Source organism: Pristiophorus japonicus, chromosome 3 (assembly GCF_044704955.1).
Source record: "Pristiophorus japonicus isolate sPriJap1 chromosome 3, sPriJap1.hap1, whole genome shotgun sequence".
NCBI lineage: Eukaryota > Metazoa > Chordata > Chondrichthyes > Pristiophoridae > Pristiophorus > Pristiophorus japonicus.
In genome coordinates this window covers 318,627,285-318,771,463 of record NC_091979.1, presented here as the reverse complement: position 1 = coordinate 318,771,463, position 144,179 = coordinate 318,627,285, and the positions used below count along the sequence as shown (strand labels likewise).

Genomic DNA, 144,179 nt, shown 5'->3' with positions numbered 1-144,179 from the left:
CAGTAACCCAAGAATACCAAGGGCTTTACTGTCTCTTGAATTCCTGCAAAGTCGTCTCTCTGCTATCGTCTCCAGGTTTTCGTGACACCTAGTCCAATCTATTGAGTCATATTTGACTTTCACTCCTTCCAGAAAATAGCTGATGGCATTTGATTCAGAACTTTTCTGGTGCAGTTCAAATAATCCAGCCGCTAAACATATTGCCTGCTTATTTTCTGGACGAATATCTTCTAATTTCAGTAGATTTCTGTTGACCTCCTCTGCTTTGAGATATTCACTGTTAAATGAACAAATTGCTGCAAAATCCAGTTGTGCCTTAAAAGATGTTAATGGGCGGTGCTCAAATGCCTTATGAAAATAGTACTTGCATAGTTTGATCAACTTAGCTTTCTGCTGTACAGCAGCATTGCGAGGGTATTTGCTGCCTGGATATTTGATCAGTTGAAATAGTTTTTTTCTGTGACACAGACCTATTTGGTGGTGTATGAAGGTAGAGTTTGGGCTAATTTCTAATGCTTTCTTCAACAGCTCCACAGCTTTTTCCACATCTCCTTCTCTTCTGTAAAATTTTGCTGCATAACGAGTTACATATGGAAGATCAGGGGACTTCTGCAATGCTTGTTCAACTAATTTCAGTGCTTCCACCTTTTGATTGAACTCTTGTAGTTTTAGAGCCAACATCACCATGGCTACAGAGTCATCTGGATCAAGTTCCAGCACACGTCGCAACTGCTTCACTGATTGGCTGCGGTCACCACTCTCTGGGGTACCAGAAAACCCTTCCAGACGGAACAGAGCAGTCGCATAGCCAACGTTCCATTCAGTGTCATCAGGATCTTCCTTCAGAGTCTTCTCAAAACATTCCTTTGCCTCTTTCATAATATTTCCTGCCACATTTCAACAGTGACCAACCCTTCTCCCCGCATACTTCAGGTATCAGTGCTGTATACTGAGAGCCATCAGTAAATTGTTTACAGATCATCTCCAGCTTGTCGAGGTAGGACTGGGCCTCTGTCAGTTGGCCCATGTGATAATATACCCAGGCATAGTTTCCATAGGTGATGATGCTTCTTTTTTCAAATTCATGTTCATGGTTCTCCCTCAGAATCTTTTCAGCTTCCTTTAAGTTTTGAATTGCCTCTTCACAGTTGCCTTGCAGACAGTTTACAAAAGCGAGGTGGTTGTAAGACCTGGCCTGATATTTCACACCAGCCTGTATTGAATCTTGCAATCTTTACTTCATGTCGTCCAAGTCAATGTTTTCTTTCTGTGGGCCCCATGTGAAGTGACATTGAAGCCAATCGAGACTCACTTTCAACAAATCCTTCTGTGTGTTGCTGCAAGAGAACAAAATTCATCAAAACCCGTCTCAGACTGGCTGTGTCACCCCCTCCCCTCTCTCCGGTTTCTTTAACTAAAGCCTTCTCCCGACTCCTGGACCCACTGACCATGAAATCTCTGCAAAAACCACTGCTAACGGTAAAGGGATGACTGCAAATCTCAGCTGTACTTACACTGGTCTCCTTCATGCTGGCTGATGTACCAGCTCGTGGCCATTTAGTCTTCTCACCCAATGTGCAGCATCACCTCAAACACCTCCACTCCCAATGATACAAGAACATAACAAATAGGAGCAGTAGTAGGCCACCTGTCCCCTTGAGCCTGCTCCAACATTTAATAAGATCATGGCTGATCTGATCATGGACTCAGCTCCACTTCCCTGCCAACTGCCCATAAACCTTTATTCTCTTATCGCTCAAAAATCTGTCTATCTCCATCTTAAATATATTCAATGACCCAGCCTCTACAGCTCTCTGGTGTAGAGAATTCCATAGATTTCCAACCCTCTGAGAAGAAATTCCTCCTCATCTCTGTTTTAAATGGGCGGCCCCTTATTCTGAGACTATGTCCCCTAGTTTTAGTTTCCCCGAAGAGTGAAAATATCCTCTCTGCATCCATCTTGTCGAGCCCCCTCATGATCTTACATGTTTCGATATGATCACCTCTCATTCTTCTGAACTCCAATGTGTATAGGCCCGACCTATTCAACCTTTCTTCATAAGTCAGCCCCCTCATCTCCGGAATCAACCGAGTGAACCTTCTCTGAACAACCTCCAATGCAAGTATATCCTTCCTTAAATACGGAGACCAAAATTGCACTCCAGTACTCCAAATATGGCCTTACCAATACCTGTACATCCATAGCAGGACTTCTCTGCTTTTATACTCTATCCCCCCTGCAATAAAGGCCAACATTCCATTTGCTTTCCTGATTACTTGTTGTATCTGCATACTAACTTTTTGTGTTTCATGCACAAGGACCCCCAGATCCCCCTGTTCTGCAGCACTTTACAATTGTTCTCCATTTAAATTATAATTTGCTTTTCCATTTTTTCTGCCAAAGTGGATAACCTCACATTTTTCCACATTATACTCGATCTGCAAAATTTTTGCCCACTTCTTTTAAGACCCTAGGCTGTAAGCTATCAGGTCCAGGGGACTTGTCTGCCTTTAGTCCCATTATTTTACCAAGTACTACTTCATTAGTGATAGTGATTGTATTAAGTTCCTCCCTCCCTATAGCCCCTTGATTATCCAATATTGGGATGTTTTTAGTGTCTTCTACCTTGAATACCAATACAAAATATTTGTTCAACGTCTCTGCCATTTCCCTGTTCTCCATTATTAATTCCCCCGTCTCATTTTCTAGTGGACCAACATTTACTTTAGCCATTCTTTTCCTTTTTATGGTCCTGTAGAAACTCTTACTATCTGTTTTTATGTTTCGTGCTATTTTACTTTCATAATCTATCTTCCCTCTCTTTATCATTTTTTTAGACCTTCTTTGCTGGATTTTAAAAGTTTCCCAGTCCTCTGGCCTCCCACTAATCTTGGCCACATTGTATGCCCTTCTTTTCAATTTGATACCATTCCTTATTTCCTTAGTTAGCCACGGATGGTTACCCCTTCTCTTACAGTCTTTCCTTCTCATTGGGTTATATTTTTGTTGCATGTTATGAAATATCTCCTTAAATGTCTGCCACTGCTCATCAACTGTCCCATACTTTAATCTATTTTCCCAGTCCACTTTAGCCAACTCTGCCTTCATACCTTTGTAGTCTCCTTTATTTATGCTAAGGACTCTGGTTTGAGAACCAACTTTCTCACCCTCCAACTGAATTTGAAATTCAATTGATTGATGGTCACTCATTCCTAGAGGATCCTTTACTATGAGATCATTTATTAATCATGTCTCATTACACAGTACCAGAACTAAGATAGCCTGCTCCCTGGTTGGTTCCGCAATGTACTGTTCAAGGAAACCATCCTGGATACACTCTATGAACTCTATCTCTAGGCTACCCTGGCCAATTTGCTTTGTCCAATCAATATGAACTTTAAAATCACCCATGATTATTGCCGTTCCTTTATTACAAGCCTCCATTATTTCTTGATTTATGCTGCATCCAACAGTGTAGCTACTGTTAGGGGGCCTATAGACTACACCCACCAGCGACTTTTTCTCCTTATTATTCCTTCTCTCCACCCAAACTGATTCAATACCTTGATCTTCTGTGCCAATATCGTTTCTCACTAATGGACTGATCTCAGCCTTTATTAATAGAGCCACTCTACGGCTTTTTCCTTTCTGTCTATCCTTCCGAATTGTCAAATACCCCTGAATATCTAGTTCCCAGTCTTGGTCACCTTGCAACCACGGTTTTGAAATGGCTATCATATCATATGCATTTGTATCTATTTATGCCATCGCCCCATCTCTTTTGTTAAATTACCATTTTTTCCAACTTTGACCCCACTTTCTGATACACCTTTATGTTTATGCATTCTGTCCCTTCCTGGCACTCTCTGGTTTTCATTTCCCCCAGTGCAACTTTGATCTATTGCCTTTTCCTTATTCTTTGACTTTTTAAATTTTTGCTCACCCGAATCAGCTTCAAGCCCTCTCTACAGCCCTAGTTATTTGATTTGCCAGGACCCTAGTCCCAGCACAGTCTAAGTGTGGAGCCCGTCCCAATGGAACAGCTCCCTCTGACCACTGTACTGGTGCCAGTGTCCCATGAACCAAAACCCATTTCTCCCATACCAGTCTTTGAGCCACGTGTTTAACTCGCTGATCTTATTTACCCTATATAAATTTGCTCATGGCTCGGGTAGGAATAGAAACATAGAAACATAGAAAATAAGTGCAGGAGTAGGCCATTCAGCCCTTCGAACCTGCACCACCATTCAATAAGATCATGGCTGATCATTCACCTCAGTACCCCTTTCCTGCTTTCTCTCCATACCCCTTGATCCCTTTAATTGTAAGGGCTATATCTAACTCCCTCTTGAATATATCCAATGAACTGGCCTCAACAACTCTCTGCGGTAGGGAATTCTACAGGTTAACAACTCTCTGAGTAAAGAAGTTTCTCCTCATCTCAGTCCTAAATGGCTTACCCCTTATCCTTAGACTGTGACCCCTGGTTCTGGACTTCCCCAACATCGGGGACATTCTTCCTGCATCTAACCTGTCCAATCCCGTCAGAATTTTATATGTTTCTATGAGATCCCCTCTCAATCTTCTAAATGCCAGTGAATACAGGCCCAGTTGATCCAGTCTCTCCTCATATGTCAGTCCTGCCATCCCTGGAATCAGTCTGGTGAACCTTTGTTGCACTCCCTCAATAGCAAGAACGTCCTTCCTCAGATTAGGAGACCAAAACTGAACACAATATTCCAGGTGAGGCCTCACCAAGGCCCTGTACAACTGCAGTAAGACCTCCCTGCCCCTGTACTCAAATCCCCTCGCTATGAAGGCCAACATACCATTTGCCTTCTTCACCGCCTGCTGTACCTGCATGCCAACTTTCAATGACTGACGTACCATGACACCCAGGTCTCGTTGCACCTCCCCTTTTCCTAATCCAGAGATTATTACCTTTGTGGTTCTGCTTTTTAATTTGGCCCCTAGCTGCTCATACTCTCTCAGCAGAACCTCTGTCTTGGTCCTATCTATGTCGTTGGTACCCAAGTGGACCATGACAACTGGATCTTCCCCCTCCCACTCCAAATTCCTCTCCAGCCCTGAGGAGATGTCATTAACCCTGACACCGGGCCGGCAACACAGCCTTCGGGACTCACGCTCTCGGCTGCAGTGAACCTTATCTGTCCCCCTAATGATACTGTCCCCACCACTACAACATTTCTTTTACTCCCCCTGTACCACGGTGCTGTAGTCAGTTTGCTCATTCTTCCTGCAGTCCCTGCTCATGTCCATACAGGGAGTAAGAGCCTCGAACCTGTTGGAAAAGAGCATGGGCTGATGCTCCTCCATCACTCCATCCTGAGTCCTCATACCTTCCTCACTCGTAGTCACATCCTCCTGTACCTGACCACGGATCGAATTTGAATTAATTACTGCAACAAACAGTAGGATTGGTTGAACTACTCGGTCTGCCTCTTGGTTCACCAATTACATCTCCTTCTCATTCTAGTATTCCATTCCACAATTGGACTCACCTCACTAAAAAGGTCAGTGCTAATTCTAAAACGCTCTCCCTCTCACATTGGCAGTCCGATAATTCACTACTAAATAGGATCTCTAACCTGGTCCTCCACAGGGACCCTGCTGTCTCTGACCTAGATCATTCCTCACTCCAACATGCAGAAACTGAAAAGCAGGCCCATTACAATGGTATTTTCAGCATTGACTCTTACCCTGCTGCAAATCTTCCACTACACCATCGTCCAGGCAAGATGTTAAACCAAGGCAGCATCTGCCTGTCCCAGTGGTTCAGGGGGACATTAAGGATTCTATGGCACTATTTGAAGAAAGGCAGGGAGTTGTATTTTCCAATATTCTTCCCTGGAGCAACACCACCAGAAACAGATTGGGTGGTCTTTCATCTTGTTGCTATTTTTGGGAACATGCTGTGTGCTGAGCTTCCGAGCCCAAAACCTCTCCATCGCAAAGACCGTCTACATCCACCCAATCACCTGATCCACCCCTGGCTCATCCATTTAATTTCACCACCTGACTCGGATACTCCAATGTTTTCCTGGCCGGATTCCCAACTTCCACCCTTCATAAATGTCAGCCCATCTAAAACTCTGCTAGCTGCACCAGTCCCGCTCACCCATCCATGTGTTCGCTGACCTACATTGGGTCCTGATCCACCAATGTCTCACATTTAAAATTCTCATCCTGGTGTTCAAATCCCTTCACAGCCTCACCCCTCCGTATCCCCGTAACCTCCTTCAGTTCTATAATCCTCTGTGAATTCTGTGTTCCTCTAACTCGGGCTCGTGTCCATCCCCCACTGCACCCACCGATGGTGGCTGAGCCATCAGCCCAGACAGGCCCGATACTCTGGAATTCCCTCGCTGAACCTCTCCACCTCATTCTCCTCCTTTAAGATCTCCTTAAAATCTACCCCACCCTCTAAGTATCTCCTTCTTTGCCTCGGTGTCCATTGTTGTCTGATTACGTTGCTGTGAAGCGCCTTGGAATGTTTTCCGAGGTTAAAGGCGCTATATAAATGCCAGTTGTTGTTATTGTGCAAACTGAGCTGTCACATTTCCCGACAAAACAACAGTGACTACACTGCAAAATAATTCACTGAATGTGAAGCAATTTGGGACATTTCTGAGAGGTGTGATAAGGTGTTACATCAACACAAATTGTTTCTTCCTTGCTGTTAAACTCACGTCGATACATTTCATTCCCCAGCCATCCCAGCTTCTCCTTGCACTCTACTCCGCCTGCCTCTTGTTCCTGTTGGCTCTCGTCTCCCTCCCCCCACAATCCAAGCTGTCATTCTTACCCCTGCCCCAGTTCATGGTGGCTTTCCTCCCTTTGCTGCTCCGTTCAAACTGCTGCACCTGTCCTTTCCCCCAGTTCATGTCAGCACTCTTCTCCCCCGCCCCATTCTCAATGTAAGTCAGCACTTTTCCTTCTCCTACACACTTTAAGCTGGCACTCTCCTCCTGCATTTCATGCTGTGTCCATCCCCCCATCCCAGTCCATGCTGTACTCTCCCTTTGCTTTATAGTTCAGGTTGCTTTAGTTTGGATATATGAAAGTGCTGGAAATCACTATTTTACATTAGTAGATCCCTTCTAGATTCCCATGGAACACAAAGTGAAACTTTCTTTCTTCAAACTCTGCATATGACCTGAGGGCACTTACAGAATGCGCCTTTCCATGACAGTATAATATTCAAGTTTAACTTTGTACTTTCAACAGAGCCCAGTCCAAAATAATGTAAATTTTTGTTTGAGTTATAATCCTATGAACAGGTCTGCCTTTTGCCTCATGTTTACTGACTATCACCAGTCTTGGTGCAGCAGTGTTCCCTTATCTGTGTGTCTCACTGTGAGCCACTAATCCCAGCTCTCTGCATTTCAACTGCTTTGTAATGTAAGCTACTTTATTTCTGAAAACTAGTTCCTTGATCGATAGTCTACATGTAAAATTAAATACAGAAGTTATTATAATGATCTTTACCTCATAATGCTGATCGATGGACAATGTGTTGAATTTTTTCGTCAGCTCCAACTGTCCTTCCAATGGTGAGTTGACCGAATGTTTGGAGTGTTGTTTTTCAGCTCATTTATACCGTTCAGTCATTAATCGCTATGAATCATTTCCTGAAAGTGAATAGAAACTAAACCGAGAAATGGAAACTCAGAAGCAACATTCCTGTTCAGGAAATTGTGGTGTCACACAGTAACATTGTGTGCTGACACAGAACGCCATGGAGCCGATTATAAACATAGGCCGGTTCAGCAACTGAAAAAGACCACTTGGCCCAAAAGGTCGAACCTGTTTGATTCCAGGATACATTTCAATACCGATCACCAATCACGTTACATGTAGCACTATGCAGAAAAAACAGTACATGGAACAGATGGGGATACATTTACATTTTTTTTACAAGTTACTAAAGAGTGCAGAGACTTTCATTATACATGGCACAACACAGGTGTTTTTCAGTACATGGTGCTCTATGTATACAAGCAGATTAACAAGTACAGCCCGAGGGGGGTCTGATTTCATACCCTGGGTTTACCGTGGCGGAAGGGCCTTAAACTGTGCCTCTTCTCCATCATGTCTTTGCGGCAACTGCACCAATCTTTAGTGTGACCCTCAGTACGTACTCCTGGATCTTGGATTGGGCCAGTCTGTAACACTTGGCCGTGGACATCTCCTTGCTCTGGAAGACCAGCAAGTTTTGGGAAGACCAAAGTGCGTCTTTCACCGAGTTAATGGCTCTCCAGCAGCAGATGATGTCTGTCTCGGTGTGTGTCCCGGGGAACAGTCCGTAGAGCACAGAGTCCTGTGTTACGGAGCTGCTTGCGATGAACCTCGACAGCTACCACTGCATCTCCTTCCAGACCTGCCTTGCAAAGGGGCAATCCCGAAAGAGATGGATGTCAGTCTCGTCCGCACCACAGCCGACTCAGGGCTAGAGTGCCGTGTCTCTGAAACCCCGGCTGTGTATGAAGGACCTGACGGGTAGGGCCCATCTCACCGTCAACCAAGCTACGTCTTGGTGCTTGTATGAAAGCTCTGGCGATGAGACATTCTGCCAAACGAGTTCGACAGTCTGCTCGGGGAACCGTCCGACAGGATCCATCATCTCCTTCTTTTGTAGGGCGTCCAGGACCTTGCGTGCTGACCACTGCTTTATGGCCTTGTGGTCAAAGGTGTTTTTCTTGAAAACCTTTCCACGAAGGACAGGTGCTGAGGCATGGTCCAACTGGTCGGAGCGTTCCGTGGCAGCCTGGCCAGACCCATCCTTCGCAACACCGGGGACAGATAGAATCTCAGCACGTACTGACACTTGGTGTTTGCGTACGAAGGGTCAATGCACAGCTTAATGCAGCCGCACACAAAGGTGGCCATCAGGATGAGGGCCACGTTTGGAACGTCCTTTCCCTCCTTGTCCAGAGATTTGTACATCATGTCTCTGCGGACACGGTCCATTTTCGATCTCCAGATGAAATGGAAGATGACTCGGGTGACTGCCACGGCACAGGAGTGGGGTATGGGCCAGACCTGCACCACGTACAACACCGAGAGCACCTCACTCCTCGTGACCAGGTTCTTTCCTGCAATGGAAAGTGAGCACAACTTTCACCATCCCAGTTTATGTTTGGCTTTAGCGATACGCTCCTTCCAGTTTTTCACGCACGACCCGTCCGCTCCGAACCATATTCCCAACACCTTCAGGTAATCTGACTTCACGGTGAAGGGAATAAAGGATCGGTCAGACCAGCTTCCAAAGAACATGGCCTCGCTTTTGCTGCGACTGACCTTCGCCCCCGAGGCCAGTTCAAACTGGTCACAGATTGTGAGCAATCCGCGGACTGACTGCGGATCCGAGCAAAAGATGGTGACGTCGTCCATGTACAGGGAGGTCTTGACCTGAACGCCTCCGCTGCCTGGGATTGTCACCCGCCTAATGCCCACATCCTTCCTGATGGACTCGGCAATGGGCTCGATACAACACACAAACAAGACAGAGGAGAGGGGACAGCCTTGCCTGACGCCAGACCTGATTGGAAAGCTTCCAGTTTCCCGCCCATTGATTAGAACTGTGCTACTGATGTCTGTGTAGACCATTTGGATCCAATTGCGGATACCCTCCCCAAACCCCATTTGGAGAGCACGTCCATCAGGTACGTGTGCGATATCCTGTCAAAGGCAAGCTGATTAAACAGGTGTCCACCCTCCTGTCCCGCACGTAGGCGATCGTATCCCTGAGTAGCGCGAGGCTATCAGAGATCTTCCTGCCGGATCACCAGCTCCCGAGCAGACTTGACCCTGTTTGCGATGACCTTTGACAGGATCTTGTCGACCACATTGAGCAGCGAAATGGCCGCCAGTTTTTGATTTCCTCCCTCTCCCACTTCTGCTTGTAGATGAGGGTGATGATGCCTTTCCTCATTGATTCTGACATGCTGCCAGCCAGAAGCATACCCCCGTACACTTCCAGCAGGCCTGGGCCTATCCAGTCCCACAGAGCCGAATACAACTAGACCGGTAAACCGTCGCTTCCGGGAGTTTTACTCATCATGAGGGACGGGACGGCCTTTGTCAGCTCGTCCAGAGTTAGTGGGTGATCGAGACTCTCCCGCTCGCTGTGGTCTAAGACCTCTGAGATAGACGACAGGAAAGACTGCGAGGCCGCGCGGTCTGTGGGCTTGACGTTGTACAGCCCGGCAGAGAAGGATTTGCTGATCCTCAGCATGTCAGGCTGCGAAGACGTCGCTGGTCATCACAGAGCTCCCCCTGTGTACCTTTTGGAAGAAGAAACGCGAACACGTCTCATCCTGCTCGACGGAGCGGACTCTGTGCAAAAACACTTAAGAAGCTTGACACCATCCAGGACAAAGCAGCCTGCTTCATTGGCAGCCCTTCCATCACCTTAAACATTCACTCCCTCCACCACTAGCTCACCGTGGCTGCAGTGTGTACCATCTACAAGATGCACTGCAGCAACTCGCCAAGGCTTCTTTGGCAGCACCTCCCAAACACGCGCCCCCAACCATCTAGAAAGACAAGGGCAGCAGGTACATGGGAACACCATCATCTCCAAGTTACACGCCATCCTGACTTGGAAATATATCGCCGTTCCTTCATCATTGCTGGGTCAAAATCCTGGAACTCACGCCCTAACCACTGTGGGAGCACCTTCATCATAGGGTCTGCGGCGGTTCACGATGGCGGCTCACAATAACCTGCTCAAGAGCAAGTAGTGATGGGCAATAAATGCTGGCCTTGCCAGCAATGCCCACATCCCATGAACGAATAAAAAAATATATATATACCCTGACAGGGATACGAACCAAAGGCACCAGACAAATCCTCGACTCTTCACATTAACTCCTGTCATTTACCACCCAGTCTATGCCTGAATTAATTGAACCATAGAATGGTTACAGCATGGAAGAAGGCCATTCAGCCCGTCGAGCCTGTGGCGACTCTCAGGTAGTCCCACTCCCCTGCCCTTTCCCGGTATAACCGTCAATTTGTTTTTCCTTCAGATACTTATCCAATTCCCTTTTGAAAGATAAGATTGAGTCTGCCTCCACCACCCTTTCAGGCAGTGCATTCAGAACCCAACCACTCGCTGCGTACAAACATTTTTTCTTACATCACCTTTGGTTCTTTTGCCAATCACGTTGAATCTGATTCCTCTGGTTCTTGACTCTTCTGCCTATGGGAACAGTTTCTCTCTCTAGCTACTTTGTCCAGACCCCTCATTATTTTGAACACCTCTATCAAAGCTCCATCTCCATCTTCTCTGCTCCAAGGAGAAAGCCCCAGCTTCTCCAGTTGACCAACATAACTGAAGTTCCTCATTCCTGGAATCATTCTTGTTCATTTTTTCTGCAGCTTCTCTAAGGCCTTCACATCCTTCGTAATGTGTGGTGCCCAAAATTGGACACAATGCCCCAGTTGGGGCCACACCAGTGTTTTATACACGTTCATCATAATTTACACACTTTTGTACTCTCTACCTTTATTTATGAAGCCCAGGATCCCATAAGCCTTTGTAACTGCTCTCTCATCCTGCCCTGCCACCTTCAACAATTTGTGCACACATACCCGCTATTCATTCACCCTGTTTCGGATTGTACCATTTAGTTTATATGTCCTTTCCTCATTCTTGCGACCAAAATGTATCACTTCACACTTTTCTCCATTAAATTTCATCTGCATCGTGTCCGCCCATTTCACCAGCCCGTCTATGACTTGCTGAAATCGATCACTCTCCTGCTCACTGTTCACTATACTTCCAAATTTTGTCTCATCTGCAAATTTTGAAATTGTGCCCTGTGCATCCATGTCCACGTCATTATTATATATCAAGAAAAGCAGTGGTCGCAGAAGTGATCCCCGGGGAACAGCACTGTGTACCTACCTCCAGTCCTAAAAACAACCGTTAACCACTAATCTCTGAGGGCCAAATTGCCCATTTTTATAGCTCCATTCGCGCTAATGGACGCTAATGGGACGCAACGAGGTTATCGCCCGGGGGAAGAGGACGATAGTGCCCCCGTGGAAATTGCCCCGGAGGTTTTGGGGGTGTTGTACCGTTAACGCCGCACCCCACGATTTGTGCCCCGGGTTGGCGCATTCACGACGATGATACCATCGGCGTGCACACGGACCCGTCACCACCCCGCGCTGACCCCTGTGCGCCCGGCGGAGGAAAATACTCAGCGGGCGGCGAGGATGGCGTCGGCCGATATCACCGCCAGCTTCACGAGTCGCGAACCCGCGGACATCCACCGCCGACACTACACCCGAATGGGGAGGCCGTTTGCGCCGTGGGCCGCTTTATTTTTCTGTTACCCGACTCCCTGTCAGCCCGACAATGGTGGTCCTCGCCTCGACAGAACCGCAATCCTGCAGCCCGCCGCTCTGTTATGAGAGCCGCACTGTTGGCCCAGTCGAGGGTGTCCCTGTTGGCCCAGTGGCAGCCACCAACGGGACTGCAGAGCACACAGCAGCCCTCCCCTTTAATTGAACCTGAGGGACATTCTGCCACATCAGTGCTAACGGAGCAGACACGAGACGCTGATGCTGCCAGCAGGGCGCTGGGCTCCGAAGTCAGGGCCATCCTACTGCCCCGGGAGCGCCCCTCCACGGACACGAACAATCTCCAATGGCGCTCCACCTCTGTTGAGGGGCGGAAGGGCCAAATTCCACATCCCGGGTGGGACTCCCGAGCCGGGCACAAGGAGTCCCAGCCCCAGAAGTTTACCGCCCCCAATCAGGACGAGTGGCAATTTTATGGAATCTGTTCCCTGTCCCTTCGCGAATTTTGTAACCATGCTGCCACTGCCCCTTTTATTCCATGGGCTTCAACGCTCCTGGCAAGTCTATTTTGTGCCAGTTTGTCGAACGCCTTTTGGAAATCGCATTACCCTCATCAACGCTCTCTGTCACCTCATCAAAAAACTTAATCAAGTTAATGAAACACTATTTGCCTTTAACAAATCCATGCTGGCTATCTTTAATTAATCCACACTTATCCAAGTGACTGTTCATTTTGTCCCTGATCACTGTTTCTCAAAGCTTCACACTACCGGGGTTAAACTCACTGGCCTGTAATTGCTGGGTTTATCATTTACCAATATGGACCATGACCTCTGGCTGTTCACCCTTGTAGGCTCCGTTCCTCCCCCCTCACCCCCCAACGCTAAAAATTGGACTATTAAATATAAAAACTCAGAACTGCATTACAGCCCACAAAAAGAGTTGGGCAGCAAAGGGTTAATTCTAACATTGCAGCAAAACCATGAGACACCATCAGAGACAATGATGCAGGCTAACTGCCATTTCATCTAATCAACACAGACAATAGCACCAGAAGAGAGACATTCACACCTTCAATGGTTTCTGTCTGAAAAGATACAGGAACATTCACATATTCATTTACCTTAAGGGGTTACATTGTGAAAGAGGCGTACCTTAGACCATGGTCCCAGAAAGGCTGGTATCAGTGCAGGCCGAGACTGGACCCTGAACCATTTGAATAAGAATGCGACTGGAAACCAACAATGAAGTCACCTTGGGAAGGTTATATTGTCAGAAAGGACTTCACACGACAGACAGGCGGTGGCCAGAGTAATCATGGACAATGACCCTAAATGAGGGACAATTAGCCACCAAGAATTCCCTGCTAGAGACATTCACACATTTGATGCTGCCATTGTCTTCACAGGAGGGAAAGGAAATCTGTTTTGAGGTTGCAAATTGGTCTTTGGTCTGAAGAAGAGCCATTTCCGAGGGGAAAGCCAGTACAGGAACAGTATCGAAACAGCAACAGACAGCAGTATGTCTTCGGGACGCAAGGTGCAACTAAGATCTGGGCCTACAGTCAACCTCAGCAGACAGCCGGGGAATTGGTGATTGTACGTTTCCAGTCAAATCATAGAAGGGTTTTGTGATTTAATCTGGGTAAGTTTACAGGTAACAGTCAAACCGCGGACGGGTTTAACCATGTCATATTGTGCTGATGCAAATGACCCTTTCATAGGGGTTTGTATTTTGGGGTTAATAGAAACATAGAAACATAGAAAATAGGTGCAGGAGCAGGCCATTCAGCCCTTCTAGCCTGCACCGCCATTCAACGAGTTCATGGCTGAACATGAAACTTCAGTACCCACTTCCTGCTTTCACGCCATACCCCTTGATCCCCCGAGTACTAAGGACTTCATCTAACTCCCTTTTGAATATATTTAGTGAATTGGCCTCAACTACTTCCTGTGGTAGAGAATTCCACAGGTTCACCACTCTCTGGGTGAAGAAGTTTCTCCTTATCTCGGTCCTAAATGGCTTACCCCTTATCCTTAGACTGTGACCCCTGGTTCTGGAATTCCCCAACATTGGGAACATTCTTCCTGCATCCAACCTGTCCAAACCCGTTAGAATTTTAAACGTTTCTATGAGGTCCCCTCTCACTCTTCTGAACTCCAGTGAATACAAGCCCAGTTGATTCAGTCTTTCTTGATAGGTCAGTCCCACCATCCCGGGAATCAGTCTGGTGAATCTTCGCTGCACTCCCTCAACAGCAAGTATGTCCTTCCTCAAGTTAGGAGACCAAAACTGTACACAATACTCCAGGTGTGGCCTCACCAAGGCCCTGTACAACTGTAGCAACACCTCCCTGCCCCTGTACTCAAATCCCCTCGCTATGAAGGCCAACATGCCATTTGCTTTCTTAACCGCCTGCTGTACCTGCATGCCAACCTTCAATGACTGATGTACCATGACACCCAGGTCTCGTTGCACCTTCCCTTTTCCTAATCTGTCACCATTCAGATAATAATCTGTCTCTCTGTTTTTACCACCAAAGTGGATAACCTCACATTTATCCACATTATACTTCATCTGCCACGCATTTGCCCACTCACCTAACCTATCCAAGTCACTCTGTAGCCTCATAGCATCCTCCTCGCAGCTCACACTGCCACCCAACTTAGTGTCATCCGCAAATTTGGAGATACTACATTTAATCCCTTCGTCTAAATCATTAATGTATAATGTAAACAGCTGGGGCCCCAGCACAGAACCCTGCGGTACCCCACTAGTCACTGCCTGCCATTCCGAAAAGTACCCATTTACTCCTACTCTTTGCTTCCTGTCTGACAACCAGTTCTCAATCCACGTCAGCACACTACCCCCAATCCCATGTGCTTTAACTTTGCACATTAATCTCCTGTGTGGGACCTTGTCGAAAGCCTTCTGAAAGTCCAAATATACCACATCAACTGGTACTCCTTTGTCCACTTTATTGGAAACATCCTCAAAAAATTCCAGAAGATTTGTCAAGCATGATCTCCCTTTTACAAATCCATGCTGACTTGGACCTATCATGTCACCATTTTCCAAATGCGCTGCTATGACATCCTTAATAATTGATTCCATCATTTTACCCACTACTGAGGTCAGGCTGACCGGTCTATAATTCCCTGCTTTCTCTCTCCCTCCTTTTTTAAAAAGTGGGGTTACATTGGCTACCCTCCACTCGATAGGAACTGATCCAGAGTCAATGGAATGTTGGAAAATGACTGTCAATGCATCCGCTATTTCCAAGGCCACCTCCTTAAGTACTCTGGGATGCAGTCCATCAGGCCCTGGGGATTTATCGGCCTTCAATCCCATCAATTTCCCCAACACAATTTCCCGACTAATAAAGATTTCCCTCAGTTCCTCCTCTTTAATAGACCCTCTGACCACTTTTATATCCGGAAGGTTGTTTGTGTCCTCCTTAGTGAATACTGAACCAAAGTACTTGTTCAATTGGTCTGCCATTTCTTTGTTCCCCGTTATGACTTCCCCTGATTCTGACTGCAGGGGACCTACGTTTGTTTTTACTAACCTCTTTCTCTTTACATACCTATAGAAACTTTTGCAATCCGCCTTAATGTTCCCTGCAAGCTTCTTCTCGTACTCCATTTTCCCTGCCCTAATCAAACCCTTTGTCCTCCTCTGCTGAGTTCTAAATTTCTCCCAGTCCTCAGGTTCGCTGCTATTTCTGGCCAATTTGTATGCCACTTCCTTGGCTTTAATACTATCCCTGATTTCCCTAGATAGCCACGGTTGAGCCACCTTCCCTTTTTTATTTTTACGCCAGACAGGAATGTACAATTGTTGTAATTCATCCATGCGTTCTCTAAATGTCTGCAATTGCCCATCCACAGTCAACCCCTTAAGTATCATTAGCCAATCTATCTTAGCCAATTCATGCCTCATACCTTCAAAGTTACCCTTCTTTAAGTTCTGGACCATGGTCTCTGAATTAACTGTTTCATTCTCCATCCTAATGCAGTATTCCACCATATTATGGTCACTCTTCCCCAAGGGGCCTCGCACAATGAGATTGCTAATTAATCCTCTCTCATTACACAACACCCAGTCTAAGATGGCCTCCCCCCTAGTTGGTTCCTCGACATATTGGTCTAGAAAACCATCCCTTATGCATTCCAGGAAATCCTCCTCCACCGTATTGCTTCCAGTTTGGCTAGCCCAATCTATGTGCATATTAAAGTCACCCATTATAACTGCTGCACCTTTATTGCATGCACTCCTAATTTCCTGTTTGATGCCCTCCCCAACATCACTACTACTGTTTGGAGGTCTGTACACAACTCCCACTAACGATTTTTGCCCTTTAGTGTTCTGCAGCTCCACCCATATAGATTCCACATCATCCAAGCTAATGTCTTTCCTAACTATTGCATTAATCTCCTCTTTAACCAGTAATGCTACCCCACCTCCTTTTCCTTTTATTCTATCCTTCCTGAATGTTGAATACCCCTGGATGTTGAGTTCCCAGCCCTGATCATCCTGGAGCCACGTCTCCGTAATCCCAATCACATCATATTTGTTAACATCTATTTGCACAATTAATTCATCCACCTTATTGCGGATACTCCTTGCATTAAGACACAAAGCCTTCAGGCTTGTTTTTTTAACACCCTTTGTCCTTTTAGAATTTTGCTGTACAGTGGCCCTTTTTGTTCTTTGCCTTGGGTTTCTCTGCCCTCCACTTTTCCTCATCTCCTTTTTGTCTTTTGCTTTTGCTTCCTTTTTGTCTCCCTCTGTCTCCCTGTATAGGTTCCCATCCCCCTGCAATATTAGTTTAACTCCTCCCCAACAGCACTAGCAAACACTCCCCCTAGGACATTGGTTCCGGACCTGCCCAGGTGCAGACCGTCCGGTTTGTACTGGTCCCACCTCCCCCAGAACCGGTTCCAATGCCCCAAGAATTTGAATCCCTCCCTGCTGCACCACTGCTCAAGCCATGTATTCATCTGCGCTATCCTGCGATTCCTACTCTGACTAGCACGTGGCACTGGTAGCAATCCCGAGATTACTACTTTTGAGGTCTTACTTTTTAATTTAGCTCCTAGCTCCTTAAATTCTTTTCGTAGGACCTCATCCCTTTTTTTACCTATGTCGTTGGTACCAATGTGCACCACGACAACTGGCTGTTCTCCCTCCCATTTCAGAATGTCCTGCACCCGCTCCGAGACATCCTTGACCCTTGCACCAGGGAGGCAACATACCATCCTGGAGTCTCGGTTGCGTCCGCAGAAACGCCTATCTATTCCCCTCACCATCGAATCCCCTATCACTATCGCGCTCCCACTCTTTTTCCTGCCCTCCTTTGCAGCAGAGCCACCTACGGTGCCATGAACTTGGCTGCTGCTGCCCTCCCCTGATGAGTCATCCTCCCCAACAGTACTCAAAGCAGTGTATCTGTTTTGCAGGGGGATGACCACAGGGGACTCCTGCACTATCTTTCTTGCACTGCTCTTCCTGTTGGTCTTCCATTCCATATCTGGCTGTGGACCCTTCTCCTGCGGTAAGACCAACTCACTACACGTGATACTCACGTCATTCTCAGCATCGTGGATGCTCCAGAGTGAATCCACCTTCAGCTCCAATTCTGCAACGCGGACCGTCAAGAGCTCGAGGCGGATACACTTCCCACACACGTAGTCGTCAGGGACACCGGAAGTGTCCCCGAGTTCCCACATGGTACAGGAGGAGCATATCACATGACTGAGCTCTCCTGCCATGTCTTAACCTTAGATACCCTTAAATTGGTAATAACAATGTTATAGTTCACTTACTGATATAAAAAATAAAAGAAAAGCTACTCACCCAACACCAGCCAATCACTTACCCCATTGGCTGTGACGTCACTTTTTGATTACTTTCTACTTCTATTTTGCTTTCTCTCCCGCTGTAGCTGAACCGGTACGCTGGCTCTCGATCTCCCGCTGGGCTTTTGACAGGTCGCTCCCCTCTCACCAACTGCCGCTGGCTCTCGATCTCCCGCTGGGCTTTTGACAGGTCGCTCCCCTCTCACCAACTGCCGCTGGCTCGATCTCCCGCTGGGCTTTTGACTGGGCAGTAATTGTGTGTATGTTCAATAAACGAACAAATCTTCGTTGATCCAAAACCCTGAGCCGTGTGTATTTTGTTCTTTATAAATCCTGAAGTCAAAGAACTGTGTATAATGGGGAACTAGATTTAGAAATACTTACACCCTCCCCTCTCAGAATGTTCTGCAGTCGCTCAGAGACATCCTTAACCCTGGCTACAGGGAGGCAACACTTTATCCTGGAGTCCCGCCTGCAGCCGCAGAAATGCCTCTCTGCTCCTGTAATGATCGAATCCTCTACTAGTATTACTCTCCCTCTCTCCTTTCTCCCCCCTGTACAGCTGAGCCACCCGTGGTGCTGTGTACTTTGCTCTGGAACCCAGAGGAGCCATCGCCCTCACCAGTACTCAGAACAGAACCCAGATTGGAAAGCGAGATGCACACAGGAGAGTCCTGCACTACATGCCTGGTCCTCCTCTTCTGTCTGGCAGTCACCCATTTCCTCCCTGGCTGCTCACTCCTAGGGTGCTGAGTGACCATCTCCTGAAACATGCTATTCCCGAAGTTCTCAGCCTAACGGATGCACCGCAGTGATGCCCGTTGCTACTCAAGCTCCAAAACCCGGAGCTCGAGCTCCTCCAGCTGACGACACTTCCTACACATGTGTTTGTCCAGGACACGGGAAGTGTCCTGGAGTTCCCACATGGCAGAGTGTGCATACCACGGGACTGAGCTGCCCTGTCATGCCTCTATTTAGAAAATAGGAGCAATAGTAGGCCATTCGGCCCTTCGAGCCTGCACCACCATTCAATATGATCATGGCTGATCCTCTATCTCAACACCATATTCTCGCTTTCTCCCCATGCCCCTTGATGCCTTTTGTGTCAAGTGAAGAAATTTCTCCACATCTCAGTCCGAAATTTCCTACCCTGTATCCTGAGACTGTGACCTCTTGTTCCAGACTTCCCAGCCACCGGAAAGATCCTCCCCGCATCCAGTCTGCCCAACCCCATCAGAATTTTATACGTTTCAATGAAGACAGGCCGAGTTGACCCAATCTCTCCTCATACGACAGTCCTGCCATCCCAGGAATCAGTCTGGTGAACCTTCGTTGCACTCACTCTATGGCAAGTATATCCTTTCTTAGGTAAGGAGCCCAAAACTGCACACAATATTCCAGGTATGGTCTCACCAAGGCTCTGTATAACTGTAGTAAGACATCCTTGCTCCTGTACTCCAATCCTCTTGCAATGAAGGCCAACATACCATTTCCCTTACTAACTGCTTACTGCACCATGTTTGCTTTCAATGACTGATGTACAAGGACACCCAGGTCCCTCTGTACATCGACATTTCCCAAGCCATCACCATTTAAATAATACTTTGTCTTTATGTTTTTTCTACCAAAGTGGATAACTTCACATTTATCCACGTTATTCTGCATCTGCCATGTGTTTGCCCACTCACTCAACCTATCTAAATCACCTTGCAGAGTCTTTGCATCCTCCTCACAACTCACAATCCCACCAAGTTTTGTGTCGTCAGCAAACTTGGAAATATTACATTAGGTTCCCTCATCCAAATCATTTATATATATATTTTGAATAGCTGAGGCCTAAGCACGGATCCTTATGGTACCCCACTAGTCACTGCCCGCCACCCCGAAAAAGACCCGTTTATTCCTACTCTCTGTTTCCTGTCAGTTAACCAATTTTCAATCCCATGCCAGTATATTGCCCCCAATCCTATGTGCTTTAATTTTGCACACTAATGTCTTATGTGGGATTTTACCAAAGGCCTTCTGAAAATCCAAATACACTACATCCACTGGTTCTCCCTTATCTATTCTATCAGTTACATCCTCAAAAATCTCCAGTAGGTTTGTCAAACACAATTTTCCTTTCACAAATCCATGTTGATTTTGTCTAATCCTTTTGATAGTTTCTAAGTGTGCCGTTATCACATCCTACATAATAGACTCTAGCATTTTTCCTGCTACTGATGTTAGGCTAACCGGTGTGTAGTTCCCTGTTTTCTCGCTCCCTCCTTTTTTAAATAATGGGGTTACATTTGCCACCCTCCAATCTGCAGGAACTGTTCCATAATCTATAGAATTTTGGAAAATGACAACCAATGCAGCCACTATTTCCATGGCTACCTCTTTTTGTTCTCTGGGATGCAGATTATCAGGCCCTGGGGATTTATCGGCCCTCAGTCCTATTAGTTTCTCCAGCACTATTTTCTTACCAATAATCATTTCCTTTAATTCCTCTTGCTCACTCGACCCTTGGTTCCCTCGCATTTCTGGGATGTTATTTGTGTCCTCTTGCGTGAAGACAGAACCAAAGTATTTATTTAATTGTTCTGCCATTTCCTTGTTCCCCATTATAAATTCTCCCGTTTCTGACTGTAAAGGATCTACATTTGTCTTCACTAATCTTTTACTTTTTACATACTTGTAGAAACTTTTGCAGTCGGTTTTTATGTTTCTTGCAAATTTACTCTCATACTCTATTTTTCCTTTCTTAATCAATCTCTTGGTCCTTTTTTGCTGAATTCTGAACTGCTCCCAATAATCCTCAGGCTTCCTACTTTTTCTGGCAACTTTGTATGACCCCTCTGTGAATAGAAACATAGAAACATAGAAAGTAGGTGCAGGAGTAGGCCATTCGGCCCTTCGAGCCTGCACCACCATTCAATATGATCATGGTTGATCATGCAACTTCAGTACCCCATTCCTGCTTTCTCTCCATACCCCTTGATCCCTTTAGCCATAAGGGCCACATCTAACTCTCTTTTGAATATATCTAACAAACTGGCCTCAACAACTTTCTGTGGTAGAGAATTCCACAGGTTCACCACTCTCTGGGTGAAGAGGTTTCTCCTCATCTCGGTCCTAAATGGCTTAATCCTTATCCTTAGACTGTGACCCCTGGTTCTGGACTTCCTCAACATCGGGAACATTCTTCCTGCATCTAACCTGTTCAATCCCGTCAGAATTTTATATGTTTCTATGAGATCCCCCCTCATACTTCTAAATTCCAGTGAATATAAGCCTAGTCGATACAGTCTTTCTTCATATGTCAGTTCTGCCATCCCGGGAATCAAGCTGGTGAACCTTCACTGCACTCCCTCAATAGCAAGAATGTTCTTCCTCAGATTAGGAGACCAAAACTGCACACAATACTCAAGGTGTGGTTTCACCAAGGCCCTGTACAACTGTAGTAAGACCTCCCTGCTCCTATACTCAAATCCCCTTGCTATGAAGGCCAGCATGCCATTTGCCTTCTTTACTGCCTGCTGTACCTGCATGCCGACCTTCAGTGACTGATGTACCATGATACCCAGGTCTCGTTGCACCTACCCTTTTCTTAATCTGTCACCATTCAGATAATATTCTGCCTTCCTGTTTTTGCAACCAAAGTGGATAACCTCACTTATTACTATCCTTAATTTTTTTTGCTAGCCATGGTCGGGCCACTTTTCCTTTTGTGTTTTTGCACCAGAAAGGAATGTATAACTGTTGCATTTCATGCATTCGTTCCTTAAATGTTAGCTATTGCCTATCCACCATCATGTCTTTTAATGAATCTTCTCAATCTATCATAGCCAATTCATTCCTCATACCTTCGTAGTTTCCTGTGTTTAGATTTAGGATACTTGTTTTGGATTGGACTACTTCACTTTCTATCTTAATAAAGAATTCTATCATGTTATGGTCACTCTTCCCTGAAGGACCGCGCGCAACAAGACTATTAATTAATGTCATCTCATTGCAGAATATTCAATCTAGGATAGCCTGTTCCCTCATAGACTGCTCAACATACTGGTCTAAAAAACCATCTTGTACAGACATATTTAATAGACTATGAACTAACCTGGGAGAAATAAACTTTAAATTTAAAAAAAACACTCACCAGCTACTCACCTTTGTGCCGATGTCATTTTGGCTTTTTTACTCTGACGTCACTATTTCAAATTCAGCCTGTGTTGAGTTGCTCAGCACTCGCTCTCGCTCTCGCTCTGGTCCGCCTCAGCCCCAATCATTTACCAGCTGTCCTGTGATGTCACTGCTGGATTTTTCTCCTCTCTGCTCCTCCAATGCTGCTGCTGATTAGGTTTACGCTGGTCTCTCCTCTGCTGATCAAATCTTGCCCCTCCTCAGATGCTGCTGCTGATTAGGTCCACACTGGTCTCTCCTCTGCTGTTTAAATCTTGTCCCTCCTCCAATGCTGCTGCTGATTAGAATTTAACTCACAAAACTAACATTAACCAGTTCAGAATGTATTAGCATTTACACTATCAACCTCCAATGAGGATCTGCATGAGCTATTGAGTGAATGAATTAATTCTTGACAATTATGAAAGAGGAAGTCAGACATAGACATAGAAACATAGAAAATAGGTGCAGGAGTAGGCCATTCGGCCCTTCTAGCCTGCACCGCCATTCAATGAGTTCATGGCTGAACATGCAACTTCAGTACCCCATTCCAGACAATAAAGTCTACATAATAGGATCCCAATTAACATTCATTTAGGAGGCTATCACCTGAGACAGGGTGCGGGAGGAGTATAGTCAGGATGTTCTGGGGTCTTTGTGGGCCCGAGCAGAGGCGGGTTAGTTGGCTGCACAGTTCAGAGGATGGATAGCTGCTTCTGCTGCAATGGAAATGGTGACACTGGCCATCAGATGCTGCATCATGGTTGGGTCCACAAGTGTGCGAACAGAGTTTGCCACCACTTCCATGCCCTGTGCCAAGCTGGTGAAGACCCCTCCATGCTCCGTGACATTGACTGCAGGCTTTCTGGCAGGCCTGCCAATGCACCAAGCCTTCATTGTGCAAACCCATCAGCGTTCCTCTGTAGGCTGCCCCATCGAACTCCGTATCTGAGTCCTCGGCAACGAAACCTGTCTGTGCCCTCGCCCTCCGGTGAGCTGGCACCTGTGCTATCCTTGCCACCTGCCCTGGCTGCAACCCACACGTGCCCGGTGTCTCACCACGTGCAGATCCCGCCTCTAATCTATCCTCTAACATAGCAGTGTCAGTGTCTGAGCCGGTGGCTGTGAGTGTGAAATCAAGTGACGGTCACTCTCTTCTTGCTGTTCCTCCACTGCCTGGGCAGATTGCAACTCTTGTGTATCTGAAAGGAAAAAGGCACAAGAATAAGTTGTGGTGCAAGGAAGTGAGGGGAAAGTAAGAGGTACGTGCTTACACCATCTGCAGCTTGTAAATCAGCTTGTGGGATGAGAGGAAAATGGGATGGTTTTAGCCCTGTCGCTGGCCACTTGTTCAACTTTGGGCATCTCAATAAAGGCCAGCACCATCTCCTCCACGGGTGTGAGGACATGTAGACGCGCCTGTCCCCTCCAGTTAGCACCTGCTGCATTTGGTTGTATGCCACCTTGTCCAGTGAGAGAGAGGGAAGCGTGTCAGTGACTTTCGTGCAAACTGTTTGGCTGATGTGGCTGTCATGGTTGAATAGCTGGCTGAGTGTGCAAGCTGTGAGATGTCGGAGTTCAGTGTGTGAGGGCGAAGTGAAGCTACGGATGTGAGGTATGAGGCCTGTTGGTTGTTGGAGAGATTGTTGGTAGGTGAGTGATGGGGATGTGGTGAATTGAGCAGTGGGTGTGGCTCGTGTTGCAGTTGGGAAGACATGGCATTTGAAGATGCATTCACTGACCTTGACCACTCATGTGAGGTCATTGAACTTCTTGCGGCACTGTATCCAGGTCCTCGGGGCTTGACTCCGGGCACTGACCACCACGACTATCTGCTTCCACTTCCTTTTGACCGTGTGTCTGGAGGGCCTCCGGCCCCACTGTGGATACAGAACATCTCGCCTCCTTTCCACCTCCTCCAACAAGACCTCCAGTTCTCCATCCGACAAACTTGGTGCCCGCTAGCTCCCCTGTTGTGTGGTTAGCACTAGTTGGATACACAGATCATTCAAATGAGCAGGCAGCACAAAGTTGACTTGCTGCCTGCATTGCAATCAACAGCCACAGGTTAATCGCACTTCATGATCCCTGCATCCATCTTTTATGAATGGGAAATTGTATTTGACAAATCTGTTTTAGTTTTTTGAAGATGTAACTTGCAGGATGGATAAGGGGGAAACCAGTGGGTGTAGTGTATTTGGATTTTCAAAAAACATTCGATAAGGTGTCACACCAGAGGTTATTACACAAAATTACGTCTCATGGTATTGGGGGTAATATATTAGCATGGATTGAAACTGGTTAATGGACAGAAAACAGAGAGTAGGAATAACCAAGAATGTTTAAGTTTGGCAGGCTGTGACTAGAGGGATACCTCAAGGTTCAGTGCTTGGGCCTCAGCTATTTACAATCTATATTAATGATTTCGATGAAGGGACAGTGTAAAACGTATCCAACTTTGCTGATGATACAAAGTTAGGTGGGAAAGCAAGCTGAGAGGAGCACACAAAGAGGCTGCAGAGAGATAAAGGCCCCTATTTTCTATTTGCTGGATTTTTGGTGCCCACACATGTTAATGTATGATTTTTTTCTGTGCGTTTGCGGCAGAGAAAAAAAATTGGGACTTTCGTCAAAGAAATATTTGAATTTGGTACAACGCTCTCCGAAGTTAGTTTGGGGCGGAGCTACAAGTCTACGGTAAAAACTCTCTGGGCATGCGCGAAAAGCTGAAGTTGCCAGGACAACCAGAGACGCTGATGCAAGCTGAAACCCACTCCCCTGAAAGGACTGCTCCCCACCGGCGGGACCCGGTGCAATCTCCGGCCGAATGGCCCTCCGGCTCCTGAACTTCAACTCGCAGGGTGACCGGGGGGGCCATTCAGTCCGGGATTGTAGTGGGTCCAGCCGGTGGGGAACAGTCCTTTCAGGGGATTGTAGTGGGTCCAGCCGGTGGGGAACAGTCCTTTCAGGGGATTGTAGTGGGTCCAGCCGGTGAGGAACAGTCCTTTCGGAGGGATTGTAGTGGGTCCAGCCGGTGAGGAACAGTCCTTTCGGGGGATTGTAGTGGGTCCAGCCAGTGGGGAACAGTCCTTTCGGGGGGATTGTACTGGGTCCAGCCGGTGAGGAACAGTCCTTTCCGGGGATTGTACTGGGTCCAGCCGGTGGGGGAAGTGTCCTTTCGGGGGGATTGTAGTGGGTCCAGCCGGTGGGGAACAGTCCTTTCGGGAGATTGTAGTGGGTCCAGCCAGTGGGGAACAGTCCTTTCGGCCGGGGATTGTAGCGGGAGGAGCAGTCCTTTTGACCGGAAATGTTCTTCCCTTGCTCCAAAAAGAGTTCCCCGTGAAAAAAAGATAATTTGTTTTCACACAATTGAAAAATTGAAAGATATAAAATTCTTACGGGGCTTGACAGGGTTAATGCTGGGGGGTTAATGCTGGGTAAATGTTTTCCCTGTCTGGGGAATTTAGAACACAGGGTCACAGTCATAGAATAAGGGATAGGCAATTTAGGACTGAGATGAGGAGAAATGTCTTCACTCAAAGGGGTGTGAACCTTGGCAATTCTCTACCCCAGAGAGCTGTGGATGCTCAGTCGTTGAGTATATTCAAGACAGAGGCCGATAAAATTTTGGGAATAAAGGGAATGAAAGGATATGGGGATAGTGCGGGAAGGTGGAATTGAGGTACATCAGTCATGATCTCATTGAATGGCGGAGCAGGCTCGAAGGGCCAAATGGCCTCCTCCTGCTCTGATTTTGAATGTTCTTATGTCTTCGGGGCTGTCCAATTTACCCCCCCCCACCTCCGCCCTCCCACACACAGGTGTCTGTGCAGCCCCTCCAATACCTTAAAACTAGTTTCCAGCATTGCACAGACCTGGGACAATACCTCCACAGAAAAGCTGAACCCTTCCAGGGGCTGCTTTTCCAATAGGACTAAATATGATGTGAGGCGTCTGCAGCCTCTCCCAATGTTAGATTCTTCCATTGTCCCATTCCTCTGGATCTTCCCAACCATTCCTCCCTCACCTTTCTCTAATAGCACTGTGGCTACAGCTAGCAGTGTAAGGGCCATGTGTCACTCCACAATCAACAGCTGTTCAGTTTACTGCCTGTGTTAAAGGCTGGTCTGAATGTTCCTTACAGAGCTGGTACAGTTCACCATCACAAAGTGTGGATTATGAGTGACACTTACTGTCAGCATTAGCACAGATCAATGACACAAATAAAATTGTAGTTGTAGTATCTTTTTATTGGTTATTTTAACACTCAATCTCTGATATTACAGCAAATTAACATTTCTCATTGGGAAATCTGTATCTGCAACTATAAAGCTTTATTATTTTTCATCATTTTAACTTATTTTTATATCCCTTAGCCGTGGTGGAAATTAACCGCTTCCATTGAAGAGGCAGGAAATCAGGGAGCTGCGGGCGGCTCGTTACAGGGAGAGAGAGAACATAATCTTTCTTCAGGCGTGATACCGACCATCCCGTTTTAACAATGTCAGTGACTGAGGCTCCTTGTCAGCAGTGGGATGAATAAAATTAAGCCCACATTATTCTGAAGGAGCACTGGCACTCATCCTGTCCCCCACCAAACAATAATTCATCTCTTATTCAGGACTCTGATGCTATCCCGCCAGGTTTTATTGAGCAAAGGGCCCGCGGTTGTTGCTTCACCCGACAGGCTGTTGTTCCCCATCCATTGAAGAGGCTGCAAATCAGGGAGCTGCGGGCGGCTCATTACACAGAGAGAGAGAGAAATTAATCTTTCTTCAGGCATGATACCGGCCATCCCGTGTAGCAGGGAAATTGCACAATCCGGGTGAAATCGGCCGAACCAGTGTAAAAGATCGCAGAAACTCGAGCATAAGTTCTGTCAAGCATCAACCGAGATTTCCGTGATCTTTAGCCCTGGTTTAAAAAGCTTTCTGCCCGAAGCTGGCGCCGCCCACAAAACTGGCCACACCCCCAGATAGAAATAACAAGGATGGTGAGTTTCCGCCCATTGCGTCCATTTGCAACCTTTCGAGGAGCGTTTTCAAATTGAGCTGGTTTTCTGAGGTGCCCAGGCACAATTTAATAGGTTTTACATCTTAAAAATATTTAAATTATTAAAAGTCTGACTAGTGTGCAACAATAAAACTTATAACTGGTTCAGTATAGATTTTAAAGCCATTTTCATCACCTTAAATCAGGTAAAGCACAGCTGAAAGACTGACTAAAAATATTTAATTTTGCAGGTTACATCCATTTTCAGCTGTATCAATAAAGCTGCACCAATTGCCACTCTTAAATATATCAATGAATATTTTTAATGCAAAAAATAACTGATTACATTCTGTTACACTGACTGACTGCACTGGTTCTTGGAAGATTTTACGTTTGTAATTAAGCAAATGCATTTAGTGGAAACTTAAACTGTAAGCTAACCAGCGTAACTTCAAGTGCAATTTGCACCCAAAGCAGAAACTCTACCCGCTGTGTTTAGTTTTAGCTGGGAGAGTCGTCGTTGATTTAGATAGAAAGGCGTAATTCACAAAGAGCACTTAGATATTCTTCATTGTCACAATCAAACTCCAAGGCCTTTTCAAAGCACTCAATAGCTTCACACTTCTCCCCATCCAGCTGGTGCAGTAACCCAAGAACACCAAAGGCCTTGCTGTCTCTGGGATTCCTGTCAATTTGTTTTGTTGCAATCTTTCTCAAGTTTTCACGACACAATTGCCATTCCACTGTGTCACGTTGGATTTTAAGTCCTTCCAGAAAATAGCTGATGGCATTTGATTCAGATCTTTTGTGATGCAGTTCATATAACCCAAACTGCGCATATACTGCCTGCTTATTATCAGGATGAAAATCCTCTAATTTCAGTAGATTACTGTAAATCTCCTCTGCTTTGAGATATTCTCCATTTAATGAACAGATTCCTGCAAAATCCAGTTGTGCAAAAATAAATGTTAATGGGCGGGGCTCAAATGCCTTTTCAAAATGGTACTTGCATAGTTTGATCAACTCAGTTTTCTGTTGAAAAGCAGCATTGCGAGGGTCTTTGCTGCCTGGATATTTGATCAGTTGATATAGTTTTTTTCTGTAACACAGACCTATTTGGTGGTGTATGAAGGTAGAGTTTGGGCTAATTTCTAATGCTTTCTTCAATAGCTCCACAGCTTTTTCCACATCTCCTTCTCTTCTGTAAAATTTTGCTGCGTAACGAGTTACATATGGAAGATCAGGTGACTTCTGCAATGCTTGTTCAACTAATTTCAGTGCTTCCTCCTTTTGATTGAACTCTTGTAGTTTTAGAGCCAACAGCACCATGGCTACAGAGTCATCTGGATCAAGTTCCAGCACACGTTGTAACCGCTTCACTGATTGGCTGCGGTCACCACTCTCTGGGGTACCAGAAAACCCTTCCAGACGGAACAGAACAGTCGCATAGCCAACGTTCCATTCAGTGTCATCAGGATCTTCCTCCAGAGCCTTCTCAAAACATTCCTTTGCCTCTTCATAATATTTCCTGGAAGATTTCAACAGTGACCAACCCTTCTCCCCGTATACTTCAGGTATCAGTGCTGTATACCGAGAGCCATCAGTAAATTGTTTACAGATCATCTCCAGCTTGTCGAGGTAGGACTGGGCCTCTGTCAGTTGGCCCATGTGATAATATACCCAGGCATAGTTTCCATAGGTGATGATGCTTCTTCTTTCAAATTCATGTTCATGATTCTCCCTCAGAATCTTTTCAGCTTCCTTTAAGTTTTGAATTGCCTCTTCACAGTTGCCTTGCAGACAGTTTACAAAAGCGAGGTGGTTGTAAGACCTGGCCTGATATTTCACACCAGCCTGTATTGAATCTTGCAATCTATACTTCATGTCGTCCAAGTCAATGTTTTCTTTCTGTGGTCCCCACGTGAAGTGACATTGAAGCTGATCGAGCTTCACTTTCAACAAATCCTTCTGTGTGTTGCTGCAAGAGAACAAAATTCATCAAAACCCGTCTCAGACTGGCTGAGTAACCCCCTCCCCTCTCTCCGGTTTCTTTAACTAAAGCCTTCTCCCGACTCCTGGACCCACTGACCATGAAATCTCTGGTCACACAAAGGTGACCTCTGCAAAAACGACTGCAAAAGGAAAAGGTATGACTGCAAATCTCAGCTGTACTCACACTGGTCTCCTTCATGCTCGCTGATGTACCAGCTCATGGACATTTAGTCTTCTCACCCAATGTGCAGCATCGCCTCAAACACCTCCACTCCTTTTCATTCATGCATTCCATTCTGAAATGGGAGTTCCTCACTAAAAAGATCAGAGCTAATTCTAAAACACTCTCCCTCTCACATTGGCAGTCCAGGTAACTCTCCACTAAACAGATCATCAACCTGGTCCTCCACAGGGATCCTGCTGTCTGTGAGCAGGTCATTCCCCACTCCAACATGCGGAAGGAGAACCGAGAGGTCTTTAACATTATGAAAGTTTATGATAGAGTAGACACAGAGAGAGTGTTTCCACTGTGAGGAGGAGCAAAACTAGAGGCCATCAGTGTAAGATAGACACCAAGAAATCAAATAGGGAATTCAAAAGAAACTTCTTTACCCAGAGAGCGGTGAGAATGTGGAACTCGCGACCATAGGGAGTGGTTGAAGCAAATAGTATCGATGCATTTAAGGGGAGACCCGATAAGCAAATGAGGGAGAAGGGATTAGAGGGTTATGCAGATAGAATTAGCTGAGGAAAGACAGGAGGAGGCTCGAGTGGAGCATAAACCAGCATGGACTGGTTGGGCTGAATGGCCGGTTTCTGTGCTGTGTATCCAATGTAACACTCTCCAATCCCATCCTTAAAGCAGAAAAGGCCCAACACAAAGATATCAGCATTCTGAAAGACCATGTTTCATGAACTGACTCTTACCCTGCTGAAAATCTTCCACCATGCCATCCTCCAGGTGTGATGTTAAACCAAGGCAGCCTCTGCCTATTCCAGTGGATCAAGTGGACCTCATAGATTCTATGGCATTATCCGTGAATTCTGTGTTCCTCTAACTCGGGCTCGTGTCCATCCCCCACTTCACCCACTGATGGTGGCCGAGCCATCAGCCCAGACAGGCCCGATACTCTGGAATTCCCTCGCTGAACCTCTCCACCTCACTCTCCTCCTTTACAATCTCCTATCTCTTTGACTAAGCTTTTGTCATCCCTCTAACCATCCCCTTCTTTGCCTCGGTGTCCATTGTTGTCTGATTACGTTGCTGTGAAGCACTGTGGGATGTTTTACTCGGTGAAAAGTGCTATATAATTGCCAGTTATTGTTGTTGTGCAAACTGAATTGTCGCATTTCCCGACAAAACAACAGTGACTGCACTGCAAAATAATTCACTGAATGTGAAGCACTTTGGGGCATTTCTAAGAGATGTGATAATGTGTTACATCAATACAAATTCTTTCTTCCTTGCTGTTAAACTCACGTCGATACACTTCATCCCCCAGCCATCCCAGCTTCTCCTTGCACTCTACTCCGCCTGCCTCTTGTTCCTGTTGGCTCTCGTCTCCCTCCCCCCACAATCCAAGCTGTCATTCTTACCCCTGCCCCAGTTCATGGTGGCTTTCCTCCCTTTGCTGCTCCGTTCAAACTGCTGCACCTGTCCTTTCCCCCAGTTCATGTCAGCACTCTTCTCCCCCGCCCACATTCTCAATGTAAGTCAGCACTTTTCCTTCTCCTACACACTTTAAGCTGGCACTCTCCTCCTGCATTTCATGCTGTGTCCATCCCCCCCATCCCAGTCCATGCTGTACTCTCCCTTTGCTTTATAGTTCAGGTTGCTTTAGTTTGGATATATGAAAGTGCTGGAAATCACTATTTTACATTTGTAGATCCCTTCTAGATTCTCATGGAACACAAAGTGAAACTTTCTTTCTTCAAACTCTGGATATGACCTGAGGGCACTTACAGAATACACCTTTCCACCACAGTGTAATATTCAAGTTTAACTTTGTACTTTCAACAAAGCCGAGTCAAAAATAATGTAAATTGTTGTTTGAGTTATAATCCTATGAACAGGTCTGCCTTTTGCCTCATGTTTACTGACTATCACCAGTCTTGGTGCAGCAGTGTTCCCTTATCTGTGTGTCTCACTGTGAGCCACTAATCCCAGCTCTCTGCATTTCAACTGCTTTGTAATGTAAGCTACTTTATTTCTGAAAACTAGCTCCTTCGATAGTCTCCACGTAAATTTAAATAAAGGAGGAATTCCAATGACCGTTACCTCATAGTGCTGATCGATGGACAATGCGTTGAATTCCCTTTTCAGCTCCAACTGTACTTCCAATGGAGAGTTGATCGAGAAGTGTGTTGATGTGTTGTTTTCCAGCTCGTTTATCCTGTTCAGTCAGTTATTGCTTAAATCATTGTCTGAATGTGAATAGAAACTAAACCTATAAAATGTAACAAAGAACCAAATGGTTGAAAACAGGTGCGAAATGGAGCAGTGCTAATAAGACCCGCCTGTTTGAAAGTCTGGATTTAGCATACAATTTTAGTCCTAATTGGTGATTACCACAATTTGAACGCCTGGAGGTACTAAACAGACACCTGGGACTAAAAATTTGATTGCGTAATACCTGTTGTTTGGGCGCTATAGGTGCCTTTTTGGGTCAAAACAGCATCAGCGCCGTGCTCGCACAATTCTGGTGCAGGCCGTGCTGGACACCATCTTTCTGAGGACGTTAGTGTCGGCGCTTGGAGCGTGTGCCAGATTATGTAGATTGGGAACATCGTGACCTCAGTCAGCGTGCAATGATAATTTGACACCAGAACTGCTATTTTCATCCTCAATGGTGCAGGAAACGCCCTGTGTTACCCTCGCACAGCTGAACAGGGTTCAGCAGCTGAAAGGACATCCGACCAGTGATATTTAAAGGGATCATCAACCACTCTCAGGTCAGTTGCTGATTAATTTCCACTGGCTCCGTGTAAGTTTGTGGAACCGTTTGGAGCTTTTTCGAGTTGTTTAAAGTTGGTGGGTGACAGGGAGTGGTGCGGCAAATGGAGAGGGCCTTGTTTCTGATTTCAAGTTTTCTGGTCAGCCCACTTGCTCCCAGACATGGGTGTTCTAGTTGTATTTCCCCTTGGCCTGCAGCATGACAGGGAGATGGAGCAGAGGCAGCGAAGAAGAGAACAAGCTGCTCACAGAGGGAGGAGGAAGAGGGGAATAAGGTCTCTCAGCAGGAGGCATTAACCACTTAGGGTCTTCCGAGAGCAATTCTCTTACCTCAGCCTGAGCCAGGAGCAGTGAGTGAGGTGCGTGCACTTTACTTGGTGATGCTCACAAACTCTGCTACCTCCCACAACATGACCTGCAGCCTCACTCTAGGGCAATGGCTGATAAGGTCACCGTGGTCCCAATTTTTTTGCATCTGGATCCTTCCCAGCTGGAGCAGGCAACATCTGTAATATCTCCCAATTCGCTGCCCATTACTATATAAGAGATGTGACAGATGCTCTTTATGCCAGGAGAGGTGACTTCATTGTTTTCTCTCTGACCAGAGAGATCCAGGCAGAGTGCGCACCTGCTTTACCAGGGTAACGGGATTCCCCATGGTGCAGGGTGCCATCGACTGCACGCATGTAGCTTTGTGGGTGCCACACCAAGTGCTGAGATGTACCACAACCGCAAAGGTTACCACTTGCTGAATGTGCAGTTGGTGTGCGACCATGCTCAGCACATCATGATGCTGAATGCCTGGTTTCCTTGCAGCAGTTATGATGCTTTCGTCTGTGCCAGTCCGCTGTTCACTCAGTCTTTGAGCCACCAACACAAAGCAGAGGTGGCTGCTGGGTGACAAGGGCTATCCGCTGAACATCTGGCTCATGGCTCCGCTCCGCAACCCAACAACACATGGGTAGCATGTGTACAATTAGAGACGTGCTGCCATACAGAATCTGATAAAGCAGACCATTTGTGTCCTTAAACAAGGCTTCTGCTGCCCTGCAGTACTCACTAGATCACGTCTCAAGATTCGTCGTGTTCTGCTACAGGTTCCCGAACCTTGCTATCATGAGAGCACAGCCGTTGCCACCAGCAATACAGTGACCAGCTGAGGAGAGGGAGGGGGAGGAATCAGAGGAGGAGGAGGAGGAAGAGGAGAAGGAAGTGGAGGAGGAGGAAGTGGAAGATGGGGAAGTGGAAAAGGAGGAAGTGGAAGGGAGGAGGCAATCCAGACAGCCCTTCCTTCCCGGGCTTTCCGTGAGCGAATAATCCGACTAGGGTACGAGAGAACACAACCCCGATTCCCGATTGAACAATAATCCCCCACCTTACCTTCCCTCTGTTACTGACCATTGCAGCATTCGCTTGCCCACAATGTGGAACTAAAAGCCATCACAAAGGAGACATTCCAATCCAACTTTATCCATCAATCCATCCGATATAACCAAACAAAGTCAACTAATCACCCTTGTGCATTACCTTAGTGCCTGTCTTCCATGTGCTCCTACAAAGTGCTACCCCAGTATATCCGGGAGGGCGCTGAGCACCTCATGTCTCATCGTCGAGAGCATGCAGAGAACAAGTGCAACACCGCCTCCAGTGCACCAGTGCAGCCTTCGGCCGTCTGAGGAAAGGAGTGTTTGAAGACCAGACCCTCAAAACTGCCACCAAGCTCATGGTCTGCAGGGCTGTAGTAATACTTGTCCTCCTGTATGGCTCAGAGACATGGACCATGTGCAGCAGACACCTCAAGTCGCTGGAGAGATACCACCAACGAAGTCTCTGCAAGATCCTACAAATCCTCTGGGAGGACAGATGCACCAACATTAGCATCCTTGACCAGGCCAACCTCCCCAGCATTGAAGCACTGACCACACTTGATCAGCTCTGCTGGGCAGGCCACATTGTTCACATGCCTGACACAAGACTCCCAAAGCAAGCACTCTACTCAGCAAACAAGCCAAAGCTGGGCAGAGGAAACGTTATAAGGACACCCTCAAAGCCTCGCTGATAAAGTGCAATATTCCCACTGACACCTGGGAGTCCCTGACCAAAGACCGCCCTAAGTGGAGGAAATGCATCTGGGAGGGCACTGAGCGCCTCAAGTCTCATCGCCGAGAGCATGCAGAAAACAAGCGCAGGCAGCAGAAAGAGTGTGCGGCAAACCAGTCCTTCCCACTCCTTCTCTCAACGACAATCTGCCCCACCTGTGACAGAGTCTGCGGTTCTCATATTGGACTGTTCAACCACCCACAAACTCATTTTAAGAGTGGAAGCAAGTCCTCCTCGATTCCGAGGGACTGCCTCTGATGTTGATGACTCCCTTTGAGGTCCTACCCTTTAATTTTTCTCCTAGCGCCCTAAATTCTGCCTGCAGGACCTCATCCCTCGTTCTACCTATGTCATTGGTCCCGATATGGACCACAACCTCTAGCTATTGACTCTCTCCCCCCAGAATGCCCTGCGTCTGCTCTGTGACATCCTTGATCATGGCACCAGGGAGGCACCATACTATCCTGGAGTCAAGCCTACGGCCGCAGAAAGGCCTCTATTCCCCTAACTATTGAATCCCCTATCACGACAGCTCTTTTATTCTTTGTCCCTCCCCGCTGTGCAGCTGAACCACCCATGGTGCCTTGGACTTGGCTCTGGCTGCACTCCCCAGAGGCACCATCGCTCTCACCGATGCTCAGAAGAGAATATCGGTTGGAAAGCGAGGTGGACTCGGGGGGACTCCTGCACAACCTGTTTAGCATTCTTCCTCCGTCTGGTGTTCACCCACTTCACCGTTACCTGCAGACTTTTAAGCTGCATGGTGACCACCTCCTGTAACGTGCTATCCACGTAGCTCTCAGCCTCGCGGATGCACCGTATTGACTCCAGCCGCCACTCAAGCTCGAAACGCGGAGCTGGAGTAGTTGAAGCTGGAGACACCTCCTGCGCACGTGGCCGTCTAGGCCGTACGAAGCATCCAGGACTTCCCACATGCTGCAGGATGTAAAGTCCATGGGACTGAGCTGCCCTGTCATCCCTCTAATTAGACTTATCTGATTATAAAAGAGAAAGAGAAAGAGAAAAAGAAAGATACTTACCAATCAAACAGCCAATCATTTACCTGCCCGGACGAGGACTGTGAGGTCATCGCCAGAAGTTAACTCCTCGCCGACCTCCGGGCTTTCTGCTCCTCGGACTCCTGACTCGGGACCTCCCAAACTCTTGGATCCCCAGAACTCTCAGACCTCCCGAACTCTCGGACCTCTGGATCTCTCAGACCTCCCGAACACTCAGGCCTCCATAACTCTCAGACCTCCCGAATTCTCAGACCTCCCGAACACTCAGACCTCCCGAACTCTCGGACCTCCGGATCTCTCAGACCTCCCGAACTCTCAGACCTCCCGAACTCTCAGACCTCCCGAACTCTCAGACCTCCTGAACACTCAGGCCTCCATAACTCTCAGACCTCCCGAATTCTCAGGCCTCCCGAACACTCAGACCTCCTGAACACTCAGGCCTCCTGAACTCTCAGACCTCCCGAACTCTCAGACCTCCTGAACACTCAGACCTCCCGAATTCTCAGGCCTCCTGAACTCTCAGACCTCCCGAACTCTCAGGCCTCCCGAACTCTCGGAACCCAGGGCCTCCCAAATGAATAATGGATCTGTCACACCTTCCATGCTGGAAAGGATGGGCTCCAAGCTCTGCCCAAAGCCCTGTGCAAGTTTGGTGCTCCTCCATGCTCCTTGACATTGCACTCAGACTTTCTGGCAGGCCTGCCAATGTACCAAGCCTTTTGTTATGCAGACACCCATCAATGTTTCTCTGTAGGCTGCCCATCGAAGGCCTCATCTGAGTCCACTGCAGCAGAACTCATATGTGCCCTCACCCTCCAAGGAGCTGGCACCTGCACTACCTTGTCCTCTGCCTCGCTGCAGACCACTCACGCCCGGTGACTCACCATGTGAAGATCCCGCCTCTAATCTACCCTCTAAACTCCGCGGAGTGTTAGTTCGGGATGTGGGATGAGGGGGCAAGTGTGATGTGCTCTTTCCACCCCTCCGCTATCCACGGGCTCAGCCATGCCCCTCCAAAAAATGGCCTGTACCATCTCCTCCAAGTGGGTGAGGTGCTGCAGGCAAGCCTGTATCCCACTGGTTAGGTTCTGTTGGCGCTGGTTATGCGCCACCTTTTCCTACAAGGAAGTGTAAAGTCCTGACCCTGCAGTACAGACTTAAACAAGGCACATGCTGAAGTCAAGGTCACTCTGGACCTGCACCTTTATTTCACAGCTCTCGAGTGCCACACTTGCCACACCCTCCCCCAAGGTCTTATTGGCTTTATAGATTTAGTCTCTCAGGTGGTCTGCGCTCTCGCATGGAGCGTCTTAGTTGTGGGTCAGTTGTTTGCCTTGGTGCCTGTTTTTCTTTCGGTGTGACTGCTGGTATCTCGCCTGGGCTGTCTGTTGAGACTGCCCTTTTCTCAGGTTGTTCCCTCTGTCTGTCCACCAGGTGTGGTGTGAGTTCCACATTGTAGTCTGCCTCTGGTTCTGCAGTGTTGTTGGTGAATCTACTTTTTACTTGGTCGACATGCCCCCAGCAGGTTTGGCCATTGTCCATTTGTACAACTAGTAGCCTGTTTCCTTCCTTGCCTGTTTCTGTCCCTGCAAGCAATTTGGGACCCCTGCCATAGATTAGCACAAACACTTTGTCCCCTATCTCATTCCACTTCCCCCTCAAATTTCGTTCATGGTACTCAGTTAGCTTCCGGCACTTTGCCTCAACAATTTCATGTATGTCTGGGAGGATTAACGAGAGCCTGGTCTTTAAGGTCCAGTTCATCAACAGTTGCGCGGGGGGAACCCCAGTCAACGAATGCGGACGAGATCTGTATGCCAGTAGCAGTCGTGACAGGCAGCTCTGCAGCATGGGACCTTGGATTTTTAGCATGCCTTGTTTAACGATTTGTACTGCTTGTTCCACCTGGCCATTGGAGGCCAGCTTGAACAATGCCATCTTAACATGATTTATGCCGTGGTCACCTATAAAATCTTGAAATTCTGCGCTGGTGAAGCACGGACCATTATCACTGACCAATATGTCAGGAATTACGGGCATTGCAAACATGGTTCTAAGGCTCTCCACAGTGGTAGAGATGGTGCTCGAGTTTAAAGCGGTGCACTCGATCCACTTTGAAAATGCATCGATGACTACGAGGAACATTTTGCCCATGAATGGGCCCGCATAGTCTACATGCACCCGCGACCACGGTTTGGTGGGCCAGGGCCAGGGGCTTAGGGGGGCCTCCCTGGGTGCATTACTGAGTTGGGCACAAATGGTGCACCGCCGGACGCAGAGCTCCAAGTCCGCGTCAATGCCAGGCCACCAGACGTGGGATCTGGCTATGGCCTTCATAAGGACGATCCCCGGGTGCTCGCGGTGGAGCTCCCGGACAAACACCTCTCTGCCTCGCAAGGGCATAACTACTCGGCTGCCCCACATCAGGCAGTCTGCCTGGAGTGATAGTTCATGCATGCGCCTATGGAAAGGTTTGATCTCCTCGGGGCAGGCATCACGAGCCTCTGCCCAGTCACCAGTTAAAACACATCTTTTGACTAAGGATAACGTGGGGTTGCTGGTCATCCAGGCTCTGATTTGACGAGCCGTCATGGGCGAACCTGTGGATTCAAAGGCATTGATTGCCATGACCATCTCACAGTCCTGTTCGTCAGACCCTTCCGTGGTCACCAGGAGTAGCCTGCTAAGCGCGTGTCTGTGCCTGGTCTGTGCCTTATGGTATAGTCGTAGGACACCAGCATGAGTGCCCACCGCTGAATACACGCCGAGGCATTGGCATTTATTGCTTTGCACTCGGATAGCAGGGATGTGAGGGGTTTGTGGTCAGTTTCTAATGCGAACTTGGCCCCGAAAAGATATTGGTGCATCTTTTTGACACCATACACGCACGCGAGCGCCTCCTTCTCAACCATACTATACCCGCGCTCCGCCCGCGAAAGTGACCTGGAGGCATAAGCAATGGGTTGTAATTTACCTTCATCATTGACATGCTGTAAAACGCACCTGACCCCATATGCTGACGCATGCCTTATTGAAGGCACATTCTTGGGCATTTCCCCAAAACCAATCGCACCCCTTTCTGAGTAGCACGTGGAGAGGCTCCAGCAGCGAGCTCAAGTTCTGCATAAAGCTCCCAAAGTAATTGAGTCGCCCGAGAAAGGCGCGCAGTTCCGGGGCCTGGGTGCCAGACGAATTGCTTCGGTTTTGGATTCTGTTGGGCGGAGTCCTTCTGCCCAAAAATTCAACCTCGGGCGCGAGAAACAGACACTTGGATTTCTTAACTCTTAGGCCTACCCGGTCCAATCGACTTGGTACTTGCTCCAAATTGCAGAGATGGGAGTCGGTGTCCCTGCCCGTGATGAGTATGTCATCTTGAAACACAACCGTCCCCGGGATGGACTTGGGCAGACTCTCCATGTTGCGCTGGAATATAGCAGCTGCCAACCTGATGCCGAATGGGCATTGATTGTACACAAAAAGGCCTCGATGTGTGTTGATGGTGGTGAGTAGCTTAGACTCTTCGGTCAGTTCTTGTGTCATATACGCAGATGTGAGATCTAGTTTCGAGAAAAGTTTTCCTCCAGCCAATGTGGCAAATAGGTCCTCCACTCTGGGCAGCGGGTATTGGTCCTGTAGGGAGACTCTGTTTATGGTAGACTTGTAATCCCCACAGATTCGTATGGATCCATCAGGCTTCATGACGGGAATGATGTGACTTGCCCAGTCGCTAAATTCCACGGGTTAGATAATGCCTTCCCGCAGAAGCCGGTCCAGTTCGTGTTCAGTCTTTTCCCTCATCACAGAAGGCACAGCTCTAGCCTTGTGATGGACCGGTCTGGCATCCTGTGTGTTGTAGATTTTAACTTTAGCCCCTTTGAAGGTGCCCACACCTGGCTGAAAGAGATGTTCAAAACGACTTAAAACTGTTGAGCAGGAGGTCCGTTCCTCTGACGACATGGCGTAAACATCATCCCATTTTCAATTTAGTTTTGCCAGCCAGCTTCTCCCCAACAGTGCTGGGAGATCTCCGGGCACAATCCACAGGGGAAGTCGGTTCACCGTCCCTTTGTGTGTGACTGAGAGCATGGTGCTGCCAAGGATTGGGACGATTTCTTTGGTATAGGTCCTTAGTTTGGTGTCGATCCTTGTGAGTTTTGGTCTGTTGCTTTTGCGGCCACAGCTGTTCAAATTGTTGGACGCTCATGAGAGATTGACTAGCTCCCGTGTCCAGTTCCATGTTGATGGGTATCCCGTTGAGAAGGACCCTCATCATTATTGGAGGCGTCTTGTTGTAAGAACAGTGGACATTGATCGTGTTGACCCGCTGTACCCCAGCATCCCGGGCACTGTCCCCACCGTCTTCTGGTCCGCTTTCCGACCCATCCGATTCGTATATCAGCCGAGCTGTTGTTTTTCTGCACATGCGAGCCAGATGCCCTGTATAGTTGCAGTTTCTGCAAACAGCATGCTGAAATCGACACCCCCTGTTGAGTGCCTTCCCCCACATCTCCAGCACAGACCGCTTCCATTGTTTCCGAAGGATGAGCTGCGTCTGGCTGGTCTCTCTTGAGCTTCTCTCAGTCTGTAGTTGATTGCTCGCATTGTGAGTTGATGAGGTGTGAACGGCCGTTCATGTGGACCTTGATGGCTTCTGGCGCCACTGCCTGCTGTTGAAGACCTGCTCTCCTGTCTTTGTCTGTGTGTGGGGGTAGTGGCTTGATTCACACTTTGAACCCCTTGTTCTGATGTTTCGTTAGTTGTCGTACCCGCAGTATAGATCAACCTCGTTTCTTCTTCTCCTGCCAAGAATGTCTGTGCGACCAGTGCTGCTGCCTCTAAAGTCAAGTTCTTGGTCTCTATAAGCTTTCGGAATATGCCTGCATGGCCTATTCCTTCAATAAAAAAGTCTCTCGGTACTTCTCTCCTTAGTTCATCGGAGAACTCACATAAACTAGCCAGCCTCCGAAGTTCCGCCACAAAGTCGGGTATGCTCTGTACACAGCGTCTGTAGTTGTAGAACCTGTGTCTGGCCATGTGTAGGCTGCTCGCTGGCTTCAGGTGGTCTCTCACCAGTGTGCTCAACTCCTCAAACGACTTGCTTGCTGGTTTCTCGGGTGCCAGCAGGTCCTTCATTAAGGCGTATGTTTTCGAGCCACAGCTGGTCAAGAGATGGGCTCTTCTCTTGTCTGCCTCATCGTCTTTGGTTACAAAGCTTTGCTGGAGTCTTTCTATAAAGTCCTCCCAATTGTCTCCGGCATTGTATTTCTCATCTGAGCCGTTGGTAGCCATTCTGTGGATTCTGTGATCCCGTAACTCGTCGCCACTGTAAAGTCCTGACCCTGCAGTACAGACTTACACAAGGCAATGCTGAAGTCAAGGTCACTCTGGACCTGCACCTTTATTTCACAGCTCTCGAGTGCCACACTTGCCTGAGACCTGCCTTTATATACCTGTGTGGAACAGGTATGCAGTGTCTCCTGCAAGTGCACCCCTGGTGGTAAGGTATGCTTGTGGTTACAGGTCATATCTAGTTACAGTCATGTATAGCATGGTAAGATACAGTTATGTACAGTAGTGTGAGATACATGACAGGAAAGGTGTCAGGTGCAATGTGTTTGGGTGATATGTCTGTCATAGTTGAATAGCTGTCAGTGTGTGTAAGTTGTGAGATTTGGGTTTGAGACATGCAGCAGTGGTAATGTGTGAGGGTAAGGTAAAGTTATGAATGTGAGATCTGAGTTGTGATTGATAGAAATGCTTTGTAGGTGATTGATGGGGTTTTGGTGAATTAATAATGTTGAAGGCTACTGGACCAGTTGGTGGGATATAGAATTTGAAGATAATTTTACTGACCTTGAATACTCATATGAGGTCATTAAACTTCTTCCTGCACTGTGTCCATGTCCTAGGTGCTACACTGCTGGTATTCATCACATTGTCTAGCTGTTCCCACTGCACTTTGGTCTGCTGCCTGGAGGACCTCCTGGGCCCCCTGTGGGAGCAGCACCTCTCTCCTCGAGTTGACCTCCTGCACAAAGGCCTCCAGTGCTGCATCAGAGAACCTTTGTGCATGCTCTCTCACCTGTTGTGCCATTATTATATGATTTTTTTGGACTGTCTTCCTCAGCCAGTTGAATGATCTGCTGCAGGCAGAATGCACCTTCCCTTTAAGAGGTGCAGACAACCTTTAAGTAGAGCAGGCTAGCTTTTCTTGCAGCAGTATGTGTGGGCTTCTCGCGCTCACTTCCACTGGAGCAGTGCTCTGGCTGGCACGCAGTGGCACGTTGCAGGATGACTCAGGGACTGAGTGAGAGGATGCACATGTTCTTGGATGCAGCAATGGAGGTCCTGGTGGAGATGATCTAGAGGCAGATGGATGTCCTGTGCCCACAGGAGGAAGGATGCTACCTCACCCTCTTCACCCTCCTGTCCCTCTCTCCTTTTTATAATTTTTATTTTACAGGAGCTTGACCCAGCAATGATGAAGGAAAGACGATATGCTTCCAAGTCAGGCTAGTGTGTGACTTGCAGGGGAACTTGTTGGTGGTGGCGTTCCCATCCGCCTGCTGCCCATGTCCTTCTAGGTGGTAGAGGTCGCGGGTTTGGGAGGTGCTGTCGAAGAAGCCTTGGCGAGTTGCTGCAGTCCATCTTATCGATGATACACACGGCAGCCACGATGCGCTGGTGGTGAAGAGAGTCAATGTTCAAGGTGGTGGATGGGATACCAATCAAGCGGGCTGTCAAGGTGGCATCGTGCTTATTGAGTGTTGTTAGACCTGCTCGTGTCAAGCTCTTCCACACTTCTCATTGAACCAGGGTTGGTCCCCGGTTTGATGATGTTGGCCTGGAAATCCCGACCTCCCCGGGTCTGTACGGAGTGTGTACGGACCGGGGAAGGCATCGCAAAAGCCGGTTTTCAGCGCACAATGCGCACGCGCTGAAAAGCAGCTTTTCCGATCTGTCCAGCTGGAGCTCGACAGATCGCACACATCTCAGGAGCGAGGACATTTGTACGGGCAAGATTGCAGGATTTACCCAAATCTTGCCCAGCAAATGTCCTCAAAACTCTTGCGCCTGATAAAAGCAGGCACATAGCCGACTTTTACAGGTGTAAGAGTTTTAAAATACTCAAAAATATAATAACATTAAATTAAAAAAGCACATTTTATTGTTAAAAACCCTGCCCACAAAGGTAAGTTTATTTTTAACCTTCATTACAAAACTTTAAAAAAAATGGGAACAATATATATTTTTTCTAAGGCATTTATTAACTTTAATTTCAATTAATTTTAATTATGTTCGGTGTGTTTTTTATTTTTTATTGTGGTGTTTAGTGTGTTTTGTTTCCCTCATTAATAGCGATAGAACTGGTCGATACGGAGCTCCCATTGCTAATACTGGACCTGATTGGCTGAGCAGTCACACGTGATTGCACCGTCTCCGTGGGAACCCGGAGGAGTGGAGCACACTTCGCAGCACGGGAAGAGAAGGCCTCCCTACCGGAATCCCACGCTCCTCCGGAACCACCAGGTAATTACGTTAAAATTCTCCGGTCAGAGGCGTTTGTCCGGAAGAAACCTCCGGCCGAATTTCAGGGCCAATACTGGAGTGAGTGATATGCTGGGAAAATGGAGAAACAGCCATTCTCGGCTGAGGAACCTAGGAACCCAGATCTTAGTGGCCCCACAAATAAATGTTAGCTGACGAATATAAAACCAACCGAGTGATCTTAAAATGAGGCCATTTAAGGAAGTTTCCAAGAGAACGTAATTCTGAATCACAATCATGAGAAAATGCATTCAATTTTGAAATCCACCACAAAATTACCACAGTGGTCCACTAGGTGGAGCAGTAGTCCACTAGGTGGAGCTATATTCCACTCATCGTAGGTAGTCTCACCTTTATATGTTTTCTCAAAGCACTTTAATCACCTAACACTCAGCAATTACTACTTCAAGGGGGAATGTCACCATGCGTGTAAGGGTAACAGAGTTGTGGCTCATGTGATTCTGATGGACCAATCAGATCTCTTGCAATGAGCACAGAAAAGGGCCCAAAAGTCGACGATTTTAATACAATGATAGATAAAAGTTGGAATGAAGTAGAAAAGCTTGCACCGTGCTGTTGATTCTATCTGAACCAGTAGATTACACAGATCAAGCATGTTATTTGAGCTAAAAATACAAAGGGATTCATTATTCCCCTTGTTTGGCTCAGATCGATGAGGTGAGTCGTTCCATTCAATTCAGACATCCTGAGTAATCGATATTCTGGAGGATATTTCTGAAGTAATAGGCTCGATTGACAGCCAGGTTTGTGTGGAAGACTTGAGCCAGGTGTGTGAGAGGGTCACGGCCATGGATCTTTGTAGACCATTGATGGACAGCACTGTATCTCTGCTGACTTCAGGCTGACTGTTGAACTGAGTGCAGGTGGCCAAGTATAAGCCCCGTGTCGCAATCTGCAGGGTTTGTGAGCGAAGGCTTGTGTTTGGCCGTCTGCCCAGTCTGAAACCAGTAGAAATACAGGGCTATTGAGAGAACCCTGTGGTATGTGAGAAATAGAGCAAGTGTGTGTCAAGGGCTAATTTAATGTCAAGGTCGCAGGAGAAGCTTCCATCTTGTATTGATTCCCAGAGGAAGAATAAAGTCTACATTTACTATAAATCTATTATTTATGTTCAGTACTGGTCACAGATTTGTTTGAATGTGTCCTGTGCTTTATAGACTGAGCTGTGATCTGATAATATTAATCTTCCACTTACCGATGAGAGCACATGGTATATCCAGTCAGCCAGAATACTGTGTTTCACATTTATTCTTATAGCCCTTCGAGATTTTACATTTTAAAATGAACTTTTATATTTATTTCCAGATTTGTTTGAAAATCCAGCCCATTTGTTGCTCCACGAAGGGTTTCTCTGGGAGAGTAAATCCATTGGAATTTTGTTTCAATTTTCTGATGGTGCATCTGCAATTCTATCCTGCTCCCCAACTTTTTACTTAAACTGCAAATTAAAACCCTTAATTTGTGCACATTTATAGCAATATTTTCACTGAACGAGTCACACAGATACCATATTGAGGTAGTTTCACACAATAACGGATCAGAGCTTACATTTATTTAGTGCCTTTAATGTTACAGTAAATGTCCCAAGATGATCCATAGAGGGGGAATGGATACCCAGCAATAGTAAAGGAAAGGTGAAAGGTTAGACAGGTAGATTTTTAGCAGGTTTTGTTGGTGGGGCGAGAAGGAGCAAGGTACAGGGGTTTAAGGGGAAGTGTCCCAGACAGCAAGGCCAATGAGGCGATTTACCAGCTCTCAGAATTTCCTGCTTAAGGCTGCTCTTAAACAAAGTGTGTGAGCCACAAGTTACTTTAAAATATTTAAACAGGCCAAAGGTGAAATTTCCCAGCCTTTTCAGTTGGATCTCCCCATGATCCTGTTATTTGCTTTGTGAGCCTATTTGGAGTGGTCCTAAGGAAAGGAACTTTCCTTTAAAAGTCACTGTTCCTTTAAGGGCTCCATGACAGAACCTTAAAGGGGCAGCAACTTTTTTGGCATTTTTTTGTTTGTATTTTTACTGGGAAAGTTTGAACTGTAACAGATTATTAAGGAAGTACAGGGACACTGAACGGGGGAGTGGAGGAAGAACAAAAGGGACGTTCTGTGATCGGCTGGAAGACAGGAGGGATTTAAGAGACAAAAATGAGATGGTAATGGTACAAATTAGGAAACAAAAGATGAGTCTCGATGGAATGTGAATGGTGGAATCATCACCAATTGCCGTGGGAAAGAGAGAAAAAAAAATAAAAAGATGGTGGGCATTGTAATAAAAAGGGAGGAAAGTGAACAAAAGACGGGCAGAGGTTCTGGTCTGAAATTGTGGAACTGGATGTTGAGTTGAGAAGGCTGTAAAGTGCCGAAACGAAAGATGACCTTCTGCTCCTTGAGTTTGCGTCGAGCTTCATTCGAACAGTGTCGGAGGCCGAGGTCGGGGAGGTCAGAGTCGGAATGAAGTGGAGAAATAAAGTGAGGCAACCGGAAGCTCAGGGTCACGCTTACGGACTGAACAAAGAGATTCTGCAAAGTGGTCACCCCATCTGCATTTGCTCTGCCCGTTGTCGAGGGGACCACATCGTGAGCAGCGAATACGGTGAATACTAAATTGAAAGAGTTACAAGTAAATTGCTGTTTCACGGGGAAGGAGTGTTTGGGGCCCTGGATAGTGGGAAGGGAGGAGGCAAAAGGACAGGTGTTGCATCTCCTGTGCTGGCATGTGAAGGTACCGTGGGAAGGGAGGGGTTGCTGGGGGTAATTGCGGAATGACCAGGGTGTCGCGGAGGGAGTGGTGGGAGGGGGAGTCGAGGATGGGGGATCGGGTAATGAGCAGACTATTCAACTATAGTCATCACTACAGATGGAGCCAAAAAATTCAGGTCTGTTTTCATTAATTGGAGAATTATGGGCTGATTTGATAGAGGTATTTAACATTATGAAAGGATGGGACAGTGTAGATTGAAACTGACTGTGTCTAGCAGTTGTGGTATCTAGAACAAGGGAACATAGACCTCGGCCTAGAAATTGGCTCCTTAGCGCCTCCTGTTATTGCCTCCAGGGGCTGATCAGGATGCATTAACCACTTACTGACCGGGCGTGGCGAGATGATCGATACCCACATTGTACCGCGATTCGCCCAGAGACCATGACATCATTGCCGTGTGCATCGCCCCGAACCCGAACTTCTATTCCGTCCCCTGCAGCTTCGCCGGCCGAAGACACCGACAGTTGCAGGACATGTTCATCGGGAGGCCGGGTGCTTCGGGGGCGATGCTTAATGGCGAGGTGGCCGAGATAATTTAAAACATTTGTGAAATGCTGCAAATTGATTATTTTCAATCCCCTTCCGTCATGATCAATCGTCCTGGCACTCAGCTGCAGTGCATTGGGCTGATCGGGCCGTGTCGTGTCTGCCGTCGGGGACCAGGTAAGTATTCCCCTTGCAGAGCCTGGGAGGGAAGGAGCCTTCCAACGCAGCACTGCTGCATGGCCCATTGTACAGCACTGCACAAGTACCGCCCAGCCTGCCTCCTGTTACTCTCTCGGATTTAGTGCTCAACTTCCTTCCTGGAACACAAAACACACATTTTTAAAAAGTTGAAAAACATTAACACCACTCCCGAATTTCTCCACCTCAATGTTTAATGTAAGAGATTTAGGACAGGGAGCAGGAGAAACTTTTTTCACAGAGGACTGTGAGGCTGCAAAATACTCTATCAGGATAGGTTAGATAGGTGATTGACGGAACCTAAAGGTTTTGTCTATGATGTGTAAACAAGGTGGAATAGAGTTACCTGTTTGTTTGTGCCGTGCCGAGAGACTGTTCCCAGAGGGGTTCCTTGTTTCAGTGTTTTCCTCTGTGCAGCTGATGGTTGCTGTGCAGTTTGGAGGCCGGGGAACATCTGAGGCCGGTGCAATTGTCCCTCGAGCAAAGTCAGCAGCCAGCAGGAGTCCAATATCGCAGGAGAGGAGCAGGCACAAGAAGGGCACAGCAAAGATCGTCAAAGGCTCAAGCCGCTGATACTGGAGAACTTGCAGCTAGCAGGAATCCAGACTCGGATCCTGCGATCTTTCTGCTTATATGGCTGAGCTATTCACAGCTTTAACCAGATGAGCCACCGGGAAAACCAAACTCAGTCAATTGAACAAGTGCCTGTGTCAGCTTTGGCTCAGTGGTAGCTCTCTCGTCTCTGAGTCAGAAACTTGATTTCTTCTGGATGTTGCTACGAGTCTACAAGTGTTTGGTACTTTCTACAGTTGTTTCAAGTTGCAAAAGACTACAGAGAGCGGTGTGGCAGATGCTGAAGGACTGCCTTCGAGGCTTCTACACAAACCAGTTGCTCCCAGACATGCGTGCACTAGTAGGCATTCCCCTTGGAATGCAGCAAGACTTGGAGAATGAACAGAGGGCACACAGAGCAGGACAATCTACTGGAAGAGGGGGGAGGAGGATGGGGAGAAGGGCTTTCAGCAGCAGGCCATATCCAGGGTGTTTAGGGAGCAATTCTTCCATATGAACCTCAATGAGAAACAATGTGTGAGACGCCTTCGCTTCAGTAAGGACGACCTCACTGAAATCTGCCACCTCCTGCAACCACAACTGTAACCTCAGAGCAGGGCATGGACCACATTACCAGTGGCTGGGAAGGTGACCATGGCGATGAACATTTATGGGTCTGGCTCCTTCCAGGCTGGAGCTGGAGATATTTGCAACATCTCGCAGTTGTCCATCCATTGTTGGTTAAAGGAGGTCACGGAGTCTCTCTATTCAAAGATCTCTGACTACATTTCATTCTCTCTCGCCAGAGACAAGCAGGGGAAGCGAGCACGAGGCTTCGCTAGGATTGCAGGCCTCCCCATGGTGTGGGGTGCCATTGGCTGCACGTACATTACTTTGTGGGCCCCATGCCAGAACCAAAAGGGATTCCACTCCCTCAAGGTCCAGCTGGTGTATGACTGTAGGCAGCACAACATGCAGGTCAATGCCCGGTATCCTGGCAACAGTCATGACACCTTCATTCTACAGCAGTCTGCTGTGCCAGCTGCACTTGAGCCAAAATGGAAAGCCAAAGGGTGGCTACTGGGCGACAAGGTCCATCTGCTGACCATATGGCTGATGACTCTGGTGCACAAGCCAATGAAAGCCGTGCTACCACACAAAATGTGCTGGAGCAGGCCACTGGGATGCTGAAATAATAGTTCCGCTGCCTGGACCATTCTGGAGGGGCCCTGTAGTACTCACCAGAGCGGGTGTCAAGATTCGTGGTGGTCTGCTGCATGTTGCACAACCTCGCCATCATGAGGGCACAGCGCTTGCCACCTGCTATACAGCAAGCAGCTGAGGGTCAGGAGCATGAGCAGGAGGAGGAGGAGGAAGAGGAAAAGGAGGAAGAGAAAGGGAGGAGACAACCTAGACAGTCCCTTTCTGCCCAGGCTGCCCGTGAGGAACTCATCTGTGTGTGATCCCAGTAACCGCAATCCAGGAGTACGTGGACCACAACAATTGGATCTACCCCCTCCCACTCCAAGTTCCTCTGCAGCCCTGAGGAGATGTCCTTAACCCTGGCACCGGGCAGGCAGCACCACCTTCGGGACTCACGCTCTCAGCTACAGAGAACAGTATCTATCCCCCGACTGATACTGTCCCCGACCACTACAACATTTCTTTTTACTCCCCCCATTTAAATGGTCCCCTGTATCACATTGCTGTGGTCAGTTTGCTCATCCTCCCTGCAGTCCCTGTTTTGGTCCACACAGGGAGTAAGAGCGTTGAACCTGTTGGACAAGAGCAAGGGCTGAGGCTCCTCCATCACTACATCCTGGGTCCCCATACCTGCCTCACTCGTAGTCACACCCTCCTGTCCCTGACCACGGACCAAGTTTGAATTAATTAATCTAAGGGGTGTGACTGCCTCCTGAAACACAGTGTCCAGGTAAGCGTGATGTGTCCCTGATGTGTTGCAGTGTTTGAAGCTTGGACTGATCAACACGGAGCCGAAGTTCCTCGAGCTGCCAACACTTACTGTCAATGTGGTCACCATGGGCCTCAATGGTCTCCACCTGCTCCCACATGTTGCAGCAGTAACATGTTGCCTGCCCTGCCATCTCTAATGTATTTAATTAATTATGTTTTCAAGTTTTGAACGTTTTAGTTTTTAATTCTGGCTCTTAATATAAACCAATGCCCAAGAAAAGAGAGAAAAACTGACCAACCAATCACTTCCCTGCTTTCCTGTGATGTCACACCTTTGATCCTTTTGACTTCTTGCCCTCCCAGGTCAGTTGGTGCTGGTTGGGCTGACACTTTAGTAGTTCGCCGCTCCTCACGATCTCGCTGTGGCTGTCACTGCAACTGTTGCTCTGCACTTGTGTGTGAATGTGTAAGTTTTCCCAGAACATCCCAGCAGTCACCTCTGGGTTAGAGGTGGAGAGGACGCCTGTGCAGTGCCAGAAAATACATCCTGGGGCCTGGGAACACCCAGTAACCAGAAAGGTTTTTGTTTCTTACCCGTTTTCTCTGCTATCTGTTGCCCTTCCCTCCGCTCCTTAAGGTGTTGACTCCTTCGTGGGACACAGTCCCATGGGCACTGGTCACCCTCCAGCACCTCACCCAGGGGCCCATTATTGCTGTGGAGAGCTGACCACAAGTTTCAAAAAAGCCTGACACAGGAAGGAAAATTTGCTCAATTTTATTGCAAATTATGCCCTATTTCCCGTTTGGGAATTGAATATTTTTATCAAATGCTGGCAAGTGGCCATAAACATTACCGACTGCCAGAAAATATCGTGCAAGTTTTTCCCATCATGTCCTGTACCACACTAACTGTCCGCATTCACACAGACCAACAATTGTCATGTATTAATTTCACATTCTGTTTGTAGCCACCAGATGGCGGCATTGTTGGAGGCCACTGAGCAGCATGCACATGGTGCTGCTCAGGTATAAAAGGTCAGCCATTTTGAGAGTCAGGCATTTTGGGCCTAAATAAAACATAGCCAAGGTTGTACCTTGCTCAGTTAAACAGTACTCAGTTTGAACCTTTATTGCATACATAACAACAACACAAACTAAGTCTTTGCCACAGATTAATTTTATTGGTTATTTTAATGTTCAATCTCTGATATTACAATTACAATTGAAATCTCGGGAAAATCAGTGTTTGCAGCCATTGTGTTTTGATATTTTATCCCATTTTAACCTATTTCTAGATCCTTTAGCTTTCCTCCCTCGACTGCGTTTCTTCACAGAGATGGTGACAGTCTCTGGAAAAGGGACTTTCCCGGGTATTGTCCAAGCTGCTCTGTGTTGGCCAACGAGGGACACAGAAGGTTTGATGAAGAGCAGGTGCAGCTGACCAGTTACAGGGCAGGGAGACTCCCAGTGACAGAGGCTGAGATCTGAATGAACGCTCTGGATGGGAGTCCAATCGTCTGTCAGCAAAGCTTCAGAGCAACAGAATCAAGCTGATGATTTATTTGAAGGGCCTGCAGTGGTCGTTGGTCCTCTCTCAGCTGGTACACATGGAAAGCCTTTCACCCGATGGTGGACTTTATTGTGAAGAGGCAGCAAGTGAAAGATATGTCGACAGAGTGGTTTTATTGCACCCTCTATGGGCTGGATTGGAGATATTTTTACACCATCATTACCATAAAAAGAGTATAAGTCACATGCTCAGAGTGCACTGAAGCTTATGCACCTCTAGCTATAATGCTTTGCCTGCATTGCTGTTAAAACACCTAAACAGATGATGATCATAATAAATCACATTTTTCGTATATATTTGTACATCAGTGTTCCTCTATCTACCCAGTTTTCTAGATTATTTAAGAACTTCATTGGGGGCGATTTTAAACCTGCCCACTTGGCAGAGATTGGACGAAGCCACTCGTCAAAAGTGGCAGGGTCATCATTGACAATAACGGACCGGGGTCTGGTGACATCACACACGGACCGGGGTCTGGTGACATCACACACGGACCGGGGTCTGGTGACATCACACACGGACCGGGGTGTGGTGACATCACACACGGACCGGGGTGTGGTGACATCACACACGGGGTGTGGTGACATCATCGGGCCCTGACTGCGCCGTTAACTCTGGCCTGGGCGGGGGAAGCCGGTGCAGCTTTTCCAACAGGCCGAAGCAGCTCTGAGGAGAATCAGGATGTCAAGGTGTAAGTGTTTGACTTTCCTTTGTGCAGGAATGCCCCGCCAGGCCCCAAAATGAAAGTTTGGGGCTCCCCTGCCCCGGACTCCCCACATCCCCCCTTCCATCCCCAGAGACCCTCCCAGAACCACCTTCACCGCACCTGCCTGCACGCCCTGTGGCCGGGAAGTGGTCTGGCCGCACGATAATGAAGTTCGGGATTTAAAATACCCCAGGCCCGATATCTGCAGCAACAGGTGAGTTTCCCATTCCCCTCGCCACTCACCCACCCAAAACCCATCTGGAGTTAAAATCGGGCCCATGTAATGTTTATTATTGTCTAAAAAACTGTTCCTATAATTCATAAAATACAACTATTGTGGCTCTGTCCCATTGGCTCATTTAACTCTAATTTCCCCAAAACCCACGTTATTTTTTATCGTTTCACACATAGCAAAAGGTCGAAGGATACAGGAACAAATCCTATTGGTTAGTTCACCAGTGGTGTCAATATTCTTGAATGAAGCACAGGAATTTTGAATAACTGCAGAAAGATCATTGTTTGAAAATTAGACACACGAGTAAAATAATAATTCAAAAGAAAGTACCAGCAGAATATAATAAGTGAAGCAAGTACCCTACCAAACCTGCTCATAAATCAGAGAGTATTAATGCATCTTTCAAAAATATGTTTAGTTTTAGCTGGGAACGAGAGAGTTGTCTGGATAGAAAGGCGTAATTCAGCGAGAGCACTTAGATATTCTTCATTGTGACAATCAAACTCCAGGGCCTTTTCAAAGCATTCAATAGCTTTACAATTCTTCCCATCCAGCTGGTGCAGTAACCCAAGAACACCAAGGGCTTTGCTGTCTCTTGAATTTATACAAAGTCGCCTGTCTGCTATCTTCTCCAAGTTTTCGTGACACCTTCTCCATTCTATTGAGTCATATTTGACTTTCACTCCTTCCAGAAAATGGGTGACGGCATTTGATTCAGATCTTTTCTGGTGCAGTTCAAATAATCCGACCGCTAAACATATTTGCTGCTTATTTTCTTGGCGAATATTTTCTAATTTCAGTAGATTGCTGTAGATCGCATCTGCTTTGAAAAATTCTTTATTTAATGAACAGATTTTTGCAAAATCCAGTTGTGCCTTAATAGATGTTAATGGGCGGGGCTCAAATGCCTTTTCAAAATGGTACTTGCATTTATTGATTAAGTCAGCTTTCTGTTGAAAAGCAGGATTGCGAGGGTCTTTGCTGCCTGGATATTTGATCAGTCGATATAGTTTTTTTTTGTAACACTGACCTATTTGGTGGTGTAAAAAGGTAGAGTTTGGGGTAATTTCGAATGCTTTCTTCAACAGCTCCACAGCTTTTTCCACATCTCCTTTTGCTCTGTAAAATTTTGCTGCATAACGAGTTACATATGGAAGATCAGGGGACTTCTGCAATGCTTGTTCAACTAATTTCAGTGCTTCCTCCTTTTGATTGAACTCTTGTAGTTTTAGAGCCAACAGCACCATGGCTACAGAGTCATCTGGATCAAGTTCCAGCACACGTCGCAACTGCTTCACTGATTGGCTGCGGTCACCACTCTCTGGGGTACCAGAAAACCCTTCCAGACGGAACAGAGCAGTCGCATAGCCAACGTTCCATTCAGTGTCATCAGGATCTTCCTCCAGAGCCTTCTCAAAACATTCCTTTGCCTCTTCATAGTATTGATCAGCAGAAGTCAACAGTGACCAACCCTTCTCCCCGTATACTTCAGGTATCAGTGCTGTATACCGAGAGCCATCAGTAAATTGTTTACAGATCATCTCCAGCTTGTCGAGGTAGGACTGGGCCTCTGTCAGTTGGCCCATGTGATAATATACCCAGGCATAGTTTCCACAGGTGATGATGCTTCTTCTTTCAAATTCATGTTCATGGTTCTCCCTCAGAATCTTTTCAGCTTCCTTTAAGTTTTGAATTGCCTCTTCACAGTTGCCTTGCAGACAGTTTACAAAAGCGAGGTGGTTGTAAGACCTGGCCTGATATTTCACACCAGCCTGTATTGAATCTTGCAATCTAGACTTCATGTTGTCCAAGTCAATGTTTTCCTTCTGTGGGCCCCATGTGAAGTGACATTGAAGCCAATCGAGCTTCACTTTCAACAAATCCTTCTGTGTGTTGCTGCAAGAGAACAAAATTCATCAAAACCCGTCTCAGACTGGCTGTGTCACCCCCTCCCCTCTCTCCGGTTTCTTTAACTAAAGCCTTCTCCCGACTCCTGGACCCACTGACCATGAAATCTCTGGTCACACAAAGGTGACCTCTGCAAAAACCACTGCAAAAGGAAAAGGGATGACTGCAAATCTCAGCTGTACTTACACTGGTCTCCTTCATGCTGGCTGATGTACCAGCTCATGGACATTTAATCTTCTCACGCAATGTACAGCATCACCTCAAACACCTCCACTCCCAATGATATGAACAGGAACATTGGTTGAAGTACTCAGTCTGCCTGTTGGTTCACCCATTACATCTCCTTCTCATTCATGCATTCCATTCTGAAATGGGAGTTCCTCACTAAAAAGGTCAGAGCTAATTCTAAAACACTCTCCCTCTCACATTGGCAGTCCAGGTAACTCTCCACTAAACAGATCATCAACCTGGTCCTCCACAGGGACCCTGCTGTCTGTGAGCAGGTCATTCTCCACCCCAACATGCGGAAGGAGAACCTAGAAGTCTTTAAAATTATGAAAGGTTATGATAGAGTCGACACAGAGAGAGTGTTTCCAGTCTGAGGAGGAGCAAAACTAGAGGCCATCAGTGTAAGACAGACACCAAGAAATCAAATAGGGAATTCAAAAGAAGCTTCTTTACCCAGAGAGCGGTGAGAATGTGGAACTCACTACCATATGGAGTGGTTGAAGCAAATAGTATAGATGCATTTCAGGGGAGACTAGATAAGCATATGAGGGAGAAGGGATTAGAGGGTTATGCAGATAGAATTAGCTGAGGAAAGACAGGAGGAGGCTCGAGTGGAGCATAAACCAGCATGGACTGGCTGGGCTGAATGGCCGGTTTCTGTGCTGTGTATCCTATGTAACCCTCTCTAATCCCATCCTTAAAGCAGAAAAGAAGGCCCAACACAAAGATATCAGCATTCTGAAAGACCATGTTTCATGAACTGACTCTTACCCTGCTGAAAATCTTCCACCATGCCATCCTCCAGGTGTGATGTTAAACCAAGGCAGCCTCTGCCTATTCCAGTGGATCAAGTGGACCTCATAGATTCTATGGCATTATCCGTGAATTCTGTGTTCCTCTAACTCGGGCTCGTGTCCTTCTCCCACTTCACCCACTGATGGTGGCCGAGCCATCAGACCAGACAGGCCCGATACTCTGGAATTCCCTCGCTGAACCTCTCCACCTCACTCTCCTCCTTTACAATCTCCTATCTCTTTGACTAAGCTTTTGTCATCCCTCTAACCATCCCCTTCTTTGCCTCAGTGTCCATTGTTGTCTGATTACGTTGCTGTGAAGCACCTTGGGATGTTTTCCTAGATGCGGAGGAACTTCTTCACCCAGAGAGTGGTGAACCTGTGGAATTCTCTACCACAGAAAGTTGTTGAGGCCAATTCACTAAATATATTCAAAAAGGAGTTAGATGAGGTCCTTACTGCTAGGGGGATCAAGGGGTATGGCGAGAAAGCAGGAATGGGGTACTGAAGTTGAATGTTCAGCCATGAACTCATTGAATGGCGGTGCAGGCTAGAAGGGCCGAATGGCCTACTCCTGCACCTATTTTCTATGTTTCTATGTTTCTATGTTTCTATGTAAAGGTGCTATATAAATGCCAGTTGTTGTTGTTGTGCAAACTGAGTTGTCACATTTCCTGACAAAACAACAGTGACTGCACTGCAACATAATTCACTGAATGTGAAGCACTTTGGGACATTTCTGAGAGGTGTGATAAGGTGTTACATCAATACAAATTCTTTCTTCCTTGCTGTTAAACTCACGTCGATACACTTCATCCCCCAGCCATCCCAGCTTCTCCTTGCACTCTACTCCGCCTGCCTCTTGTTCCTGTTGGCTCTCGTCTCCCTCCCCCCACAATCCAAGCTGTCATTCTTACCCCTGCCCCAGTTCATGGTGGCTTTCCTCCCTTTGCTGCTCCGTTCAAACTGCTGCACCTGTCCTTTCCCCCAGTTCATGTCAGCACTCTTCTCCCCCGCTCCCATTCTCAATGTAAGTCAGCACTTTTCCTTCTTCTACACACTTTAAGCTGGCACTCTCCTCCTGCATTTCATGCTGTGTCCATCCCCCCATCCCAGTCCATGCTGTACTCTCCCTTTGCTTTATAGTTCAGGTTGCTTTAGTTTGGATATATGAAAGTGCTGGAAATCACTATTTTACATTAGTAGATCCCTTCTAGATTCCCATGGAACACAAAGTGAAACTTTCTTTCTTCAAACTCTGGATATGACCTGAGGGCACTTACAGAATACGCCTTTCCACCACAGTATAATATTCAAGTTTAACTTTGTACTTTCAACAGAGCCCAGTCAAAAATAATGTAAATTGTTGTTTGAGTTATAATCCTATGAACAGGTCTGCCTTTTGCCTCATGTTTACTGACTATCACCAGTCTTGGTGCAGCAGTGTTCCCTTATCTGTGTGTCTCACTGTGAGCCACTAATCCCAGCTCTCTGCATTTCAACTGCTTTGTAATGTAAGCTACTTTATTTCTGAAAACTAGCTCCTTGTTCGATAGTCTACACGTAAATTTAAATAAAGGAGGAATTCCAATGACCGTTACCTCATCGTGCTGATCGATGGACAATGCGTTGTTAAAATTTCTTTTTCAGCTTCAACAATCGTTCCAATGGTGAATTGATCGAGAAGAGTGTTTAGTGTGTTGTTTTCCAGCTTATTTATACTATCCAGTTATTGTACGCAATGAATCATTTCCTGAATGTGAATCGAAGCTAAACCTATAAAATGAAACAAAGAACCAAAGGGCGAGAATTTCATTATCGCCCAGGAATGGGCGGTGTCATTAGAAAGGTTGGAGATTGAGCAATATGCACCAATGTTTTACACTGCATGCAAAATACGTGCTCACTGCTCAAAGAAATGATTGGAGTCCTCGGGGAAGAAATTTCCCAGTGCCCTGATTGGGGGTGCTAACCGGCTGGGGGCGGGACTTCCTGCGCCCGGCACAGAAGTCCCGCTCCGGCCGCGGAATTGCGGTTACCGCCCCTCACAGGAAGTGGAGCGCAATCTCGCCGAGTTCCACTTCCTGATGGGGCAGGTACCAGGGCGATACCTTTTTTCTATTTGTTCCTGGGATGTGGGCATTGCTGACAAGGCCAGTATTTGTTGCCCATCTTAGGACACGATTGGCAGCACTGGCGCACTTTGCTGGGCCTCTGATGGCCTCCACTGGGTCACCAGGGTGGCCTGGTGCCAAGGCTGCAGCCTGGCACACAAGACAGAATGCCAAGCTGCACAATGGCAGCTCGGGCCATGCCAGGGAAGTAAAGAATGAGCCGATCGGTGAGTCGGTGAAACAGGTAATATGGCTGCACAGGGCGCTCCCGACCTCCCCTGTAACTTCCACCTTGTGAGCGGAGTTCGGCCTGGTTCGCGATCCACGAGGCTGGCACTGACACCGCTCATGGCATACTTACGGGGCACTGGCCAATGTAAATGGCCGCGGGGTCATTGTGTGGCACTAAGGGGTCATCGGCGGTTGTGCCCCGGCCCGGGGTGCTATTGGTGGGGCACGGGGCTATCGTGGCAGCTCCTCGGCTAACTCCAGCACAATTTTGCAAGAGGCGCCCAACCCCCTCTTGTTGAGAGCACTTATGGCCCTCCTCCTTCCTCTGGCCACATGTTCCAATCTTTCTCTCTGCCTCCGCTCCCTCTGCCGTAGATCCTGGAGGGGGAGGTCGACTACCAGCACAGCCCCAATTAATGTTGTCAATTGTAGTGGTATGATTTTTTAAAGAATAAATGCAGCACTTTTTAGTTGCTACAACACTCCTGATACTCAATAACCTTGAAATCACGGATTGAGACTGTTGCATTATATGAAACTGAGAAGAAAGCACTGAAGCTCCACGAACCTACGGCTGCAACTCACTGCTGATGATCCCTTAAATAAACATCACTGGAGTAGACTTCCTGGTGCTCCATGCCAGCTCTACCGTTGGCTGTTTCTTCTGGCACTAAGGTAAGTGGCGACAATCAGTTTTGCAGATCGGGCGGTCAGTGAGCATTGCACACTCACTGACATCACGATCCACCTGGTGTTGAGGCTCCCAGCAATAACTGTTAGCACCGACGCTGCGGTGGGGGGGATTTGATGTGTGGAGTGGGGTTCCCCTCGCCCCACATTCATGTTGTCACATCCCATTAACGCCAATTACTGAACTAATGGGAGGTGCTAAGGTGCTGAATTTTACCCCATAATGTGATATGGCAGAATCAACACAGTTTTATGAAAGAGAAATTGTGTTGGACAAATCTATTAGAATTTTTTGAGGGTGCAATTAGCAGAGTAGATAAGGGGAAACCAGTGGATGTAGTATATTTGTATTTTATAAAGGCATTCAATAAAGTGCCACACAAGATGTTACATGAGATAAGGGCTCATGGGAATAGGACAATATATTAGCTTGGATTCTACTAACGGAGAGAAAACAGAAAGTAGGAATAAACGCGTAATTTTCGGCTTGGCAACTTGTAAATAGAGGGTTGCTGCAAGGACTTCAGCTATTTACATTCTATATCAATTACTTAGATGAGGGGACTAGGTGTGGTATATCCAAGTTTGCTGACAATACAAAGCTAGGTGGGAAAGTAAGCTGTAAGATCAATTCAAAGAAACTGTGAAGGTTTATAGACAGGTTTAGTGAATGGGCAAGAAGGTGGCAGATGGAGTATAATGTGGGGAAATGTGAAATTGTCCACTCTGGTAGGAAGAATAGAAATAGGAAGGAAGGACATTAGTTTGGAGGATATGGAATCTGTATGGGTGGAGCTGCAGAATACCAAAGGGCAGAAAACACGAGTGGGAGTTGTGTACAGACTACCAAACAGTAGTAGTGAGGTTGGACACAGCATCAAACAAGAAATTAGGGATTCATGCAATAAAGGTACAGCAGTTATCATGGGCGACTTTAATCTACATATAAATTGGTTTAACCAAACTGGTTGCAGTACGATGGAGGAGGATTTCCTGGAGTGTATTAGGGATGGATTTCTAGACCAATATGTCGAGGAACCAACTAGAGGGCTGGCCATCCAAGATTGGCTGATGTGTACCAAGAAAGGACTAATTAGCAATCTTGTTGTGCGAGGCCTCTTGGGGAAGAGTGACCATAATATGATAGAATTCTTTATTAAGATGCAGAGTGACACAGTTAATTCAGAGACGAGGGTCCTGAACTTAAGGAAAGGTAACTTCGATGGTATAAGACGTGAATTGTCTAGAATAGACTGGCGAAAGATACTTAAAGGGTTGACGGTGGATAGGCAATGGCAAACATTTAAATATCACATGGATGAACTTCAACAATTGTACATCACAGGAGTAAAAATAAAACAGGGAAGGTGGCTCAACAAGGGAAATTAGGGATAGTGTTAAATCCAAGGAATTGGCATATCAATTGGCCAGAAAAAGCAGCAAACCTGAGGACTGGGAGAAATTTAGAATTCAGCAGAGGAGGACAAAGTGTTTAATCAGGGTGGGGAAAATAGAGTATGAGAGGAGGCTTGCTGGAAACATAAAACATGACTGCAAAAGCTTCTATAGATATGTGAGGAGGAAAAAGATTAGTGAAGACAAACGTAGGTCGCTTGCGGTCAGAATCAGGTGAATTTATAATGGGGAACAAAGAAATGGCAGACCAATTGAACAAATACTTTGGTTCTGTCTTCACTAAGGAAGACACAAAAAACATTCTGGAAATACTAGGGGACCGAGGGTCTAGCGAGAAGGAGGAACTGAAGGAAATCCTTATTATTCAGGAAATTGTGTTTGGGAAATTGATGAGATTGAAGGCCGATAAATCCCCAGGGCCTGATAGTTTTCAACCCAGAGTACTTAAGGAAGTGGCCCTAGAAATAGTGGATACATTGGTGATCATTTTCAAATAGTCTATCGACTCTGGATTAGTTCCTATGGACTGGAGGGTAGCTAATGTAACACCACTTTTTAAAAAAGGAGGGAGAGAGAAAATGGAGAATTATAGACCAGTTAGCCTGACATCAGTAGTGGGGAAAATGTTGGAATCAAAGATGAAATAGCAGTGCATTTGGAAAGCAGTGACAGGATCTGTCCAAAGTTCACCAGACTGGTGCCCGGAATGGCAGGACTGACATATGAGGAGACACTGCATCGACTGGGCCTGTATTCCCTGGAGTTTAGAAGAATGAGAGGGGATCTCAGAGAAACATATAAAATTCTGCAGGGACTGGACAGGTTAGATGGAAGAAGAATGTTCCCGATGTTGGGGAAGTCCAGAACCAGGGGTCACAGTCTAAGGTTAAGGTGTAAGCCATTTAGGACTGAGATGAGGAGAAACTTCTTCACTCAGAGAGTTGTGAACCTGTGGAATTCCCTACCGCAGAGAGTTGTTGATGCCAGTTCATTGGATATATTCAAGAGGGAGTTAGATATGGCCCTTACGGCTAAAGGGATCAAGGGGTATGGAGAGAAAGCAGGAAAGGGGTACTGAGATGAATGATCAGCCATGATCTTATTGAATGGTGGTGCAGGCTCGAAGGGCCGAATGGCCTACTCCTGCACCTATTTTCTATGTTTCTATGTTTCTAAAAGTAGAATAGTTTTTAAAAGTTGAGAAACCAGTAAATGTTGGTGTGCAGAGGGACTTGGGAGTCCTTGTACACAAATCAGAGAATGTTATTATGCAGGCAATTAGGAAAGCAAATGATCTGTTCATCTTTATGGCAGGTGATTGGAGCATAAGTAAGTCTTCCTGCAATTATGTAGGGCTTTGGTGAGACCACACCTGGAGTACTGTGCACAGTATTGGTCTCCTCACCGATGGAAGGATATAAAAGCAAAATACTGCTGATGCTGGAAATCTGATATAAAAATAGAAACCACTGCCAGCCAGGGAATGGTGGCATCGCACAGCAACACCAGAGAGAGAAAGATCCGCCATTAACCGGGGCATAAACACCCCAAAGATTAGCAGCACAATTTTACTTACCGCTGCTGAATGAGCCGGCGTTTGTATAAACTTAGTGACTGGGGACAGAAGAGAGGGAGAGTGCCCAGTACTGGGCCATCGCTGTACAAAAGGGCGTTCTGCTACTTCCCCAGCTTGTACTGCCATCCCTCCCCTGTTGGTTGGTGATGTATCAGATGGGAGGCTGGGAACTCGGCCTGTTTCCCACTCCCTGTCCCACTCATCCCACCAACACATTACATGATGGAGGGCGGACAAATTGCTGGGTCGGAGATGTGGGGCTGGACTTTCTGGAGGTTCTCTGAGGAGTGAGAATCTGACAGTATGATTCCGCACCCCATTTTCATCCTCCTTCCATTCTTAGGTGGTCTCGCAGAAGTAAATCCAGATCCTTGTTTCTCACTCAGTGGTGGATGTGTGAGTTGATTGGTGTTTCAGCATGCACAACACTGACTTCTATTCTTTAATTAGTGTAATATAAAGGATAGGATCTTTTATAGAAAGAAAGAGTTGCATTTCTATAGCACCTTTCACGACCCTCAGTACGTCCCAAAGCCCTTTCTGCTAATAATATACTTTTAAAGTGTAGTCACTATTGTAATATAGGAAATGTGGCAGCCAATTTGCACACAGTAAGGTCCGACAAACCGCAATGTGTTAATGACCAGATCGTCTGTTTTAGTGGTGTTGGTTAAGAGATAAATATTGGTCAATACACCAGGGAGAACTTACCTGCATTTCTTAAATATAGTGCCATGGGATCTTTTACGTCCAACTCAGGAGGCAGATGTGGTCTCTGTTTCACATCCCATTTGAAAGTCAGCGCCTCTAACAGTGTAGCACTCCCTCAGCACTGCACTGAAGTGTCAGCCTGTATTATGTGCTCATATCTCTAGAATGGGACTGACTCAGAGGTGAGAGTGCTATCACTGAACCACAGCTGACACAGGTAGGAAGAAGGATGAGGTCCAGCAGGCAGAGTTTAAGGAGCCAGGAGAGAGATTAAAAAGCAGGACCTCAAAGGCAGTAATCTCCGGATTACTCCCAGTGCCACGAGCTAGTGAGTACAGAAATAGGAGGATAGAGCAGATGAATACGTGGCTGGAGAGATGGTGCAGGCAGGAGGGCTTTAGTTTCCTGAGGCATTGTGACAGCTTCTGGGGGAGGTGGGACCTGTACAAGCCGGACGGGTTGCACATGAACAGAGCCGGGACCAATATCCTCGTGGGAGGGGTTGCTAGTCCTGTTGGGGAGGGTTTAAACTAGCTTGGCAGGGGGATGGGAATCTGAAAATAGATTCAGTAGGGAGGGGAGAAAAGCTGGAATTAGAAAGCAAAAATAAAGAAAGTGAGTTTGAAGGAGAGAGGAAATAAGCAGGAAAAAAGGGTAATAAAGCAAACGTAAATGCACTATGTCCAAATGCACATAGCATTTGTAACAAAATAGATGGGTTGACGGCAAAAATTGAGAAAAATGGGTATGATCTGATCGCCATTACAGAGACGTGGTTGCTATTAAGTATGGAAGAACTCCACAAGATAGAGTACTTTGAGCTAAAACTGATGTGACCTTAGTCTCTTTAATACAACCCCAGAGTGCCTAAGCAGTATGGCAGACAACCTTTTATACTCCCTTGCACGAGGTGTGCAGGTGACCCTTGGGCCTCCAACAGTTGCGCCCTATGGTGGCAAGTCTTACACAGTTACAATGTTTACATACGTAACAGTTGCAAGGTGACCAGGACTGGGAATTAAACTTTCAGGGGTATTTGACAATCTGGAAGGACAGACAAAAAGGAAAAGGGGGTGGGGTAGTTCTATTGATAAAGAATGGAATCACTGCAATAGTGAGAAACGCGATTGGCTCAAATGATAAGGGTTTTGAAACAGTTTGGGTGGAGATAAGGAATAATAAGGAGAAAAAGTTACTGCTGGGTGTAGTCTATAGGCCCCCTAACAGTAGCAACTCTGTTGGTCGGAGTATAAACCAGGAAATAGTGGGGGCTTGTAAAAAGGGAACAGCAATAATCATGGGTGATTTTAACCTCCATATTGATTGGACAAATCAAATTGGTCAGGGTAGCCATGAGGAAGAGTTCATAGAGTGCATAAGGGACGGGTTCCTTGAGCCGTATGTAACAGAACCAACCAGGGGGCAGGCTATCTTAGATCTGGTCCTGTGTAATGAGACAGGATTAGTAAACAATCTCCTGGTAAAGGATCCCCTTGGAATGAGTGATCATAGCATGGTTGAATTTCAAATTCCGATGGAGGGTGAGAAAGTTGGATCTCTAACCAGAGAACCAGTTGATGTGGTGTATTTGGACTTTCAGAGGGCTTTTGACAAGGTCCCACACAAGAGATTAATGTGCAAAGTTAAAGCACATGGGATTGGGGGTAGTGTGCTGACGTGGATTGAGAACTGGTTGTCAGACAGGAAGCAAAGAGTAGGAGTAAGTGGGGACTTTTCAGAATGGCAGGCAGTGACTAGTGGGGTTCCGCAAGGTTCTGTGCTGGGGCCCCAGCAGTTTACATTGTACATTAATGATTTAGATGAGGGGATTAAATGTAGTATCTCCAAATTTGCGAATGACACTAAGTTGGGTGGGAGTGTGAGCTGCGAGGAGGATGCTATGAGGCTACAGAGTGACTTGGATAGGTTAGGTGAGTGGGCAAATGCATGGCAGATGAAGTATAATGTGGATAAATGTGAGGTTATCCACTTTGGTGGTAAAAACAGAGAGACAGACTATTATCTGAATGGTGACAGATTAGGAAAAGGGGAGGTGCAACGAGACCTGGGTGTCATGGTACATCAGTTATTGAAGGTTGGCATGCAGGTACAGCAGGCGGTTAAGAAAACAAATGGCATGTTGGCCTTCATTGCGAGGGGATTTGAGTACAGGGGCAGGGAGATGTTACTACAGTTGTACAGGGCCTTGGTGAGGCCACACCTGGAGTATTGTGTACAGTTTTGGTCTCCTAACTTGAGGAAGGACATTCTTGCTATTGAGGGAGTGCAGCGAAGGTTCACCAGACTGATTCCCGGGATGGCGGGACTGACATATCAAGAAAGACTGGGCTTGTATTCACTGGAGTTGAGAAGAATGAGAGGGGACCTCATAGAAACGTTTAAAATTCTGACGGGTTCAGACAGGTTAGATGCAAGAAGAATGTTCCCAATGTTGGGGAAGTCCAGAACCAGGTGTCACAGTCTAAGGATAAGGGGTAAGCCATTTAGGACCGAGATGAGGAGAAACTTCTTCACCCAGAGAGTGGTGAACCTGTGGAATTCTCTCCCACAGAAAGTTGTTGCGGCCAATTCACTAAATATATTCAAAAAGGAGTTAGATGTAGTCCTTACTACTAGGGGGATCAAGGGGTATGGCGAGAAAGCAGGAATGGGGTACTGAAGTTGCATGTTCAGCCATGAACTCATTGAATGGCGGTGCAGGCTCGAAGGGCCGAATGGCCTACTCCTGCACCTATTTTCTATGTTTCTATGTAATAAGCTTAAATAAAGGAGACTATGAAGGTATAAGGGCAGAGCTGGCTAAAGTGGACTGGGAAAGCAGATTGAAGTGTCGGAAGGTTGATGAACAGTGGTGTACATTAAGGGAGATATTTCACAACACTCAAGAAAAATATATTCCAGTGAGGAGGAAAGGCCGTAAGAGAAAAGATAACCATCCGTGGTTAACTAAAGAAATAAAGGACGCCATCCAATTAAAAACAAGGGCATACAATGTGGCCAAAACAAGTGGGAGGACAGAACATAAAAACATAAGAATTAGGAACAGGAGTAGGCCATCTAGCCCCTCGAGCCTGCTCCGCCATTCAATAAGATCATGGCTGATGTGGTCGTGGACTCAGCTCCACTTACCCGCCCTCTCCCCATAACCCTTAATTCCTTTATTGGTTAAAAATCTATCTATCTGTGATTTGAATACATTCAATGAGCTAGCCTCAACTGCTTCCTTGGGCAGAGAATTCCACAGATTCACAACCCTCTGGGAGAAGAAATTCCTTCTCAACTCGGTTTTAAATTGGCTCCTCCGTATCTTGAGGCTGTGCCCCCTAGTTCTAGTCTCCCCCACCAATGGAAACAACCTCTCTGCCTCTATCTTGTCTATCCCTTTCATGATTTTAAATGTTTCTATAAGATCACCCCTCATCCTTCTGAACTCCAAGGAGTAAAGACCCATACTACTCAATCTATCATCATAATGTAACCCCCTCATTTCTCGAATCAGCCTAGTGAATCGTCTCTGTACCCCTTCCAAAGCTAGTATATCCTTCCTTATGTAAGGTGACCAAAACTGCACGCAGTACTCCAGGTGCGGCCTTACCAATACCTTATACAGTTGCAGCAACACCTCCCTGCTTTTGTGCTCCATCCCTTTCGCAATGAACGCCAACATTCCATTTGCCTTCCTGATTACCTGCTGCACCTGCAAACTAACCTTTTGGGATTCATGCACAAGGACCCCCAGGTCCCTCTGCACCACAGCATGTTGTAATTTCTCCCCATTCAAATAATATTCCCTTTTACTGTTTTTTTTCCCAAGGTGGATGACCTCACACTTTCCGACATTGCATTCCATCTGCCAAACCTTAGCCCATTCGCTTAACCTATCCAAATCTCCTTGCAGTCTCTCTGAGTCCTCTACACAACCCGCTTTCCCACTAATCTTAGTGTCATCTGCAAATTTTGTTGCATTATACTCTGTCCCCTCTTCTAGGTCATCTATGTATATTGTAAACAGTTGTGGTCCCAGTACTGATCCCTGTGGCACACCACTAACCACTGATTGCCAACCGGAAAAGGACCCGTTTATCCGACTCTCTGCTTTCTGTTCGCCAGCCAATTCTCTATCCATGCTAATACATTTCCTCTGACTCCGCGTACCTTTATCTTCTGCAGTAACCTTTTGTGTGGCACCTTATCGAATGCCTTTTGGAAATCTAAATACACCACATCCATCGGTACACCTCTATCCACCATGCTCGTTATATCCTCAAAGAATTCCAGTAAATTAGTTAAACATGATTTCCCTTTCATGAATCCATGCTGCGTCTGCTTGATTGCACTATTCCTATCCAGATGTCCTGCTATTTCTTCCTTAATGATAGTTTCAAGCATTTTGGGAACCTTTTAAAAGCCAGCAAAGAATGACTAAAAAAACAATTAAGAAAGGGAAGGTAAACTATGAAAGTAAACTAGCACGAAATATAAAAACAGCCAGCAAGAGTTTCTATAGGTATATAAAAAGGAAAAGGTGGCTAAAGTAAATGTTGTTCCTTTGGAGGACGAGACAGGGTAATTAGTAATGGGGAACATGGAGATGGCAGAAACTCTGAACAAATATTTTATATGTCTTTACGGTAGAGGACATTAATAAAATTCCAACAGTGGATAGTCAAGGGGCTCTCGGGGGGGAGGAACTTAACACAATCACAATCACTAAGGCGGTGGTGCTCAGTAAGATAATGGGACTAAAGGCGGATAAATCCCCTGGATGTGATGGCTTGCATCCGAGGGTCTGAAGAGAAGAAGCGGCAGGGATAGTGGATGCAATGGTTGTAATTTACCAAAATTCCCTGGATTCTGGGGCGGTCCCAGCAGATTGGAAAACTGCAAATGTAACACCCCTATTTAAAAAAGGAGGCAGACAAAAAGCAGGTAACTATAAACCAGTTAGCCTAAAATCTGTGGTTGGGAAGATGTTGGAGTCCATTATTAAAGAAGCAGTAGCTGGACATTTGGAAAAGCAAAATTCGGTCAGGCAGAGACAGCATGGATTTATGAAGGGGAAGTCATGTTTGACAAATTTGCTGAAATTCTTTGAGGATGTAACGAACAGGGTGGATAAGGGGGAACCATTGGATGCGGTGTATTTGGATTTCCAGAAGGCATTTGACAAGGTGCCACATAAACGTTACTGCACAAGATAAAAGTTCATGAGCTTGGGGGTAATATATTAGCATGGATAGAGGATTTGCTAACGAACAGAAAACAAAGAGTAGGTATAAATGGTTCATTCTTGGTTTGGCAATCAGTAACCAGTGGGGTGCTGCAGGGATCAGTGCTGGGACCCCAACTATTTACAATCTATATTAACGACTTGGAGGAAGGGACTGAGTGTAATGTATCCAAGTTTGCCAACGACAAAAAGATGGGAGGAAAAGCAATGTGTGAGGAAGACAGAAAAAATATGCAAAAGGACATAGACAGGCTAAGTGAGTGGGAAAAGATTTGGCAGATGGAGTATAATGTTGGAAAATGTGAGGTCATGCACTTTGGCAGAAAAAAATCAAAGAGCAAGTTATTATTTAAATGGAGAAGGTTTGAAGTACAGCGGGACCTGGGTGTATTTGTGCATGAAACATAAAAGGTTAGTATGCACGTACAGCAAGTGATCAGGAAGGCCAATGGAATCTTGGCCTTTATTGCAAAGGGGATGGAGTATAAAAGCAGGGAAGTCGTGCTACAGTTGTGCAGGCTATTGGTGAGGCCACACCTGGAATACTGCGTGCAGTTTTGGTTTCCATATTTACGAAAGGATATACTTGCTTTGGAGGCAGTTCATAGAAGGTTCACAAGGTTGATTCCAGTGATGAGGGGTTTGACTTATGAGGAAGGTTGAGTTGTTTGGGCCTCTACTCATTGGAATTCAGAAGAATGAGAGGTGATCTTATCGAAACGTATAAGATTATGAGGGGGCTTGACAAAGTGGATACAGAGAGGATGTTTCCATTGATAGGGGAGATTAGAACTAGAAGGCATGATCTTAGAATAAGGGGCTGCCCAATTAAAACTGAGATGAGGAGAAATTTCTTCTCTCAGAGGGTTGTGGATCAGTAGAATTTGCTGCCTCAGAGACCTGTGGAAGCTGGGACATTGAATAAATTTAAGACAGAAATAGACAGTTTCTTCAACGATAAGGAAATAAGCGGTTATGGAGAGTGGGCAGGGAAGTGGAGCTGAGTCCATGATCAGATCAGTCATGATCGTATTAAATGGTGGAGCAGGCTCGAGGGGCCGTATGGCCTTCTCCTGCTCCTATTTCTTATGTTCTTATGTTCTTACAACATCTTTACTATATATGTTAATTGCAGATGAAAATCTCTCTTACCTCATGACAGAACAGTGGCAAATGGAATTTAATCAGGAGAAGTGTGAGGTAATGCATTTGGGAAGGGCTAACAAGGAAAGGGAATACACATTAAATGAGAAGTGTAGAGGAACAAAGGGACCTGGGAGTGCATGTCCACAGATCCCTAAAGAATCAAAGCCTTCTTGATAAAATGCAACATCCCCACTGACACCCTGGGAGTCCCTGGCCAAAGACCGCCCTAAGTGGAGGAAGAGCATCCAGGAGGGCGCAGAGCACCTTGAGTCCCGTCTCTGAGAGCATGCAGAAATCAAGCGCAGGCAGAGGAAGGAGCATGTGGCAAAACAGACTCCCCACCCACCCTTTCCTCCAACATCTGTCTGTCCCACCTGTGACACAGACTGTAATTCCTGTATTGAACTGTTTAGTCACCTAAGAACTCACTTTTAGAGTGAAAGCAAGTCTTCCTCGATTTCGAAGAACTGCCTATGATGAAGATGAAGGTAGCAGGCCAGATAGATCACGTGGTTTCGAAGGCATACGGAATGCTTGCCTTTATTAGCCGAGGCATAGAATGCAAGAGCAGAGAGGTTAGTTTGAACTGTATAAAACACTGGTTAGGCCACAGCTGGAGTACTGCGTGCAGTTCCGTTCACTGCATTACAGGAAGGACGTGATTGCACTGGAGAGGGTACAGAGGAGATTTACGAGGATGTTGCTGGGAGTGGAGAATCTTAGCTATGAGGACAGATTGGATAGGCTGGGTTTGTTTTCCTTGGAACAGAAGAGGCTGAGAGGAGACCTCATTGAGGTGTATAAAATTATGAGGGTTCAACAACCAGGGGGGCATAAATTTAAAGTAAATGGTAGAAGGTTTAGAGGGGATTTGAGGGGAAATTTCTTCATGCAGAGGATTGTGGGGGTCTGGAACTCACTGCCTGAAAGGGTGGTAGAGGCAGAAACCCTCACCACATTTAAACAGTACTTGGATGTGCACTTCAAGTGCTGTAACCTGCAGGGTTACGGACCTAGAACTGGAAAGTGGGATTAGGCCAGCGCGGACACGATGGGCTGAAATGGTCTCCTTCCGTGCTGTAAATTTCTATGATTCTATGATTCTATGACGATCAGAATGAATAGGCCGGTTTCTTGTTTGCATTTATTTCTGTTGTCTGATCAGCTGCAAAATCAGAACTAAGTGCGTTCAGCTTTTCCAAGATACGTATATACCATCCACACCCTTTTGTGTCAGATGATTTTGCAGAATTATACTTGAGACAGGAAATTGAAACCAACAGGTACATTAGCATCTGCAGAAAATATGTTAATCAATGTCACCAAAACAAAAGAATGCCTCTGGATTATTTGTTTTTTCTTGCATTGTTTGGAACTTGCTGTGCGTATATTGGTTGCTCTGTTGATGTTATATTTTGCTGCATAGCAACAATGGCTGGATTTCATAAAATAATTCAACGTCTCATACAAAAACAAAACATGCTGCTGGAAATCTGAAATTAAAATCAGAAAATGCTGGAACTACTCAGCAGATCAGGCAGATTCTGTGGAGAGAAACAGAGTTATTGTTACAGGTTGACGACCTTTCGCCGATATCCTTGCATCTTAAGTGCTTTGGAATAACAATGATAGGGAGGCGATGAGGCAGTTTCTATAAACTGTTCCTCAGGTTTACAGAAGTAATATATAGTTCCACCTTGTGAACTACTGCTCCACCTAAAGGACTACTGTGGTAATGCAGCCACTGCTATAAATACAATAAAGGCATCACGTGACAGGTCACTTGACAAGTTCCTGTGTTAAGAGCCATCTTGTAAGGGTTCATTTGTGATGTCATCGAGAATATATCAAATTTGGCGATGAAGGATGGGATAATTGGATTCCCTAGCTGAAATTTTTGTTGGTGGATGATTCAGCCAACCGACAGAGATACTTTGAGGGCTTCTGTGTTTTGATTAACAGTTAAAAATCCAAAGAAAATTTCAAGCACACTTGGTTGAACTGAAGAGTTCAGATGGCTGGGCCTATGGCAATAATAGGGCGCATGGTGAGTTTCAACATGACCGAGAGACTTTCAGAGCACATGTGGAGTGGCTAGAAATGTTTTTCTCCGCAAATAGTATCATCGAAGTCCACGATGATGAAAGTAGTAATCAGGTGGTTTTAGAAAGAAAATGGGCTAATTTCCTGACAGAAGCAGGCCCCGAGGTGTATGAAATCCTGAAAAATGTGCTTGTTCCTGTCAAGCCAAAGGACATGCCACTAATGAGAATAAGAACAGCACTACAGTCCTGAGCCCCTGGAAATTGCTGAAAGGTAGCGTTTGGAATACGGAATCAATTACCCGACTAGCGTATCAGTGCATACATTGTAGCCTTAAAGAAGCTACCTATTCACTGTCATTTCAGAAACTTTCAGGACCGAGTATTGCGTGACCGCTTTATTTGTGGAATAAAAAATGAAGCAATTAGAAAAAAGTTATTGACAACTCCTATCTTGACTTTTCATTCAGCTTGTCAGACAGCTATGTCAATGGATATGGCCCACAAATACTCCCGAGAATTTCGAGCCATTTCCAGTCATCAGACAACCGAGGTGAATCACCCACAGGTTAAAAGAAAAAGGCAGTTGAACCCCAAGGCCTCAGCAACTGGCCATGGTAACAGAGCATTGTAGTCATGCTATCGGTGCCTGTGACAACACATTGCTCAAAGTTGTCCATATGTGAAGGCAGAGTGTTTTTTCTGCAGGAAAACTGGGCATCTTGTGAAAGCATGCCGACTGAAGAGTAAACCAACTTTCAAGGCTATAAGTAGAAATCCTCAGAGACTACATAACAAGGAAGAAAAGCAACAGGACGAAGACATACAATTGATCAGGAGCACAAGGGTATCTAACAGCGATTCGAAAAGTATCACCATCCCAGTCGATGTTGCAGGAAGCAGAATACCCATGGAAATCGCCATTGGCGCATCCGTGAGCGTAGTACCGGAATCGCTATTTCTCGACAAATTGAGTGATTTCCCATTTGAGAAATTCAAGTTCGAGCTTCGAGGCTACTCAGGAGAGCAAATTCCTTTGAACATAAGAACATAAGAAATAGGAGTGGGTGTAGGCCATATGGTCCCTCGAGCCTGCTCCGCCATTTAATCCGATCATGGCTGATCCGATCATGGACTCAGGCCCACTTCCCTGCCCGCTCCCCATAACCCCTTATTCCTTCATCGGTTAAGAAATAGTCTATCTCTGTCTTAAATTTATTCAATGACCCAGCTTCCACAGCTCTCTGAGGCAGCGAATTCCACAGATTTACAACACTCTGAGAGAAGAAATTCCTCCTCATCTGAGTTTTAAATAGGCGGCTCCTTATTCTAAGATTATACCCCCTAGTTCTAGTCTCCCCTATCAGTGGAAACATCCTCTCTGCATCCACCTTGGCAAGCCCCCTAATAATCTTATACGTTTCGATAAGATTATCTCTCATTCTTCTGAATTCCAACAAGTAAAGGCCCAACCTACTCAACCTTTCCTCATAAGTCAACCCCCTCATCTCCGGAATCAACCGAGTAAACCTTCTCTGATCTGCTTCCAAAGTATGTCTTGAATAAAGAGTCTGACCAGATACTGTAAGCTCAAAGTAAGGTGTGACCTTACTTTATTACAGGTCTCCAGAGTGCCACTCCAGCCTGTGAGACTTCCTTAATTACAGGTGCTCCCAAGCGATTGTGGGATCCCCTGGGACTCCAGGGGATGATCCCTCTGGTGGTTAAACAAGGTAGTTACAGGTTTACATGTATAACAATACTCCCCCGCCAAAGTCAATAGTGTAACTATTTACAATGTGAGTCGATCTGGGGCCTTCCTTTCCCTGGTTGATCGTTTCGGTGCAAATGCTGGTTTTGGTGAGTCGTTTCTTGGACCATCGCTTGGCTGCTGTGCAGCTGGCCTTGCTGGGCTGCTGGGTGTGCTGAGTCCTGCTGGGCTGCTGCAGGTGATGGTTCTGCTTCGTGGTCAACCGCTGGGTCGGTTGCCACTTGTGTGTGTGTTGGGGGGGTCTAAAAAAGTAGAATCTATTGTGGATTGTTCTGGATAGTCCGCGAATCTGAGTTTGGTTTGGTCCAAGTGCTTTCTGCAGGTGAGTCCATTTGAAAGTTTGACCAGAAACACTCTACTCCCCTCTTTGGCCATGACAGTGCCGGGAAGCCACTTGGGACCTTGTCCATAGTTCAACACAAGTACAGGATCATTAATCTTGATTTCGCGTGACACATTTGCATGATCATGATATGTATACTGTTGAAGCCGCCTGCTCTCTACCTGTTTGTGTGGATCAGGGTGGACTAGCGAGAGCCTTGTCTTAAGTGCCCTCTTCATGAGCAGTTCAGTGGGGGGAGCCCCAGTGAGCGAGTGGTGTCTTGTGCGGTAACTAAGCAGGACTCGGGATAGGCGAGTCTGCAGTGAGCCTTCAGTCACCCTCTTCAAGCTCTGCTTGATTGTTTGCACTGCTCGCTCTGCCTCACCATTGGACGCTGGTTGAAACGGATAAGATATGACATGTTTGATCCCATTGCGGGTCATGAACACTTTGAACTCGGCACTGGTGAAGCACGACCCATTGTCACTCACAAGGTCATCAGGCAGGCCGTGCGTGGCAAACATGGCCCACAGGCTTTCAATGATGGCAGCGGACGTGCTTGCCGACATTATCTCACATTCAATCCATTTGAGTATGCATCTACAACCACAAGGAACGTTTTTCCCAAGAATGGGCCTGCAGAGTTGACATGGACCCTGGACCACGGTTTGGAGGGCCAGGACCATAAACTTAGTGGCACCTCCCTGAGTGCATTGCTTAACTGTGAACATGTGTTACATTTGTGCACGCAGGACACTAAGTCTGCATCTCTACCGGGCCACCACATGTGGCATCTGGCTATCGCTTTCATCATTACAATACCTGGGTGGGTACTGTGGAGGTCACTAATTAAAGTGTCCCTGCCCGTTTTGTCACCGCGACCCGATTACACCATAGGAGGCAGTCTGCCTGTAAGGACATTTCATCTCTGCGCCGCTGGTACGGCTTTATTTCTTCCTGCATCTCTAACAGGACACTAGACCAGCTCCCGTGGAGCACACAGTTTTTTACGAAGGACAGTAAGGGGTGCTGGGTCATCCAGGTTCTAATCTGTCGGGCGGTAATAGGCATTGCTCACTCTCGAATGCTTCCATTACCATAACTAAATCTGCGGGCTGTGCCATCTCTGCCCCCGTGGTGGGAAATGGCAGCCTACTGAGTGCATCGGCACAGTTTTCTGTGCCTGGCCTTTGGCGGATGGCGTAGTTGTATGCGGACAATGTGAGTGCCCATCTCTGGATGCGGGCTGGTGCATTCGTATTTAACCCCTTACTTTCAGAATAGAGGGATATCAGTGGCTTACGGTCGGCTTCCAATTCAAATTTGAGTCCAAACAGATATTGATGCATTTTCTTTACCCCATAAACACACGCTAACGCTTCTTTTTCAATCATGCTGTAGGCCCTCTCAGCCTTAGACAGACTTCTGGATGCATAAGCAACCGGTTGCAATTTCCCAGATTCATCAGCTTGTTGCAATATACACCCGACACCGTATGACGACGCACCACATGCTAGTAACAAACGCTTAATTGGATCATACAACACAAGCAATTTGTTTGAGCATAACAGTTTCCTATCTTTCTCAAGAGCATTTTCTTGGTATTTACCCCATACCCATTCATCTCCTTTACACAGTAAAGAGTGCAGTGGTTCTAAAAGTGTGATAAGACCTGGTAAGAAGTTACCAAAGTAGTTCAGGAGTCCTAGAAACGACCGCAGCTCCGTCACGTTCTATGGTCTCAGTGCATTCTTGATTGCCTCCGTCTTCGAATCGGTGGACCTGATGCCGTCCACCGTAATTCTTCTCCCCAGGAACTCCACTTCAGGCACCAGGAAAACGCACCGAGAATTTTAACCTGAGCCCCACACAATTAAGCCGACTAAGAACCTCCTCCAGGTTCTGCAGGTGTTCGACAGCGTCCCGACCTGTAACCAAGATATCATCCTGGAAGGCCACGGTGCATGGGACCGACTTCAGCAAGCATTCCATGTTCCTTTAGAATATCACCGCAGCTGATCAATCCCAAATGGGCATCTGTTATAAATGAAGAGACCTTTGTGCGTGTTGATGCAGGTGAGGCCCTTCGATGGTTCCTCCAGCTCCTGCGTCATGTAGGCCGAGGTCAAGTCCAGCTTTGCAAATGTTTTTCCTCCCGCCAGCATCACAAATAGGTCGTCTGCCTTTGGTAGCGGGTATTGATCCTGCAGGGAGAAACGATTGATAGTTACTTTGTAATCACCACAGATTCTGACGTTGCCGTCTCCCTTGAGAACTGGAACAATCGGACTGGCCCACTCATTGAATTCGATTGGCGAAATGATGCCCTCTCTTGCAACCGGTCCAGCTCAATCTCCACCCTCTCTCTCATCGTGTACGGTGCCCCTCTCGCCTTGTGATGGATGGGTCGCACCCCCGGAATCAAGTGGATCTGCACTTTTGCTCCTTGGAATTTCCTGATGCCCGGTTCGAACAGTGAGGGGAACTTGTTTAGGACCTGGGCACATGAAGTGTCGTCAGCGGATGAGAGCGCTCGGACGCTGTCCCAGTTCCAGCATATCTTTCCCAGCCAGCTCCTGCCGAACAGCGTGGGGCCATCGCCCAGTACCACCCAGAGTGGTAAATTGTGCATCGCCCCATCATTGGAGACCTTTACGGTATCACTGCCGATTACGGGAATCAGTTCCTTTGTGTACATTCTCAGTTTAATACAAATGGGAGTCAGAACTGGCCTTGAGGCCTTGCTTCACCACAATTTATCGAAAGTCTTTTCGCTCATTATGGGCTGGCTCGCGCCCGTGTCCAGCTCCACTGACAGCGGGAGTCCATTTAATTCAACCTTCAGCATTATCGGGGGACACTTTGTGGTAAATGTGTGCACCCCATATACCTCTGCCTCCTCAGTCAGAGGCTCTGGTTCGTCATGATCCACCGTGGATCTGTCCTCCTCTGCATCATGGTGCTTTGCAGGATTAGCAGGGTTTGCAGCTCGCCTGCACATACATTGGAGGTGTCCCCCTGTTCCACAGCCCTTGCAAACGTATCCTTTGAAGCAGCATGAACAGAAACAATGATCACCTCCGCAGCGCCAACAAGGTATTAATGGCCTTGCATTCACCACCCTTGATGGTGGACTCTGAGATATCTGCGGACATGCAGCTGCAGGCATGTGAGGCCTGACCTGTACATTATGATTCGAAAACAACGTTACTTTGTTCACAGTATTTGCAGCAGCATTCACGTGCTGAGAGATTTGTTTGGTATTATCACTGGTGGCGATGAACGCCTGGGCTATCGCTATGGCTTTACTCAAGGTTGGGTCTCTACAGTCAAAATTTTGCGAAGTATTACTTGGCCTTGCCAAGTACAAAGAAGTCCCTGAGCATGTGTTCCAATTGTCCTTCAAATTCGCAATGTCCTGCAAGGCGTCTTAGCTCGGCGACGTAGCTCGCCACTTCCTGGCCTTCAAACCTCTTATACGTGTAGAACCGGTACCTCGCCATCAGAACGCTTTCCTTTGGGTTTAGATGCTCTCGGACCAGTGTGCACAAATCATCGTATGACTTCTCTGTGGGTTTCGCTGGAGCGAGCAGATTTTTCATGAGGCCATACGGTGGTGCCCCGCAAACGGTGAGGAGGATCGCCCTTCGTTTGGCAGCGTTCGCTTCTCCTTCCAGCTGGTTGGCCACGAAGTATTGGTTGAGTCGCTCCACAAAGGTTTCCCAATCATCTCCCTCCGAAAATGTCTCCAGGATGCCCACGGTTCTCTGCATTGTTGCGGTGGGGTTCGTTGTCTGTATCTCGCCGCCAGTTGTTATGTCTTGAATAAAGAATTTAACCAGATACTGTAAGCTGAAAGTAACAGGTCTCCCGAGTGCTTCTCCAGCCTGTGAGGCCTCCTGATGTACAAGTGCTCCCAAGGGATTGTGGGATCCCTTGGGACTCCAGGGCATGAGCCCTCTGGTGGTTAAACAAAGTATTTACAGATTTACATATATAACAAAAACTGTATGCAGTATTCCATGTGTGGCCTCACCAATACCCTGTATAACTGTAGCAAGACTTCCCTGCTTTTATTCTTCATCCTCTTTGCAATAAAGGCCAAGATTCCATTGGCCTACCTGATCACTTGCTGTACCTGCACACTAACCTTTTGTGTTTCATGTACAAGTACCCCCAGGTTGCACTGTACTGCAGCACTTTGCAATTTTTCCCCATTTAAATAATAACTGTCTCTTTGATTCTTTCTGCCAAAGTTTAAAACCATACACTTTCCAACATTATACTCCATCTGTCAAATATTTGCCCACTCACTTAGCCTGTCTATGTCCTTTTGCAGATTTTTTCTATCTTCCTCACACATTGCTTTTCCTCCCATCATTGTATCATCAGCAAACTTGGCTACGTTACACTCGGTCCCTTCTTCCAAGTCATTAATATTGATTGTAAATAGTTGGGATCCCAGCACTGATTCCTGTGGCACCCCACTAGTTACTGATTGCCAACCCGAGAATGAAGCATTTATCCCGACTCTCTGTTTTCTGTTAGTTAGCCAATCCTCTATCCATCTAATATATTACCCCTAACCCCGTGAGCTTTTATCTTGTGCAGTAACGTTTATGTGGCACCTTGTCAAATGCTTTCTGGAAGTCCAAATACACCACATCCATTGGTTCCCCTTTATCCACCCTGTTCGTTAAATCCTCAAGAATTCCAGCAAATTTGTCAAACATGACTTCCCCTTCATAAATCCATGCTGACTCTGCCTGACTGGATTTTGCTTTTCCAAATGTCCAGCTATTGCTTCTTTAATAATGGACTCCAACATTTTCCCAACCACAGATGTGAGGCTAACTGGTCTATAGTTTCCTGCTTTTTTTCTGCCTCCTTTTTTAAATAGGGGCGTTACATTTGCAGTTTTCCAATCTGCTGGGACCGCCCCAGAATCCAGGGAATTATCCACGTAGCTCTCAGTCTCGTGGATGCACCGCAGTGTCCCCAGCTGGTCTCCTCCCGACTGCAACTGCTCCAAGCTGTCGCTGCCCTTTGTAGTCCCTGCTGATCTCCTTCTGACTTTGATGAGGGCCGTTTCAGTTCAGTGGCAGGGGTGGAAAACTGATTCAAACATGGAGTTTTGGGAAAAATCGGCACGGGAGGCGATGGCACATTCAAAGACTTTGGAGAGGAAAGGAATTTGGAGATGGGTCTGTGATGCACAAGGACAGAGGAGTTGGAGATGAATTGTTTGAGAAGGGTGGTGACAGCAGATTTGAAGGGGAGGGGGACAGTACCTGAGGAGATTTAACAATATGTGCTAATATAGGGGCCAGGAAGGGAAGTAGGGCGGTCATCAATTTGGTGAAAATAGGGTTTGAGTGACAAGGAGGTGGGTCCGATGGACAAGGTGAGCTTGGAGTGGCCATGAGGGGAGATTGGAGAGAAACTAGAGAAAGATACAAGTTCAGAGCTAGGGCAGAGGGAAACTATCGGTGGAGTTTGTCCTGGTGGGCTTGGTCAAAGGACGGAAGTGGTAGACACAGCTGAATGGATGGTCTCAGTGTTCATGACCAAGATGTCCGTGACCTCCTCGCACTTGTTATTGGAGATGAGGGTGGAAGAGGCAGGTGGAGAGGGATTGAAGATTACTGTTTGTCGTGGAGAATAGAAGCCAGGGGTTTTCATTGTGTTTCAGGATGATCGTGGAACAGTGAGCAATTTTGACAAGAGGAGAGCAGGGCCCGATAACACTTCATGTGGTCCAGTAAGATCTGGCGATGAATAGCAAAACCATTTATCCGCTATAAACGATCATGTCTGTGTCTCTTGGAGTTGAGGGAGCAGCGATGAGGTCTGTACCAGGGAGAACAACCAGGGTGAAAGAGAGTAATGGATTAAATGGGGACAAGGGCATCAAAGCTGGAGGTGAGGGTGTGATTGAGCAGGTCAGTAACTGCAGAAATGCTGTGGTGAATGAAGGGTTAAAGGCTAGACAGTTAAGGTTTTGAAAGTGAAGTTGTAAGTGACTAGGGGCTAGATTCTCCATTATATTTGCAGGCATACCGCCCACTTAACGTCCATTTTAACGCTAAAATGTGGTGTAACGCCCATATATCGTCCAGTTAGCCACAAAATGGAAAGTAACGCCCATTTCTAGGTCACTTATCGGCGAGCGTTACTTTCGACATGCACGTAACGCCGATAAAAAATAATACTGCCCGCCCACTTTTTTTGAGCGGAAAGATCAGAATGGGCGAAACCAATGGCCATAATATCACCCAGCGTGACTTTCAGCACCTCGCACGCATATCGCCCACAATCTCGCTCGCTGAAAAAAACGCCGTGAAAAAGTTGAACTGACCTGAAGTACTCTCAGCGGTGTGGACGTCATTTCGTAAATCGCACGTCACTTCATTTAAAAGGCTGCTCTGCTTCAACTTCAGGGGAGTTCGGATGTACTCTGGAGTTCTTTTAAGGTGATGTGAACATCTGAACAGACATCTTATCATACTGTGGATGATTGGATTTTACTTTAGGTGTCTTAGTGGGGACATTTATTGCTTGTGAACAATCGGCATTATACTTATAGTTATTGGAATGGGGCCAGCCATTTCTCAGCCTGCCTTGATGACAACGCAGATGCTGCAGAGTAGAAATGGCACAGGGTGTAATCGACAGCATTATGTGCCCAATCTAAGACGTGCCAGACTGATGAGGAGGACCAGACCAGACACCCGCCGCACTTACAGGTAGAAGCGGTCTTAGCTCGACTTGTCCGAGAACACCTGCCTTCAGAGACTGCGCTTCCACAAGGACGTTATTAGTGAGATATGCCAGCTCATCAGAGCAGATCTGCAGCCTGCCAGCACCTTCAGGACCGCACTGTTCATCGAGGGCAACGTCACTGCGGCACTTTCGTTCTACGCATCCGGTTCCTTTCAGGCTCAATTCGTGGTCGTGTGTTGCATGCTGCACAACTTGGCTTTCAGGAGGGGGCAAGAATTGCCAGAAGGGATTGACGGTCCACCTCAGGAGAGAGAGGAAGAGGAGGACGAGGAGGTGGATGCTGACCTCGGGCCACACAATCAGGCTGGCTATGCAACCATGTCCACGCTCCCCTCTAGACTGCAGGAAAGGGCCCGTGGTGGCTACACAGCTGCTAGACTCTTACGTCAGCATCTCATAATTGAGCGCTTTGCCTGTAAGAACGTTGCTGTTATTGACAAAGCTGACACACTGCTGTGTGTGTAGCTCAGACATCAATGGTGCGCATCACCTTGGTGCCAGTTAAAGTTTAAGTTGATTCAAGTTAAATTTAGTTATACCCATTCATGTTAAGGAATCACCAGTGTGTAATGGTGCAGCTATCTGAGATAATGCGCAACAAGGTTATGTTAAATAAAAAATATTTAATCTGACCATTTGTCTGAAATCATAAGTACAACTGCCACAAACACCCCACCCCCACCCCACCCCACAACACATTTTATAACATTGATATCAATCAAATGGTCAACATTTCCAGCAACACAGAACACAAATGCAAACCAACAAGGTGGCCCCCTCCCCCCATACCCCAGACTTTACAACAAATTTGATACACCAAGATGGAGATATTACAAGACATCACCTGCGGAAATGCACCTCACTTTCCTTCCCACCCCCCCTTCTTCTCCCCACCTCTACCCCTTCCCCTCCTGACTCCACGCCGCCTCTCCTCAGGAGCTGCGTCATTCGGGGGGATGAAGGCAGAGCCGGTGGTTGCACGGATACGAGAGAGGAGGGTCCCGAGGTGGGAACCTTCTCTGAGCCAGAAGCAAGATGTTCCTCCTGGCTTGCATGTGTCGTCGGCATTGGGGGTCCTGCACCTAGGGGTGCAGTGCTGCGCTCCGGGACCACTGGGAGGCCTCTGCCACCAGTGTTCCTGGCTATCGCCTCCAGGGCCTCTGCCATCCACAGAACATACTCCACCATGGTGCCGGACATGCTGGCCAGCTGTCGGGGTATGCCCCACAATGTCTGGAGGACCTGCTGACCTATGTCAACAGTCCTCCTGGACAAGACTACCATGTCGCCGACCTGACCTGCCGCTCGTGGAGCAGACCTGCCGCGTCTAAGAAAGCTCTGCAGGGTCGGCGCTGTCCTGGGGCAACTGAGGTGCCCTGTGGCGAGGAGCTTGGGCCCGGTACCACCAGAGTGGTGGTGTGAATAGCCGCAGGAGCACGAGATGGCGTTGGGGTTGAATGCATTCTGGAGCCTGGCGATGCAGGCTCCTCAAAGTCCGCGCCATCACCCGTAGAGAACGGACCCAGCAGGTTGACGGGCGAGAATCGGTGCTCCTCAGCACCAGATGTAGGATCGTCCCCCGAGTCCAGCCCCTCGCCCCCACCTTCTGGGCTCGGTGGTCTCACCTGGGGCCGCGCTGCTGGCTGAGCTGCAACTCACAAATGAGGAGAAGGGGGTGCTACGCTCACAAGGTGATTGCAGCGCTACACACAGCATATGTACGAAAAAGCACCACCGCTAGCAAAATCATCACAGACACCACATTTGATGACCACCAACACATTCTGCATTGCAATGATTCTCATGAGGCCAGCATTATTTAGAGGACACTTTTAGCAATCATCGATCATATATTATTGGTCGGATATGAGTGGGTGTGGCATCTATTGACTTTACATCACGCAATGGTGTATACTTTACTCACGTGGCATCACTTTCGGTTCTGCAGCTGCTCGCATGGCTGACTGGGGGTGGCTCCCCACGAGTGCGAGCACCCGCTCCTCTATATCGGTGAAGTCGATGATGACTGGTGGCCCCCCACCCGTTCGCCTCTGCTCGGGCCTATTCTTTGAAACTTTCTTCTGTAAAAGGTAATAACAGGACGACATGGCATGAGATCATTGCGTGATATCATTGCTAGGTACTGTCACAGAGACTGATACAACACATAAGCGACAGATGTAATCATGATTATTATGATAATTATTATTCTTTACCTAAAGACGTACACCTTGAACGCAGGTTTGGAGTACAACATTCCCGGTAAAAGTGAAAGACCTCATATTTGATTTTGATCACTCATTACACTTACAAATCAAATTATATAAATATATAAGTACATGTAAACGAATGTCATACTTACTCTGGCGGATCCGACAAGTTCATTCCATCGCTTTCAGCACTGGTTGCCCTCATGTACCTCGTTGGTCACCGACGAGACCACCTCGGCTATCTCAGCACATATCTTCTGGTAGGCCTTTGGGGTGGGCTTCCCACGCCCTCCCTGGGTCAAATCACCCCAGCGTGACTCGACCTCCTGCAGGAAGGAGGCATTTGCCTCATCCGAGAACCTCCTGTCTCTCTTTCATCCTCCCAATTGTTCCTCTCCCAGCTCACTGCTCCCGCCAGCGTTAGTCTCCACAGTGTGCTGTGTCATCTCCTCCACTCCTTCCATTGTAGGCATCAAATTAGAGAAAATATCTGGCTGGTAACAGCTAACATTTTTCTCACAATTGTGTATTAATGTCAAAACTCTCCCTACCTCCCAAAGTAGCCAAACAAGCACCCACACCACACCCACACATGCCCTCACTCCCTCTCTGCTCCCTCTCTCTCTGTCTCCTCTTATTCGCATGTAATGATGACCCCTGACCTCCTGAAGCGCAGGAAACGAGCGTTGTCATGCTGTTGCTAAGGACGGCGACACTTTATGGCAGAAGGTCAAAGATTTAACGCTAACACCCATTTCAGATCGCTCAAGGTAACAGCCATTTTATAAAATGGAAACGCGGGTGTTTGAAAATGGGCGATAATCCGGCGATCTGAAAACGCATATTTACCGCCCACGCCGGAAATAACGCCCACTTTTGGGCGATCTGCACAAAGGTGGAAAGTCTAGCCCTTGGAGTTAAAATCGGGATCACAAAGTCAGTAGAAATGTTTAACAGAGCTGGCAACTGAATTGCTGTGTATGTTATTCTATTTCTGGAAACAAACTCCATGTACAATATTCTAAATAAAAGTGGAGGGCAGGAAAAAGAGTGGGAGAGCGATAGTGATAGGGGATTCAATTGTAAGGGGAATAGATAGGCGTTTCTGCGGCCACAACCGAGACTCCAGGATGGTATGTTGCCTTCCTGGTGCAAGGGACAAGGATATCTCTGAGCGGGTGCAGGACATTCTAAAAATGGAGGGAGAACAGCCAGTTGTCGTGGTGCACATTGGTACCAACGACATAGGTAAAAAAAGGGATGAGGTCCTATGAAACGAATGTAAGGAGCTAGGAGCTAAATTAAAAAGTAGGACCTCAAAAGTAGTAATCTCAGGATTGCTACCAGTGCCACGTGCTAGTCAGAGTAGGAATCGCAGGAGAGCGCAGATGAATACGTGGCTTGAGCAATGGTGCAGCAGGGAGGGATTCAAATTCCTGGGGCATGGAACCGGTTCTGGGGGAGGTGGGACCAGTACAAACCGAACGGTCTGCACCTGAGCAGGACCAGAACCAATGTCCTCGGGGGAGAGTTTGCGAGTGCTGTTGGGGAGGAGTTAAACTAATATGGCAGAGGGATGGGAACCAATGCAGGGATACAGAGGAAAACAAGAAGGAGACAAAAGCAAAAGACAGAAAGGAGATGATGAAAAGTGGAGGGCAGAGAAACCTAAGGCAAAGAACAAAAAGGGCCACTGTACAGCAAAATTCTAAAAGGGCAAAGGGTGTTAAAAAAACAAGCCTGAAGGCTTTGTGTCTTAATGCAAGGAGTATCCGTAATAAGGTGGATGAATTAACTGTGCAAATAGATGTTAACAAATATGATGTGATTGGGATTACAGAGACGTGGCTCCAGGATGATCAGGGCTGGGAACTCAACATCCAGGGGTACTCAACATTCAGGAATGATAGAATAAAAGGAAAAGGAGGTGGGGTAGCATTGCTGGTTAAGGAGGAGATTAATGCAACAGTTAGGAAGGACATTAGCTTGGATGATGTGGAATCTATATGGGTAGAGCTGCAGAACACCAAAGGGCAAAAAACGTTAGTGGGAGTTGTGCACAGACCTCCAAACAGTAGTAGTGATGTTGGGGAGGGCATCAAACAGGAAATTAGGGGTGCATGCAATAAAGGTGCAGCAATTATAATGGGTGACTTTAATATGCACATAGATTGGGCTAATCAAACTGGAAGCAATAAGGTGGAGGAGGATTGCCTGGAGTGCATAAGGGATGGTTTTCGAGACCAATATGTTGAAGAACCAACTAGGGGGAGGCCATCTTAGACTGGGTGTTGTGTAATGAGAGAGGATTAATTAGCAATCTCGTTGTGCGAGGCCCCTTGGGGAAGAGTGACCATAATATGGTGGAATTCTGCATTAGGGTGGAGAATGAAACAGTTAATTCAGAGACCATGGTCCAGAATTTAAAGAAGGGTAACTTTGAAGGTATGAGGCGTGAATTGGCTAGGATAGATTGACGAATGATACTTAAGGGGTTGACTGTGGCTGGGCAATGGCAGACATTTAGAGACCGCATGGATGAACTACAACAATTGTACATTCCTGTCTGGCATAAAAATAAAAAAGGGAAGGTGGCTCAACCGTGGCTATCAAGGGAAATCAGGGATATTATTAAAGCCAAGGAAGTGGCATACAAATTGGCCAGAAATAGCAGCGAACCCGGGGACTGGGAGAAATTTAGAACTCAGCAGAGGAGGACAAAGGGTTTGATTAGGGCAGGGAAAATGGAGTACGAGAAGAAGCTTGCAGGGAACATTAAGACGGATTGCAAAAGTTTCTATAGATATGTAAAGAGAAAAAGATTAGTAAAGACAAATGTAGGTCCCCTGCAGTCAGAATCAGGGGAAGTCATAACGGGGAACAAAGAAATGGCAGACCAATTGAACAAGTACTTTGGTTCGGTATTCACTAAAGAGGACACAAACAACCTTCCGGTTATAAAAGGGGTCGGGGGGTCTAGTAAGGAGGAGGAACTGAGGGAAATCCTTATTAGACGGGAAATTGTGTTGGGGAAATTGATGGGATTGAAGGCCGATAAATCCCCAGGGCCTGATGGACTGCATCCCAGAGTACTTAAGGAGGTGGCCTTGGAAATAGCGGATGCATTGACAGTCATTTTCCAACATTCCATTGACTCTGGATCAGTTCCTATCGAGTGGAGGGTAGCCAATGTAACCCCACTTTTTAAAAAAGGAGGGAGAGAGAGAGAACAGGGAATTATAGACCGGTCAGCCTGACCTCAGTAGTGGGTAAAATGATGGAATCAATTATTAAGGATTTCATAGCAGCGCATTTGGAAAGAGGTGACATGATAGGTCCAAGTCAGCATAGATTTGTGAAAGGGAAATCATGCTTGACAAATCTTCTGGAATTTTTTGAGGATGTTTCCAGTAGAGTGGACATGGGAGAACCAGTTGATGTGGTATATTTGGACTTTCAGAAGGCTTTCGACAAGGTCCCACACAAGCGATTAATGTGCAAAGTTAAAGCACATGGGATTAGGGGTAGTGTGCTGACATGGATTGAGAACTGGTTGTCAGACAGGAAGCAAAGAGTAGGAGTAAATGGGTACTTTTCAGAATGGCAGGCAGTGGCTCGTGGGGTACCGCAAGGGTCTGTGCTGGGGCCCCAGCTGTTTACATTGTACATTAATGATTTAGACGAGGGGATTAAATGTAGTATCTCCAAATTTGCGGATGACACTAAATTGGGTGGCAGTGTGAGCTGCAAGGAGGATGCTATTAGGCTGCAGAGTGACTTGGATAGGTTAGGTGAGTGGGCAAATGCTTGGCAGATGAAGTATAATGTGGATAAATGTGAGGTTATCCACTTTGGTGGTAAAAGCAGAGAGACAGATTATTATCTGAATGGTGACAGATTAGGAAAAGGGGAGGTGCAACGAGACCTGGGTGTCATGGTACATCAGTCATTGAAGGTTGGCATGCAGGTACAGCAGGCGGTTAAGAAAGCAAATGGCATGTTGGCCTTCATAGCGAGGGGATTTGAGTGCAGGGGCAGGGAGGTGCTGCTACAGTTGTACAGGGCCTTGCTGAGGCCACACCTGGAGTAATGTGTACAGTTTTGGTCTCCTAACTTGAGGAAGGACATTCTTGCTATAGAGGGAGTGTAGCGAAGGTTCACCAGACTGATTCCCGGGATGGCGGGACTGACATATCAAGAAAGACTGGATCAACTGGGCTTGCATTCACTGGAGTTCAGAAGAATGAGAGGGGATCTCATAGAAACGTTTAAAATTCTGAGGGGTTTAGACAGGTTCGTTGCAGGAAGAATGTTCCCAATGTTGGGGAAGTCCAGAACCAGGGGTCACAGTCTAAAGATAAGGGGTAAACCATTTAGGACCGAGATGAGGAGAAACATCTTCACCCAGAGAGTGGTGAACCTGTGGAATTCTTTACCACAGAAAGTTGTTGAGGCCAATTCACTAAATATATTCAAAAAGGAGTTGGATGAAGTCCTTACTACTAGGGGGATCAAGGGGTATGGCGAGAAAGCAGGAAGGGGGTACTGAAGTTGCAAGTTCAGCCATGAACTCATTGAATGGCGGTGCAGACTAGAAGGGCCGAATGGCCTACTCCTGCACCTATTTTCTATGTTTCTATGTTTCTATGTAAATGTAAATTTAAATCCAGAAGGAATTCCAATGATCTAAGTGAGCAAAATTGCCCGGCGCCCCGTTTGGTGGCGGTAACCTTCCGGGGCCGGGACATTTATTCGTCACTTCGAGGGGCGGAGCAGTATCGGAGGTGCTCTGTGTCCGTGGAGGGGTGCTCCCAGGCAGTAGTGTGATGCCGAGTCCACGGCCATGCTCCGGAGCTCAGTGCCTCGCTGGCAACATCAGTGCTTCGCAGATCTCCCCTTAGCGCTGACGCGGCAGAAACCCCGCCCCTTCAATTAAAGGGGAAGGCCGCTGCGCGCTCTGCCGTCCCTTTGGCAGCCCCCACTGGTCCACCAGGGATGCCCTCGACCGGGTCAACAGCCGGGCACCCATAACGGAGCTGTGGGCTGCAGGATGGCAGCCCGGTCAATGCGCGGGCCACCATTGTTGGACCGACAGAAGAATATGGCGGCCCATGGCGTATATGGCCTCCCTTTTAAAGGGTGCTCCAGTGGCGGATGTCTGCCAGGTTCGCGTCCCGCAAAGCTGGCGGTGGCACCGGCCTCACCATCCTCGGTGCCCGCGGGCTAAGTTACCCTACGGGGTGCTCAGGGGTTGGTGTGGGGCGGTGACACCGGCCTCACCATCCTCGGTGCCCGCGGGCTAAGTTACCCTACGGGGTGCTCAGGGGTTGGTGTGGGGCGGTGACACCGGCTGCACCATCCTCGGTGCCCGCGGGCTAAGTTACCCTACGGGGTGCTCAGGGGTTGGTGTGGGGCGGTGAGGGGTCCCCCCACATGCTGATGAGGTTATTGCTGGGCGTGCGCCAGCCGGGGCTCAACGACACGCAGCCCCCAAATCTCCAGGGGCAATTTCCCCGCTGGCGCTATCGACCCCTTCCCCCGGGCGATAATCTTGATGCACCCCATTAGCACCCCGCAGAGGCGCTAATGGAGTTATAAAAAAGGGGAATTTCAGTCCCTAAATCTCATAATTCTGTTTGTATGGAAATGATAACACACCGAGTACTGTGCTCACTCAACTCACCATCGGAGGTAAAGTTGAGTAAGGAATTCCTTCGTCAACTTTACCTCCGATGGTGAGTTGAGTGATCACAGTACTCGGTGTGTTGTCATTTCCAGATTATTGGTTTCCTGAATGTGAAACTAGAAACTGAATCTGGTAAACAAAACTTACCCCCACTGTTTTCTCTCCGCCTTCTCACCATATTACTGAAAACCTCCTCTGGAATGCAATTATACAACATGCTTCAGTGACATCTCCATGGTAAATTGATCTCAATGTCGGTAACTCCTAGAACTGGAAAGTCTAGTCAGGCTGCTGAGCCACTGGAACTGTGCTGGAGCAGCACGTCCTGCCCAGCAGTCTGCCCTCGCACTGACACCATCCCCAATCCCAGGGTCAGGGCCATGAGTGTAAAGGGGATGGTCACTTCCAGGACATTCCCCCAGCCTAAGGCCACAGAGCTGAGTTCCTGATCCTTTGCAGCCCGCTCAGTGCAGCTGTATTCATACATTTTAAATGTACAAAGGCATCTTCACACAGTAAGAAGAGCGGGGAACATGAGACTAACAGCCTGAAGCCCTCGAGGGGGACACTTCTGGCCCTGACTGGTGAGGCCGAGGTGGGAGCAGGGCCTGTTTAAACAAGGAATCAGAGTGTCTTTCATTATTGAAAGAAAACAGACCAATTAGTCCCCTCCCGCGGGTTACATGTTCCCACAGACCAATCAGATCACTAGAGCAATATTAATGATATGGGTCACATGATCCCATGGGCCATATACATTGACAGGAGAATAAGAGAGTTGTGGGTTATGCAATTCCGATAGAACAATCGGATTTCAAGGAATCAACACAAACTGAAATGGATCCAATTAGAAAAGTCACCCTGTCCAGACGGGATGAATCCAATGTTGCTGAAGGAAGTAAGAGAGGAAATTGCGGAAGCTCTGACCACAATCTTCCAATCCTTCTCAGACCTGTGAGTGGTGCCAGAGGACTGGAGGATTGCAAATGTTATACCCCTGTTCAAACATGGGGAGAGGGATAAACCCGACAACTACAGGCCAGTCACCTAACATCGATGGTATGGAAAACTTCAGAAACAAGAATCCGGGACAAAATTAATTGGCATTTGTCAAAGTATACGCTACTAAATGAAAGCAAGCACAGATTTGTTAAAGGCAAATCAAGTTTGTCGAACTTGATTGAGTTCTTTGATAAAGTAACGGAGAGGCTTGAAGAGAGTAATGCAGTTGATATTGTGCATATGGAGTTTAAAAGGAGTTTGATGAAGTGCCACATATTAGACTTGTTAGCAAAATTGAAGCCCATGGGATAAAAGGGCCAGTGGCTGTGTCCATATAAAATTAGCTAAGGGACAGAAAGCAGGCAGTAGTAGTGAACGCTTGTTTTTCAGACTGTAGGGAAATGTGTTTGGACCACTGGTCTTGTTATATACATATTAATGAGCTGCTCGTAGGTGTATGGGGCATAGTTTCAATGTTTGCAGATGAGATGAAACTCAGAAATATATTAAACAGTGAGGAGGATAGTAACAGGTTTCAGGAGAACGTAAAAAAACTGGTGCAATGGACAGACACCTGGCAGATGAAATCTAATGCAGAGACATGTGAAGTGATTCATTTTGGTACGAAAAATGAGGAGAGGCAATATAAGGTAAATGGCCCAATTTTGAAGGGTGCAGAAAAAGAGCGCATGTAAGTACGCAAGTCTTTGAAGGTGGAAGACAAGTTGAGAAGACTGTTAAAAAGGCATACAGGATCCTTGGCTTTTTATATAGAGGCATAGAGTACAAAAGACAGGAATCGTCGGACTAGATTTTGCACTTTTGTACAGATCGCCCAAAAATGTGCGTTATTTCCAGTGTGGGTGGTCAAAATGGGTTTTCAGATCGCCGGCTTGTCGCCCATTCTCAAAGCCCCTAGTCTCCATTTTTGAAATTGGGCGTTACCACGAGCGATATGAAATGGGCGGTAGCGTTAAATCTCTCTGACCTTCTGCCGTAAAGTGTGGCCGTCCTTAGCAACGGCATGGCAACGCTCGATTCCCGTGATTCAGGAGGTCAAGAGTCACCATGACATGCGCAGAAGAGGAGACAGAGAGAGAGGGAGCTGAGAGGGAATGAAGGTGTGTGTGGGTGTGGTGTGGCTGCTTTGGGAGGAAGGAGGGAGAGTTTAGAGCTTTGGAGCAAATAGGGAAACAAAACTTAGCTGTTACCAAACAGGTATTTGCCCAAATTTGGCCTAAAATGGAGGGAGAGGAGGAGGCATCACAACATACTGTGGAGAGAGCAGTGAGCTGGGAGACGAACACATTGGAGGCTGCAAAAGAGCCAGGAGGTTCTCGGATGAGGCAAATGCCTCCCTCCTGCAGGAGGTCGAGTCACGCTGGGGTGATGTGACCCAAGGAGGGCGTGGGAAGCCCACCCCAAAGGCCTACCAGAAGATATGGACCGAGATAACAGAGGTGGTCTCGTCGGCGACCAACGTGGTGCGTGAGGGCAACCAGCGCCGCAAACGATGGAACGACCTTGTGGGATCCACAAGAGTAAGTATTACATTGATATACATGTACTTATGTAGTTATATAATTTGATTTGTAAGTACCATGAGTGACTATCAGCAGATGGGAGGTCTTTCACTTTTACCGGGAACGTTGAAGTCAAGACCTGCGGTCACGGTGTACGTCTTTAGGTAAAGAATGATAATTATCATAATAATCATGATTACATCTGTCGGTTATGTGTTGTATCAGTCTCTGTGACAGAACCAAGCAAAGATCTCACACAATGATCCCATGCCATGTCGTCTTGTCACCTTTTACAGAAGAAGCTATCGGCGATGAGGTCCGTGCAGAGGTGAACGGGTGAGGGGTCACCAGTCCCCAGCGACATCACTGAGACAGAGGAGCGGGTGCTTGCACTCATGGGGAAGCAGCCCCTGGATGGCCACGCAAGGAGCTGCAGACCCTGAAGTGATGCAATGTGAGTAAAGTATACACCATTGCGTGATGTAAAGTCAATACATGCCACACCCACTCATATCTGAACAATCATATAAATTTTTCCTAGAAATAATGCTGGCCTAATGAAATCATTGCAATGCACAATGTGTTGATGGTCATGAAATGTGATGTCTGTGATGATTTTGAGAGCGGTGGTGCTTTTATCGTGCATATGCTGTGTGTAGCGCTGTAATCACCTTGTGACCCTAGCACCCCCTTCTCCTCGAATAACCTCATTTGTGTTTTGCAGATCAGCCAGCAGCACAACACCAGGCAAGACCACAGAGGCCAAAAGGTGGGGGCGCGGGGCCAGACTCACCAGACGATCCTACATCTGCTGAGGAGGTCCGATTCTCGCCCGGCAATCCGCTGGGTCTCTTCTCTACAGATGAGAGCGCGGACTTCGAGGAACCTGCATCACCACGCTCCAGAAGCCATTCCACCCCAAGGCCATCTCGTGCTACTCCGGTCATTCCCGCCTCCACTCTGGAGGTACCGGCTCCAAGCACCTGGCCACAGGGCACCCCATTTGTCCTCAGGACGGCGCCCACCCCGCGGAGGTTTCGTGGACACGGCAGGTCTGGTCCACGAGTGCGACATGAGAGCGGAGAGATGGTAGACTTGTCCAGGAGGACTGTAAACATTGATGACCAGCTCCTTGATGCATTGGGGGGCATATCCCGACAGCTGGCCACCATGACTGAGTACGTTCCATGGATGGCAGAGGCCCTGGAGGAGATAGCCAGGAACACTGCTGGCACAGGCCTCCCAGTGGTCCCCGAGAGTGGCACTCCATCCCTCGGTTCCGCACCACCACTGTGAACGACAGATGAGAGGCAGGACCAAGATCCTGCTTCTGGATCAGAGAATCTTCCCCCCTCGGCACCCCCTGCTCCCGTACCCATGCAACCACCGTCTCTGCCTTCATACCCCCCGCAATGAGGCACTGCCTGAGGAGCTCTTCGGCCAGGCGGCATGGAGCGAGGAGGGGAAGGGGTAGAGGTGGGGAGAAGAAGGGGAGGTGGGAAGGAAAGTGAGGTGCATGTCCGCAGGTGATGACTGTGTTATATCTCCATCTGGGTGTATGCAATTTGTTGTAATGTATGGGGGGAGGGGACCACCCTCCTGCTTTGCCTTTGTATTCTGTGTTGCTGGACATGTTGAATATTTGATTGATGTCAATGGTGAAAAAAGTGGGGTGTGGGCGGGGATGGGGTGTTTTTGCCCAAGATACTTAAGATTTCAGGCCAATGTTGGAAAAACATTTTTTTATTGAACATAACCTTGTTGCGCATTGTCTCAGATAGCTGGACTGTTACACACTGGTGATTCCTTAACATGAAAGGGTTAAATAAAACTTAATTCAATCAAAGTAAACTTTAACTGGCACCAAGGTAATGGCCACCATTGATGTCTGAGCTGCACACACACAGCAGTGTGTCAGCGTTGTCACTTACAGCAACGTTCTCTCAGGCAAATCGTTCAGATATCAGCTCTTCACATAAGAGTCTTGCAGCTTTGTAGCCACCATGGGCCCTTTCCTGCGGTCTGGAGGGGGTCGTGGGCATGGTTGCATAGTCAGCCTGATTGTCTGGCCCTAGGCCATCGTCCAGCCCCTTGTTCGTCCTCTTCCTCTCTCTCCTGAGGTGGAGCATCAGTCCCTTCTGGCAATTCTTGTCCCCTCCTGATAGCCAGGTTGTGCAGCATGGAGCACACGACCACAAATTTACCTACTTGCTCAGTGTTGGATTGTAGCTCCCCTCCTGAGTGGTCCAGGCATCTGAAGCGCTGTTTAAGCACAGTTATTGTTTTCTGGACCACATTGCATGTGTCTCTGTGGGTCTGGTTGTATCACTTCTCGGCCTCGGTGTGGGTGTCACCAGGGGGATCATCAGCCAGGTGATGAGGCCATATCAGTTATCACCAAGCATCCAACATTATCCTTGTGGCTGACTCTTAAAGATGTCAGAGACAGCGCTCTCACGCAGGGTGTGAGCCTGATCGAAGCTGCCCGGACATTTGGCATTCACTGCCATTATGATCTGGTTGTGGTCGACAACTAGTTGGACCTTCAGGGAGTGAAATCCTTTTCTGTTCTGAAAAATCTCTGGGTCCTGAGAAGGTGGCCGCATGGAAATGTGAGTGCACTGTATTGCTCCCTGCACCCTGGGGAAGTTAGCAATGAGGTAGAATGCTCCAGCCCTGTCAGTCCGAGCCTCCATGGTCATGAAGAAGCTGATAAAGTCCATCCTTCATGCGTACAGGGCCTCTGTGACCTATCTAATGCAGCGATGGTTGGCATGGTGAGATAGAAGGGAAATCTCGACCGCGAAGTCCCGAAAGGAACCGGACACGTAGAAAGATAGTGTCGCGGTGACCTTGACCTCGACCGACACTGATGTCCTGATGGCAGGCTACATATGTGGCCTGATGAGCTCACATATTTCATTGATCACCACCTTGTGGAAGTGCATTCTCCGAAGGCAGGTGTGCTCGGACATGTCGAGGTAAAACCTCTTTTACCTGTAAGTGTGGGGTGTGTATGGTCTGGACCTCCTCCTCATTCTTGCATGTGTTAAATTGGGGACACAATGAGCCATCTGCACTCTGCAGCAGCTGCGTATTAATCGATGCAGGCTGAAAAATGGCTGGCCCCATTGCAATGAAAGTATAATAGTGATTGATCAGAAACAATAATTTCCTCACTAAAATACACCTACACTAAACCCCCAATAGTCCAGAGTCTGAAAATATATCTGTTGAGATGGTCACTTCACCTGAGAAGAACTCCAGAGTCAATGCAAACTCCCCCGAAGTTGAAGCAGCCTTTTGAATGAAACGATCTGCGATTTAAAAAATGGCGTCCACACCGCTGTCATTCGGTCAGAAGAGTTGCACTTTTTCTGAGCGGTGTTTTGGGTGAACGATATTGTGGGCGAGATGTGTGCGAGGTGGTGAAAGTCACGCTGGGTGATCTCCTGCCCGTTATTTTTGGCAAATGTGATCTTTACGACAAAAAAAGATGGGCGGGCGGTATTATTGAATCTCGGCGTTAATTACATGCGGAAACTACCGCTGGCCGATATTGTGGCCGTTGATTTCGCCCATTCTGATGATTCCGCCCAAAAAAAGTTGGGCGGTCGGTATTATTTTTTCCCGGTGTTACGCACATGGGGAAAGTAATGCTCGGCGACAAGTGTCCAAAAATGCCCGTCAGTTTCCACTTTGTGGCTAAGTGGGCGATATATGGGCGTTATACGTCATTTCAGCAGTGAAATGGGCATTAAGTGGGCGTTATGCATGCAAAAACAGTGGAAAATCTGGCCCATCGAATCTTACAGCACAGAAGGAGGTCCTTCGGCCCGTCGTGCCTGGGCCGGCCCTTTGGAAGAGTTGTTTAATTTAGTCCCACACCCCAGCTTTTTCCCCATAACCCTGAAAATTAGTTATCTTCAAATATGTGAGACAAAATATACTAAGCCTTTATAAAACATGGTTAGGCCCCATCAAGAGTCCTGTGGCTAACTCTGGGCACCACACTTTAGGAAGGATGGCAAGGCCTGAGAGTGGGTGCAGAGGAGATTTACTAGAACGGGTCCAGGGTGGGAAGATTTCAGTTGTGTTGAGAGATGGAGAAATTGAGGTTGTTCTCCTTAGAGCAGTGAAGATTAAGGGGAGATTTGATCGAGGTGTTCATAGAAACATAGAAACATAGAAAATAGGTGCAGGAGTAGGCCATTCAGCCCTTCTAGCCTGCACCGCCATTCAATGAGTTCATGGCTGAACATGAAACTTCAGTACCCCCTTCCTGCTTTCTCGCCATACCCCTTGATTCCCCGAGTAGTAAGGACTTCATCTAACTCCCTTTTGAATATATTTAGTGAATTGGCCTCAACTACTTTCTGTGGTAGAGAATTACACAGGTTCACCACTCTCTGGGTGAAGAAGTTTCTCCTCATCTCGGTCCTAAATGGCTTACCCCTTATCCTTAGACTGTGACCCCTGATTCTGGACTTCCCCAAAATTGGGAACATTCTTCCTGCATCTAACCTGTCCAGTCCCGTCAGAATTTTATATGTTTCTATGAGATCCCCTCTCATCCTTCTAAACTCCAGTGAATACAGGCCCAGTCGATCCACTCTCTTCTCATATGACAGTCCTGCCATCCCGGGAATCAGTCTGGTGAACCTCCGCTGCATTCCCTCAATAGCAAGAATGTCCTTCCTCAGATTAGCAGACCAAAACTGAACACAATATTCCAGTTGGGGCCTCACCAAGGCCCTGTACAACTGCAATAAGACTTCCCTGCTCCTATATTCAAATCCCCTTGCTATGAAGGCCAACATACCATTTTCTGCCTTCACCGCCTGCTGTACCTGCATGCCAATCTTCAATGATTGATGTACATGACACCCAGGTCTCGCTGCACCTCCCCTTTTCCTAATCTGCCGCCATTCAGATAATATTCTGCCTTCGTGATTTTGCCCCCAAAGTGGATAACCTCACATTTATCCACATTATACCGCATCTTCCATGTATTTGCCCACTCACCTAACCTGTCCAAGTCACCCTGCAGCCTCTTAGCATCCTCCTCACAGCTCACACCGCCACCCAGTTTAGTGTCATCTGCGAACTTGGAGATATTACACTCAATTCCATCATCCAAATCATTAATGTATATTGTAAAGAGTTGGGGTCCCAGCACTGAGCCCTGCGGCACTCCACTAGTCACTGCCTGCCATTCTGAAAAGGACCCGTTAATCCCGACTCTCTGCTTCCTGTCTGCCAACCAGTTCTCTATCCACGTCAGTACATTACTCCCAATATCATGTGCTTTAATTTTGCACACCAATCTCTTGTGTGGGACCTTGTCAAAAGCCTTTTGAAAGTCCAAATACACCACATCCACTGGTTCTCCCTTGTCCACTCTACTGGTTACATCCTCAAAAAATTCCAGAAGATTCGTCAAGCATGATTTCCCCTTCATAAATCCATGCTGACTTGGACCAATCCTATCACTGCTTTCCAAATGTGCTGCTATTTCATCCTTAATGATTGATTCCAACACTTTCCCCACGCCTGATGTCAGGCTAACCCGTCTATAATTACCCGTTTTCTCTCTCCCTCCTTTTTTAAAAAGTGGTGTTACATTAGCAACCCTCCAGTCCATAGGAACCGATCCAGAGTCCATAGACTGTTGGAAAATTATCACCAAAGCATCCACTATTTCAAGGGCCACTTCCTTAAGTACTCTGGGATGTAGACTATCAGGTCCTGGGGATTTATCGGCCTTCAATCCCGTCAATTTCTCGAACACAATTTCCCGCCTAATAAGGATATCCTTCAGTTCCTCCTTCTCACAAGACCTTCGGTTCCCTAGTACATCGGGAAGGTTATTTGTGTCTTCCTTTGTGAAGACAGAACCAAAGTACTTGTTCAATTGGTCTGCCATTTCTCTGTTCCCCATTATAAATTCACCCGAATCCGATTGCAAGGGACCAACGTTTGTCTTCACTAATCTTTTTCTCTTCACATATCTATAGAAGCTTTTGCAGTCATTTTTTATGTATCCGGCAAGCTTACTCTCGTACTCTATTTTCCCCCTCTTAATTAAACCCTTTGTCCACCTCTGCTGTATTCTAAATTTCTCCCAGTCCTCCGGCTTGCTACTTTTTCTGGCTAATTTGTATGCCTCTTCCTTGGATTTAACACTATCCTTAATTTCCCTTGTTAGCCACGGTTGAGCCACCTTCACCGTTTTATTTTTACTCCAGAGAGGGATTTACAAATGTTGAAGTTCATCCATGTGATCTTTAAAGGTTTGCAATTGCCTATCCACCGTCAACCCTTTAAGCATCATTTGCCAGACTAATCTAGGCAATTCGCGCCTCATACCATCAAAGTTACCTTTCCTTAAGTTCAGGACCCTAGTTTCTGAATTAACTTTGTCATTCACCATCTTAATAAAGAATTCTACCATATTATGGTCACTCTTCCCCAAGGGGCCTCGCACAACAAGATTGCTGATTAGTCCCTTCTCATTACACATCACCCAGTCTTGGATGGCCAGCTCTCTGGTTGGTTCCTCAACATATTGGTCTAGAAAACCATCCCTAATACACTCCAGGAAATCCTCCTCCACCGCATTGCTACCAGTTAGGTTAGCCCAATCAATATATAGATTAAAGTCGCCCATGATTACTGCTGTACCTTTATTGCACACGTCCCTTGTTTCTTGTTTGATGCTGTCCCCAACTTCAGTACTACTATTTGGTGGCCTGTACACAACTCCCACTCGCGTTTTCTGCCCTTTGCTATTCCATAGCTTCACCCATACCAATTCCACATGATCCAAGCTAATGTCCTTCCTTACAATTGCATTAATTTCCTCTTTAACCAGCAATGCCACCCCGCCTCCTTTTCCTTTCTGTCTATATATCCTAAATGCTGAATACCCCTGCATGTTGAGTTCTCAGCCTTGGTCACCCATGTCTCCGTGATGCCAATCACATCATACCAGTTAACTGCTATCTGCGCAGTTAATTTGTCCACCTTATTCCGAATACTCCTCGCATTGAGGCACAGAGCTTTCAGGCTTGTCTTTTGAACATACTTTGACCCTTCCGAATTCTGCTATAAAGTGGCCCTTTTCGTTTTTTGCCTTGGGTTTCTCTGCCCTCCACTTTTACTATTCTCCTTTCTATCTTTTGCTTCTGTCTCCATTTTATTTCCCTCTGTCTCCCTGCATAGGTTCCCATCCCCCTGCCATATTAGTTTTAACTCCTCCCAAACAGCACTAGCAAACACTCCCCCTAGGACATTGGTTCCGGTCCTGTCCAGGTGCAGACCGTCCGGTTTGTACTGGTCCCACCGCCCCCAGAACCAGTTCCAATGTCCCAGGAATTTGAATCCCTCCTTTCTGCACCACTGCTCAAGCCATGTATTCATTTGAGCTATCCTGCGATACCTACTCTGACTGGCACGTGGCACTGGTAGCAATCCTGAGATTACTACTTTTGAGGTCCTACTTTTTAATTTAACTCCTAGCTCCCTAAATTTGTCTCGTAGGACCTCATCCCATTTTTTACCTATATCATTGGTACCTATATGCACCACAACAACTGACTGTTCACCCTCCCTTTTCAGAATGTCCTGCACCCGCTCCGAGACATCCTTGATCCTTGCACCAGGGAGGCAACATACCATCCTGGAGTCTTGGTTGCGGCCGCAGAAATGCCTATTTATTCACCTTACAATCGAATCCCCTATCACTATTGCTCTCCCACTCTTTTTCCTACCCTCCTGTGCAGCAGAGCTAGCCACGCTGCCATGAACCTGGCTGCTGCTGCTCTCCCCTGATTAGTCATCCCCCTCAACCTAACCCAAAGCGGTGTATCTGTTTTGCAGGTGGATGACCGCAGGGGACCCCTGCACTATCTTCCTTGCACTGCTCTTCCTGTTGGTCTTCCATTCCCTATCTGGCTGTGAACCCTTAACCTGCGGTAAGACCAACTCATGAAATGTGCTATTCACATCTTTCTTAGCATTGTGCATGCTCCAAAGTGAATCCACCCGCAGCTCCAGTTCCGCAACACGGTTCGTCAGGAGCTGGAGGCGGATACACTTCCCGCACACGGAGTTGTCAGGGACACCGGAGGCGTCCCTGATTTCCCACATGGTACAGAAAGAGCATAACACGTGTCCGAGCTCTCCTGTCATGACTTAACCCCTAGATGAACTTAATTTGGCAGCAACAATGCTAAAGGTTACTTACTGAAATAGAAAAGAGAATGAAAAGCTTCACCAGTGTTGAATTCAAGGAATTCATGACCAGCAATGGGGTCAAGCACATCACATCTGTCCAATTCAAGCCCGCATCCAACGGCCAGGCAGAACGGGCAGTTCATTCATCAAGCAAAGCTTGAAACGCATGTCGGAAGGCTCCCTGCAGACCCGCCTGCCCCGAGTCATGCTCAGCTACCGCACTAGATCCCACTCGCTCACCGGGGTTCCCCCAGCCAAGCTGCTCATGAAAAGTGTGCTCAAAACAAGACTCTGTCTTGTCCACCCTGATCTCCATGATCACGTCGAGGATAGGCAGCATCAACAAAGCATGTACCATGATCGCGCAAATTTGTGATGCGATATTGAAGTCAATGACCCTGTATTTGTACTCAACTATGGACATGGTCCCAAATAGCTTGCTGACACTTTCATAGCCAAAGAAGGGAGTAGGGTGTTTCAGGTCAAACTCGCAAATGGACTAACTTGCAGAACACATTTAGACCAAACCAAACTGCGATTCACAGACAGCCACGAGCAACCTGAAGAAGACACCACCAACTTTGATCCTCCGGCACATACAAGTGGCAACCAACATCACGGTTGACCATGAAGCCCAGCAAGGCCAGCTGCGCTGCAGCCCAGCGAAGAACCAACTGCCTCACCTGCACCTGCATTTGTACCGAGAAGATCGTCTAGGGAGCGGAAAGCCCCAGATCGTCTCACCCTGTAAATAAGTATACTATTGACTTTGGGAGGGAGTGATGTTATGTATGCAACCCGATATAACCAGCATTCTACTGCCACCAGAGAGTGTATCTGTTGGAGTTCCAAGGGATCCCAGCATCCCTTGGCAGTAATGTTTATAAGCAGGCCTCCCATGCTGTACCAGCACTCTGGAGTTAGAATAAAGAGACTAAGGTCACACTTACTCACGTCTACAGTACTCAGTCACATTGCTTTGTTCAAGATATAACACGAATGGAGGGAGGCCCAGAGCTCCCTGGTTTAGTGAGGAGGTGCTGGAAGAACTTGTATGTGAATTGGAGTGCCATTATAAAGACCTTACCCGGGATGGTCGTGGCAAGCCTGCACCACCCGAATACAGACACATTTGGCGGGAGATGGGGGAGGCTGTGTCCTCAGTGAGCAATGTTGTGTGGGATGGAGACCAGTGTAGGAAACGATGGAACCATATGGTTGCATCATCAAGAATAAATAAACATGTATTGTTGCACTCCCATACTATTCCAAAAGGTTCTCTGTCCGTTGTGTCTGTGTGGTTGTGTGTGCGGGTGTTACATGAGCAAAACAGGTAAAGGCTGCAACTTTTATTTCTGCAGAAGAAAAGAGCATCCAACACATCAAAGCAGAGTGGCATGGGAGGGGGCTCACCAGATTTCATCGAGGTGACTAGCTTAGAGGAGCGTGCTTTGGCTGTGGTGGGTGACCACCCCCGTGCCACCACACAGGGTGGTGCAGATCCCGTGCTAGAGCAGGGTAAGCATTACTGAATCTCCGGTCTGTGTCACGCTCATGTCATGCAAGGTCATGTAATGTTATGTCAACTGTTTTTTATCGCACTGTGTGTCGCCCATTAATGCTGTGCTCATGTAGCGATGGAAGTCCTTGAAGTAAGAATGTGAAATGTGACGGAAACATGTCACATGACCCAACCCCCCCCCCACCTGCTACACACCTAAATGTTGTCCTCTACGTCCAGATGTTGATTGGGACAGCACCGATCAATGCACCCCATCCACCTCTGATACACAAAGGCAGTGTCAAACAACCCGCCTTCCACCTCGACACCATCAGCAGCTCAACACACCAGCTCCTTCCCCCACCCACCAGATCACACACATCCCCCACATCAACCTCCGCCACCCAGAGACAGAGACACGAAGACCAGGAGGGAGAGGAGGGAGAAGTGCCAGTGTTCGAACTACTTGAGGTCGAGGAGCTGCAAGAGGAGGACTCCAGCCTCCTGACATGTGTGTCACCTGTTCGGCCAACATCGCTTTCGGGGTCGGATTTTTTGGGATTCGAATTGGACGACGTGGGAACAAGTGTTGGGAGGTACAGAAGCCGTGCCGGAAAAGCCACCAAGCCACAATCATCCATGATGATGCAACAAGCCGATGAGGATGCAGGACGGGGGGGAGGCATTCCAGGAAATGGTGCAGTTGTCGAGGACGAGTGTCGAGATAGGTCGAGATCTGCTGCAGGCCAGGGCTGGGATAGGTGCCAGCATTGCCACCTTTGCAGAGGAGCATTCTGCCAGTATGTCGCGGCTCATCAGTGCGGTGGAGCGAAACACCGACTCTGTAGAGGCCATGTGCCAATCGATGCTTTCGGGCCATGTCATGCAACCCCCCGATGCCTCACCAACGAGGCCGACAGATCCCAAGGAGCTGGAGTTACCAGTGGATTTCATCTCACCCCCTACATTCTCTCCAAGACGAACATGGCAGCAGGGCTCCACTGCCCTCCTGCACAAAGTCATGGAGCAGAGGCGGTGAGGGGCAGTATGTCATAGAAACATAGAAACATAGAAAATAGGTGCAGGAGTAGGCCATTCAGCCCTTCGAGCCTGCACCACCATTCAATAAGATCATGGCTGATCATTCCCTCGGTACCCCTTTCCTGCTTTCTCTCCATACCTCTTGATCCCTTTAGCCGTAAGGGCTATATCTAACTCCCTCTTGAATATATCCAATGAACTGCCATCAACAACTCTCTGCAGCAGGGAATTTCATAGGTTAATAACTCTCTGAGTGAAGAAGTTCCTCCTCATCTCAGTCCTAAATGGCCTACCTCTTATCCTAAGACTGTGTCCCATGGTTCTGGACTTCCCCAACATCGGGAACATTCTTCCTGCATCTAACCTGTCCAGTCTCGTCAGAATCTCATATATTTCTATGAGATCCCCTCTCATCCTTCTAAACTCCAGTGTATAAAGGCCCAGTCGATCCAGTCTCTCCTCAAATGTCAGTCCAGCCATCCCTGGACTCAGTCTGGTGAACCTTCGCTGCACTCCCTCAATGGCAAGAACGTCCTTCCTCAGATTAGGAGACCAAAACTGAACTCACCAAGGCCCTGTACAACTGCAGTAAGACCTCCCTGCTCCTATACTCAAATCACCTAGCTCTGAAGGCCAACATGCCATTTGCCTTCTTCACCGCCTACTGTACTTGCATGCCAACTTTCAATAACTGATAAACCATGACACCTAGGTCTCATTGCACCTCCCCTTTTCCTAATCTGCTGCCATTCAGATAATATTCTGCCTTCGTGTTTTTTCCCCCAAAGTGGATAACCTCACATTTATCCACATTATACTGCATCTGCCATGCATTTGCCCACTCACCTAACTTGTCCAAATCACCCTGCAGCCTCTTAGTGTCCTCCTCACAGCTCACACCGCCACCCAGTTTAGTGCCATCTGCAAACCTGGAGATGTTACACTCAATTCCTTCATCCCAATCATTAATATATATTGTAAAGAGCTAGGGTCCCAGGACTGAGCCCTGCAGCATTCCACTAGTCACTGCCTCCCATTCCGAAAAGGAACCGTTTATCCCGACTCTCTGCTTCCTGTCTGTCAACCAATTCTCTATCCACGCCAGTACATTATCCCCAATACCATGTGCTTTAATTTTGCACACCAATCTCTTGTCAAAGGCCTTTTGAAAGTCGAAATACACCACATCCACTGGTTCTCCCTTGCCCACTCTGCTAGTTACATCCTCAAAAAATTCCAGAAGATTCGTCAAGCATGATTTCCCTTTCATAAATCCATGCTGACTTGGACCGATCCTGTCACTGCTTTCCAAATGCGCTGCTATTTCATCCTTAATAATTGATTCCAACATTTTTCCCAATACTGATGTCAGGCTACCCAGTCTATAATTACCCGTTTTCTCTCTTCCTCCCTTTTTAAAAAGTAGTGTTACATTAGCTACCCTCCAGTCCATAGGAACTGATCCAGAATCGATAGACTGTTGGAAAATGATCACCAATGCATCCACTATTTCTAGGGCCACTTCCTTAAGTACTCTGGGATGCTAACCTTCAGGCCCTGGGGATTTATTGGCCTTCAATCCCATCAATTTCCCTAACACAATTTACCACCTAATAAGGATATCCTTCAGTTCCTCCTTTCACTAGACACTCAGTCCCCTCGTACTTTCAGAAGGTTATTTGTGTCTTCCTTTGTGAAGACAGAACCAAAGTATTTGTTCAATTGGTCTGCTATTTCGTTGTTCCCCATTATAAATTCACCTGAGTCCGACTGCAAGGGACCTACGTTTGTCTTCACTAATCTTTTTCTCTTCACATATCGAAAGAAGCTTTTGCAGTCATTTTTTTATGTTTCCGGCAAGCTCCCTCTCGTACTCTATTTTCCCCCTCCTAATTAAACCCTTTGTCCTCCTCTGCTGTATTCTAAATTTCTCCCAGTCCTCAGGTATGCTGCCTTTTCTGGCCAATTTGTATGCCTCTTCCTTGGATTTAACACTATCCCTAATTTCCCTTGTTAGCCACGGTTGAGCCACCTTCGCTGTTTGATTTTTACTCCAGACAGGGATATACAATGTACAAGGATGTCGCGGCTCATCAGTGCGGTGGAGCGAAACACCGACTCTGTAGAGGTCATGTGCCAATCGATGGTTTCGGGCCATGTCATGCAACCCCCGAAGCCTCACCAACGAGGCCGACAGATCTCGAGGAGCTGGAGTTGCCAGCGGATTCCATCTCACCCCCTACATTCTCTCCGAGACGAACACGGCAGCAGGGCTCCACAATGTCATGGAGCAGAGGCGGTGAGGGGCAGGGGTGCGTGTTGCCATGGTGAAAGCGGAACCATGAAGAAGGCAATAGGCCTCACATCGAGGGGGGGAAAGAGAGGTGGTGGTAGTGGATGGAGGGTTGGGTGTTGGTGCTGGTGATGTTGGTAACTCTTCATTAAGCTATTGCTGTTGCTTCACATGGTTCGTTTGGATTCTCACTTGACTGGTTTTGGAAATAATGTACAATTTTTGGATTCACTTGCTTGCATGTCCTGTCATTTGCCATGCTGCACTATTCAATACAGACACATTGTTCACCAACTCTTGGCCAGTGTTTCATTTTTATATCATCTGGGGTACGTGCTGAGAAACAGACAGACCTCCTTCAGGTGTACTGGTCTCTGAGCAATATCTTGGCGTCCACATATAATGCGACTCTTTATTGGGTCCTGTCATCAGGCGATCTCGCAACGACAAGGGTGACCAATGCAGGAAGGCTGTCATTGAATGAGAGATATTTGCACCACTTGGAGGGCACACATTAAGACTTACACTTCAGTCCACATTGCCGAGCCCCACCCCTGATATGACATGTTACTCGTTATATCTATTGTCCTGTATTCTATACTTGAGTTCCTGTTGTTCGCAGGTTCACATCCTCCTACCTAACAGAACCTTACATGATCTCATTTTTGCCTAAATAATTTGACATAAGTTCATACCATCTGAACATTCACATGGACTCAATAAATCTGGTCCGCCTGCAATGTTCTAAACACCCTTATAGTACACCTCCATCGAGTCTTCACTGTATCCCGTAGCACATTTCCACTTCCTATACCACACCTGCCCTTCAACAGAGTACTTTTTATTTACATCTGTGAAGTCTTTGTGCAGTTAATTTGCATCTGTGAACTCATTCTGAGGGTGTGATAATGGTGCAGTGTGTGTCTGTTACCCGGGATGTACATTCTGGACCACTCTGAGGGTGTGATAATGGTGCAGTGTGTGTCTGTTACCCGGGATGTGTAGCTCTGGATCACTCTGAGGGTGTGATAATGGTGCAGTGTGTGTCTGTTACCCGGGATGTACATTCTGGACCACTCTGAGGGTGTGATAATGGTGCAGTGTGTGTCTGTTCCCCGGGATGTGTAGCTCTGGATCACTCTGAGGGTGTGATAATGGTGCAGTGTGTGTCTATTACCCGGGATGTGCAGCTCTAGGCCACTCTGAGGGTGTGATAATGGTGCAGTGTGTGTCTGTTCCCCGGGATGTGTAGCTCTAGACCACTCTGAGGGTGTGATAATGGTGCAGTGTGTGTATGTTACCCGGGATGTACACTCTGGACCACTCTGAGAGTGTGATAATGGTGCAGTGTGTGTCTGTTACCTGGGATGTGTAGCTCTGGATCAACTCTGAGGGTGTGATAATGGTGCAGTGTGTCTGTTACCCGGGATGTACACTCTGGATCTCTCTGAGGGTGTGATAATGGTGCAGTGTGTGTATGTTACTCGGGATGTGCTCTCTGGACCACTCTGAGGGTGTGATAATGGTTCAGTGTGTGTCTGTTACCCGGGATGTACACTCTGGACCACTCTGAGGGTGTGATAATGGTGCAGTGTGTATCTGTTCCCCAGGATGTATAGCTCTAGACCACTCTGAGGGTGTGATAATGGTGCAGTGTGTGTATGTTACTCGGGATGTGCTCTCTGGACCACTCTGAGGGTGTGATAATGGTGCAGTATGTGTCTGTTACCCGGGATGTGCAGCTCTGGACCACTCTGAGGGTGTGATAATGGTGCAGTGTGTGTCTGTTCCCCAGGATGTACAGCTCTAGACCACTCTGAGGGTGTGATAATGGTGCAGTGTGTGTCTGTTCCCCGGGATGTGTACTCTGGACCACTCTGAGGGTGTGATAATGGTGCAGTGTGTGTCTGTTCCCCAGGATGTACAGCTCTAGACCACTCTGAGGGTGTGATAATGGTGCAGTGTGTGTCTGTTCCCCGGGATGTGTACTCTGGACCACTCTGAGGGTGTGATAATGGTGCAGTGTGTGTCTGTTACCCGGGATGTACACTCTGGACCACTCTGAGGGTGTGATAATGGTGCAGTGTGTGTCTGTTACCCGGGATGTGCAGCTCTGGACCACTCTGAGGGTGTGATAATGGTGCAGTGTGTGTCTGTTCCCCGGGATGTGTACTCTGGACCACTCTGAGGGTGTGATAATGGTGCAGTGTGTGTATGTTCCCCGGGATGTGCACTCTGGACCACTCTGAGGGTGTGATAATGGTGCAGTGTGTGTCTGTTCCCCGGGATGTACACTCTGGACTATTCTGTGCGATTGTCCCTGCCGCCCGCTCAGAGCACCTTTTTCCCAGCGGTCAGTCTGGTTGGCGGGAGCAGCATGTTAGAGGATCCTAGACCACCACAATCCCATTTTTGGAGCCTCCAGCCTGGGCGGGCAGTAGGAAGTTGCACCGGTGGTACTTCCCTGAAGAAACTCCCGCCCCGCGGGATCTGGGCGGCAGATGGGCTGTACATGAGGAATCACAACAAAATATTTAAGGCAGCACTACCTTGGCGGCTGTGGGTGGTATTGGGCAGCTCATTGATCAAGTTGAGGCCCGATAACTTGCTAATACAGGATTAAATTAATAATTGAAACTATGGGGCTGAATTTGGTCAAGGTCTCCGCTCGCCCAAGTGCCGCCCAAAGTGCCGCCGATGGCCGCCGAGGGACCTCGGCGGGGTTTTCATCGCCGAGGTCCCTCGATGTCGGAGGGTGACAAACCAACGACGTACGCCACCAATCTGGGCGGCAGCGGGTGGGAGTCTCATTCTCAGCGGCAGAGGCACTTGCCTCCCAAGTGCCGCCGAGGATGGAGTTGGGCCCACGGAGGGTCGAAGAGGTCAAAATAAAAATCGTCACCAACAAAAAAAACACATCTGAGGACCTCCAGGTAAGTCCCTGTAAATAAATAATTTATCAACATTCCACTTACCTTTGTTACAGGATCTTGACACTTACCGTTGAGGACAGAGCAGCCTCCACCCAGCGGTCCCCCGCCGTCCTGCCACCGACTCCCGCCCACACCAATCGGGCATCTCGGCGGGCGGGAGTCGACTTACGTGCATCAGCCATCCGCTGACATTGACGGGCACTTCCCGGCGGCTCTCCCTTCCCACCCGCTCCAGGCCACATCGAAAGTGGCACTGGGCGGTTCGAGCAGAGGAATGTTGGCAGCAGTGGGCGGCAGTGGGAGGCAGTGGATGGCAGTGGATGGCAGTGGGCGGCAGTGGATGGCAGTGGGAGGCAGTGGGTGGCAGTGGGCAGCAATGGATGGCAGTGGGTGGCAGTGGGCAGCAGTGGATGGCAATGGGTGGCAGTGGGAGGCAGTGGATGGCAGTGGGTGGCAGTGGGCGGCAGTGGGAGGCAGTGGATGGCAGTGGGTGGCAGTAGGAGGCAGTGGATGGCAGTGGGCAGCAGTGGATGGCAGTGGGTGGCAGTGGGCAGCAGTGGATGGCAGTGGGTTGCAGTGGGCAGCAGTGGATTGCAGTGGATGGCAGTGGGCGGTAGTGGGTGGCAGTGGATGGCAGTGGATGGGAGTGGATGGCAGTGGGTGGCAGTGGGCAGCAGTGGATGGCAGTGGGTGGCAGTGGGCGGCAGTGGATGGCAGTGGGCGGCAGTGGATGGCAGTGGGTGGCAGTGGATGGGAGTGGATGGCAGTGGGTGGCAGTGGGTGGCAGTGGGCAGCAGTGGATGGCAGTGGGTGGCAGTGGGCGGCAGTGGATGACAGCGGATGGCAGTGGGCAGCAGTAGATGGCAGTGGATGGCAGTGGGTGGCAGTGGGCAGCAGTGGATGGCAGTGAGCGGCAGTGGGCGGCAGTGAATGGCAATGGGCAGCAGTGAATGGCAGTGGGCGGCAGTGGATGGCAGTGGGCGGCAGTGGGTGGCAGTGGATGGCAGTGAGTGGCAGTCATTAAAATTGGCCCCCAGATCAAATAATTCTTCTTTAATATGCACATAGATTGGGCTAGCCAAACTGGAAGCAATACGGTGGAGGAGGATTTCCTGGAGTGCATAAGGGATGGTTTTCTAGACCAATATGTCGAGGAACCAACTAGGGGGGAGGCCATCTGAGACTGGGTGTTGTGTAATGAGAGAGGATTAATTAGCAATCTCATTGTGCGAGGCCCCTTGGGGAAGAGTGACCATAATATGGTGGAATTCTGCATTAGGATGGAGAATGAAACAGTTAATTCAGAGACCATGGTCCAGAACTTAAAGAAGGGTAACTTTGAAGGTATGAGGCATGAATTGGCTCAGATAGATTGGCTAATGATAATTAAGGGGTTGACTGTGGATGGGCAATGGCAGACATTTAGAGACCGCATGGATGAATTACAACAATTGTACATTCCTGTCTGGCGTAAAAATAAAAAAGGGAAGGTGGCTCAACCGTGGCTATCTGGGGAAATCAGGGATAGTATTGAAGCCAAGGAAATGGCATACAAATTGGCCAGAAATAGTAGCGAACCCGGGGACTGGGAGAAATTTAGAACTCAGCAGAGGAGGACAAAGGGTTTGATTAGGGCAGGGAAAATGGAGTACGAGAAGAAGCTTGCAGGGAACATTAAGGCGGATTGCAAAAGTTTCTACAGGTATGTAAAGAGAAAAAGGTTAGTAAAGACAAACGTAGGTACCCTGCAGTGAGAATCAGGGGAAGTCATAACGAGGAACAAAGAAATGGCGGACCAATTGAACAAGTACTTTGGTTCAGTATTCACTAAGGAGGACACAAACAACCTTCCGGATATAAAAGGGGTCAGAGGGTCTAGTAAGGAGGAGGAACTGAGGGAAATCTTTATTAGTCGGGAAATTGTGTTGGGGAAATTGATGGGATTGAAGGCCGATAAATCCCCAGGGCCTGATGGACTGCATCCCAGAGTACTTAAGGAGGTGGCCTTGGAAATAGCGGATGCATTGACAGTCATTTTCCAACATTCCATTGACTCTGGATCAGTTCCTATCGAGTGGAGGGTAGCCAATGTAACCCCATTTTTTAAAAAAGGAGGGAGAGAGAAAGCAGGGAATTATAGACCGGTCAGCCTGACCTCAGTAGTGGGTAAAATGATGGAATCAATTATTAAGGATGTCATAGCAGCGCATTTGGAAAATGGTGACATGATAGGTCCAAGTCAGCATGGATTTGTGAAAGGGAGATCATGCTTGACAAACCTTCTGGAATTTTTTGAGGATGTTTCCAGTAAAGTGGACAAAGGAGTACCAGTTGATGTGGTATATTTGGACTTTCAGAAGGCTTTCGACAAGGTCCCACACAGGAGATTAATGTGCAAAGTTAAAGCACATGGGATTGGGGGAAGTGTGCTGACGTGGATTGAGAACTGGGGTGAGGCGAATCTCGCGGTGCACAGCAAATCCGGACCCTCCGTTGCGCTGCCGATACAAGGTACCGCCGGGGACTTCAATGCCAGGCAGATCGTGACATCAGCGAGCGCCCAATCTGCCAAATTCATTCTGGATGTTTAACTTTGCACCTGGACCAGACAGTGACAGGGAGAGGAGGCACACAGCTTCAGGATGCTGGCATCCGCATTAATCACTCGCACCTATCAGCAGGTTAGTTTCTGAGGTCTCTGGTCAGTTTCAGCCAGGGGATCAGTTTGTATGAGTCATTTCAAGGTTCATTTTTATCAGCATTGTTTCACAAAGTGGCTACATTTATTGTTCACAGATTTACACTGCCACATTTGCCACACTGCTACACATGTCACCTCGCCCTCCAGGGTCTACGGCGGAGAGAGCGTAGGCAGCCAGAAATGTGGGAACATGTGCTCACAGGGATGAGGAGGGGCATCAGGGCTCTCACCAGGATGACTTAAACCCCAGAAACCTTTTGCTCATCACATGTCCATCACACCATCACTATGTCCTGCCCTATGACAGCGTCCTCCTGGGCACAAGGGTGAAATAAGGGAGACCACAACATATTGCAAACTCCATTAATAAATTTGCGCGTAAACATATCACACATATCACATTCATTCGAATAACTAATGACCCTTGTGCTGCCATAGTTAAATAGCTGTCATTGTCTACAAGGCGTGAGCTGTGGGTGTGAGTGTTAGTAGGTGGAGATTGTTGGTTGATAAGTGCTAGGAGTCTGGTCCTTTGGGCAGTGTGTGAAGCTTGTGGTACAGATGGTGGTATGTAGCATTTGTTGAAGTATTCAATCACCCTGACCACCTGACTGAGGTGGATCTGCCATCAGCACACCTGTTCCAGACCTCCAACTCCCTCTCCTTGTTGTGCTTCTCCTCGTGAGGCAGCTGCACAGCCAGCAATGCTGAGAATGTGCTGCTGTGGTCAGAGACAAATGAAGGGGAGGCAAATGGGGCAGTCGCCTAGGGCTCAAGCCTAGAGTGGGGCCAAGCCTAGAGTGGGGCTCAAGCCTAGAGTGGGGCCCAAGCCTAGAGTGGGGCCCAAGCCTAGAGTGGGGCCCAAGCCTAGAGTGGGGCCAAGCCTAGAGTGGGGCTCAAGCCTAGAGTGGGGCCCAAGCCTAGAGTGGGGCCCAAGCCTAGAGTGGGGCCCAAGCCTAGAGTGGGGCCCAAGCCTAGAGTGGGGCCCAAGCCTAGAGTGGGGCTCAAGCCTAGAGTGGGGCTCAAGCCTAGAGTGGGGCCCAAGCCTAGAGTGGGGCCCAAGCCTAGAGTGGGGCCCAAGCCTAGAGTGGGGCTCAAGCCTAGAGTGGGGCCCAAGCCTAGAGTGGGGCCCAAGCCTAGAGTGGGGCCCAAGCCGAGAGTGGGGCCCAAGCCGAGAGTGGTGCCCAAGCCTAGAGTGGGGCCCAAGCCTAGAGTGGTGCCCAAGCCTAGAGTGGTGCCCAAGCCTAGAGGGGTGCCCAAGCCTAGAGTGGGGCCCAAGCCTAGAGTGGGGCCCAAGCCTAGAGTGGTGCCCAAGCCGAGAGTGGGCCGAGAGTGGGGCCCAAGCCGAGAGTGGGGCCCAAGCCGAGAGTGGGGCCCAAGCCTAGAGTGGTGCCCAAGCCAAGAGTGGGGCCCAAGCCTAGAGTGGTGCCCAAGCCGAGAGTGGTGCCCAAGCCTAGAGTGGGGCCCAAGCCGAGAGTGGGGCCCAAGCCTAGAGTGGTGCCCAAGCCGAGAGTGGGGCCCAAGCCTAGAGTGGGGCCCAAGCCTAGAGTGGGGCCCAAGCCTAGAGTGGGGCCCAAGCCTAGAGTGGGGCCCAAGCCGAGAGTGGGGCCCAAGCCTAGAGTGGGGCCCAAGCCTAGAGTGGGGCCCAAGCCTAGAGTGGGGCCCAAGCCGAGAGTGGGGCCCAAGCCGAGAGTGGGGCCCAAGCCTAGAGTGGGGCCCAAGCCTAGAGTGGGGCCCAAGCCGAGAGTGGGGCCCAAGCCGAGAGTGGGGCCCAAGCCTAGAGTGGGGCCCAAGCCTAGAGTGGGGCCCAAGCCGAGAGTGGGGCCCAAGCCGAGAGTGGGGCCCAAGCCGAGAGTGGGGCCCAAGCCGAGAGTGGGGCCCAAGCCGAGAGTGGGGCCCATACAGGGTGGGATTAAGGGTAAGGGTAAACAGTATTGAGGTAAGTGACGTAGCAGGAGTGGAGTGAAGCCACGAGGGCTCAGGCGCATGTTATTGTCGACTTGATGTAAACAGCCTCTAGATGCCCTTTTTCTAGAGATGCATTCTACACACAAATCCGGGTTAAAAAAAGGAAAGAACACGAGCTACGCAAGGAGCAAAAGAGACGAGAAGTAGCTAAACTGCTTAAACTAGAACATTTTTTCCAGCTAAAACCTCAAGATCATGAAGATGAAGGCCAAGATGACGCTGTGCAGTTAAGTTCAACAATGAAACCACTCGTGGCACCAGACTCGGAGTTGGGCGAGTTGGAGCTCCAAGTCTAAAAAGTTGAAGAAGATGACAACCAACTGTCACATACTGAGCTGAAAGAGGCGCAACTTACGAGCGACATTGGGCTGTGGGGAGACAATATCTCAGAAGACATGTAAAGCCATTGGGTTGCAAAAGGTAGTGAGGACCACCGAAACTGTGATAAAGACTTCCAAAACTCCGGTGTGATTCATGCCAAGGAAGGATGTCACTGATACTGCTCGAAGTCCTTCTTCACACGTGTGCACCAACTGACAGGGGAACGTGTGGAGTGAATGTGGCTCTGTTAGTTACCTTCAAATGGTAGTGTATACTGCTTTGTTTGCAAGGTCACAGCACGAATAAGAAGCTACTTTACTCATGGGTTTAATGACTAGATGCATGGAGATGAGACGATTTCATCTCACGAAAACAGCCACCAGCACAGAGAAGCCATGGTAGTAATGTGCACTGGACAAGCAGGCACTGGTTTTGTGGATGGTCATATTGTCTTCAAGTTTGAAAATGAATTGCAGTGCTGTCGCAAGGTGCTAGAACGGGCTGTCTGTGTCATAACATTTCTCTGTGAACGAGGTCTTTCATTGCGAGGTGGAGACAAAATCGTTGGGTCTCCAAGAAATGGTAATTATCTGGGTGTGTTGGAGGATCTCGCAAACGACGATGCATTTCTTGCTGAACACATCAAGCAGTTTGCCAACAAAGGCAAGGGGCATACTTCATACTTGTCTTCCACCACTTGTGAAGAACTGATTAGTCTGATGGGTGGCAAAGTACTTGAGACAATTATCCAGGAATTGAAATCAGTGAAGTTCTATTCAGTATCTGTTGATTCAACACCAGATGCCACACACTCAGATCAGCTGACATTTGTTGTCCGCTATGTTCTACCGACTGATCCTGAGGAAAGATTCCTCATGTTGTTGCCGATAATCGGTCATACTGGACAAGAAATAATAGAAATAATAGAAATAACACTGGCCTTTCTGGATGAGAATGGGATTGATGTACAAAATTGCCACAGACAATCTTATGATAATGCTTCAAATACGAGTGGTAAATACATTGGTGTCCAAATTATCATCAAAGAGCAATGCCCATATGCGACGTTTATACCATGCACAGCACACTCACTCAACCTTGTGGGGAAAAACAATGCCGAACGCAGCCCAGTGATCATCAGATTTTTGACATTGTACAAAAGTTGTACACTTTTCTCTCTGCATCAACGTATCGCTGGCGACTGCTTTATGAAAAATGAAAGCCTTTAGGGCTGTCTGTCGTCAAACAGCTTTCTGCTACTCGATGGTCAGCGAGGTATGAAGCAGTGTCAGCCCTGCTCAAAGATTACACTCCCATATGTGAAGTGTTGGAATCCCTGGCAACTGAGGTGAAACAGAAAGTTGAATGCTGAAATGAAGCTCAGTTGATCCTTGACAAACTGGGCGACCTGGATTCAGCGATTCTCATTGTTATTTGGAACACAGTCTTGAAGCGCTTTCACCTGACCAATCTCTCGCTTCAAGAGATCGGCTTGAATCTAAATGTCATGATGTCCTTACTCGGGTCCCTTGTCGATTTTGTCAAGACACGGTGAACAGAGTTTGAGGACTTCGAAGCCCGAGGGATTAAACTGTGGCCAGAATGAGTACAATTCAGCTCCGAGGCACGTTCAGGTATGCAGTCGCCACTATGACGATGGAGACGCTGAAAACATTGTGCTGTCACCCAAGGAGAAATTCAAAACTGAAGTGTTCCTTGTCATCATTGATCAACTAATCAATACCTTGAAACATCACCTTGAAGCACACAAGGAAATCAACTGTAAGTTTGGATTCCTGTCCAAGCTAGCCGCTCTCTCGACTCATGAGATCAAGCAAACCACAGCAAATCTTGCCTGTTCCTATCCCAACAATCTGGAACCTAGGATTGAAAATTAATTCATCCAGTTTTCTAGCTTGGTGGCATCCTCAACAGAGCTTCAACCCTCAAGTTGTGTCAAACAAACTAAGCCATCAGAGCTGAGAATGTACCAATTGCTCAATAGACACGCCCTCACCCAAACCTTTTCTAACACTGAAATAGCTCTTCGGATATACCTGTCGAGGATGGTATCAAATTGCAGTGGTGACCAATCCTTCTCGAAACTAAAACGCATCAAGGATGAGGTCTGGAACCGAATGGGACAAGATTGACTTAATAGTCTTTCAATCGTGAGAATTAAGAGCGAAGTACTGCGAGGACTTGACTTCTCAAAAATCATTGACGAGTTTAGCCGACAAAAATCTAGGAAAAGACCAATGTAATGGTAGTTGCCTCTGTGGAGAAAATAGAATACAAATGACAAATGATGGTCTTCCAATAAAATTGCACAGTCTTATTCGAAATTGTTGTCATTGTCGATTTAGTTTCAAAATGTAAGGATTTGTAAAAATTAAAGCGTTGTTGTTTACTGTTTATACAGGGTTTCATCAAGGTATCGGTTTGATTATTTGGAAACATAAAATATTAAATGGGAGTCGTTATAGTAGCAATGAGAACATAACCTGAGGCGTAGACCTGACCTGACCTTGACCGGATACATACTCAGTGTAGTGTCCTGTGACTTAGCTCACTAATGTCATTTACTGCAGGATGTGAATGGGAGTAGGGGGCCCATGATCAGGATACTAGCCGGGCCCCAAGGCACTCTTAATCCGTCCCTGGCTGCAGTATCAAAGAACCTTCCCTTTAAGTACTGGCAAAAACCTGTGGCAATAATGAGTTGTGATTAGACTGCACCCGATATCCGTCCACCCTGTGAGTGTGACACCACTGAACTAGGCCTTTAAGACTTGATTTAGCGCCCAAATCATTTCTTTGAGCAGTGAGAATGAATTTTGCATGCAATCTAAAGCATTAGCGCCTGGCGCGAAATCTCAGGGGTCGAAATTCGGTTGTACCGCCAGCTGATACCACCTGGGAGAGGCGGCAATGGGGCGTAAATGGCTCGGCGGCAGCGTTAGACGGTGGTGCTGCCTGATGGGAAATTCGGTTCTGCTTCTTCAAGGGTGCAAAGATTTTCCGCCTCGCCGACTATCGCCATGGAAATCCTGACATCAGTACGCGTGCAATGCCTCCTTGGTGCCGGTCTCGCCAAATTCATTTTTCTGCCTCACTTACCGGCTGGCGGGGAACACGCCAAAAAAAGTTACCATTCACAAATCAAGGTAAATCAAGGGGCAGTAATTAAAGGGAGTAGCAGCCGGCCACAGAGGTCGCGGTCAGTGTTGCGTTCTCTCCTCGCAGAGTGTGTAGGTGTTGGCGTGCTGCGACTACTCAGCTTCACAACGAGCATTTCGCAAACATTGGTGGGTTTCAGGTTGGATCCATTTGCAACTACCATATCGCGGCTAACTTCTGCAAATTAATGGGGGCAGTGATGGCACACAACTTCGTCCTGCAGTGAATATTTCCAAGGCACCGGCTATAGAGACAGCTTCAGGCCAATGTGGGTCCATGCCAGAGGAGAGGCCCCAGATGTCAGGGCAAGAGACCGTAGAGACGCAGGGGTTACCGTGTGCATTATTCTTACCTGGATATGTCCGAGGAGCTGTACATAAAAAGACTGCGGTTCCGGAAGGAGGTCGTTACTGAGCTCTACCACCTCCTGCAGACATAACTCGAAGCTGACATTGGCACCAGGACCTCGCTGTCAATAGCAGAGAAAATGACAGTTGCCCTCCAATTCTATGCTACCGGCTCCTTCCAGTCTCCTGTCGGTGATATCTGCAACATCTCGCAGTTTGCAGTACATTGCCGCATTCGCCAGGTGTCTGCACTCTCTGCAGCCGATGAATGGTCTACATAAAGTTCAGTATGTCCAGGGAGAGCCAGGATGAGCGGCCCCATGGCTTTGCCAGGATAGCGGGCTTCCCCGTGATTCAGGGGGCCATTGACAGTATGCATGTGGCATTGAGGGCCCCGCCTCACAATGGAGAGGTGTTCCGCTATCGAAAGGGCTACCACTCCCTCAACGTTCAGCTGGTCTGCGATCACAGGCAGATGATCCTCGCTGTATCAATGCACGCTATCCTGGCAGCTGCCACGATGCCTTCATCCTTCAGGAGCGCAGTGTGTCCTGACTGTTCCAGCTATCGCATGAATGGTGTGGTTGGCTCATCGGCGACAAAGGATATGGTCTCGCCACCTGGCTGATGACACCAGATGCTGAGGCTCTGCCCCGGGTGAGTAGCAGCGGGTCGGGCCTTTTGGAACGTGTTTTTGCCCACAATCCCACCACACCTGCCGAGCAGCGCTCCAACAGCAGTCATATCACAACCAGGACCATTAGAGAGCAAAGTATCAGGTTTCTGTAGCAACGTTTTCACTGCCTTGAGCATTCTGGAGGGGCATTTCAGTACTCACCTGACAGAGTGTCCATCTTCACTGTTGTGTGCTGCATACTGCACAACCTGGCCATCATGTTGGGCTAGCCATTACCAAAAGAGATGGCAGCTCCACCTCAGGAGGACAATGACGATAAGGAGGACGACAAAGTGCTGAGGAGGCAGCCTGACACTGTTGTGGCTGCAAAGACTGCTCGTCAGAGATTCATCGTGCATCGATTCCAGTGAATGACACAAGATGTGCCGAATGGCCAGTCTACTTCACCTGCCGATCTGCTGAAGACATCGCGCCCCACCCGCCCAGCATCTGTGTATATAAATGGCAAGTCAAGAGTGTGACAACAAAAACCACAGTGTGCTGTAAAGAAGCACAAAAGGATGCCATCATCCACAGCAAAGAATAATTGAAATCAGACCACTTGAAACTTTCTCACCCACATCCACGTGCAACTATTTAGATTAATTCATATTCAAACAAGACAGCATCTCTGGCCACGATCACATAATTCTTTAGTGGCTCATCCAAGTGCAACTATTTACATGAGTTCATATTTGAGCAAGGTCACCATCTCTGGCCATTAGCACACACATTTTTAGTAGATCTTTCTTCGTGTTTTTCCACTCATTCGCTTCTCCCCCTCCGACGCCTACTGCTCCTCCTCAATAGGGTCTCAGTGCCCGCAGTAAGGCTTGTAGAAGGACGCTCAATTGACACCGCTGCCACAGCTGATGGCCTAGCAGGACGTGCTGCACCAGTTCGGGCCCATGCAGACTACATCACCGCAGCATGGACAGCAGCACACTGTGGTGGATGGGTTGCAGAGAGCGGCAGGGGCAAGTGCAGAATTATGTCGTCCTGTGAGAGGACATCAAATTGCAAAAGGCCCAACACGCTGCTACTCCCTCAGCATCTGGAGCAACCTGGGTGAGAACAGATTGCTGCCCTGCTTCGGCAACGTGAGGTCCCAGTTGAACTGATGGGGCCGCAGACACGATGGCAGCAGTCAGTGGCTACGTGGCATCAAGTTGGCTCTGCATCAGCATCTGCAGCACATTACAGAGCTGATTGATTCCACCACATACTGACGACATGATAGTATGCAGGTCTACCATAGCATCGACCTGGTGCTCAATCGCTACTGCCACTCAGCCATAGCCCGTCCCACCACGTTTGGGACCCTATGCTCACTGGAAGCATCCAACATCTGTTGATATCGACCAATGATGGACTCCACGGGCTCTGAGAGACATGTGTATAAGTTGAGGCAGGCTCCTCCATCTTCACAGCTAGTGCATTGAGACTCTCGGACACCCTTGCCAATACACCCAGCAGATCACTGTGCATCCACAATGACTGTCTTGCAACATCCTCTAATTTGGGCTCATCATCAGAGTGCTGCTGAGCATCACTCAGGTGCACACTCACCCTCCGGGGAGCTGGCCCCCTGTTTTCCCCTCCCCCATGGCACTGCTGTAGGCCACTGGGTCCCGAAGCATCACCCACCTCAATCTCACCGACCACGCCTTCCGTCAAAAAGCTGCTGGCCCTGCTCTCTGAGGACGCTGGATCCTCGGTCACATCCAGAGAGGTGTCCTTCGCCTCCTCCTCCTCTCCACCACCACCAACAGTGGAAGGCTGACGTGCAGGCCCCTGGCCATCTGAGTCGCCATCGGAAAGTACAAAGCAAGAGAAGAGTGGTTACCTACAGGTGAGGGGGCCAGGATGGGAGAGATGTTCGGAAATGCTTGTCTCAGGAAAGTGGTGAAGGATTCTGCTGTCAGGGCTGAGTGGCCTGCTGGAGGCTGTAAAGGAACTCAACATACCGTCACTGTACCAAGGGGGATCAGCCTCACCCACCGCCGACGCACCCACTTGTGCACCCATCAGGGCCGAGAGGTATTCCTCCACCTGAGTCAGGGGTTGCACTTCAGAGTCCCCCTAGGACCGGAACCAATGTCTGAGGGGGAGTGTCTGCTAGTGCTGTTGGGGAGGAGTTAAACTAATATGGCAGGGGGATGGGAACCAATGCAGGGAGACAGAGGGAAACAAAAAGGAGACAAAAGCAAATGACAGAAAGGAGATGAGTAAAAGTGGAGGGCAGAGCAACCCAAGGCAAAAAACAAAAAGGGCCACTGTACAGCAAAATTCTAAAGGGTCAAATTGTAATAAAAAGGCAAGCATGAAAGCTCGGTGCCTCAATGCAAGGAGTATTCGGAACACAGGAGAGGGCTCTGAGCTAGTTTGAATAGGTGAGAGCGCAGATGAACAGGATCCCAAGAAAGAATGCAAAAGACAGGAGGCAACAGAGCAGAGTAGCACTGGGGTAAGTGTAAACCACAAGGTGATAGGAAGGGACAATATGTATGAATATAAGGGGCTGCAGGAGGGGTCAAAACTAAAAATCATGGTTTAAGAACTAGTAGTAAAACACTCTACCTAAATGCACGCAGCATTCGAAATAAAGTAAATGAGTTGACGGCACAAATCATGACAACTGGGTATGATTTGGTGGCCATTACAGAAACGTGGTTGCAGGGTGGCCAAGACTGGGAACATACAGGGGTATCTGACAATTTGGAAAGATAGACAAGAAGGGAAAGGAGGTGGGGTAGCTCTGTTAATAAAGGATGAAATCAGGGTAGTTGTGAGAGACGATATTGGCTCTAATGAACAAAATGTTGATTCATTGTGGGTGGACATTAGAGATAGTAAGGGGAAAAAATCACTGGTGGGCGTAGTTTATAGGCCCCCAAATAATAACTTCACGGTGGGCTGGACAATAATCAAGGGAATAATGGAGGCATGTGAAAAAGGAACGGCAGTAATCATGGGGGATTTTAGCCTACATATCGATTGGTCAAATCAAATCGCACGGGGTAGCCTTGAGGAAGAATTCATAGAATGCATACAGGATTGTTTCTTAGAACAGTATGTTACAGAACCTACAAGGGAGCAAGCGATCTTAGATCTGGTCCTGTGTAATGAGACAGGGATAATAAACGATCTCCTCGTAAAAGATCCTCTCGGAATGAGTGATCAAAGTATGGTTGAATTTGTAATACAGATTGAGGGTGAGGAAGTAGTGTCTCAAACGAGCGTACTATGCTTAAACAAAGGGGACTACAGTGGGATGAGGGCAGAGTTGGCTAAAGTAGACTGGAAACACAGACTAAACGGTGGCACAATTGAGGAACAGTGGAGGACTTTTAAGGAGCTCTTTCATAGTGCTCAACAAAAATATATTCCAGTGAAAAAGAACGGCGGTAAGAGAAGGGATAACCAGCCATGGATAACCAAGGAAATAAAGGAGAGTATCAAATTAAAAACCAATGCATATAAGGTGGCCAAGGTTAGTGGGAAATTAGAAGATTGGGAAAATTTTAAACCACAGCAAAGAATGACTAAGAAAGCAATAAAGAAAGGAAAGATAGATTACGAAAGTAAATTCGCGCAAAACATAAAAACAGATAGTAAAAGCTTTTACAGATATATAAAACGGAAAAGAGTGACTAAAGTAAATGTTGGTCCCTTAGAAGATGAGAAGGGAGATTTAATAATGGGAAATGTGGAAATGGCTGAGACCTTAAACAATTATTTCACTTCGGTCTTCACAGTGGAAGACACAAAAACCATGCCAAAAATTGCTGGTCACAGGAATGTGGGATAGGACGACCTTGAGACAATCACTATCACTAGGTGGGTAGTGCTGGACAGGCTAATGGGACTCAAGGTAGACAAGTCCCCTGGTCTGGATGAAATGCATCCCAGGGTATTAAAAGAGATGGCGGAAGTTGTAGCAGATGCATTAGTTATAATCTACCAAAATTCTCTGGACTCTGGGGAGGTACCATCGGATTGGAAAGCAGCTAATGTAACGCCTGTTTAAAAAAGGGGGCAGACAAAAGGCAGGTAACTATAGGCCGGTTAGTTTAACATCTGTAGTGGGAAAAATGCTTGAAACTATCATTAAGGAAGAAATAGCGGGACATCTAGATAGGAATAGTGCAATCAAGCAGACGCAACATGGATTCATGAAGGGGAAATCACCTTTAATTAATTTACTGGAATTCTTTGAGGATATATCGAGCATGGTGGATAGAGGTATACCGATGGATGTGGTATATTTAGATTTCCAAAAGGCATTCGATAAGGTGCCACATAAAAGGTTACTGCAGAAGATAAAGGTACGCGGAGTCAGAGGAAATGTATTAGCATGGATCGAGAATTGGCTGGCGAACAGAAAGCAGAGAGTCGGGATAAATGGGTCATTTTCGGGTTGGAAATCGGTGGTTAGTGGTTTGCCACAGGGATCGGTGCTGGGACCACAACTGTTTACAATATACATAGATGACCTGGAAGAGGGGACAGAGTGTAGTGTAACAAAATTTGCAGATGACACAAAGATTAGTGGGAAAGCGGGTTGTGTAGAGGACACAGAGAGGCTGCAAAGAGATTTAGATAGGCTAAGCGAATGGGCTAAGGTTTGGCAGATGGAATACAATGTCGGAAAATGTGAGGTCATCCACCTTGGGAAAAAAAACAGTAAAAGGGAATATTATTTGAATGGGGAAAAATTACAACATGCTGCGGTGCAGAGGGACCTGGGGTCCTTGTGCATGAATCGCAAAAAGTTAGTTTGCAGGTGCAGCAGGTAATCAGGAAGGTGAATGGAATGTTGGCCTTCATTGCGAGAGGGATGGAGTACAAAAGCAGGGAGGTCCTGCTGCAACTGTACAGGGTATTGGTGAGACCGCACCTGGAATACTGCGTGCAGTTTTGGTCACCTTACTTAAGGAAGGATATACTAGCTTTGAAGGGGGTACAGAGACGATTCACTAGGCTGATTCCGGAGATGAGGGGGTTACCTTATGATGATAGATTGAGTAGACTGGGTCTTTACTCGTTGGAGTTCAGAAGGATGAGGGGTGATCTTATAGAAACATTTAAAATAATGAAAGGGATAGACAAGATAGAGGCAGAGAGGTTGTTTCCACTGGTCGGGGAGACTAGAACGAGGGGGCACAGCCTCAAAAAACAGGGGAGCCAATTTAAAACCGAGTTGAGAAGGAATTTCTTCTCCCAGAATCTGTGGAATTCCCTGCCCAAGGAAGCAGTTGAGGCTAGATCATTGAATGTATTCAAATCACAGATAGATAGATTTTTAACCAATAAGGGAATTAAGGGTTACGGGGAGCGGGCGGGTAAGTGGAGCTGAGTCCACGGCCAGATCAGCCATGATCTTGTTGAATGCCAGAGCAGGCTCGAGGGGCTAGATGGTCTACTCCTGTTCCTACTTCTTATGTTATGTCCCCTCCTCCATTCCGCATCTGGTCTCTTCCAATCTGTGCAAATTTGGCCTGCAAGATTAAAAAGAACGTCATAATTAGTGCCCTTCTCTCTGTCTGTCTGAAGTGCCTTACATAGTTCAGAACATGTTCGTGTCTGAGACTCTCTAAAGTTTGATATAACTTCCATTAGCTCCGAGTACTTGTGGCAATGCTTGAATGAAGGGGAGCCAGGACCTAACAGTTACTGTGAGGTTAGCATCTTCCAGATACATCTGAAGACTGAGGAGGTAACAGGATGAGGGGTGGGTGTCCACAAGGGAGTAGGAAGGTTAATTGTGCATACAGGCCTTGGAGTGGGTGAGGCTGCAAATGGGAACCTTGTATCTGGTCTCACCCACATAGAGCATGGGGTCAGACACATTCACATTGAGGAGAGACTGCACATTGAGCTCAGAGCGTGGCATGGTCAGGTTAATGTAAAATATACTCACCCTCAGAACCGAGTCATGTCCTTCTTGTGACATGGGTCGCTGTCCTGGGCACCGTGTCACTCACTGACACTACTTGTGACATGGGTCACTGTCCTGGGCACCATGTCACTCACTGACACTACTTGTGACATGGGTCACTGTCCTGGGCACCGTGTCACTCACTGACACTACTTGTGACATGGGTCGCTGTCCTGGGCATCGTGTCACTCACTGACACTACTTGTGACATGGGTCGCTGTCCTGGGCATCGTGTCACTCACTGACACTACTTGTGACATGGGTCGCTGTCCTGGGCACCGTGTCACTCACTGACACTATTTCAGCGACTTCCCACCAGAGCTTTCGAAATGTTTGGGGTTGTGGCCTGCTGCCAGCCTCTGTCCGAAGTAATTCTCGACGCCTCTCCAGGGTATCAAGCAGTGCATCGATAGCGGTGTCGGAGAAGCGGAGAGCTCGCTGGCGAGCTGCGGCTGCATCTGTAATCTTCACCCTGTGAGTGAGTGCGTAGGAAGCCAGTATACGCACAAGGCGGTGACACACCCAATCACCGCCTCAATTGAATGCAGGTGGCGGGAGTGTGTCTGTGGCACATTTACAAATGATAATTGCCGCCTGGGTGTTGCTGCCTCACTTTCCACCCCATTTACCGCCGTTTGCCACTCCTGGGGAGCGTACAACACCTGCTTTAACCCTGCAATCCCCTTTTCAGGCAGCAAAACTGAATTTCACGGTTGGTAACGGCAACTGCCGCCTGGTGGTAAAATCTCCATTCAAACGGTGATACCGCCTCAAAAACGGCGCGACCGAATTTCGACCCCTCAAACTTTTCTAATCCTACCGCCCATTCTAGGCTATGATGAATTTCTAACCGAGAGAGGTTAACAAAGGTCATAGGGCTCTCGTGATTAAGGTCACATCAGGGAAAAATAGTAAAAAGTTAAAATTAAAGGCGAGTTAGAAATTCCCCTCGGGTCCCGTTTGACACGCTAAATCAGGAAAGCTGGAAAAGTTAGAGCCAGGAGCTATCTTCTTCCAGCTTCTCTAAAATTCCCACTTTTTGCTCCGAGGGCAGTGGAGCACTAAATCGGTCCACTTCCTTCTTGGAGCGCAAGATGGGGGGAAGATTGTGAGCGAGGCGCACGGCTCAGCAGCACTATGCACTATGACACATGGCACTGCTGCATTGTAGGGGCTCTTCCCTGAATTAACAGCAAGGGCCCAGGCTGCAAACTCTGAATTAATGTTTTAACTTACCTGGACCAATGGGGAGTGCGGGTGTCATGCAATCAGCCCAGCACTCAAGCAGAGTGCAAGACTGACCGATCGCGGTACGCACCCCATGTCTGCAGGCACATTTTGTTTTGAAAAGATCCAACATTTTTTCAAGGTGGCCGTCCAACTCACCTTTAAATAACATCTCGCTAGTGTCTGGCTGCCCTGCTAGCGACCCCTGCAGCAGTTGCTGCCATCGCCCGGCACTGCTGCAGGGGGCGAGGGTGAGTTTTTGTGCCGGGTCACTACCGGGGCGATGCATCTAGAGATGACATCATGAAACAAGATAGATGAACTAATGGCATACATAGAGATAAATATGTGTGATTTAGTTGCCAGTACTGAGGCGTGGTTACAGGGTGACCAAGACTGGAAACTAAATGTTCCAGGGTACTTGCCTTTTAAGAAAGATAGTTGAAATAGAAAAGGACGGAGGTAGCCCTGATAATAAAGGATGAGATAAGGACAGCAGTGAATAAGGATCTTAGCCCAGAAAATCAGGATGTAGAATCAGTTTGGTTGAAGCAAAGAAATAGCAATGGACAGAAATATTGGTGTGAGTAGTTTATAGGCCCCATAACAGTGTTGGACAGAATATAAATCAGTAAATTAGAGGAGCATGTAACGAGAGTAATGCAGTAATCGTGGGGACTTTAATCTTCATATATACTGGGCAACCCAAAATGGCAAAAGTAGTTTTGAGGACAATTTATGAAATGCGTTTGAGACAGTTTTCTGGAACAATGGGATAGAAATTCCCCTGGGGTCCAGTTTGGGGAGCTCAGTGAAAAATGTTTGAAAAGTTAGAGCCAGGCGTTAGTCTTTTCAATCATTTGAGAAATTCCCAAATTTACTCCAAGAGGGAAGTAGAGCAATAAATCAAGCACTCCACTTCCCTCGGAGTGCAAGAGAGGGGGCAGGGGTTGGGGGGAATGTGGGGAGCCGGAGCGTCTAGAACTAGGGGTCATAGTCTCAGGAAAAAGATTGGGACATTTGGGACTGAGATGAAAAGAACATTCTTCACTCAGAGGGTTGTGAACCTTTCGAGTTCTCGAGCCCAGAGGGCTGCGGATGCTCAGCAGTTGTGTATATTCAAAACTGAAATCAATAGTTTTTGGACATTAAAGGAATCAAGGGGTATGGGGACAGAGTGGGACAATGGGATTGAGGTAGAAGATCAGCCATGATCTTATTGAATGGCGGAGCAGGTTCGAGGCATCCTATGGCCTACTCCTGCTCCTAATTCTTATGTTCTTATGTTCCCACTGTGAGCAAATTATCCCAGCTCTGTGCATTTCAACTGCTTCGTTGTATACTATTGTGTATGCTATTTTATTCCTGGAAGAAAACTCCTCATTCAATCGTCTGAATGTAAATTTAAATACAGAAGGAATTCCAATGATCGATACCTCGTAATGCGAATCGAATGGAAAATGAGGCAAATTCCTTCTTCAGCTTTCCCTCCAATGGTGAGCTGATTGAGATCAGTACTCAGTGTGTTATAATTTCCAGCTATTTGTTTTCTCAATGTGAAACTATTTACTGAAACTGTTAAATATAACTAACCACCACGGCTTTTCTCTCTGCCTTCTGACCATATCACTCATCAACTCCTCTGGAATGCAGTTACACAACATGCTTCAGTGACATCTCCATGGTAAATTGATCTCAGTGTCGGTAACGCCGAGAACTGGAGAGTCTAGTCAGACTGCTGAGCCACTGGAACTGTGCTGGAGCAGCACGTCCTGACCAGCAGTCTGCCCTCGCACTGACACCATCCCCAATCCCAGGATCAGGGCCGTGAGTGTAAAGGGGGTGGTCACTTCCAGGACATTCCCCCACCCTCAGGCCACAGAGCTAAGTTCCTGATCCTTTGCAGCCCGCTCAGTGCAGCTGTATTCATACATTTTAAATGTACAAAGGCATCTTCACACAGTAAGAAGGGCGGGGAACATGAGCCTGAAGCCCTCGAGGGGGACACTTCTGGCCCTGACTGGTGAGGCCGAGGTGGGAGCTGGGCCTGTTTAAACAAGGAATCAGAGTGTCTTTCATTATTGAAAGAAAACAGACCAATTAGTCCCCTCCCGCAGGTTACATGTTCCCACAGACCTATCAGATCACTAGAGCAGTATTAATGATATGGGTCACATGATCCCATCAACCAAAGTATTGGCAGAAGAACAACAGAGTTGTGGGTCATTTGATTCCTAAGGACCAATCAGATCTCTAGGAATCAATCCCAATTGAAAGGGACCAGATGATCAACAGTAACAATAGATAAATATTGGAATGCAGCAGTGAAGCTTGTATTGTGCTATCTGATTGTATCTGAGTCGATAGGTTCAATAAATAAAAACAGAAAATGCTGGAAATACTCAGCAGATCGTGCAACATCTGTGGAGAGAGAAATGTTGCAGGCCGGTGACCTTTCATCAGAACTGGAAAATGTTCGAGATGTAATGGTTTTTCAGGAAGTACAGAGGCAGGGAAAGGAGGGGTGAGGGCCAGAAGGAACAAAAGGGAAGGTTTGTGATAGGTGGAAGGCAGGAGTGATCAAATGGCAAAAGGGATGATGGTGCAAGGCAAAAGGGGGTGGTAATGGAACAAGTAAAGAAACAAAAGATGGTTCTAGAGGAGCTGTAAATGGCAACAGCAGAGCCATGACCTGTTTGAAAAAGTGGGAGCAGTGAAATTGATCAACTCAATGTTGAGACCGGAAGGCTCTGAAGATGGTAATCCAAAGATGAGGTGTTGTTCCCCGAGTTACTGTTGGGCTTCATTGGAACAATGTAGGAGGCCGAGGACAGAGAGGTCAGAGTGGGAGTGGGAGGGAGATTTATAACTAATTGTGACCGGAAGCTCAGGGTCACGCTTGTGGACTGAACAGAAGGGTTCGTCGGAGGGTTCATCCAATCTGCGTTTGGTGTCCCCAGTGTAGATCAGAGCGCATCGTAAGCAACAAATACAGTTTGTGAAATTGAAAGAAGGAGAAGTAAATCGCTGATTGGCCTGGAATGAGTGCTTGGGGCCCTGAACGGTGGGAAGGGAGGACATGAAAGGGCTGGTCTTACATCTCCTGCGTTTGCACAGGACGTGCTGTGGGAAGGGGAGCAGTGCTGGGGGTGATTGAGGAGGGAACGGTCACTTCGGAATGCTGAAAGGGGAGGGGAAGATGTGTTTGGTGGTGGAATCACGCTGGAGAGGGCAGGAATGGTGCAGGATGATCCGATGAATGAATAGGCTGGTGAGGTGGATGGTAAAGACAAATTAGGTGTCCAGAACGAGGTGGGGGGGGAGGGGGAGGGAAGGGAAGTCATTAAATTCTATAATAAATCTTTATTTATACTTATACAAATATTAAACAAATAAATCCAACCTGAATAAACATTTATAAGCAAAGAAAAGATTAAATAAACCATCTCCCAACCTGCGTGAAAGTGCTTCAGGCAGGCCTTTCGGGACCGAAGGCTGAACGGGCCGGCCCGAGACTTCAGGCAGGGCCCGTCCCCAGCACCAGATTTACAGGTAGGTGGCATTGGGTCGGGTCGGGGAAGTTCGGTTTGGTTCGGGTCGGGTCGGGGGGAGGGAGGGAGGGAGAGAGAGCGGGGGGGGAGGGAGGGAGAGAGAGGGGGGGTAGGGAGGGAGGGAGAGAGAGGGGGGGAGGTGAGAGAGAGAGGGGGGGAGGGTGAGAGAGAGAGGGGGGAGGGAGGGAGAGAGAGAGGGGGGGAGGGAGGGAGAGAGAGGGGGGGAGGGAGGGAGAGAGAGGGGGAGGAGGTGGGGAGGGAGGGAGAGAGAGGGGGGAGAGAGAGAGAGGGGGGAGGGAGAGAGAGGGGGGAGGCAGAGAGAGAGAGAGGGGGAGGGAGGGAGAGAGAGGGGGGGAGGAAGGGAGAGGTCAGGTCGGGGAGGGGGAGGTCAGGTCGGATCCAGTCTGGGGGCGGGGGGGGGAGCGGGAGTCGAGTCGTGTCAGATCGGGTCGGGTCGAGTCGGGGTGGGGAGGCGGGGAGCGGGAGCAGGAGCGCGGGTCGGGTCCAGTCGGCGGGGGGCGGAGCGGGAGCGGAAGCGGGAGTCCGGTCGGGTTGGGGGGGGGGTGGGAGTCGAGTCGGGGGGGGTCCAGTCGGAGGGTGGGGGGGGTCAGGTTGGGGGGCGGGAGTCGGGTCGGGTCGGGTCCATTCGGGGGTGGGGGGGAACAGGAGCGCGGGTCGGATCGGGTCGGGTCCGGTCGGGGGGCGGGGGGGAGAGCGGGTGCCGGGTCTGGTCGCGGGGGGGGGGGGGGGAAGCAGGAGCTGGCCGGGGGAGGAGCCTTATTCACGCAGCTCCAGTGAGGCCATTCGGCCAGGGCTAGGGGCTGCGTGCTTCGGGCGCCTGGAGCTACTGCACTTGCGTGCCCACTGTAGCGCGCATGTGCAGAGGTCCCGGCACTGTTTTCAGCGCAGGGACCTGGCTCCGCCCACCCACAGCTCGTGCTGCGCTGCGCGAGGGCCAGAGGACCTGCAGGGAGGTGGAGAATACCGAGGATTTTTTTAGGCGCACTTTGTGGCGCGAAAAACGGGCGTCCAGGTCGGGACTGCGCCGTTCTAGGCGTGTGTGGAAACTTAGGCCCGATGTTTCTTCCAAATAGGATGAATTATTCCCCTTGAATCTTCCTCTCATAAAAGCTTTGCACTGAGAGATTGAACCAGTTTCAAATGAAAAGGTTCAGGTGGTCTCCTTTGGCTTAGAGCCAAAAAAACAAGAATCTGGAAATGAGTCTTGTTATGTTCAGAATAACTCCACAAGACTGTATTGTGAGCTCAAACTGTTGTGACCTTGGTCTCTTTATTCAGACTCCAGAGTGAGGAGACAGCATGGTGAATGACCTTTTATACCTGCTTGCTCAGGGTGCACAGGTGACCCTTAGGTCTCCCACAGGTATGCCCCCTAGTGGCAAGTCTTACATATTGGTGAGGTTTACATAGATACATAACATCGCTCCCCCCCCAAAGTCTTATGTACAAGTTATTTGCAAGTTGAGGTGATCTGGCACCCCGCGTCCCCGGGTCGATCGCCTGAGTTGAAGTCCTGGCACGGGTGAGTTGGTCTGATCGTTGCTGCACGGCCACGCGGCTGGTCTGATCGGACTGATGGGCATGGTGGGTTCATCCTCGTGGTTGACGACGAGGTCACTTGTGGTTAGTGTGTTGCTGGGGGCCAGTGGTTCCTGTGGTTCCTGTTTATCTGTAGTTCGCAGTTGGGTCTGGTCCAAATGCTCTGTGCGTTTGCCCAGTACATGGTTCCACAACAAACGTTCCATTTTTATCACAAACACTCCATTCCCCTCGTTGGCTAATACAGTGCTAGCAGCCCATCTGGGGCCTTGAACATGGTCTACATCATTTATTCTGATGTCGCGTGGAGGAGCCATGCGATCGTGGTGCATTCTCTGCTGATAGCATAAGGAAAGCACGGTTCTGAGTGATTCTGTCTGGTAACTGCGTAGCACCCGAGATATCTGGGTCTGTGGAGAGTCTACCGTGACACGTGTGGTGCTTGGCTTTATGATTTGGGCTGCCCGCTCCGGACTATTGTCTCTGACCCTGAGGTCTGGCAAGCCAAGGATGGCTGATATGGACTTGAGACTTTCAGTGGTCGTGGGAGGGTCCCCGTCAATCCTGGGCCATGGTATGGAGGCCCGGACCACCAACTATGTATAGCCTCCCTCCCTTTCTTTGCAACGTAGCAGGATTGCCCCATAGAAGCCAATCTGATGGGATGAGCAACCTGTGTTTGCGACGGATAAGCTGCAACATCCCGTCTAGCGGTTTGCCGTTAGCAGGCAGTAACGTGGAATCCTGGCTGGTCCAGGTCGTAAACTGGGGAGCCGTTACTGTGGTGTATGCAGGCACCTTTGGTAATGACTCGATGAGGCAGGGTATGGTACTTAAACTGTGTACACTGCAGTCCTTTATTTGCAGCTCCTCGAGTGAGGACACCAAGCTGTGAGCTCCCTTTTAGACTGGGTTACCCGCAGTGTGTAGGTAACCCTTAGGTCTCCAGCAGCAGCACCCTCTGGTGTACAGTAAGGTGTGTACAGTGTAAGGTACATTCAGTGATACAAACATCATATAACAATACAAGCAAGCATACATAACAACACTCCCCCCAAAGCATTTTTCAAGTCCTTATTGTAATGACCTGGGGAAGTGATCGGTAGTGGGTTATGGGAGGTTGTGGTGAGGGTTGTGTGGGTGCTAGGTGTAGTGAGGGTTGTGTGGGTGCCAGGTGTGATCCCTGTTCTTAAGGCTGGCCTCATATATTTCCCCCCCATCCCTCACACAGACCATGTGGGTGTCACTGTTGTGGGATCCCTCAGTGGGGTAGCCATTGCAGCAGTGGGTAGGGTGCATATTCTGAGATGTGGGTAGTTGTGTGGTGGTGGGCAGGACCACAGGACTGTGTGGGCTCCTTGTCCTCCAATTGGGATGAGAGTCTGGTCATCCCAGGGTTTGCCAGGAAAGCTGGAGGGTATTGGCCTCTCGCTCCTGGTGTTGGCCCTCGTGACCAGGGGGTGTAGGGCTGGTCTGGGGCAGGTTGCCAGTGGTGGTGGCTGTGTTGCCCATTGACCACTGTCCCTGTAGTGGGTCTGCTTCCACTGGGTGTGCTGGGTGTGTGTGTGTCCTTCCTGGGGCATCACACTCATTCCAAAGATCCAGGCTACATGGTCTGGTAGCCAGCTGGACCTGGGGGTCTCCCATGGGGGGGATTCCTCTAGCATTTGCATGGTCCCTGTCGAACACTGTGTGCTTTAACAGTGTCCTACCTGTATACATGACACCCTAGCTCTGATCATACATAGTTGAGTCTATATTATTGACTGCCTTTACATTGTTAATAACAGCATTTGCATCACTTTTTGGTATCATGGTCTCACCAGACATGGTTACATTAGGTATTTCAAACTCCCTGCCATAATCATCACACATAACAAGCTTGTTCCTAAACTTACTTACACAAGCATTCATTTTATTTTTCACATTAGTTACACCAGCATCACCATTCATGGTTACATTATCATACGTCCACCCTTTTACTGCATTTTTAGCTTTAAAGTCCCTGTCATCTTTAAGTTGAAACTGCCCCTTTAAATTTTTTTGGTTACCGGTCTCCTTTAAGGGAGCCTTCAAATCCGATTGGCCGCTCGATGTCACGTGTCGCTCCTCCAATGCTGCCCCTCATGATCTGGTCCCGGCCATTTTGATTTTAGGTTTTTTTCCTCGTGGTGAGGCAGCTATCTTCTGGCTCTCCTCCAGGTCGGCTGTGGTGATCTTTTCTTCCTCAGGTTTGGCCATGGACGTCGGGAATCCACTTCTTTCGATGATGTTCACCTCTTGGAGTCCTGCCCTGGCCTGGAAGATGAAGGTTGGATTTTCGGTTCCTGAGATCTTGTCACGGTGTTGTGGAGTCGTCACCCCGCAGTCGACTGGTCGCTGGGATCTCTCGATGCAGCGATGGATCCATGTTCGGGGCTGCGTGGGATGTCGATTGCTGGAGCCTGGAGGCCGTCGCCACTTCCCCTGACTTGGACCGGGTTCATCCAATTCCTTCCCAGCAGTGTGGGACCATCTCCAGCAACGATCCACAGGGAGAGTTTGTTCAACACGTCGCCCTGAGAGACCTGGACGTTCGCGCTGCCAACGATTTGGATTTTACCTTTGGTGTAGGTGAGCAGCTGCGCCTGGACAGGAGACAGTTTTGGTCGAGTGGTGGGATTCATCCAAATTTTTTCAAAGGTCGTTTGGCTCATCACAGACTGGCTCGGCCCTGTGTCGATCTCCATGGAAACTGGGACCCCACCGATGTAGATTTCCATCGTCCACAGAGAACTTTCAGTGGAGCAGGTATTATCTCCATTCTTTTGTTCCACGGGTTGAGCAGCTTCATCTTCATCTGTGTCTGAGCCCCGGTGATCAGCCTCCTCTTCAGTGACGCAGTGAGTAAAGCTTTTTCTACACATCCTTTGAAGGTGCCCTTTTTCTTTGCAGCTTTTGCATGTATAGTCTTTGTAGCGGCACTGGTGGGCCCTGTGGTTTCCTCCACAGCGCCAGCACGGGGCTATCCGGTTTGCCCCATGTGGCGGACCAGGGTTGCGGAACTCGGGGCAGCATTTCTGCCTTTAGAAGTGTCCATGCGGTGCACTGCGCTCGGCGGTTTAGAGTCCAGGGTCAATATTCGCCTGGAGTCGCCGGCCGAAGCCATGTAGGCCTGGCTCACTTGAATTGCTTTCTGCAGGGTGACTGTGATGTCGGCAGAGAGCAATTTGTGTAGGAGGCCTTCATGACCGATTCCGATGACAAATATGTCCCTTTGTGCTTCATTCAGGTGGTCTCCAAAATCACACGGTGCAGCTAGTCTTCTTAAATGTGCAGCATACTTAGTAATTTCCTGGCCTTCGGGTCGCCGGTAAGTGAAGAACCGGTGCCTGGCTGTGAGGATGCTTTCTTTTGGTTTTACTTGCTCCTGTATTAGTGTTACAAGTTCCTCATAGCTGTTGGTGGTTGTCTTCACAGGGGCTAGCAAGTCCCTGACGAGACAATGGATGGTGGGCCCACAACTGCTAAGCAGGATGGCCCTGCGCTTTCAGTCGTGTAGCCAGTGTGTCCCCATCCTGGTCGTTGGCTATGAAGAAATGTTCCAATCTTTCTACAAAAGTATCCCAATCTTCCCCATCGGTAAATTGCTGAAAGTTGCTGAGATTCGACATGCTGAGCATGTAGTTCGTGACCTCATCGCCAATTGCAGTGTATGCAGGCACCTTTGGTAATGACTCCACGAGGCAGTGTATGGTACTTAAACTGTGTACACTGTAGTCCTTTATTTGCAGCTCCTGAGTTGGGACACCAAGCTGTGAGCTCCCTTTTAGACTGGGTTACCTGCAGTGTGTAGGTAACCCTTAGGTCTCCAGCAGCAGCACCCTCTGGTGTACAGTAAGATGTGTACAGTGTAAGGTACATTCAGTGTTACAAACACCATAAAACAATACAAGCAAGCATACATAACACAGTCAAACCTGTGAGGGCAGCATGAGTGCAGGAAGGTGGAGGTGAGCTGTCGGATTGGAGTAGGGAATTGGGAGGGCCGAGTACCCAAGAGGGGAGAAATGATAGGAGACACGTCGACAGAAGTGAGGGATCAAGGAGGGGGAAACAAAAATAAATAAAGTGTCAGTGAAAAGCACAAGTAGAAGTGATGGGCTCGGGTCCGGAGAGGCAGACAAAATGCTCACGAGAATGGACACAGGGAAACTCAAGTTCCATCGGCCTGGTTACATAGCAATTACCCCACTCCATTTTAACTGCCTGCCTGTCGGTTTTCGCCAGGTAGGGGGGGAGTTAAAATCGGGACCACAAAGTCAGTTACAAAGGGGTAACGGAGCCAACAACTGATTTGTTGTGTATGTTATTCTATTATCCAGATTATTTGTTTCCTGATTGTGAAATTAGAAACTTAACCTGTTCAACAAAACTAACCATAACTGTTTTGCAATCTGCCTTCTCACCAAATGAGAATTTAAAAATTGCCAGGCTGGGAGCCAATGTATATCAGTGAGCAAAGGGGTGATGGGTGAATGGGACGGTGTGAGTTAGGATACGGGCAGCAGAATTTTGTAAGAATTCAAGTTCATGGAGAATGGCAGATGGGAGGCCGGCCGGGAGAGCATTGGAATAGTCAAGGCCAGAGGTAACAAAGGCATGGATGAGGGTTCCAGCAGCAGCTGAGCTGAGGCAGGAGTACAGTTGTGTGACGTTACTGAGGTGGAAGTTAGCAGACTTGCTGATGGAGCTGACATGTGGTCGGAAGCTCATCTCGGTGTCAAATGTGACACCAAGGTTGCGAGTGGACTGGTTCAGCCTCAGACAGTTGCCAGGGAGAGGGATGGAGTCAGTGGCTTGGGAACAGAGTTTGTGGTGAAGATTCCCAATATTTAGTTGGAAGAAATTTCTGCTCATCCAGTACTGAGTTTTGGATAACCAGTGTGACCAATTAGAAACTGTGAATGGGTCAGGAGAGGTGGTAGTGAGGTAGAACTGGGTGTTGTCAGCATAGATATGGAACCTGATGCTGTGTTGTGGGATGATTTCACCGAGGGGCAGCATGATGTAGAGTAAAGGAGGGGGCCAGGGCTAGATCCTTGGGGAGTCCAGAGGTAATGCTGTGGTAGTGGGAAGAGAATCCATTGCAGATGATTGTCTGACTATGATTGGATAGAGAAGAATGGAACCAGGAGAGTGCAGACCCACCCAGCTGGAGGAGGGAGGAGAGGTGTTGCAAGTGATGTTGTGGTCAACCGTGTCAAAGGCTGTAGACAGGTTGAGAACAATGAAGAGGGTTAGTTTAACACAGTCACAGACACATAGGATGTCATTTGTGACTTTGATAAGGTTCGAATCAGTACTGGAGGAAAACTGATTGTAGGGTTTCAAACATGGATCTGCGGGAATGATCAGCATGGATTTGGGAGGCGATGGCACATTCAAGGACATTGGAGAGGAAAGGATTTTGGAGATGGGTCAGTGGGTTGCAGGGACAGAGGTGTTAGGAATGATTTTTTTTGAGGAGAAGGATGATGAAAGCAGATGTGAAGGGCTGGGGGACAGTACTTGAGGAGATTTAACAATATCTGCTGTTATGGGGGCCAGGAAGGGAAGTTGGGCGGTTATCAATTTGGTAACAATAGGGTTCGAGTGAGCAGGAGGTGGGTCGAATAGACAAGGGGAGCTTGGAGTGGGCATGAGGTGAGATTGGGGAGAAATGGAGAAATATGCAAGTTCAGGGCTAGAGCAGAGGGAAACCATAGGTGAAGTTTGACCTGGTGGGCTCGGTGAAAAGACGGAAGCAGGTGATGCGGCTGAACGGATGGTTTCAATGTTTGTGACCAAAAAATATATGACCTCCTCACACTTGTTTTTGGAGATGAGGGTGGAAGAGGCAGGAAGAGGGATTTGGGAAGACTGTGTGTCAATAGAATAGAAGCCAGGGGCTTTCAATGCCTTCCAGAAAGATCGTGGAAAGGTGAGCATTTTTGGCAGAGGAGCACAGGGCCCGATAATACTTTATATGCTGCAGTCAGAGCTGGCAATGAATAGCGAAACCATTTGTTTACCATAAAAATTCATGTCTGCATCCCTTGGGCTTGAGGGAGCAGTGATGAGGGCCGTACCAGGGAGAAGAACCAGAGTGAAAGACATTAATGGTTTAAATGGGGACAAGAGCATCAGAGGTGGAGGTGAGGGAGTGATTGAGCAGATCAGTAAATGAAGAAATGTTGTGATCAATGGAGGGACAAATGCGAGGCAGTTGAGAATTTGAAAGTGCAGTGTTAAGTGACTTGGGGAGAGTTTTTTTTACAGTGGCAGACACAGAACGAAGTGAAGTTGTGAGGGGAAAGGGGGATGTGTGTTGTGAGCAATACTAGGAAGTGATCAGAGATGGCCTTATCTGTGATTGACACGGGGGGAACAGCGAGGCCAAGTGAGGAGGCAAGGTCGAGGGGATGGCCATGAATATGGGTAGGGGAGTTTATATGAAGGGAAAGATTAAGTGAGGATATGAGGGTAATGAACTCAGAGGTGAGAGAGAATGTTGAGTTAAGATGGAGGTTGAAATCACCGAAGATGAGAAGTCAGTTGGTGCAGAGACTAAGGGAGGAAAGCAGTGAAGATATCTCGGTGGAAATATGGCTCTGTATTTGGCTGGGCGTTAGAGAATGAGGATTTTAAATGAGATTTGAGAGAGGTAGAACAAAGTGGGATGGTCAAAGGGAGAGAAGATGCCAGACAAGTACAGAGAACTACCTCGGTGTGATTTGGTGATAAATACCACACCGCCACAGCGGTCGTTTGGGTGAGGCCAGTGGTGAAAGGTATAGCCTGGTGGGAAAGATTCACTTGGGGGAAGGCACCTTCAACCATCAGCCAGGTTTCTGTCAAGACCCTGATGTCGCAGCAATCATCCACAGGGTTAGCATTGGGAGGGGTGAGTGGGACGGGATGGAGATTGGAAAGGTTAATGCCCAGCTCTCACACTGAGTAGTAAGCTCAGCGAAGAATAGGATGAGGCAGTTTGAGTTGTTGCTCATAAGGAGAGAATGCTGAGTGTCTTGTTAGGCTCTCCGGAGAGTGCCAAGCGAGGCACAGGGGGCAGCTGTAAGCTTATCTAAGATGCAGTCAAACCTGTGAGGGCAGCATGAGTGCAGGAAGGTGGAGGTGAGCTGTCGGATTGGAGTAGGGAATTGGGAGGGCCGAGTACCCGAGAGGGGAGAAATGATAGGAGACACGTCGACAGAAGTGAGGGATCAATGAAGGGTAAAGAGAAATAAAATAAAGTGTCAGTGAAAAGCACAAGTAGAAGTGATGGGCTCGGGTCCGGAGAGGCAGACAAAATGCTCACGAGAATGGACACAGGGAAACTCAAGTTTCATCGGCCTGGTTACATAGCAATTACCCCACTCCATTTTAACTGCCTGCCTGTCGGTTTTCGCCAGGCGGGGGGGAGGAGTTAAAATCGGGACCACAAAGTCAGTTACAAAAGGGGAACAGAGCTGGCAACTGAATTCCTGTGTATGTTATTCTATTATCCAGATTATTTGTTTCCTGATTGTGAAACTAGAAGCTTAACCTCTTAAACAAAACTGTTTTGCAATCTGCCTTCTCACCAAATGAGAATTTAAAGATTGAGGCGTTGCCAGACTGGGAGCCAATGTATGTCAGTGAGCAAAGGGGTGATGGGTGAACGGGACGGTGTGAGTTGGGGTACGGGCAGCAGAGTTTTGGATGAATTCAAGTTCATGGAGGGTGGAAAATGGGCCAAGTGAGCTGGCAAGATCGAGTGGGTGGCCGTGAATATGGGTTGTGGAGTTTATATGGAGGGAGAGGTTAAGGGAGGATAGGAGGGCAGTGAAGTCAGAGGTGAGAGAGAAAGCTGAGTTGGGACGTACTTGAAATCACCAAAGATGAGAAGTCAGTCGGTGAAGAGGTTGTGAAGATATCTGAGTGGAAATTACTTGGTATTTGGCTGGGCGATGGAGAATGAGGAATTACATGAGATGACAGAGATGTGGAACAAGATGAGCTGTTCAAAGGAGGAGGTGTCAGAGGAGTATGGTGAGAGACCATGGTGTGATTTGGTGATGAATGTCTCCTGGCTCCCTGTGGAAACAACACCTCTCTCCTCGAGTTGACCCCCTACACCAAGGCCTCCAGTGCTGTATCCGAGAAACTTGCCACACGCTCTCTTCGCTGTTGTGACATGATTTTTCTTTTCTCCTCCTCTCACTGTCTTCCCCAGCCAGTTCAATGAGCTGCTGCAGACAGAATGCACCTCCCCTTTCAGAAATGTAGACTGCCTTTAAGTAGTGCAGGCTAGCTTTATGTGGTACTAGCCTCGCACGACCTTGGGTCCCGTGCTGAGCATTCAGCCACTCAGCAGCACGTTCGACACTGGGCTGAATGCCATAACCATGGAAATGAGCAGGCAGTATGAAGTTCGTGTGTTGCTTGCATTCCCCACAACTGGCGTGTGTTGATCGCACATCGCGATCCCCGCGCCCGTTTTCGGGGGCTAACGAATTTCTAGGCCTTTATATTTTTAAAGTTTATTTTTTGCAAATTAATAACTCCAGATTGGTAGAATTAAAATGGTGACTATAGAATTAACAGTCGACTCACACATCCACCACTGAGTGAGAAACAAGGGTCTGGTTTTACTTCAGTTGCACCACCCAAAAATGGGGAAGGATGAAAATGGGGTGCGGAAGCCGACCGCCAGAACCTCACTCCTCAGAGCACCACCAGAAAGTCCCCCCATACCCCATTTGATATGTTGGTGGGGTGAGGGGGGCAGGGAGTGGGAAACGGGCCACCAGGTGAGGGCCGGCAATACAACAACAACTTGTATTGCTATCTAGATATATTTATAATACAGGCTGGGGAAGTAGCAGAACGCCCTTATGGACAGAGAAGGCCCAACAGTGGGCACCTCTCCCTCGCTTCTGTCCCCAGTCACTCAGTTTGTACAAATGCTGCTCATTCTGAAGCGGTAAGTAAAATTGCGCTGCTATTCTTTGGGGTGTTTCTGCCCCCGTTAATGGTGGATGTTCCTCTCTCTGGTGTTGCTGTGCGATGCCACCATTCCCTGGCTATCAGTGGTGGCTCCTTGAAGTGTAACGGAGATCCCGCTGGGAGCCTGCCCTGCGGGTCTAATGAGCCCCAACCCAGGAAAATGGGTCGGTTGACGTGGGTCAGAGTGTTCGGTGGAAGCCCCGCTTGACCCACCTCTGACACAAACCCTTCCTGGAGGAAAACCCAGCTCAGGAAGATATAATGGTATTTCAAAGCTATCATGAAAAAAGCTGCTGGGATGGTTGAAGTAGTGTTGCCAACTCTGGTTGGACGTATTCCTGGATGTTTTATCACATGACCTCCCACCTCCAATAGCCCCACCCTGAGCTCCCATCAGTGATTACCGGACTCGCACATCCTCACACATTCCCCCACCAATAGGAAAGGGAACAGACTCCAGAACCTGATTGGATGATTTTTTATTGTGAGACAGCAGCCTTTTTCCCCACCTCCAATATTTATATTCCAGGTACAACGTCCAGAATCCAGAATTCCCAAAACCAGAATTGTCCGAAAATTGGACAGTTTTGAAGCGGCCAAGGTGGCAACGGAGGGCAGTGCCGGGGGGCCACGGCCAGTGAGAATCGGCGGCCAGCGAGGAGCGGGGGATCGGCCGGTGGCGAGGAGTGAAGGATCGGCCGGCGGTGAGGAGCGGAGGATTGGCCGGCGGTGAGGAGCGGAGGATCGGCCGGCGGTGAGGAGCGGAGGATCGGCCGGTGGCGAGGAGAGAAGGATCGGCCGGCGGTGAGGAGCGGAGGATTGGCCGGCGGTGAGGAGCGGAGGATCGGCCGGCGGTGAGGAGCGGAGGATCGGCCGGTGGCGAGGAGAGAAGGATCGGCCGGCGGTGAGGAGCGGAGGATTGGCCGGCGGTGAGGAGCGGGGGATTGGCCGGCGGTGAGGAGCGGAGGATTGGCCGGTGGTGAGGAGCGGAGGATCGGCCGGTGGTGAGGAGCGGAGGATTGGCCGGCGGTGAGGAGCGGAGGATTGGCCGGTGGTGAGGAGCGGGGGATTGGCCGGCGGTGAGGAGCGGAGGATTGGCCGGTGGTGAGGAGCGGAGGATTGGCCGGTGGTGAGGAGCGGGGGATTGGCCGGTGGTGAGGAGCGGAGGATTGGCCGGCGGTGAGGAGCGGAGGATTGGCCGGTGGTGAGGAGCGGGGGATTGGCCGGTGGTGAGGAGCGGAGGATTGGCCGGCGGTGAGGAGTGGAGGATCGGCCGGCGGTGAGGAGCGGAGGATTGGCCGGTGGTGAGGAGCGGAGGATCGGCTGGCGGTGAGGAGCGGAGGATCGGCCGGCGGTGAGGAGCGGAGGATTGGCCGGTGGTGAGGAGCGGAGGATTGGCCGGTGGTGAGGAGCGGAGGATTGGCCGGCGGTGAGGAGCGGGGGATTGGCCGGCGGTGAGGAGCGGAGGATTGGCCGGCGGTGAGGAGCGGGGGATTGGCCGGCGGTGAGGAGCGGAGGATCGGCCGGTGGTGAGGAGCGGAGGATCGGCCGGCGGTGAGGAGCGGGGGATTGGCCGGCGGTGAGGAGCGGAGGATTGGCCGGCGGTGAGGAGCGGAGGATTGGCCGGCGGTGAGAAGCGGAGGATTGGCCGGTGGTGAGGAGCGGAGGATTGGCCGGCGGTGAGGAGCGGGGGATTGGCCGGCGGTGAGGAGCGGAGGATCGGCCGATGGCGAGGAGCGGAGGATTGGCCGGCGGTGAGGAGCGGAGGATTGGCCGATGGCGAGGAGCGGAGGATTGGCCGATGGCGAGGAGTGGAGGATTGGCCGGCGGTGAGGAGCGGAGGATTGGCCGATGGCGAGGAGCGCCAACAGCGGATTTCAGACGTTGTACCTGTACTAATAAATAAAAGGATTCAAAGAAAATGTTAAAAACACACCATTTATTTCATGTCCCCGTGAATGTTCTCCCTAGTTGCTCACAGCAGTGTGCTGGAGATTAACCTTCAATGCAGACAGACTCCAGGGCAATCTGTTTGACTGATGTGGCTGTCATGGTTGAATAGCTAGCAGTATGTGCAAGCTGTGAGATGTGAGTGTGAGGCTTGCGGCAGTGTGAAGTATGTGAGGGTGAGGTGAAGCTATGTCAGGTATGAAGCCTGACTGAGAGAGATTGTTGGGAGGTGAGTGATGGGGATGTGGTGAATTGAGCAGTGGGTGTGGCTCCTGTTGCAGTTGGGAAGACATGGTATTTGAAGATGCATTCACTGACCTTGACCACTCATGTGAGGTCACTGAACTTCTTGCGGCACTGTATGCGGGTCCTCGGGGCTTGACTCCGGGCACTGACCACCACGGCTATCTGCTTCCACTTCCTTTTGACCGTGTGTCTGGAGGGCTGCCTTCCCCCCTGTGGATTCAGGACATCGCGCCTCCTTTCCACATCCTCCATCAAGGCCTTCAGTGCAACGTCCCAATAACTTGGAGACCGCTAGCTCCCCTGTTGTGCCTTTCCTCTTTCCCAGGTCAGAATCTCTTCAACCACGACCCCCAGCACCTGCTCCAGCCACAATGCAGCACCCCTTTAAGAGGTGCCGGTTGGCGCAGCACCAAGTTGGCGTGCTGCCTGCATTTCAATCAACGGGCGTGGGTTAATCACGCTTCATGATCTCTGATCCCGTCTTCAGGGCGATCCAGTTTAGCCCCTCAGGTGACTGTGTATCATCTCCAATACCTTAAGTTCAGTTTCCAGCATTGCACGGACCTGAGAAAACCTCCACAGAAAGGCTGTTTCTGGTGCTGTTTCAAGGAGGTGATTTTCCATTCGGTGTAAATATGGTGTGAGGCATCTGCACCTCTCCCAATGTTAGGTTCTTCCACTGTCCAATTCCACGGAACTTTCCCAACCATTCCTCCCTAACCTTTCTCTAATAGCATTATGGCTACAGCTAGCAGTGTAAGGGCCATGTGTCACTCCACAATCAACAGCTGTTCAGTTTACTGCCTGTGTTAAAGGCTGGTCTGAATGTTCCTTACAGAGCTGGTACAGTTCACTATCACAAAGTATGGACTATGAGTGACACTTACTGTCAGCATTAGCGCAGATCAATGACACAAATAAAATCGTAACTACAGTTTATTTTTATTGGTTATTTTAACACTCAGTCTCTGATATTACAGCAAATTAACATTTCTGCTGGGAAAAGCTATCTCTGCAACTATAAAGCTTTATTATTTTTTAACCATTTTAATCTATTACTTTATCATTTATCCATAAGTCACGCGGTAGAAATTAACCGCTTCCATTGAAGAGGCTGGAAATCAGGGAGCTGTGGGCGGCTCATTTCCCGGAGAGAGAGAACATAATCTTTATTCAGGCGTGATACCGACCATCCCGTACAAAGCGGGGAAATCGGTGGGGACTGTACTCACAAATACTGAAGCAAAAGGCTGCTTCGAATAAAAATATTAACAGTATATATTAAATAAGGTAAGTCGGATGAGTATGCTGCCAAACTTGTTCATTGATCAGAGAGCATCACAGCATCTTTCAAACACTGGGGTAGAGTCTCTGCTAATTTGTGATAGTTTTATCAGCACAATCCGGTGAAAACTGCTCAACCAGCGCAAAAGATCACGGGAACTCGAGCATGATTTACATCAAGTGTAAATCAAGTATTCCGTGATCTTTAACACTGGTTTAAAAATCTACAAAACTGGCCCGGCCCACAGATAGAAATAACGAGGATGGCGAGTTTCCACCGATTGCACCCGTTCGAGGAAGGTTTTCAAATTAAACTAATTGTCTTAGGCACCAGGCACTAGTCGGCATGATTTAAAAGTTTTACATATTAAACATACTTTATTGACTTACAAACTGACTAATGTATAACAATGAAACTAATAAATGGCTCAGTATAGTTTTCTTTTCAGACATTTCAGTTATCTTAAATCAGGTTTCCCACAGGTGAAAGGCTGGGCACTTCTATTAAAAATGCTTATTTTTTGTCATAATCAAACTCCAAGGCCTTTTCAAAGCATTCAATAGCTTCGCACTTCTCCCCATCCAGCTGGTGCAGTAACCCAGGAACACCAAAGGCCTTGCTGTCTCTGGGATTCCTGTCAATTTGTTTTGATACAATCTTTCTCAAATTTTCGTGACACAATTGCCAACCTTTTGTGCCTTGTTCAATTGTAAGTCCTTCCAGAAAATGGGTGATTGCATTTGATTTAGATCCTTTCTAGTGCAGTTCAAATAACCCAAACTGCAAAGACACTGCCTGCTGTTTATCAGGACATAATGACATAAGAACATAAGAAATAGGAGCAGGAGTAGGCCACCTGGCCCCATGAACCTGCTCCGCCATTTAATATTAAGGCTGATCTGATAATGGACTCAGCTCCACATCCCTGACCGCTCCCCATAACTCCTTGTTCCCTTATCGCTCAAAAATCTGTATATCTCCTCCTTAAATATATTCAATGACCCAGCCTCCACAGTGCTCTGGGGCAGAGAATTCCATAGATTTACAACCCTCTGAGAGAAGAAATTCCTCCTCAACTCAGTTTTAAATGGGTGGCCCCTTATTCTGAGACTATGTGCCCTAGTTTTAGTTTCCCCGATGAGTGGAAATATCCTCTCTGCATCCACCTTGTCAAGCCCCCTCATTATCTTATTTTTCGATAAGATACCTCTCATTCTTCTGAACTCCAATGAGTATTGGCCCAACTTACTCAACCTACCTCCATAAGTCAACCCCCTCAACTGCGGAATCAACCAAGTGAACCTTCTCTGAACAGCCTCCAATGCAAGTATATCCTTTCTTAAATATGGAAGCCAAAATTGTACGCAGTACTCGATAGGTTGGCCTCACCAATATCCTGTACAGTTGTAGCAGGACTTTGCTGCTTTTATACTCTATCCCCCTTGCAATAAAGACCAACATTCCATTTGCCTTCCTGATTACTTGCATACTAACTTTGTGTGTTTCATGCACAAGGACCCCCAGTTCCCTCTGTACAGCAGCACTTTGCAATTTTTTTTCATTTAAATTATAATTTGCTTTTCTATTTTTTCTGCCAAAGTGGATAACCTCACATTTTCCCACATTATACTATATCTGCCAAATGTTTGCCCACTCACTTAGCCTGTCTATATCCCTTTGCAGATTTTTTGTGTCCTCCTCACTATTTGCTTTCCCACCCATCTTTGTATCATCAGCAAACTTGGCTACATTACACTCGGTCCCTTCATCCAAGTCATTAATATAGATTGTAAATACTTGAGGCCGCAGCAACGATCCCTGCGGCACCCCACTCGTCACTGTTTGCCAACCAGAAAATGACCCATTTATCCCGACTCTCTGTTTTTGTTCGTCAGCCAATCCTCTATCCATGCCAACATGCTAGTTGGATCCAAAATTGGTTCAGCGGTAAGAAGCAAAGGGTAATGGTAAATGGATGTTTTTGTGACTGGAAGGATGTTTCCAGTGGGGTCCGCAGGGCTCAGTACTGGGTTCCTTGCTTTTTGTGGTATACATCAATGATCTAGATTTGATTATCGGGAGTATGATTAAGAAGTTTGCAGGTGACACCAAAATTGGCTGTGTGGTCGTTAATGAAGCAGAAAGTCATGGACTGCAGGAGGATATCAATCTAATGGTCAGGTGGGCAGAGCAGTGGCAAATGGAATTTAATTTGGATAAGTATGAGGTAATGCACTTTGAGAGGGCTAATAAGGAAAGGGTATACACATTAACCGGTAAAAGTGTAGATGAATAAAGGGATCTTGGAGTGCTTGTCCACAGATCCCTGAAAGTAGCAGGCCAGGTGGATAAGGTGGTGAAGAAGGCATACGGAATGGTTGCCTTTCTTGGCTGAGGCACATAATACAAGAGCAGGGAGGTTATGCTTAAAATGTATAATACTTTGGTTAGGCCACAGCTGGAGTACTGCGTGCAGTTCTGGTCGCCATATTATAGAAAGGACGTGATTGCAATAGAGAGGGTGCAGAGGACATTTGCTAGGATGCTGCCTGGAATGGAGAAACTTAGCTATGAGGATAGAAACATAGAAACATAGAAAATAGATGCAGGATCAGGCCATTCAGCCCTTCTCGCCTGCACCATCATTCAATCAGTTCATGGCTGAACATGAAACTTCAGTACCCCCTTCCTGCTTTCTCGCCATACCCCTTGATCCCCCGAGTAGTAAGGACTTCATCTAACTCCCTTTTGAATATATTTAGTGATTTGGCCTCAACTACTTTCTGTGGTAGAGAATTCCACAGGTTCACCACTCTCTGGGTGAAGAAGTTTCTCCTCATCTCGGTCCTAAATGGCTTACCCCTTATCCTTAGACTGTGACTTCCCCAACATTGGGAACATTCTTCCTGCATCTAACCTGTCTAAACCCGTCAGAATTTTAAACGTTTCTATGAGGTCCCCTCTCATTCTTCTGAACTCCAGTGAATACAAGCCCAGTTGATCCAGTCTTTCTTGATAGGTCAGTCCCACCATCCCGGGAATCAGTCTGGTGAATCTTCGCTGCACTCTCTCAATAGCAAGAATGTCCTTCCTCAAGTTAGGAGACCAAAACTGTACACAATACTCCAGGTGTGGCCTCACCAAGGCCCTGTACAACTGTAGCAACACCTCCCAGCCCCTGTACTCAAATCCCCTCGCTATGAAGGCCAACATGCCATTTGCTTTCTTAACCGCCTGCTGTACCTGCATGCCAACCTTCAATGACTGATGTACCATGACACCCAGGTCTCGTTGCACCTTCCCTTTTACTAATCTGTCACCATTCAGATAATAGTCTGTCTCTCTGTTTTTACCACCAAAGTGGATAACCTCACATTTATCCACATTATACTTCATCTGCCATTCATTTGCCCACTCACCTAACCTATCCAAGTCACTCTGCAGCCTCATAGCATCCTCCTCGCAGCTCACACTGCCACCCAACTTAGTGTCATCCGCAAATTTGGAGATACTACATTTAATCCCCTCATCTAAATCATTAATGTACAATGTAAACAGCTGGGGCCCCAGCACAGAACCTTGTGGTACCCCACTAGTCACTGCCTGCCATTCTGAAAAGTACCCATTTACTCCTACTCTTTGCTTCCTGTCTGACAACCAGTTCTCAATCCACGTCAGCACACTACCCCCAATCCCATGTGCTTTAACTTTGCACATTAATCTCTTGTGTGGGACCTTGTCGAAAGCCTTCTGAAAGTCCAAATATACCACATCATTGGATAGGCTGGGTTTGTTCTCATTGGAACAGAGGATGTTGAGAGGAGACCTCATTGAGGTGTCCAAAATTTTGAGGGGTCTGGATATAGTGGATAGCAAGGACCTATTTCCCTTGGTGGTGGGTTCAATTATGAGGGGGCATAGTTTTAAGGTGGTTGGTGGAAGGTTCAGAGGGGATTTGAGGGGTGGCTTTTTCAAGCAGAGGGTTGTGGGGGTCTGGAACTTAGGGCCTGGAAGGGTGGTGGATGTAGAAACCCTCAACACATTTAAAAGGTGCTTGGATGGACACTTAAAGTGCCATAATCTGCAGGGTTACATGGACCTAAAGCTGGTAAGTGGGATTAGACTGGATAACCTGTTGTTGGCAGGCACAGCTATGATGGTAAGTACTGCAGCGAATCGAATATATCCAGGGTGATCTCCTGGACGAGTTTCGATTACCTGGATGGGTTGGAGAGGAATGTTCCGAGATATTTTTTCCCCAATTGACCTGGGTTTTTATCTGTTTTTTGCCTTTCCCAGGAGATCACATGGCTCCGGTTGGGGAGGAGTGTAGAATGTTTCGGTGCAAGGGGTGTCGCAGTTGTGTGGGGCAGACTGGTTGGGCTGGGTGCTCTTTACCTTTCTGCCATTGTTCATTGTTCATACGTTTATATGTAACTTTCAGGGCTGCTGACTGAGGGCCGTATGTTTCTTTGTCGGCCGGTGTGGACACGATGGGCCGAAATGGCCTCCTTCTGCGTTGTAGATTTGCAATTGTGCAAAAATAAATGATGGCTTCTGCTCAAATGCCTTTTCAAAATAGTACTTGCATTGATTGATCAACTCAGCTTTCTGTTGAAAAGCAGGATTGCGAGGGGCTTTGCTGCCTGGATATTTGATCAGTTGAAATATTTTTTTTCTGCAACACTGACCTATTTGGTGGTGTATGAAGGTAGAGTTTGGAGTAATTTTTAATGCTTTCTTCAACAGCTCCACAGCTTTTTCCACATTTCCTTCTCTTCTGTAAAATTTTGCTGCAGAACGAGTTACATATGGAAGATCAGGGGACTTCTGCAATGCTTGTTCAACTAATTCGTGTTCTTCCACCTTTTGATTGAACTCTTGTAGTTTTAGAGCCAACATGGCTACAGAGTCATCTGGATCAAGTTCCAGCACACGTCACAACTGCTTCACTGATTGGCTGCGGTCACCACTCTCTGGGGTACCAGAAAACCCTTCCAGACGGAACAAAACAGTCGCATAGCCAACGTTCCATTCAGTGTCATCAGGATCTTCCTCCAGAGTCTTCTCAAAACATTCCTTTGCCTCTTCATAGTATTGACAAGGAGAATTCAACAGTGACCAACCCTTCTCCCCGTATACTTCAGGTATCAGTGCTGTATACTGAGAGCCATCAGTAAATTATTTACAGATCATCTCCAGCTTGTCGAGGTAGGACTGGGCCTCTGTCAGTTGGCCCATGTGATAATATACCCAGGCATAGTTTCCATAGGTGATGATGCTTCTTCTTTCAAATTCATGTTCATGGTTCTCCCTCAGAATCTTTTCAGCTTCCTTTAAGTTTTGAATTGCCCCTTTGAATTGCCTTGCTGACAGTTTACAAATGCGAGGTGGTTGTCAGACC

At 47.8% G+C, this 144,179-nt stretch overlaps 2 protein-coding genes and 1 long non-coding RNA gene across 3 annotated transcripts; 1 reads left to right on the top strand and 2 right to left on the bottom strand.

Moving 5' to 3' along the window:
• Positions 1-27,497: 27,497 nt before the first annotated feature.
• Positions 27,498-31,708, bottom strand: LOC139259601 (interferon-induced protein with tetratricopeptide repeats 5-like). The gene is made up of 2 exons (XM_070875089.1): positions 31,622-31,708; positions 27,498-29,329 (listed from the first exon to the last, which is right to left on the bottom strand). The coding sequence occupies exons 1-2, from the start codon at positions 31,624-31,626 to the stop codon at positions 27,877-27,879; spliced, it is 1,458 nt and encodes a 485-aa protein (XP_070731190.1). The 5' UTR covers positions 31,627-31,708; the 3' UTR covers positions 27,498-27,876.
• An 11,182-nt stretch (positions 31,709-42,890) lies between these two features.
• LOC139259602 (uncharacterized) lies at positions 42,891-102,059 on the top strand. The gene is made up of 3 exons (XR_011592611.1): positions 42,891-42,945; positions 98,407-98,563; positions 101,645-102,059. It is a non-coding gene; the product is annotated as an uncharacterized lncRNA (long non-coding RNA).
• On the bottom strand, positions 51,784-80,494 carry LOC139260434 (interferon-induced protein with tetratricopeptide repeats 5-like). Its single transcript, XM_070876997.1, has 3 exons — positions 80,311-80,494; positions 79,680-80,034; positions 51,784-53,299 (listed from the first exon to the last, which is right to left on the bottom strand). Exons 1-3 carry the CDS (start codon positions 80,492-80,494, stop codon positions 51,784-51,786), a joined length of 2,055 nt encoding a protein of 684 aa, XP_070733098.1.
• Positions 102,060-144,179: the final 42,120 nt, after the last annotated feature.

Coding starts and splice junctions, on each gene's coding strand:
- LOC139260434 (XM_070876997.1), bottom strand. CDS start 80,494: ATGTCGTCCTGTTATTACCTTTTACAGAAGAAAGTTTCAAAGAATAGG. Junction 80,035..80,310: donor AGAACCGAAAGTGATGCCAC/GTGAGTAAAGTA, acceptor TGTGAGTTGCAG/CTCAGCCAGCAGCGCGGCCC. Junction 53,300..79,679: donor CTCCACGAGCGGCAGGTCAG/GTCGGCGACATG, acceptor GTTCTCTTGCAG/CAACACACAGAAGGATTTGT.